This window comes from Hakea prostrata, chromosome 10 (assembly GCF_041222555.1).
Source record: "Hakea prostrata isolate BN-2017 chromosome 10, UWA_Hpros_2, whole genome shotgun sequence".
Classification (NCBI taxonomy): Eukaryota; Viridiplantae; Streptophyta; class Magnoliopsida; order Proteales; family Proteaceae; genus Hakea; species Hakea prostrata.
Window position 1 is genome coordinate 39,903,299 of NC_142609.1, and position 130,413 is coordinate 40,033,711.

A 130,413-nucleotide genomic window follows, 5' to 3' on the forward strand; every position below is an offset into this window, starting at 1 on the left:
AAATAAATTGAAGTAGTACAGAGATTTAGTGTGGTTCACAAATTAATATGGTATGCTACATATTTGCAAGCACTACAAGATAAAAACTTTCGCCATGTAAGAGAAGATTATAATGAAAATCTCTCTATCAATTGCCAAAACCGCAGTAATAAACTCTCATTTAAAACTCTAAGGCGAAAATTTTAAATCTCACAATGACTTCATATATAAGAAAACAAAAGGTATATATGTATAGAATTTAATTGGATAAATAGGTTGACATATTGTTGCCTTAATCAAGTCCTTTGCTTTCATCATAAATCTTATAAATTAAGTCATTCAAGTCATCCACCAAAATATCTAAGCGCAAATCAATGTTAATGCTTAGTACGAGAATTCAAGTCACATATGACACCAACCCCTTAGTCTAAGATACAAAACGTTAACCACCTCATATGTTTCACATGGTTGTTGTATCCAAACATAGAAACATGACAGAAATGTATCACTCTAGTCTCATTTTATTTTGGGTGAAGACCCTACTCTCATTAGAATGTCAAAATCTCATAGAAGAAGTTCTTTGCCAAGTAGGGCTGCAACAGAGTAGAGCTACATAAGGTTTTCCAATCTCAATCCTAGCCCTATATATTCTTTGCTAAGCCCATTCTACTTCTAGCCCTAATTCAAGATCATGGATTCTTGTCCCTAACCTTAAGCCCTCTAAGGTCAAGCCAAGCCTATTCCTAGTCTGATTGGGCTGGGTCGAGATGGGTTGGCCCTAGCCTTGATTGGTCCTAACATTTTCCTTGTCTTTGTCCCTGATTGACTTGTCCTTGTCCATGGCTCTGATTGGCCCTATTCTTGGCCTAAGCCCTGATTGGTTTTATCCTTGGCCCAAGCCCTTATTGGTCATATCTCTGTCATTGTCCCTAATTTACATTGTCCTATGTTTAATGACCCTATCATTGTTCTTGATTGGTAATTTTCATGTCCCTGATTAAATTTGAATCACATATAATCATAAATGTAATTGATAAAAAGCATAATTTTACCTATTGCTAATTTTAAATCCACTAATATATAAAATTATAAATAGAAAGCAATAAACCTGTATGTTACCATTATTTTTTTTTCTTGAAATATTTCATAGACCTATATAAAATATGAGATATGTAAGATCCTTGACATTAGTAGCCAAAAAAGGTTTGAGATGGTAGCAATTGATCAAGAAGATCAATAGGTATGCCATGAGGAGATTTGTAGTTTGTGGCCCGAATGGTGTTGATACTTCTTTTGGTGGCAACAATTAGAATTGGTGTCATTTAATTCTCTAGTGCCCGGCTCAAAAATAAAAAGCATTCAATGTCAAGCATGTGAACCTCATCAATGAACAAAACCTTATCGACGGATTTGATAAAATAAAGAGTTTATAATCATAGCTAAACCTTATGTTTTCATTCATAATTGCTGGATCAATTATAATCCATATCCAAAATCTTGCTAGAAAGTAAATCAAGGGTATTTAATCTTATAAAAAAAAATTTAAAAAAACACACAAAAAATAGTATTTTATTCACAAAAATAACTATCTATCCTTAGGTCAACTTTTTAAAATACTGCAGGAGAGGTAAATGAAGTATGTCAATATTTTTTAACTAAAATTGACTCAAATCTAAGGCCTCAAGGAATAAGAATTATCCTAAAAACTAATATAAAAACTAGGTTCACTAACTCACATTCTAACATGATTAAAATGACTAGGGTCAAAATTAATGCCTAGATCAAGGTTAATATATTATATTTTTTGGTAAACAAGTCCTTCATTGAGAATAAGCACGAGATACAATCGAGGAATCCAGATCAAGGAGACCAAGGATTCGAGGACTGGAAATGAGCCATGCTATCTCTAGCGTAAAAAATAGGGCCCTCCTGACTAGACAGACAGCACAACTGTTATTCTTCCTAAAAGCATGGCCAATTCTTCCTAGACAATCAGCCCTGTTAACTCCTTCTTGCTAGTTCCGCTATGTTGACTAATTAGCTTCCACAAATTTATCCACCAGTGCATTTCAACCTCCTCACATTTTGGAATTACATAAGATAAAGGAGAGCCAAACCAAATCATTCTTGCAAAGGGGCTAGACAAGAATATATGATTGATGGTTTCCTTCTCCTTCCCCACATCTGGTGCAAACAGGGTCGATTGGAACTTATCTTCGATTCAGCCCATCTGCTGAAGTTAAATCTCTCGCAATTATTCTCCACATGAATTGCTTATACTTTGGGGGTGACATAGAGCTCCAGATTGTCTCCCAAATATCATTTCCGATGTAAGCCAAATTGATTCTACCCAAGGTAGATGGCTTTGCTCTTATCTCCTCATCTTTTAGGATGCAAAGGGCTCTATATGCTGATTTCACACTAAATACACCATTCCTTGAAGCTGTCATGTACTGTTCATCCTCTTGCGGGAATAAGCTTAGATTTATTTTTAAGATTGCTTCTCCGTCCTCTTTATTAAACAATGCTTTGATCAAATCCCTCTTCCACATCCTCTCTCTTTGGTCGATTAGCTCTCCCACCCACTGTATGTTACACTCCTAAAATTAGTTTGACTTCACCTTTTATAGCGGAAGAGAAGGGACCCAACTATCAAGGTTAATATGAGGGTCAATATTAGGATGAAATCTATAATTAAAGTCAAGCCAAAATCAAGGTCAAGATCAGGCTCAAGACTAGAGACCAAATTAAGGTTAAGATCATGGTCAAAATCGGGGTCAAGATTAGGAATAGGATCAGGGCCAAAATCAAGGTCAAAATCAGGAACAAAATTAGAGCCAAAATTAGGGACAGAATCAGGATAACAAATAAGGGACAAGTGGGGATAAGCCAAGGGGCCAAATAATAATCCTAAGCCTGTCCTTAATTCTGATTCAAGGCTGGAATATTTTGGCCCTTATCCACCTTTAAGACTAAAATCTTAAGCCCAAATCCTATTCAGACTCAGGGAGAGTCGGGGCAATAAGGCCAAACTTGCACCCCTATTGCCAAGTACATACGAAGCCTCTAGAAGCCCATGGTGGAGGGATTCTCTCTTTGCCCATTTCACCAAGTGTGAAGAGAAACTTGACAATTAAATATTATTGGTAGATCCATCTAACTAGGCTCAATTTTAGCTGTGTGTTATATATGGGGGTTTGATGAAATCAAATCCGACGATATTCAGTTTCGTGTACTCTCCATCAATGGAAAACTTGAAATTTGATTTGGAATTTGGAAGGAGGAAAACCTGGTGAGTTCAAATATCAACTTAGGTGTCAAACTAAGTTTGTAGATGTATGACAAAGATACATGAAGAAAACACAATAATCTACCCTCACAAATGGAACATCTGAATTCAAGAAAAACCTCTACCCAGAGATGTAGTAACGTTTGTTTTTTGGAAAAATAATTAGAGCTTCTATGTCTAGAATGTATATCTAGAATTTTAGATACATGGTAAGATAAATAACCACCCAACCCTCCATAGATAATAAATTTATTTTGTTAAAATTTCCTTAATGTGGCTTTTCTTCCTGTTGAGCCCAAATCACCAAATAAGGGAGCACTAGTGGTCCACAGAGGAACTTGCTTTTTCAATTGAGCAGGTTTAGGTGGCCTTTAACTTATACATATGCATGTGATCAAGAAGCTTCCTTGATTGGATGGATATGCTTTATTACCATATATGCCCACATTGGGCTCTATTGATTAAGACACTATAAGAAAGGTCATTAATTATTTCTATATTAAAGCAAAGGTCATTAATTATTTCTATATTAATAAAATTATTCCTTCCATTTTGAGGGTAAAACAAACCGATAAAAACCAACGCGAACTCCGAAAGTTAATGATTTAAAACCATGTATGATGTATCAGAGCTACATGGTGATTTGACCCAAAAAAGATCGACCTTCTGGGAGTTTGGGAGATTAACTTCTTTTCTTTTTTTGGTAGAAAGATGCATTGAATATATATATATATATATATATATATATATATATTGTAAACGAATATTTCATTTATATACAACTTGAGATGTTCATGGGCCAGATCAAATTAATTATCACGACGTAACAAAACTATGAAAACGGTGAGATAATTAAAAACATATGCACCAAGGCAGAAGATTTACATTGTTCACACAAGTGTTACTCCATTGTTGAGCAAAGAATGTTTAATGAGATGAAGTAATAAAGTACAGTCCTAAATTATTTTTTTGCTCTTAATTTTTTTTTTTTTTTTTTTTTTTGGTAAATATCACTTATTATCTCTCTTAGCTGAACAAATAGCACTTAGACCCCCTCTTAGTTGGATAATGTTACTTACTTCCCTCTTCCCTAGTAAATATATCAAACACTTCCCCTCTGTTAACTTTCTCGATTAAATTTAACTTTTGCCGTTAAATGCTTTTATAAAACCCCAAACTACCCTTAGCTGAAAACATTTTTTTAATTTAAATTCTAAATTACCATAATCACCCTAGTAGTTAAAATAATAAATTATTCTCAATTAAAATAATTGTTAAAAACCAAAATACCATAGTTAAAACCCAAATTATTTTTAATTATCAAAACCCCAATGTACCCTCTTTTTTAAAAAAAATTATCAAACAACTAAAAAAACATGTACTACTTGATAACAAAATGCAATTTAAATTGAGAAGATGATGAGTCAATTATCTCCTCCCTTTTTTTTAACGTTTAAATTAAAGAATCAAAGATAATCAAGGGTGTTTCGTGGTCTTAAAAATAACATAAATTGAGGGTGTTTTGGGCTGTCTCAATTTAAATTGCATTTTGATATCAAGTAGTACGTGTTTTTTTAGATGTTTGGTAAAATAAAAATAAAAAAGGATACGTTGGACTTTTAATAATTAAAGATAATTTAAGTTTTTATTATTATATTATTTGAAGATAATTTAGTTGTTTTAACTGCTAGGGTGATTACAGTAATTTAGGATTTAAACTAAAAAATGTTTTCAGGCAAGGGTAGTTTGGGGTTTTAGAAAAATATTTAACTATAAAAGTTAAATTTAACCGGAAAAGTTAACAGTAGGGAGGCGTTTGATATATTTGCTAGGTAAGATGGGAGGTAAGTGACATTATCCAACTAAGAGGGGGTCTAAGTGCTATTTGTTCTACTAAGAGGGGGAGGTAAGTGATACAAACCCTTTATTATTTTTTATTATTTTTATTGGGGTTTTAGTCATGTTGAAAGACTATTTATAATAACCCTAAAACACCCTTATTTCGTAAAAAGACTAAAATACGCCTGCACCCAACAAAAAGCCCAAAAAATGAAACAAAGACTTCCAAGATTTGAAGCCTATTAGGCATGCTCAAAATTTTCAGATGACCCACTGCAAATAAGAGGTGATTAGCATAAAAGGGTAATCAACATAAAAAGAAGAAGAAAAACCAAAATTAGTTGAGGAAATTTGTCTTCACTATACATCTCTCTATGGGCGCTTGAATTGCTTTGGGGCCGGGCTGTCCAATCCAAGAAAGCTGAACTGGGCCAAGAAATTTTCAATTTCACGTTGGGCCTTTTCTTCAAACATAAGAACCAAAATTAGTTAAGTTATGAAGAATTGCAATAATTTAGTGACAGTAAAAGATTACGTTATAGATACTTCAGCAGAGAAAAGAAAAGAAATTATTTCCTCCTAAATGATTTTGCTTGTTAAAATTTCCAAAGGTGAAATGCATTTAGATGGAAACTTTCCACATGATTACCATTAAGAAAAGGACCAAAAACTTCAGTGCCAGCTGAGGCTTTCATGGCAAAGCTTTTATATATACTGCACACGGAGAGAGACTTCTGTGCTTTTAAGTTGTGTTGGGCTGTTCATAGAACTTTTGAAAGGGCAAATGCATAAAAAGGTAAAAGAGTGATGAGCAGAGCAGGAATGAAAGAAAAGGAGGTGTGTGTATTTTAGTTCATGTTTTGATATGATTAGAATGTGTCAAGGATGAAAAAGGTAGCATAGAAAGTAAGTAGGAGCCACTCCTTTATTAGTGTCAAGGAGAGTCACAAAGTTTTAGTTGAATTTTGCAACAAACCTCTCTTCAGGGAAATGGGAGAGAGCTGAGCTACATGTGTTTAAAGCTAGGTGCGTGACAGCAAATGGAATGAAAGCATCAACCCCAGGGGTAGGTGAGTTGGTAAGAGATGATCATCTAATGAAATGCGAGGTTCTAAGTTCAATTTCTTATACCCTTGAGTTCACCTACATAGGGTATTTAGTGTTTATCTTTTGTTGTTTTGAGTGAAAGTTAAACGATTCTCATACAATTCTATTGTGACTTTTTTTTTTCGTATGAAAAGGGGGGTGCAATCCCTACTGTGCAATATTTGGACTTTCGAGTTTGACCTATGCAAAACTACCATATGACATGGTTGTATGGTCAATATGGATTCATGAAAATAGTTGTGTTAAAAAACCTTAAACTTGTGCATCAAATATAAAGAATAAAAAAAAAAACAAAAGGATTAATGTAAGAATCATATCAAGTAATGAATAATGGTAAAGGATTAAACCTAAAGAGAGATGCTGGAAGACCAAAACTTGGTAACTAAAAATCAAGCTCTGTCTAGGCCGCAGGTGGTGTTGGTTAATTACTATTTCTCTATACTCGAAATTTAAGGGAGAAAGATCTTTACCTAGATTTGCTTTCCCAATATAGAATTATTGCAACGAAAGTTAATTTGGATTCCATGTCCTCGTTCTTCCACGAACACGTCACTAGTTTGATTCCACAATCACGAGGAAATTGAATGTATTTTACAACCCAAATGTTTTTTGGATGGAAGAAAGCAAAGACCAAAAATAATGAGAATATTCACTAAAAAAGTTCTTCTTCTTGAGTTTTCTTGGACAGAGGGAGAGAGAGAGCTGCCTTTTAAGAAATCTCACGTATCGGTTATGTGATCACCCAAATAATGAGGTGGTTACCAAAATATATAATCTTATATTTTGTAACCACTCAAAAGATGAATTCTCAATTTTGCCCTTAGACATATTATAATTAATAAAACCCAACCGGTGGTATTTTGGATTTCTCCACTGATTGGGTGGCTGAAATTAAATGTGGATGGATATTCTATTGAAAATCCGAAAAATGGAGGAGCAAGTGGATTTGTTCGGAAATGAATTCTCAAATGTAGTTTTTCTCCTTTACGAGTGCTATTATTGGAGGCTTGTACAAATTATGAAACAGATCGAATGTCAAGACTTTTCAAAAGGCTTTGAATTAGCATGCGAGATCGGTATTGAAAATTAAGGTGTGGGTGGAATGTGAGCAACGGCTGTCGTGATCATTATCCATTAAAAAAAACCTGCCATGATTTGTTGCGCAACATTGAAATGTGTAAACTAAATAGGGTAGAAGAATTTCCATTGTCTTAGAGAGAATAATACTATTACTTGACTTCTTTCTATGTTAAAGCAAAGTTTCAAACATGGTGTTTCATTACGGTTTGGCCAGCTTTGATTAGAGTCAGACTGTGTTGCCTGATGCAGCTAGGTAGCCAAGGTTTTTCCTTGACTCCTTGTCTATATATACATCTGCAAGGTATATCGTTGACACATGGCGATATATCGCCGTGTCACTGGGGGACAACACGAAACCCCCCGCGACACGATTTATTTTTTTTTATCGGCGATATATCACCGATAGTCGACTTTTTCAACAACCTTCAACAGAACCACCTCCACCCCCACCTCTGGAACCCCAAGCCAAAACCACCTCCACTCGAACCAGAACCCTGCCGCCCACCGGTCTTGAGAGGGGTATGTTGTGGACTATGTTATGAGGGATATGGAGGGGGACCATGCGAATTGGGTTATGGAAGACCAGCCTAGTACGATGCTTTTGCAAGACCACCTCCGTCGTGCTATTGTGGCTGCGGAAGATTGCAGCAACAGTGTTCACGGCGACACAGGTAAACATGTCGAACTGTGCTGCAAGGTAAAAGGGTTCAATCCAGCCAATGCGTACAGGCCTGTGGGACTCCCTAAAAAGTGGATTCCTTTTCCAAGTTCCAAGAGAATATGAATTGATGGGATTCTTGAAACAATGCCAATGGATATTTGGACTTTTTATTTTGGAATCAAAAACTTTATATTATGGTGAACTATTACATAAATCACATGAATGTTAAATTCGTGATTTCTTCATTAAGACGTGCTGGTCATTACCGACTAAGCAACCCAATAGATATTTTAGACTTTTATGCATCCACAAAGCAAAAGATGGTGGCACTCCATTGGTCCCATTCATCATTTTGCTAAGAAAAAACATTTATCTATCTTTGAATATAATTTAATTTAGAAAATTATTTTAAAAAAAATCTTGAGGATTCTATGGCTGCTAGTTCGAGTAGTCATGACTTTAGGTTTATTATTATTAAAAATAAAAATAAAATAAAATAAAAAACCGTTGTTAGTGATAACAAGAATAGAAGTGCATACCAGGAAAGAAGGGAGATAATACTTCATCTTTTTTCTTTTGGAAAATTAGATGTAGAGACAGAGCTATTCTAGAGCACCATGGCCAATCCTAATATTTGAAAATTTAACCTCTTTTTCAAAATTTTAAAGTATTTCCTATTATCCTCTTTCGATGTCTGAAATATCATTACTTCCGATAAAGATAATGAAATAGAAAAGTGATTGTCTTAAATTTTTAAAAGGTTTTTTTTTTCTTTGGTCAAAATCTAAGAACTTCTATTTTTAGTCCCTGTTACTTTCTTATCATTTTCACATTTTTAAAAGAGTTGCCAAGTGGTAATGATTGTATGCACCTCTTAGTGAAAATGTCATAAGTTCAACGCTTCCTATAGTCTATGTAATATTAATAAAAATTGAAAAGAAAAAAAAAAGTAAAAGTAAAAGGACAGTATATTATATAGAATAATACATGAGAGAGGAAGAAAATTCTATATTTTTTAACATGTGTAAAATCTCAAAACAAGATCTTATTCTTTTTGTAATAAATTAATTAAAATATAATTTAATATCATTAATTATCCTAGAAAAATATTAATCACCTTTACTTTAAAAAAAAAATTATATCTTACTTTAAAATTGAACACGAGCAAAAATCCAACCATATAGATTAAAATATTTCATTTGAGCACAAAATATAAGGAAACCAAAGGAATTTAAGTATGCATTTGGTAACGTTTCCATTCTGAGAAACTAGTTCTTATGAAAAATCGTTTTTTAATGTTTCTGTGCTGAAAAACCGTTCTTTAGTTGAAAATGGGCGTTTGATAAATTCGTTTTGAAAATATTTTTAAAATACTAAATAGAATATATTAGTGTTTTTTTTTTGTTAAAAAATAAGTTGGTGTTTGATAAACTTGTTCTAATGCTTCAATTTGAACCAATTTTATCACTTCCGTTTCTGTTCTTTGGTAAAAACATTTTTTTTACGTTTTGTAAAAAGCGTTCTTTAGAACACTTTTCTGACTGGTCCGTTCTTAAAGAATAGAATAACGAACCGTTTTATCAAACGCCTCTAACCCGTTCTTCCGTTCCCAAAGAACAGAAGAACGCCAGAAACATTTTTTAAAATTGTTATCAAACGCACCCTAAGGATTCTTATTCTATTTGAATGGTTTAAATTTCTAGATCATGAAATCTACTTTATCGTTTGATATACGTTGGAGGTTGGACATCTTATTTCGCTTGTGCATCTTGTATTTATCACATAATTTTTTTGTTTATGGTACGTGGTGCTTTCAAAATCAAATTGTTATAATCTCCTTCCCCTTTGTAATATCACTTGTTGAACTTAAAAATACTTTATATCATAAATATTAAAGAGTCATGAAAAAACATACACACCACAATAAACAAATGTCTGTTTATCACCCAAAACAACTAGAGCAATCACATCGATGTGGAGACTGCGAATCAAAAGTTATGAAAGAATGAGTGGCTCTTATATGTTGGAGCAAAAATGACCATTAGTTCGTAAAGTCTTGACTAGTTCTTCCATGACAAAGAACAAACGTTACCAAAGAGTCTCGAAGGAGCAAAAATGACTATTAGTTCGTGAAGTCTTGACTAGTTCTTTCATGACAAAGAAAATACCAGAATATACCAAAGGTTGATTGATTCTTCTACGGTGGAGCAAAATCACCATTAGTTCATCAAGTCTTGACTGGTTCTTCCATGACAAATGACCAAACACCGAATGTTACCAAAGATTTTTCTTGCGAACAAGTCAGTTTTAGATGTATTGGGGTCAGTCAGTGTTGTGTCTCATATCTGATCTTGATCTTTACCTAGTTGGATTGATTCTCGAACAATCTTCCGAGCAAGAAGATGGTGATCAAACCTGCAAAAGAGGTTAGACGCAAACCGGTTAGGATGCCGGACAACTGCCTCGATGGCTAAGTCAGTCGGGGATTAGATTAAGGTCTCGAGCGAGTGCTGCTTAGGAATTCACTAGAAAATGTTCGTGTGTTTACCTAAAGATTGAATACTTGTTAAGGTGTGTGTGGGTTACCTTACTTAGAACCGACAAGTCCCGATCACTAGCTTGCCTAGCTATCTCTGAGGTAAACCTTTTGTTTATATTGACATTACCTTCTTTGTCTTAGCGTGAATGGAGTGTTCCATATTAGTCACATTTGATCGGGCTAAGTCCCGACCACATATCCGATTGATTCCCCGGGGGGAGTTTCCCCCCCCACCCACCGGCCTATTTTCCCGTTTGCATATTTCATAACAAATCGTGTTGCCTTTTCATCAAAAGGTTTTATTGCCCGGCAACCACTTTAATAGTAATAATATGAAAGATTGACCAATTGTTAGGTTTTTTATTAAAAATCTATAGTGAGATTTGACCGATCAATCACGTGCATATTTGCACGTTTGCATCTTTCTATAACAAGTCGTGTTTGCCTATTCATTAGAAGGTATTATTATTTTGTGTGGTGGGACCCGGGTGGGGTTGTAAGGGCCCATGAGTAGGAGGCTTCATGACCGGTTTGAGCCTCTTCATGATATTGGCCAACTGGGTCTTAACCACTTTGATAGTAATAATATGAAAGATAGACCAATTCTTCTTAAGCAAAAATGATTGTTACTTTTGTGGACTTTGCAACGCTAAAAATGTAACTGATTTATGGTAAGGTAACTGTTTCAAGTTGATTTGCACATTCGGTGCAGTTTTGTGGTGTAGATTGAAATTTGACATCTAGACGAAATCTCAACCATGTGTTTCGCCTAATTTTGCTTAAATGAATTTTTATTTATAAACTTTAACTGTGAAACAAGTAGTCGAAATTTTGTCTCAACTACAAATTTCAGTTTGAAGTATTGACTAAATGCGCAACACTCAAGCAAAGTTCGAGTCCAAATCATCTCATCGACAGAGAGCACTCTGCCGACTATTGATCACAAATTACAGGGGGTCCATAGGATTAAGATGATGAATTTTTTTTCAAATGTTTTATTATTTTTTACTTGTAGGCCCGCATCATTTGTGATTGTGAATGTGAAGCCGTCGACCTGTCAAGAGAGATGATCCACACTCACAAAGTCCTCGCAAGCGTCGATGCCACACCCTTAGCATTGACACGATTCAGCGACAAAGACGGTCAATGACATCGATGGGGGAATCTTTTGTGGGCTATTTTGGGTTTTGGCAATGGGTTTAGCCAAATTAGGTCCGAACAAATGAAGCCTCACCACCCATGATCCCAGTGGGGACCCGTTTAGCGCGTCAATTGACGCAAATGGACACTCTAACTAAATCCGTGGCGCCACGTGTCAGCCTGGAAGGATCCATTTTCCTATTGCGTTCCCCATTTATATGTTGCCTTCCCCTGTCGCGTCGAATCCTTAGCTGTCTCGCTTTTTCTCCTATAAAGGGTTTACTCGGTAACCCACCTGTAAAGTTTTCTCAGAGAATGTGTCAAAGGCTCATATACGACTAGAGGAAGGATTTTTCACCAAGCCAAGCTTTCAATCATTCAGCCTTTTTTAATTAAATGGACTCTAAATTGAGTTGGATACCAGAGCTAGGGTGAGCTGCAAACCCTATTGTGGGACCTCCATCAACTGTCAATACTCACCAAGAAGCACAAGTTTGAGCAATTTGGCCACTAAATTGGAGTTCGGATCAGCGACTCCGACAGGAGCACAAAGTGCTCCTCCGACGCTTCCTAACCACAAACATCAGTGGGACCAATGGTGAAAAACATTTTTTGAAAAAAAAAAAAATTTTTTTTTCATCAGTGGGACCTACTGGTTTTTGTTGTCAGGAACCACAGACGGGGAGAAGATTCAGATTCTAAATTTTGATCCACATATAGCCGTGCTCTCATCATCAACATAATCCAATCAATTGATAATTTTTAAAAAGAGATAATTATTATTGTCTCCTTATACTTTGATTTTATTACTAATCAAACTTCATTCTTTATGAAATTACTCTTACCCCCTCACTTCTAACTGTGTTAAGTGGCTATTGACATCATATATGAAATATCTATTTTACCCTTCATTAAAATTAAGAAATAAAAAATATGGCATTACCCTCATTTAAATAAATTATATGAAACGTCAATTATACCTTTAAAATCTTATATTTTAGAATTAGTTTTGGATTTGGTGGAACCACATACTTATGGTTGTTGAAACTTGAAACTCTCACATTTCACTTAAATTTTTATAATCACAATGATGGAAGTTTTACAAACAAATTAGCATATAATATGCTAATTGATAGAACTTTAGTAACATGAATAATGATCAGCATATATTAGGTGATTTTCAATTTTCGACTTTGAATTAAACTTGATATTTCTTAATATTTTAGTTTCTATTTTAAGTTTTATTTAATTACAGCTTTCTTTTATTTGGTGACTTCTTTTTAAAGAAGGAAATATGTTTCATTTATTTGGTGGTTTTTTTTTTAAATAAAAGTTAATTTAAAGTTTACTTTTCCCTATAGTTAATTAAGGGTAGTATTATAACTTGACAAAATAGTGAATAAGTAAAAAAAATAATTGTAGGATTATTTTTAAAATTTTGAAAAAATATATAGATGCTACATCATCAGTAAACTAATCGTGCTTAAAGGTAAGGACATTAGTAATTAAACAAAGTTAAATGTTGGATTAACAAGTTTAAAAAGTACAGTGAATAAAATAGTAATAAAATCAAAGTATAAAAAGGCAACAATAATTATCCCTTTTAAAAAACATCATCTGCTGTGCACAATTTTCTGTTGCGCACATCAGTGCACATGTATGCCAAATAACTGGCTTAGAAAGCAAATAAACTACAAGACTATTGCGGATTTTTCAAATTTGAAATCAAGCTTTAAATCTCAGCCTGCTATTTGATATAAAAAGTGCACTGCAATGCATAGCAAATGATTTTTTTCCGATCTCTTTCGCTCACAACTTTTGATAAACAATTTTTTTTATTATCTATTTATTAGAGGAGTGTAAAGAGAAGTTTTGAATTCACATAATTGTTGGGATTATAGAGTCCAAAGATCCTTGGAATTTCAATCTCTTATTATTGGCGAAGTATTGGGTATTAGAAGCAATCTCTTATTTGTGTTAGGGGAATGTATTAATAGCTTGTGGGTGGAATCAAATTGCACTGAGGTAATCAAGCTTCTCAAGCAAACTGATATAAGTCCACCCCTAGACCTAGCACTAGATTGGAGATATAAAAATATGCACACTTGTTTAGCGCCTTGTTTTTTGACTTGTGTTTCTAGGAAGATCGACGTGATAGTTGATCACCTACCTAGGAAGGCTCAATTGGTATCGGACACGACTATTTGGCCTAACTCCTCTCATTGAATGGTGGATCTTTGTATTCTCAATGTCTCAGTTTTGTTATTTAAATAAACTAGTTATGTATAAATAAATAAATAAAAAGGAGTTCAAAGATCATGCGCACCATGCTTACAAAAATTTGAGTTGGAACCATTGGATGAATCAAATAGTCCGCCTTCAAGTACAGTTGATTTAGTGAGAATCCTTGGTTTGTTAATTGATGTAGAGGGTCTTGTTTTGAGTTTCACATAGGCTATCTGCTTCTCTATGGTGATGAATAGTTTATCTATATTCTACCCAAAAAAAAAAAAAGTTTATCTATCTATAGATTTGAGTTTTTCCTTTTGTGACATTTAGTGAGCTAATCTTAAACCAAAGTGACAGTAAAACTAAAGGATAAAATAGTAAAAATAATTTAAGTAACTGAGCTAATCCTAGACCAAAGTGATAACAAAAGTAAAGGATAAAATAGTAAAAACAATTAAAGTATACAAACGGGGTTGGTCTAAGTGGTAAGCAGCTTGGTTCGCTTAAGTAAGGTTCTAGTATCAAAACCTTGTAGATGCAAAAAATTCCTGCTGGGAGACTTATCCACCACAGCCAGGTGTGCGACCCGGATCGAACACCGGATTAGTCTAGGCAAAGCCTTGGAAACCGAGGTTTGGCAAAAAAAAATAAAAAATTAAAGCTTTTGACATTGGATTTGCCTTTTTTTTTTACTTTGTAGTGAGACTTACATTTAAGTCATCATACTAATTAGAGGTTACTTAAGTTTATCAATAAATAAATAAATAAATATAGAGGTGATCAAGAGAGAAGATATTTTAACTAAGAAAGAGAAGGGTATTAAAGAGAAGAAGAGAAATATAAAATCTAATTAATCGCCAACGGTTAGCAGTTAATACAGTTGGTTATTTTTTCCATTTTTTGGGGTCAACAAAGTTGTTTATTTTAGAAGACCTTTCCGTACGTTAGTCTTCCAGCTGCGCCGGAACGAACATCATCGGCTCGCTCTAGATAGTAGCTGAAGCTAATAGTGAATTCTCCTTTTTATCCCTGTAACCGGCTACTCCAATTACTATTAGTATTTAAGTATCTTCTGGGCACTGCTCAGGGCTTCAACCAACACACAGAAATTGTTGTTAAAATCAACAGAAAATGTACACTCACTCTCTTTATCTCTGAGGTTTGTAATGAAAACAGAAAACCTCGAAAGAAGAACTCAGTATCCCTCGGTTTCACTGGGAACTCGGAAATCAGGCCGGAACTCGTCGGAAGTAGAGTTGCGAGATAAATTTCCGGCGAGTTCACCAGCAATGTCGATGCTTCGATCTTTGTTACTGTTCTTTGTTCTGCATTCAGCTCTTCTTGTATCCGCTAAGAGATCTACCAGTTCGTGGAAGACGTTGAGTGGTTTGTCTTCTACTACATTCTTTCTCACTTTGCTTCTGTTTTCTATATAGGATTGTTTGTTTCATTTGCATGTTTAATTTTAGAAAGCCGTAGTTCTAATTTTGAGCTTGTGAACAAGTTGAGTTTTCTTGTCAGTTGGATGAGTAGGTTTCGTTCTCTCATCTTCTGGTACCTAATTTCTCTTTTGAGAATGGGAAATCTTTACGATGTTATGGATATTACTTGAATTTTGAAAAGCATGCTCTTCGTATATACTATTTTGAGTTTTTTTACTTATCTTCCTCTTAACTGAGTTCCATCAGCAATCTGAGCTAATGGCAACGTTATGGATTTTGGTCTTCGATGGTTAGATGATAAAAATTATTGTTTAATATAATACCTCCGTTTGTGTCTTTTGCATGTAAGCAACTTAATAATCCAGGGGAAGAAAGGACAGTCTCTTAACTTTCAGAGGGATGTAGAGCTCGATGACTGAATTCCCCCCCCCCCCCCCCTCCCCTGTCGCCAAAACCCTCCACCCTTCCAGACACCTGCCCCACGCCTTCCTTCCCAACCCTACCCCATGGTCTTCCGTATTCTCCTCACCTCCGCTACGTTCTCAAGCTCGACTTCCTCTGAGGTTCATCCTTCCCTCCATTGTTGATTGCCAGTCATCTGGATTTTGCTTGGTTGGTGTTCTAGATGAGAAGTTGCCTATTGGAGTGATTGTTTGGTAGGGAATTTTCTTTGCTCATGACCTCCTTTTCACATTGTCCAGCCTCTTTGGCCAAGCAATGAAAGCCCTCAGGTTCCCCGAAAACCTTCCTCGTAGACGAAGGTTTCTTCCTTTTCAAATTTTCTGAAGAAGTCGACAAATGCCATTTGCTTGAAGGGGGCATGGAACCTCGGAAAAAGACCATTATTTCTCTGAAACTGGCAACATAACTTTGCAGTCTCTCTCTCAGCCTCCCACTTCAATATTGGTGTGTTGAGGGCTTGAATATCGTTGACACTGCTTTGGTACCCCCCCTCTACTTTGATGCTAGAACCAAGAGGAAGGATCGCCTCACTTTTGCTTGAATTTTTATTGAAGTTTCTGAGAAACTTCTCTTCCTTTTTCGATTTCTATCAAGGAAGAATCTGGACTTTCTTTCATTCAATCTGTGAAGTACCATAGGGCAACCTCCACATTTCTTATCTTGTAGAAGATTTGGTCTCCACTCTTGGATGAAGGAGATAAACTCTCTAGCCCCTGCTTCTACCCAAGCTACTCAGGTTAAAGTCCCCTGTGCTCTATTTCTACTGCTACATATCGAGCCACCTCTTGAGTTAGATCATCGCTGCAATATCACCGTAAGGTCCAGCGAAATCTCTCGACTCCGGGGACTGGTACAACGAACTGCTTCTCTCCTTTAACAGTATTCGGTTGTCTTGAATCTCTGCCAAGGCCCCTGACCGAATTCCCTTCTCTGTAGACTTTGCCTTGGTAGCAGGTTCGCAGCCTGACACCGTAACCCTTGTTGCAACCTCTCTCTGTGTATGCCAGCCCTGATGCCCCTACCTCTGAGCCCTGACATTTTCCTTCCACTAATTCAGCAATTCCTCCCCCTGTTGCTGTTCTTACCCTTCCTCTTTTTCCACTAGCAGGCCTCCCTTTGTGTAGTACTACCTCTCTGTTAGTCCTTAACCCCATTGTTGGTCCCCCCTTCCCCCTTCTCTGGCAGACTCGCCTTGGTAGCAGGTTCGCAGCCTGACACCGTAACCCTTGTTGCAACCTCTCGTGTGTGTCTGCCAGCCATGATGCCCCTACCTCCGTGCCCTGACATGTTCCTTCCACTAATTCGGCAATTCCCCCCCGTTGCTGTTCTTTCCCTTCCTCCCCCTTCCTCTTTTTCCACTAGCAAGCCTCCCTTTGTGTCTAGTACTACCTCTCTGTTAGTCCTTAACCCCGTTGGTGGTCCCCCCTTCCCCCTTCCCGCTTCCTCCTCCTTCCTCTCGGCCTCTAACCTGCTTGCTCCCCCTTTCTCTGTTCTTTACTGTATGGCCCCCACCCCTCTACTCTCTTGAAGCCTCCAAATTATTTTCCCTCAAGTCCAGTTATTCCCCCTTTGGCCTAGACTTCATGCACAGTTGATACCCATATAACCCAGCCCACTCCTTTGTAGTCGACCCCCCTTTGGCCCATTCAGGTTTGTCTTGTCCCCCTTGAGCTTTGTCCCCGCTTCTTTAGGCCTGGTTATTGGATTAAGCCCATCTTGCTCCCTTTCTCTATTGCTTCCTCAACTTATCTCTCCCCTCTTATTCTTCTAGGCTGGGCCTTGCCATTCTTCCTCTCCTTCTCCCTCCTTCCTCTGCACTTGGGCTGGCCCAACCCTTTCCCTCCCCTTTGGTTGCAGCCCTTGATCCTATCTCGGTGAGAGTGATTGACAGTGTCCATGGGACGGCTAACTCTTGCTTTTATGAGTCTAGGGGCTCTTTTGACACTGAGACTCCTTCGCCTCCACCTCGAATTAGGAGAAGCTCCCGCTCTAATAGAACTGCCACTAATGCCTAGCTCATTTCATTTCTTTGCTTTTTTTATAGCTTGTTGGTTTCGTTAGGGCTTTGCCTTTTGTAGTATGTTGTTCTCTTTCCCTACCCCTCTTGTTTCCTAGGAAAAGCTCCCGCTCTAATAGAACTACCACTAATGCCTAGCTCATTTCATTTCTTTGCTTTTGTTTATAGCTTGTTGGTTTCGTTAGGGCTTTTCCCTTTGTATTATGTTGTTCTCTTTCCCCTCCCCTCTTGTTTCCTTTGGTCATTTATTTTTTATTCATCTCACAAACCCGCCCCCCCCAAAAAAAAAAAAAAAAAAAAAAAAAGAAGAAGAAGAAGAAGAAGAAGAAGAAGAGAAGAAAGAAAGAAAGAAAGAAGAAAAAACTACTTAGTAATCAAGTGGATGAATTGTGTTACGTTCTAGATTTGTATTTTACTTCTGTTTTGTTATTAGCTAGTGTTTGTGAAATTAAACATAACCACAAGCGCACGGTATCGTGTAGCCAACGGGTCGATCTCAAGGAGATATGCCACTTTAGAATTAATTTATTAATGATAATGCGAGTACAATGATTTAAATTTGTTAATTACTTAATTAAACTAAACGAACGGTCCTAATCCATACATCTAATACAATCGAATTGAGACGAAAATAAAACAAATATAATCAACGCATAATTAATAAAGGCAAAAAAAAAAAATGCGAATAATAAATAAATAAAAATAAAAGGGAAGTAATTCGAGTGTCAGCTCTGGATCTAGGGAAGGGGAGTATAATTATAATGACTTTGACCATGGACCCTTTGCCGTAGCTTACAGTCCACCGATCGGGGGAACGGATATTAGAGAAAAAGAAATTGCAGAAAAGAAATAATCAAAGCAATAAAAGGAAAGGGAAAACTTAACCAAAGAGAGGCACGATTGTAAGCATCTATGATCAAGGACCCAGGGGAAAGGAGAACAATAAATAAATGCTGAAAGTAAATAATAGAGTAATAAAAGGAAATGGAAACCTTAACCAAAGAGAGGCACAACTGTATGCATCTCTGATCAAGGACCCAAGGGAAGGGAGAACAATAAATAAATATTGAAAGTAAATTGCAGAAAGTAAATAATTGAGTAATAAAAGGAAAGGGAAACCTTAACCAAAGAGAGGCACGACTGTAGGCATCTCTGATCAAGGACCTAGGGGAAGGGAGAACAATAAATAAATGCTGAAAGTAAATCCTAAATTAAGAATATTGAGGGGTAGATAGAAGCGGGAATGGAGGGGGGAGAGAAGATTATTGAAGAATATTACTTACTTGCATCTTTGAACTTCAAATAATAAAAAAGAATTGAACAAACGATTCGAATCTCAACCAACCCTAACAACCAAATCTAGATCTGCAATTGTTAGACCCAGAGAAAAACGAATCTTGAAACTTGAAAGTTGAACTTGAACTTGATCTTGAATTTGAAATTGCATTACATTACATAGAAAAATTAAAACCTAAACATTCAATCTAGAAAATTAGAATCTCACAAAAGCAAGCAAATAAAACTAGAGAAAGCCTAAATAAACTAAAGAGAAAAGAAAGAGTGCTTCTATTAAGCTCTAAAAAAGTTCTCCCTTGATGGAATATGCTCTCCTTTTATAGAGTTTACGTGAGATATGAATCTTGACAGAATTTGAATCAAACTCGGAGTTCCTATCTGACTTAACCAATTAGGGTTTTGGCATACTAATTGGATTGACTTAGAGAGATCAAATGCACAATTCCACCGTTGGATTTGAGGATCAAAAAGTCGTGAAGCTCTCCTCCAAAAATCAGCTCGATCGGACACCGGATGACTGTTCGATGAAGGGCTTGATCGAAATTGAATAGAGACATTCAAAAACGGGATTTTTCCTTCTTCCTTATCTGAATATAATTCTTTTTCCTCTTTTTCTTTCTTTAATCAAATCACAAATAGGAAATAAGATATTGAAGTATGCAAGGACTTTTTTCTCCATTTGGACTCTCTCAATAAGATCTCTGTAAATTTGATTAATAAATTATAATTCAGTCGTAGATCAAAGTTGCCTTCTTTATCTCTTCAATATTTCGCAGTTGGCCCATAATCACATCTTTAGCCCATCATGCTCCAAATTAGGCCCATTTTCGCATTTGAGAATTTGAATGGACCTCTTGACGTGTAAAATTGCATGATTCATACCCAAAACTCCAAATATTTGCTTAAATCTTGAAAAGTCCTAAAATCTGCAAAAACAACATAAAACCCAAGGTAGCTCCACTTTAAGTGTGTAAAATGCATGCTTTTATGCCCTAAGATTTCACACATAAATGTGCTCATTAGATTCCCCTACACTTAGACTAAGCTTGTCCTCAAGCAAGAATAGAAGGAAAAAAAATACAAATGCAGGTAAGAAACTAATGCAACAAAATAAAATCCTAACTCACTTTTGTAGGAATCACGGTTATACTTAGCATGTGCAACAAGCTTTTAAACCATTAGGTTACCCTTAGAAGACGAGTTTTGTCTCATGGATGTTTGCAGAGAATATACATCCAAAATTCCAATTTAGCTTAATATAAAACATTGCAAATTCCAACTCTAACAATTAGTAAGTACTCATACAGGATCAATAGCTATGACAATTTTTCTCACCATTGATTTAAGATCCCCCACACTTGAACTTTATTACCCCATATTGATTTTTGAGACTAAGCATATATCTCAATCAAAGACTCACCTTATATCTTTCAAGTACACCTCTCCTTTAAGCAAAACCACTCATAAAGTAAGGGGACCAAGGACTAAGGTTTTGAAGTATTTTTGACCAAACAATTTTACCAAGGCATTGATGACACTTGTATTTATCTCGTTTCTTTTAAGTAGTGAACTCTACTTTACTCCACTACGGTTGGCTTGGATAACATGGTGGAGCAAATATCAGAAACCCAAGTTACTTTGTAGCTTTGCTTTGTATATGCCTACATAGACAGTGATGCGAGAGTTCTTTTCAATAATCTCATTTCTAAGAGTTTCGATCAAGTCACCTCAACTCCTGAGTCGGAGTGCCCTGTCTAGTTCCAAAGAATTCAACTTTTACTTTCTACTTTTTTTTTCCCTTTTCTTTTGTCATGCCATACAAAAAATTGATCTCAACTCCTAACCAAAGAAACAAGGACCCACAAAACCCATAGATGGTCCAACGCCTTAAGGGCTTTTTATTTTTCTAAGGAAAGTCTCATCTCAACATACATATAACTATATAAGTTACCTTCCTCTCAACAGGGTTTTTATGGGTTCACGATAGGTACCAAAATCACTCTCATTTCACACATCATAGCCATTTGAAATGGTATGTACACTAACCAAAAGCCAAAGTTAAAATTTATAAAGAAGGTATTCCCCCCCCCCCCCCCCCCACACACACTTAAGTAATGCAATGTCCTCAATGCATGCATGAAAAGATAAACACGGAAGACAAATGAGGGGTATACCTTTCAGTCAAGATGTGCTTATCATGGGAAGCTTTAGTCTTATCTTCAATATCAATGTATGATGGGGAAGACACTCTAAATAAGAAAAACCATGAATAGAAAAGTCATCCCTAAAGACTTCAAGAAAAACCTTTACCATTTAAAAAGAAATTCTCATCATCCGTTGAGGCTCTCTAGAAGGTTTAGCATCTTTCATAAGATGAATATGATGTTGTACAATGGAAGAGCTTAGACCTTTGATATTAGTGATAGACTAACTCAATGCTTTTCTATTATCATTCAACAGTGTGATCAACTCTTAGCTTTGTCAGAAGTTAAATCAGAGACAACAATGACAGAAAGAGGATTATCTTGTCCCAAAAAAGCATACTTTAAATGAGAAGGCAATTCTTTCAATTCTAGCTTGGGGGGGGTTCAATTATTGAGGGCTTAGGAATGGAGATGGAGATGGATAGGGGTTTAATAGGCTCCAAAGGTGTGAAAATTTAAGACTTCAGAAAAGAAAGTTTTACTATCATCATCCAACATATCCATACATTCTTGAAATTTAGAATAAAAATCAATCTCAAAGTTGGTAATCACATCATTAGGAAAATCAAAAGATTCCTCAAGCATATTGATCTCTTCTTCTATTTGTGGTTGTTTCCCTATCCTGAACATATTAAACTCTACAGTTGGATTTCCAAAAGACAACCGTAAGAGGCCATTTCGACAATTGATTAATGCATTATTAGTAGCCAAAAATGGTCTTCCTTAGAATTATTGGGATTTCATCCTTGATTGAAAAATGTTTAGTATCTAGCATAATGAAATCAACTGGAAAAATAAATTCTCCCACCTTCAGTAAAACATCTTCAACCATCCCTTTAGGAATCTTAATTGACCTATCTGCCAACTGAAGAGTAGTTCTAGTTGCTTTCAATTCTCCTAATCCTAGTTGCTTATAAATATGGTAAGGCAAAAGATTTACACTTGCACCAAGATCAAGTAAAGCATGTTCAATGTGTGTATTGCATATGACACAAGCTATGGTAGGGTTCCCTGGATGCTTATACTTGGCTGCTACAGGTTGAATAATAATGGAACTGATGTTATCTGCCAAAAACGCATTTTTGGGAACACTAGTGATTCTTTTATGAGTGCATAAATCTTTCGACACTTTCTCATAGAGCGGGGATTTGGGATATAACATCTAAAAGAGGGATATTCACTTCAACCTTTTTGAAGACATCAAAATTTTTCTCCATAGTTGCAGTCTTCTTAACAAGACAGCTGGGATAAGGGGCCTTAGGAACATAAGGACTCTCATTTGAAATTTGCTCTTTTCTCATAGTTTCAGCTAGTGGTTCAGCAAACTTAGGTACTGCTACAGTAATTGGCTCATTCTCAACTTCTATGGGTTTTTCAGACAAACCTTTATTAGGAGATACTTGAACATTCTCCTCATCACAGTGGTCACTAATCTCGCTCTTTTCATTAATATGTGACTCACCTATTAAATACCCTTTCCCACTTCTCCCACTTCTCAGTGCAGACACATAATTAATTGAAGCTAAAGAAGGGGAGGATTCAACTTGGTTGACTTGATTTGATAAATCTGATGGTCTTTGTTGAATCTAAATCCTAGGATTTAGCTCAGGTTGGCTAGGCATTTTACCTTTTTCTCGCTCAGACAAAGCATTTGCAAGAGTGGAAATTTGTTTTTCCATATTATGCATAGAAGTCATAAAGATGCTGGAAAGCACTTCCATATTTTTCTCTAAGGAAGAGAGATGATAAAACTCTGGATTCTTACCTCTGTTGAAACCAAGTGATGATTGATTTTGTGCAATATGAGGCATACGAGGCACAATTGGTGGATTCACAGACCTAGCTAAATTGGCACTCTGAAAATTAGGGGCTTGAGGGAATTGAAAATTTTGATAATGAGAAAATTGTGCACTTTGTTGTTGAGGGGCACCAAAGTGATTTTGTGTGGAATAATTCCTTAATCCATTTTGGTTTTGCCCTTGAGACCATAAAAAGTCATGATGATTCTTCCACCCAGGATTGTACGTGTTACTGTACGGGTTTGTAAACATCGCATTGATATTTTCATGTTGGCCTCTAGAATAGTTAGGGCATTCCTCAATTACATGTGTAGGAGATTGACACCATGCACACATAGTAATAGATTTGTCAATAAAATGTGCTTGACTTGGTGGTGGCGGTGTAGCTTTAACTACCAAAGTCTCTAACTTTTTAAAAGACTATCTATTTGTGCATCCTTATGAACTTGGCTATCAACAAAATATCCCCTACTAGTCCTTTCAGATTCTTGGGTTGACTCCCATTCTCTAGTTCTATTTGCTAGGTCTAAAAGAAATTCCCAAGTTTCGGAATCATCAATGAACGATGTAAATCCTGCGGGGCATATAGATTCCAAAAGTTGCTTTGTTTGATAATCGATACCCTCATAAATTATTTGGCATAAATGCCATAATTCTATACCGTGGTGAGGGCATTCTTGGAGAAGGCTTTGGAACCTCTCCATTACCTTAGCAAAGGGACTCATTGGGTTTCTGACAAAATTGAAGAATGTCATTTCTTATTTTATTCGTCTTGGAAAAAGGAAAGAATTTCTTCATGAATAGGACAATGAATTGTTCCCATGTGGTAACGCTCCCGAGGTAAGCTATAAAGTCACTTTTTGGCTTGGTCCTTTAATGCAAATGTAATAAACCGTAGTCTTACGGCATCATCAGTGAGTTGTTGCACTTTCATAAGGACACAAACCTCCTCAAACTCCGTAAGGAACAAATATGCATCTTGATCAGGTAACCCATGAAATTGGGGTAACATAGACAGATAATCAAATTTTAGTTCAAAAGCATTACCTCTCACATCAGGTAAACGTATATAGGAGGGTTGTGCAGATCGAGTTGGATAAAGGTGGAGGTAAGTCTTTCATGGTCAAGGTAAACACTCAGACAATTCTATTTGTGGAATCACGAGTCCAGACACGCATGCACCAACCACCTAATGCAATTAAAGGCTCTTATGTAAGGATGAATTTTTTTTATTATTTTTTTAAAATAAAGTAACTAAAGAAGAAAAGAAAATAATAAAAACAAAAGGGAAAGTAGTAAATTTCCCACCACAAAGATTGAAACAATGAATCAGGTCATTCATGTTGCCCACCAACATATGTCGGTGCGGGTCTATCTTCTAAGTCGGGTACAAGAATTTGGGTCACAACATAACACTAATTAGGTAAATTAAGATTTACCACCCAACGCTTGATTTCTTTTTGAATCCTTGTCATTAGCTAGTTTGCCATAGGCAAACCAGCCTACCTGGTCGCCTGAATAGGCCTCCAAAGTCATGGCTGTCCATTGCTATCCATCCCATCATGATCATCAAGTGCCCTTAATATCCAAGTAATAAATACCATGACCCTGATGCTTTAGACACCCAACAAAGGAGCTTTTAGGTCCCCAGTGTTTGAATTGGCTTCATTTTACATGCTGAGTTTACCTTTAAGCATGGTATTTGAGATTTTGAGGCAGAACCCAAAATGGAATGAGCTCTTAGGTCTATGTAGTATATGATTGAGGTGGAATAGGGTTATAGTAAGATAAGGTGTGTATAATCTGTTTATGAATCATATACAATTTGGGAAGAAAATTGTTGTTGGTACCTAAACTGCACCTGTTAATGGTAGATAATATATCTTCTGATGTTAATTCTCAGGAAGATTTTAAAGTTTGTGACAGATACTAGAGAAGTGTAGAATTTTAGGGTCTTGTGGTGAAAACACAAATGATAGAAAAAGTCAATGCCGGTGCCTATCAAGAAAATGTGATTCCCGTTTTACTGGGATATAGTTGTAGAAGATAATAAGACCCGGAAGGCAGGAAAATGTGATTCCCATTTTAGTAGGATATGGTTGTAGAAGATAATAAGAAAATCAGGTTCAAGCATGGTCCAAATTCTGATTCCTTTGAAAAACCAAAATTTGACCATATTGGACCGAAATTTCGATATCTCGAACCAGTTCACCCAAGCTACAACCCTTTTTGGTCGGAACCTGGGTTGCGACCAGTTTCAACTGAAATTTTGGTCATTTCAGTCGAAATATGGGGATTTCGTATCGGTCCCCCTATATTTAGTTTCGGTTTCTTCCAAAACTGAAATTTCGGTCACATTTCAGTCGAGTTTTGAATTATGAGTTCCAGTAGTGACCTATGTTAATATATTATTAATTTTTACCAATGCAATTCTTTTCTTTACCCTGTGCCATATTGAAGTGAAAATCTTCTTCAGCACTTATTTCCTTTATATTTCACAATTAGATTTGGAAAATCACATCTTATGTGGTTGCTGATGAAGCTTAAATTTGGCCAATCTCCAAATGTTTATGATATGGCTATTCAAACAGGCTCATCATTTTTGCTTATTCTTGGGGAACTATAATGTCATGTACATCATGCTTATCTTTTGGTTTGTTGTTGCAGGAAATGCACCTTTAGTTATTGCTAGGGGTGGTTTTTCTGGATTGTTTCCTGATTCTAGTTATGCTGCATACAGTTTTGCACTGGAGACTAGTTTACCGGATGTGATCTTATGGTGTGATGTACAGTTGACCAAGGATGGAGCTGGGATCTGCTTTCCAACCCTTGATCTAGCAAATGCTTCTACCATTGGAAGTCTTAACCAAAATAGCCGCACCTATACTGTGAATGGGAAGCGTATGGAGGGGTGGTTTTCTGTGGATTATACTCGTGATTACTTACAAAGCAATGTCTACTGTAAGTTAAAGAGTTTCTGTTTAATAGTTTGCTAGTTTTAACTGCTCAAATGCTGTAGATCCGTCTCTTAACCTATAGAGGCATGTTAGATGTAGATACTGTAAGAGTCTTATTATGTGACATGCTATCTCTTCTTTGAACTTATAATCAAGGTTGCTTGCCAGATTTATTAGTTATTTTGAACTCTAATATAATGTGTTAAGGTATTATAAGCTCTTCAACTGCATTCCCTGCTGCTAAATGCTGATCAATTTAAAACCAATGTGGTGGTTTGAGAGCATGACTGTGAAGAGATTTTTTCATTTAGGGAACTGAAGAGATAGAGGTATTTTCCGGAGTTTTAGCCTCCTATTTTTGTTTGTTGGAATCCCATTTTTATGAATTTGGAGATTTGAGTTGCTCACTGAACCAATGAATTGTTGAAATGTGTGTGCACTTGAAATTATTCTTTTGCTTCCCTGAAGGGCTTCACCAAAAGTGATATGGGGAAAAAAGAAGAAGAAGAAACCGATGCTAAATTGCAAGTCGCAAGGAATAATAGTTGAACAAATTACATGCACCCCCCTGGATTTTGAGCCATCCACAGGCCACCCATCATTTTTTGGACTTCTATATCCATACCCATGAAAGCTAACAGTTTTGAGGCTTTAGGTTTGAAAAGTAGAAGACATTTTTACCCTAATTTTTTCATCAAATAAAATGATGAATTTGATGTACCATTTTTATCTTTCTTCCGCCAGACCTAAAACCCCCAAATTGATTTTGAATTAGGGTTTGCTACATATCATCCCATGGAAAGGTGAAGAAGGTAGAACTTTCCTGCCGCCTCCCCTTGCCCATCAACATCCCAGTGAAGGTTAGTCTCTCCACCCTTCTTTCTCAATCAGTGACAAAACCATGTAAAACAGAATAAGACTCCTTATCCAAACAGATTTTGTTGATCAAAGTCGAAAGTTGATCAAACTGGTACACTTAACTGGAGCTTGATCAATTTGATGTAGGTTAATACCTTTGAATATGTAAACTTCCACGTTGTCATTCATTGACTTCAAATGTATAGGTTGAATAATGTGTTATCTCCTTCCTGCTTTAGTCTCACTCTTATCACGGTTGCTAGCCGGTGTAAGAGATGAAGTCAAGTCTGTTCCTGCATATCATCTCAAGGAGGAGGATACTGCCACACTTTCTGGTTTTCTGTGGCCAAATCAGGCCATTAAGATGCCAAAAAGAAATTGAGCAAGCATCCTCTAAGGTGTGGCTTCCGTTCCATTATCATCCAACACTTAAAAGGGATCCCAATAACATGAGGCATAAAGATCCAAGTGTAACTTGATTAAATTCTCAAGGAACACAATAAACAAGGAGTAGCATTGTGGAACAACTGCAATTTGATTAAAACTGGCTATTCAGCTTGGCAATAAATGAGCAAATGAAAAGCAAGAATAAAAATAAAAATAAAAATCCTAACAGTCGATCGAAGAACAAAAAATTATCTAAGAAAAATTAATATGTAGGTTCATAACTACAGACTTTTGAGTTAGCTGTCAAGATCAAAGAACGAACAACCTAAATTTTTTTTAAAATAGATTTCTAACTATTGACTTTCAATTAACTGTCAAAGACCTCATAATTTTTTTTCTTTAAATTTTCTTCGGTTACTGAGATGGGTAAAAGGATTTGTAATGGAAATGAGAATTTCAATCAATATACATCTCTGCATTGTGATCAGCAGAGCAACATATATCCACACCAAATTGCCTATTTAGCAAGAGAGAAATTCCTGACCAGTGTAGTTTGTTATCCAGGAGGTTCAAGAATGAAATCTTTCTCTCTCTCTCTCTCTCATTTTTCTTTAATTTTTAGTTTTTAAGATTTTAGACTTGTATGGCTTGATATCCAGAGGAGGAATTTTGGTAAAGTTCTCAATATTTGGTGCATAGGTATATATACCCCTAAAAAAAGCGGGGAAATTAAATGTTGAATTTCAGTTTTGGATGGGGAGAACAAAGAAAATAGTGGGTGATTTAATGCTGTTTTTTCTGTAAATGGTTAAGGGGTCATTCCTCATTAGTACGAGCCTTAGATTGCAGACGGTGGAGCCGGACAGAATGAAAAAGAGTCTGGGAAAATCAATAGAGAAGTTGTGAACAGAGCTCAAATTGGGAATCTGAGGTTTGAGCTCCAGAAAAGCGTTATTGTGCATGTTGAACCATCCAGTTGTTGGTTACACAGGAGACTGATCAGGTGCAGGAATTTGTGCTGGAATTGACCTGGGAGCAGCGAACTGAATTCCACAAATCCCTTGGTGGAAAAGTTCAATGGCTCGGCAGCAGTGCTCAATTGAGTTTGTAATCCAGCAGATCTGGTCTATACTTACAGGGCAAAACACACCAAAAGTTTCAAAGGTAAGGCATGTATAAAGCCAACCCACGTTGATACACGCTGATTCGTAACCAGCCTGATCTACAACCACTCTCACTCTCCTTTCCTTAAGATGAACCTTGAGTCAACATTGGAACATGCAGATTAACAGATTGGATGGAGTGAATTGCTGGATCGCTGGAAAGAAAAAAGATGGATAGATGGAGGAAGATGAGGTTGATTAAGGAGATGGGTTTTGATGCAGAATTGGCAGCATATACAAGGAAGAGAAAAACCCAATGGTCAAGCCCATCAAAGCCTAAGGATATGATCAACAGCCCATGGCTTGCATGGGCTAGGACCATTGTAGTGGGATAAAATGAGTTCATAGTTTCATGGGCTTGGATTACTTTAGTGGGAGAGTATCAGCCCACTATTTTGAACTAAGCCCAAGTCTAGCTTTGAAAAGTCAACAAAAGGAGCTAGTAGGTGGTGTTGGTTAGTGGTGGGGTATAGTAGGTGGATATTTCTATTATTGTTTTGACTAGTGGTGTTGGGTGGTAGTTGGATGTTTCCATTATTGTTTTGACTAGTGGTCTTGGGTAGTAGTTGGATATTTTCATTAATGTTTGTAGTAGGTTGTGTTAGCTAGTGGTTGGATGTTACCCTTAATGTTTATGTCTCTTTAGAATGCTATATAAAGAGACTTATGTAAGTGGTGGAGATACAACTTATGAATTGAAATCAAATTGCTTGCTAGCATTCCTCCTCTTTGGAGAACCCTTGTGTTTGATCAAGGTCGGTTGGTGTTTGATCCAATTGATCCACCTTGCGGTGTGAAGCCTCGGGTGTTACATGTTACATTGTTATTGTCACTTTTTCCATTAGAGTTATGCCTCTATTTGAAGATCTATTCAGCCCATTATAATACCATTCTAGTTTCAACCCTCTTTTACATCTAACTTCTGTGGTTCACCTTAAGTCTATCAAATTTGCAATTGACTCCCTATGAAAAGGTCATATTTGGGTACTGTTTTGATTAATCAAATTCGGTATCTACATTAGGTTTAGGTTTCGTAACATGAGAGTTGTTAGAGATATGAGATGTTATTATGTAATATGATAGGGAAAAAATCCCCATCGTAGTTTCCTTGTTGCTTTAGGTGGTTACTCATCAGTGTCCTAATCTAAGTGGGTTTCTTGTTAAGCTTAATTAGATAATATTGGGGAGTTATATTCCTTGTAATTCTATGTTGGTTTATTATAAATATATGTTCTGAGTGGTATGATATAACATTCAGATTTTATCGACCAGTCCCATTCTCCAATTATTCTCTCTTCAAAGTCTCTATTTCTTCTTCTTTCCATCAGTATTGGTTCATGGTTGTCAAGGCAATCAAAGCGGTTGGGGCTCCGCCTAGGCAATTAGGCAACAAAGTGGTGCCTAGGTGGCAATAAGGAGACCAAAGCGGCTGGATAATTTTTTTATACAACTACATTTAAACTAATAACTTTCTATTATAAGCTAAACAAACATTCAAGAATCACATTCATCCGAAAGAAACAAGCATTCAAGAATCCTAATCATGAAAAAAAGAGCACGAACATAAGTTCATCTCATCAAGTATCATAACAATATAGTGATCCCATGAGGACCAAAGTCTTTTTGTAATGCTTTCTTTCTTTATATTGGGAATTTTCAGTCGACCACTCGACCCCCTAAGTTAACTTAGAAATCCATAAAGGGGGGTTTGATTGATAAATTGGATAACCCAAGAGGTGTCATTAATTTTAGGGGGCATTATTTGACCAAATTGTTTTTCACCAGACCTTTTTTAAATAAACAAATAATTTTTGAATCCGAATCGGGATTGATATGTCCCTTTTTTTCATTGAACATGATAAATTAATAGATCACATTATTCCGATTTTCAAATCATTATCCATTTAATGATTCATTGATTCCCGATTCCGAAATGACCAACTATTAAATTCTTATACGGTTTTGTAGAATTAAATGTGATTAAAAAATAAGAAAAAAATATTATTATGTACAAAATGGTAAAAAAAAAAGACCACTTTGGTGTCCAAGCGGTTATAAGGCACACAAGGTGACAAAGCGGCTGAAAAATTGCCTGTCAACAAAGCGGTGGCAAGTAAGGCAATTGAAAAACCCGGCATACCGCCTAGGCAGACGCTTTGAAAACCATGTACTGATTACAAATCTTGGGATTGTTCACAAGCTGAAATGGTCGAAGGGCACTATTGAAAGATAGAATCATAGAATTGCCATTTATGAGTTTGCCTGAACAAACTCGTGGTTGGGGTAAATTTGTATCTGGTTGGGTCCTTCTTGCCTTGTTTTGGATCGTAACATTCCAAGCATTTGTCCAAAGTGTTTTTGACCATTCTAGAGCCTCCTAACCATATCTTAGGCATATCCCATGGTCTATCTAAGATATTTACATGCATGAATTAAAGAGTAAATTAGATGTCCTCCCCTAAGGTAAGGTGTAATTCAATTGTCACCCATCAACTTTAAAAACTTACGCATACCACCCTTACTTTCCAAAATATGTGGCATTTTAGCATGTTAGAACTATAACTCCACTAGTGTTTCCTGCCGGTCCGGAGCTTGGGTAGAGGAAGAGGGCTGGTGCGTCAGGTTGGCATAAATAAAAGGAATAATAGAGAGGATGATGTTTCCCAGGGAATTAAAATAGGGTGGATGAAGTGGAGAGGTGCATCTGGGTTCTTGCATGATCAATGTATTCCTTTAAAGCTCAAAAGGAAAATTCTGTAGGACAATCTTTTGACCAGCTATGATGTATGGCGTGAAGTATTGGACTGTTAAAAAGCATAATATAGATAAACTCAGTGTGATAGAAATGAGGATGCTAAGATGGATGAGTGGCAAAACTATGAAGGATAAGATAAAAATGATCATACTAGAGCTGGTATGGGAGTTGCTCCAATAAGTAATAAGCTATTAGAAAGTCATTTAAGGTGCCATGACCACATTCAATTGAGGCTTATAAATGCCCCTGGACGGAGAAGTGATATAATCCAGATTGAAGAAATTAGGAGAGCTATGGGCAAACCTAAGTTAAACTTTTGAGAAGTGGTGAGAAAAGATATGCATAGCTTAGGCCTTGTATCTAGCATTGCTCTTAAACAAAGCTGGTTGGTAAGGCAAGATTCCATGTAGCCGACCCCATTTAGTTGTGATTAGGCTTCTTGTTGTAAACACGTTAGAACTATAACGTTGTTGGCTGAAATGCCCTTAATTCTAAAATAAAGTTATTCCGTTAAAAAAAAAAAAAAAAAAAACTGTTTTAATTAATTAAAGAATGGGAAAATTCCCCATTATCTTCCTCAATTCTCAATCTTGGTTCAAGGGTTTGGGTTGGAGAGAAGCAGCATTGGGTAACCTCCGTTTACTGAATGGCCTAACAAAGGGGGTAAGCCATTGGTGATGTAGGAGAAACCCTAGAAACTAGGGGACCTACAAAGTGGGCTACTAGACTTTTAGAATTAAACACCTATTCTTGACAGATAGTAAAGAAAGGAATTTGCAGCACTTGAAATCTAATTAATCATGCATGTAAGACAGCTAAAGTAGAGAAATAAACATAATAAGTCTTACTGGTAAGCACAATTAAACAAGAGTCAATAGGGAAACAAGGGGATGGGGATCTTGGCACCATAACACTAAATTGAATGCAAGGGAATTAAGAAACTTAAAGAAAAATAGAGTTGTCCTAATCAATATCAGATTTCTAACAAGGAATTCAACAATTAACAATGTAAAGGGAGTCTTGGGAAGTTTTTGTTTTAAACAAAATTACTGCCAAAAAATAAATGAGAAATATTTTGGGAGAGATAATGTTATTTGCTGATCCTGCTGCAAAACAGGGGTTAGAAAGCATCTAAGAACAAAAATAAGAGAAAAAAAATATATTTTGAAGTAGTGGTGAATCCTAGGAAAGGAGAAAAAAATATTTTGAAGTAAAGGCGTATCCTAGGAAAGAGAGTAGGTGAAGAGAGTGGGAGAGAAAGAAAAAAAACATAAGAGAAGGGAAGTGATACTAACAAAAGACAACTAGACTACTGTATAAGGGAAAGAGGGAAGAAAAAAAACAAAGGTTTTTTTCTGCAAGAAAATTATAACGACTGTGGGGTTTGGGGAAGAAGAAGAAGATTCCAGGAAAGAAACTAGATCTTTTTTGAGAAAAAAGAGAGTAGATCTTTATAGAGGAGAGCAAGGGGAATTTGTCTAGTGGGAAATAAGGGTGAAAGGAGGAGAGAGAGCTTACCTGGAGAGAGGAGGAAGAACTAGTACCGCTAGGAGGAGAGTGAGCTTCTTTTGTAATTTTTTTTTTCATTCATTCATTGCCAAAAACGAATTCCATACAAGATTTAAATAAAAAAAATTGATTCCTCACAACCCTACATGTTTAATTCCCAAAATAACCCCAATTTAAGTTGTATATATAACCCAAACTCAAAATAATTCAAAATTGGGCCAAAATAGAATCGAGGCCCAGCCCATAAAGACTCAAACATGAAATTAAAACATTTTAATAGTAAATTACTACCCAACCCACTAAGACTAAGGAAAATAACATGACAAACGGCCTATGAGCAGTGTTTCTCATCGAACCATAGGATCCTAGCAATCCGATAACCTCCGAACTCATCATCCATCCATATAGATGCTGTCATGGGAGGATCTTTATGTCGGCGTCGCCGGTAAACTCGGAACTGCTCACTAATGTCCTCATCAACTGGTTAGAATCTTTGAAGTCATTTGTTTACCACTCAGGGCTGTCTCTCAGCAAACCCTTTGCACCTCTCACTGTATCATCAACACCAAATCCCTCAATAGACCCTGCAAATGAAAAAGAGAAAAAGAAAAAAAATTTAAGAACCAGTATGACTTAAGGAGGAAAGAAGATGAACAATTCAGATGCAACAACTAACAGATTCATGGAACACTCTCAGAAACCAAATATAAAGTTGTTAGAAGCTGTCTTGGTGTTGCTACAAAAATTTGAATCCATGTTCTTCTGTTCAAGGATAAATATAGCTTTTAGGGGTTTTATTTTATTTTTCTGGTTGGGAACCATTTCACCAAAATCATCTTATTAATACCTGGACCAAAACAATGAATCAGAATAAATGTTTTTCACTTAAAATGGTTTAGAACCTGTTAGTTTCTGCCCCCCCCCCCCCCTTCCTCTTTTTCTTGCGATGGGAAAATCTTAAAACATTCTGTCATTCATGATGATTGGTAGAGATGTTTTCATCTGCATCTCTTTAAAAAAATGGTAGCTGAGAATATCTCGGGATGCCTTTTCTCTGTTCTTCTAGCATTTTATTTGTTGTACAGCTCCCAAGTTAAAAAAGGGGGGGGGGGGGGAAGAAGTAGAGAGCTTCTGTTGACAACTGGGATTATCTTGTCAAGGGAAACTTTAATGGGGAATACAAGTTGGATAACAGAGGAGCTACCAACATGGTAATCATCAGAGCAGATGTTGCTGGCTCTGGTATTGCTCACACACTCCCAAACGTTGTCTTTCTTATCTTCTTGCCAATTAAAGTTGACATGTGTGCAAGATTACCAGAGAGTAATTAAGGTCATTTTGTTCAATGAAGTTATAACTGGTCTTCAGTTAGCAGCTAGGTTTAAGTGCTGATTATTTTGGTAAGTAGAGGTGGCACATGTAATTAATGAAACTTGATGGGTTAGAATGGAAGTACACCTTACCTCAGTGTATGTATATATATCATACTTATATATTATAAAAAGCATGAACTGAAGAGTCATGGCTACTTTTTTCTCTTCTTAAATGACCCTTATTCATTAATTGAATAGACATTACTACTAATGTTCAAAATTGTAATTTTACATTACATAGTTATAATAGTAATTAATATGAATTCATCCTTTCTTATACTCATAATTAATTGGTTACTAAAATGAATCCCGATAGGAATTTTTTTAAAATAATTATTTAACAAGTCCTAAGTACTTTATTATAGAGAAATAAACAAAACCAAAGTGAAACAAACAAAAACACCATATTACATGGACTGATTGTTACATCAACTCATTATCTAGTAATTCATTTCAGTTGCCTAAGGTCAAGGGACCGGAAGAGACTCTCTGCAAAAATTGCTGGGTAAGGCTGCATAGGAAAACTGCCTCCCCTGATCTCTGCTTGTGTGGAAGCCTTTGGCTCCCAGTGTGCCTTTTATACTTACATATAAATTTTCTTAGGCACATGATCAATCTAGTATGCCTCAGGGCGATTGAGCCTGATGTCTTCAGTATTCACTGACATCTTACAGCTGCTTGTGTACTTCAAAGTCTTCACAAGGTTGTGTTTTGATGCTTTTAGGACTTTTAACTCTTGATATCCAAGTACTTCTTAGTCTTGAATGATGACGCTTATAAGCAAGGTATGTATATCTGTTATATGTTTGTTTTATCATCAGAACATGTGTGGGTAAGCACATTTCTTGACAAAGTGAGTTTCAATAAACATATCCCATAATTCCATTTTATATTATTCATTACTTTAATGCCTCCAGTTATTGCAGCTTTAAAATTACTTGACTATTTTAAATCAAGATCATGATGCTTCTCCTCCATTCATCTGGCCATCATTTATTCTGCTTATAATTTTATTGAACAGCTTGATTAACCAATATAAGTGATAGCTTCATGGCACGAGATAAGTTTTGCTTATAAGCGTGAATTAGGATGCTTGATAACCTAGTTAATGAAGTTTTTCAATTTTTTCTAAGTACTGAAGAGTTTCTACTTACTGCCAGATATTACTAGATTCATTGTTTTCACATTTTGACATATTTGATTGAGTACTAATAGGTCCTTTTTAATGTGAACAGTGAATCAAGGGATTTATTCCCGACCTCCCCAGTTTGATGGGAGCTCCAGTATTCTTGCTGTGGAAGATGTAGCATCCTTCAAACCATCTGGATTGTGGTTGAATATTCAGGTAAGGGAATGGAACACAATCACATCTTTTAGACGTAAGAGATGCCTTATAAAGATGCAGGGTAATGTTAGATTTGCTCCATAACTTGCCTATGTTTTCCCATCCTATTTGCTCCACAGTTCCAGAAATTCTTTGTTTGTAGCATGCAGTGTCTAAGCTATCATATGGTGACTGTTAATCATATTTCATTATCTTTTTTCAGAACACTGAATTCTTCAAGCTGCATAATCTGAGCATGCGAAACTTTGTGCTTTCTGTATCAAAACGTGTTATTCTTAATTACATCTCATCATCGGAAGTTGCTTTCCTGGGCAGTATTGCTTCACGTATAGGAACCAAGACGAAACTTATCTTCCGTTTTCTTGAAAAAGATTATACTGAGCCATCAACTAAGCAAACTTATGGCTCACTTCTGAGCAATCTTACATATGTCAAGACATTTGCCTCTGGAATTCTTCTTCCCAAGGATTACATATGGCCTGCAAAAAATTTATATTTACAATCTCCTACATCTATTGTGTTGGATGCTCATAATGAAGGACTTGAAGTTTTTGCCGCAGACTTTGCAAATGATGCAGTTTTGAGCTACAACTACAGCTATGACCCCATAGCTGAGTATCTTTCATTCATTGATGGAGGTTTCTCTGTTGATGGTGTGCTGTCGGACTTCCCTATAACTCCATCAGCGGCCATAGGTAAGCCTTCTGTCTAATTTGTTCTGTTAGTAAAGAATTTCCAAGAAAAATGTATTGTGAACATAAAGATTTTGAGTTTGCTGAAACCCCAAAGGAATGGAAGACCATAATACATCATGGCTGGTCAATTAGATTTTATTAGTAAATAGATTACCATCTAACATTTTCCTCTAATGTTCTCAACATTTGGTACATCTATCTCACAATTACTCGTTATCTCTATCTCCAACTTATGTTTAAGCCAAAAAAGAAAAAATATTACCAATTTATGTGATAAACGAAACATGCATAACAGTTTGTGATTTACTCAAGTGTGGTTTTACATTTCATGCCTTTTAACTTCCATTGAGTTTATAAATGATTTTTTTTCCTTCTTGTGATTTCCATGTGCTTGAGCTTCATCTTTTTAATTTTTATTTTTAACAATTACAGTCTTCTCATTGTTAATAAACAATCTGTTCAAATGTATGCTTTTTGTTGACTAGAAATAGTTACTTCTTGTGAGCCTGCTACATGCCCACATTTTTCATTTATTCTTAATTTCTTATGTAGATGGACGTTCTATTTTTGGGTGATCCAAAATCTTTTGGTTGATAATCTGCAGATGCCACTTCTGAAAGCCTTTGCTTGAGAACCTGACTTGATTTGTTGATATTCACCTCTGAAACTAGTTTCTTAATTGAATATGAGTCTACTAAGTAGTTGTAAGAATTAGTAAAATGTATTAGCGAAGACATAAGAGATTCTGGATGCAACATAATCATCAAGAGTTGAAATGAACTATTAAACCGGATTCAGCATGAGCTATCAATAGTGTAGCAGGAGCATGCTAATTTACCTAACTAACCAGAACACATACCCCAACCCCCCCCCCCCCCCAAGCCTTCAAAATAAAAAGTCCCAAAAAGTAATGTCTTCCAGTCCTTGTTGCAATTACAACTGCTCAAGTGTATTCAGAATTTCTACTTACATGAGTAATGACATCTTGATGAACTCTAGTAGCTTGATTTAGAGCTCAGGTTCTTTGGTTAGGGAGACCGATGAATGTCAAGACAGATGTTTCTTGTGCTGACATAGAGAAGTTACAAAGCATTGATAGGAAGTATTGAATTTGGACTCTAATCAAATAATTTTCTTCCAAGTGTTGGCACACGAAACTTTTTTCAAGCAAATCTGTGCTCTGCTTAAATGTCAGCTGAAACCGACCTGAATCAAATGACCTAGGACAGCAGTTCTTAATCTGAGTCACATAAACTTGGGTATCATGCATTGTTATAACTAGTAGCCCAATCTTGTTAAATATATTTCGAACTTCACCTGTTTGTAGAAGTTCCTTGCAGAAAATTATTCAAAAAAGAGGGGGGGGGGGGTTTGTCTAGAAGTTAGCTTTTAGCCTTGCTGTTCTAATTTTCCATTCCAGTTAAACCTTTTGACAAAAGCAAGAACTATTTAACAGAAATTTTCCTTGTACTAAATTTTCAAGGTCATAAAACCTATCTGCATAAATTGAAAGATGAGAAATCTCCTGGACCATACAAAAAATTTGCTCTGTGGGAATAGTGAAATGAAAATAATTGTAATTGTGTTTGAGCTTTTAGAACTGAATAAATGATATTGTTGAAAAAACTAATAGTGGTAGAATGGCTTATTGATCAATGATCTCAAGCCCACTATTTATAATTAAGTGGAAAGTACACTAATACAAGGAATATAATTTTACATGAATACAAACTCTAATTTAACTCTTATACAAACTCTAATTGAACTCTAATTTAACTCTTATACAAACTCATGAATATAATTTTACATGAATTTAACTCTTATACAAACTCTAATAGTGGTAGATGAGGTCCCCTGGTGTATGCTTTTTGCGGATGATATTGTGTTGATTGATGAGACCCAAGTGGGGATTAATACCAAATTAGAATCATGGAGAGTAGCTTTGGAATCAAAAGGCTTTAAACTTAGTAGATCGAAGACAGAATATCTAGTTTGTAACTTTAGTCATGATCGGGCAGATGATGAAGTGGTGATACTTGACGATAAAGAGATTCCTCAGAGTGATTGTTTTAGGTACCTAGGTTCAATCATAAGTAAAATAGGTGATTTAGAAGATGAGGTTTCCCAAAGAATTAAAATAGGGTGGATGAAGTGGAGAGGTGCATCCGGGGTCTTATGTGATCGGCGTATTCCATTAAAGCTTAAAGGAAAATTTTATAGGACCGTTGTCCGACCAGCTATGATGTACGGTGCCGAGTGTTGATGGTGTTTAAAAAGAATCATATAGATAAAACTCGTTCAAGCGAGAAATGAGAATGCTAAGATGGATGAGTGGCAAAACTAGGATGGATAAGATAAGAAACGATCATATTAGAGTTTGTCTGGGAGTTGCTCCCATAAGTGATAAGCTTAGAGAAAGTCGTTTGAGGTGGCACGGCCACGTTCAACGGAGACCTATAAATGCTCCTGTTCGGAGAAGTGATATAATCCATATTGAAGGAACTAGAAGAGCTAGGGGTAGACCTAAGATAACCTTAGGAGAAGTGGTGAGAAAGGATATGTATAGCTTAGGCCTTGTATCTAGCATGGCCTTGAACAGAACCGATTGGAGGGCAAGAATCCATGTAGCCGACCCCATTTAGTTGGGAAAAGGCTTATTGTTGTTGTTGTTGTAGTAGAATCCAACACTCCCCCTCAAGTTGAGGCATAGATATTAGTCATGCCCAACTTGCCTACAAAAGGAAGGAAATCTCTTTCTTTCAAACCCTTAGTGAAAACATCTGCTACTTGGTCTCCAGATCTTACAAAAGGCATGTAGATAAGCCCTTGTTCCAACTTTCCTTTAACAAAAAACCTGTCAATTTCAATGTGCTTAGTTCGATCATATTGCACCAGATTATTAACAATACTAATAGCAGCCTTGTTGTCACAATATAACATTATATGGTTTGGAACTTGGACTCCAATATTTTGCACAAGCCTTTCAACCACAGTAGATCACAAACTCCACGAACCATAGCTATAGATTCAGCTTCGGTACTAGATAAAGCTACCACATTCTATTTCTTACTTCTCCAAGTTACTAGATTACCTCCAACAAAGGAATGGTAACCCTGAAATTGACTTCCTGTCTAGAGATCCAGCCTAGTCTGCATTAGTGTATGTTATAATTTTAGATTATTAGTGGGTGACTGAAGTATTCATTTTCTAGGAGTTCCCTTCAAATATTGTAGTATTCTAGTAACAACCTTCGTATGAGCTAAATATGGATCATGCATGAATTGGCTCACTATCCCTACAGCATAAGCGATGTCTGGCCTGGTGTGGGACAAGTAAAAAAGCTTCCTTACCAGCCTTTGGTATCTTCCTTTGTCCACTGGTTCTCCCTCTTTTTCTTTAAGTTTAGCTCTAGCTTCAATAAGGGTATCAATTGCTTTACACCCCAACATTCCCACTTCTAATAATAGATCTAGGACATACTTTCTTTGGGACAGGAATATACCTTTATTTGATCGAGCCACCTCAATACCTAAGAAATATTGTAACTTCCCTAGATCTTTAATTTCAAACTCTCTACTAAGAAAGTCCTTCAACTTTTGAATTTCTTCACTATCATTCCCTGTGATGACAATATCGTCTACATAGACAATGAGAAGTGTGATGTTAGTACCTGACTTCTTGACAAATAGTATGATCAGCATTGCTTTGCTTGTATCCAATAGAAGCCATTGCCTTCAGGAGGCCTCCAAACCAGCATCTAGGAGACTGTTTTAACCCATAAATTGACCTCTTCAACCGACGAACTTTCCCTGCAGTATTGTCATCGGAGAAACCATGTGGGATTTCCATATAGACTTCTTCTACTAACTCCCCATGTAAGAAGGCATTCTTTACGTCTAGTTGGTGCAAGTTCCAGTCTTTGTTCACAGCTACAGACAACAGAACTTTGACAGTGTTTAGTTTCGCAACAGGGGCAAAGGTCTCCTGATAATTAATCCCATAGGTCTGGGTAAACCCTTTGCAACTAGTCTAGCTTTCAATTTGTTGACTGATCCATTCATATTTTGTTTAACCACAAATATCCATTTGCAGCCCACTAGTTTTTTTCCTGGAGGAAGTGTAACTAGCTCCCAAGTGTTATTTTTCTTCATTGCTTGCATTTCTTCTACCATAGCTGCCTTCCATCTCTTATCAACATAAGGCTTCCTGCCAACTTTTAGGAACAGATACAGATGACAGAGAGGATATAAAAGCACGGTAGGAGTCAGACAAAGAGTTATAAGAAACATATTTAGCTATGAGATGTTGAGTACAAGATCTGACCCCTTTTCTAACAGCAATAGGAAGATTGGAAGAAGATACCTCAATAGAATCTGATTCTGGAGCAGGAGACTAAAGTGGTAACGTATCACCTTTCTCCACCTGCTTTAGCCGGTTGTATTTCTTCCTCTGATAAGTCTGCACCTCCTTATTCTGGTCAATCTAGTTTTGAAAGACCCCAACAGTGTGTCTCACAGGAGTGGTCTCCCCTTGGCTAGGTTCTTCACATGGTTTAGAAAACGAAGGGGGAGGATTAAAGTCCTCAGTTATACTAGCCAAAGTCTCCCCCTGGTCAGGAAACTCTTCTGGGACTCTTAAGTTGTGTTGGTGTGTGATAGGAAGATCTAGAGTCGGAAAGAACACCTCTCCTTTAGGACTCTCCCCCTGGAGAGGTGTATAATAAGGGCAATACTCATTAAAAATTACATCCATGGATACAATGGTTTTTCTAAAAGGAGGATGATAACATTTGTTCCCTTTTTGAGTAGCAGAATACCCCAAAAATATGCAGCGTAGGCCTCGGGGAGCTAGCTTACGCTGGTGAGCTGTGATTCTGGCATAACACACGCATCCAAAAACAAAAACCTTTGGGGGAGTAACAAAAGAAGAGGCTCCCTAAAGAATCTTATTAGGACATTTAAAACCAAGTATCCTACTGGGCATCCTATTCATAAGGTAAGAAGCAGGGAGTATAGCATCACTCCAGTATTGGTCAGGTACATTCATAGAATCATAATGGAATGGGCTATCTCTAAGAGATGCCGATTCTTTCTTTTGGCAACCCCATTTTGGGCAGCCGTATCAATGCAACTGGTCTGGTGTATTATGCTAGAGTCCGAGAGATATCTCTAAAATTCACCATCAATATACTATATGCCATTGCCACTGTGAAGATCCATTGTCACTGTGAAGGATCTTCACAGTGGCATTGAACTGAGTATTAATCATATTATGAAAATCACGAAAACATCGGAAAACTTCATTTTTTTTTGTTTTAAAAGATAAATCCATGTAGAACGAGAGTGACAATCAATAAAAATAACAAAGTACCTATGGCCAATAATAGACACACGTCGGCAGGGACCCCACACATCAGTATGAATTAGCATAAAAGGAATAGTTTTTCTATTATGAAGAGAAGGTAAATAAATAGAACGAGTTTGCTACGCAAAAATGCAGGCTTCACAAAAAAAAATTATCCTCATTACAAGAAGAAACCAAATCAGGAAATATTTTCTTAAGAGTTCCTAGAAAGGGGTGACCTAGCCTAAGGTGCCATTGATGAAGGTTTGATATTACCGAATGGACCGGATTAGAAGATGTAGTCAAAGCAAACGCAGATCCTTTAATTGGCTCGAGTAAATAAAGTCCATTGTCTAGTTTACCACATCCAATCTCCTTCCTCGTGACCAAATCCTGGAAGACACAGTAAGATGGGAAAAAAATCACTTTACAATTCAAGTCACGTGTAAGACTACTGATAGAGAGCAAGTTAGTGGAGAAAAAGGGAACATGTAAAACTTTAGACAAAGAAAGTGGTGGAGAATGCTGAATGGTCCCTTTTCCAGCAATGGAAGAATAGGAGCCATCAGTAATTTGAACTTTATCATTTCTAGAAGTTGGAGAATATTGTAAGAAAGAGGAGGATGAACCTGTCATATGATCTGTGGCTCCTGTATCAATGATCCAAGGAGTAGAAACTGAAGAAGCTTGAAAGTTTGTAAAAGTTTTACCTGAAGTAGCAAGGTAGGAGTTGGTATGGGTAGTAGACGAAGCAGTGGTCGACGTTGTACCGGCAGTAGAAGACTGCAGAATACGTCGTAGAGTAGCGAACTCCTCCTGTGAAAAACCAACGTCTGCAGAGGGTGTGGTGCAAACTGTCTCAGAAAGATTAGCCTTTGGTTTTCCCTTTCTTTGTGCTCGTTTTTGCTCAAAATCAGCAGGCTTCCCATGCAGTTTCCTTCAATTTGCCTTGGTATGATATGGTTTGTGATAGTGCTCACACTTGACAATCTCCTTAGCCGGATTAGATTTAGTGTGAACAGACTGTAAGATTGATTTCTCCATAATAGGAGTATGAAGCATGGCTAATCGACAACTTTCCTCACACTGAACAAGAGCATAAGACTGTTCAAGTGTAGGAAAGGGAGAACGACTTAAGATTTGTACTCTGATCTGATATGATCGTACTCCACATTCAAACCTGCCAATAAGTCATATACCCGAATCTTATCAATGTGCTTCCTATAAGTAGTCACATCATCTAGGTTAGTGGGATGATAATCCCCATAATGATTCAACTCCTGCCAAAGAGATCACAACGCGGCATAATATTGGGTCACAGTCAGTTCCTTTTGGGTAGTCTCATGAAGCTTCTTTCGTAGCTCATAAACCTGTGCATCATTCCCCAACTGTCCATATGTTTCAATAGTAGCCTTCAGATTTGGGCTGCAGTATCAAGTAATAGATATCCATGGGCAATATTTGGAATCATGGAATTCAAAAGAAATGACATAATAAGAGAGTCATTCGAGATCCATTTATCCTGTGAAACGCCTGTGGTAGTAGGTTTGATAGTGGTGCTCGTAATGTGTCCAACAAGTCCTCTTCCAGCAATAGTCGGGTAGCCAGATGGGGACCAAATCAAATAATTTGTCCCATCAAAGCTTATTGAAAGAGGATGAAGAGTGGGGTAATCTTCGGAGCTAGTGGGAGCAGGAGTACCATCAATAGTTGTCATGTTGACAAAATTATTTGCAGTTCTTCAATCTTCACCCTTTCGAAGTAACAGAAATGTCATAGAATGCAATAGCCGAACAACTCAAACAAATCTATTTTTTTTTTTTCCTTTTTCTTTTAGGGAAATTACAAACAAGTCCCTAGAAAAACTGAAATTACAAATAAGTCCCTAAAACTATTTGAATTTACAAATAGGTGCCTGAAACTATTTGAATTTACAAATAGACCCATGGAATTATGCAAATTTGCAATTAGGTCCCTGAAAATTTGCAGATTTACAGAAATATCCCTAAAAGAATGTAAATTTGCAAATTAAACCCTCAACCATCGTATTTATGTTTTCTGTTGGGCTAATCGAAGCTAAAAAACCGCAGGTGTATGAGCAAAGTCAGGTCTTCATGATCGGCTCTTTCAGATGAAGAACAAGAGAAAAAAAATTGAAGAAATAACTCACTAATTGAAGTTGTAGAAGCAGCGGTAGTTGCAGGAGCTGAAACTGAAGCTTTTGCAGTTGTAGGAAGCAGCTGAAGTAGCTGATTTCTTCTTCTCTTCTTCTTTCATCTGTTTTCTGTTCTTATTCTTCGAATTGGGACGGAACTGAATCGTCGGAACTTAATCGATAGTCTTCTTCTCTTCTTCTTTCTTCTTTTTTCTGTTTCAGTTGGCGACCTAGACGGTACTGAAAAACTGCCAGCAGTAGAACTGAAGATTTGCAATGGGTTTGAAAAAAAAAATCAGAAGAAGAAGAAGGTAGGTCGCTTCCCTAATTGAACGATAGGTTACAGAAAATTAAGAATTTCTGTGATGGTTGCAGAAAATTCTGCAACGATTGGAGAAAATCTGCGATGGGTTTTGCAGAGAAAAAAAGAAAAGAAAAAAGAAGAAGATCCTAATCGAACTTAGGCTCTGATGCCATGTTGAAAAAACTAATAGTGGTAGAATGGCTTATTGATCAATGACTTCAAGCCCTTTATTTATAATTAAGTGGAAAGTACACTAATACAAGGAATAGAATTTTACATGAATACAAACTCTAATTGAACTCCTAGTAGAATCCAATAGATATGTATATATATATACACTTACTGCTTTGTGGGGATAATGAAATTAAGCTAATCTTGTTGCGTGGGAGTCTTTAGAACAGAATGATCCAGGCATAAATAAGTTAAAATGCTTATGGAATTATGTGATCCCTGTCATTTTTCAATTCCTTATTTGTTTATAGCTTTCTAGTGTATGAATAAGCGTAGAGGGCTAACATAGATTGTGTACATTGACATAATATCTTCAACACTTATATAGATACATATATATATATATATATATATATACATAATATATATATTGATGTCTTCTTGTTATCCTGCAGATTGCTTTTCTCATATAAGTGACAATGGTACTGGACAAGGTCTGCCACTATCTTACTTTTGATTCCTTTGTACTGCTTTTGGTATTTTCTTTCAGCTTAACGTCATTCTCTTAAGTTAAATGACCTTGAATTTGTCACAGTGCCAACTTATTTGTTACCTTATTTGTCCTCCAGCACCACCGTTGGTTATCACTCACAACGGAGCTAGCGGAATCTATCCTGGCTGTACGGATGTTGCTTATCAGCAAGCTGTTAAAGATGGTGCTGATGTTATTGACTGCTCTGTTCAAATGACTAGTGATGGTGTTCCCATATGTCTAGGATCTGTAGATCTCATAGAGAGCACAACAGTCACCCAATCACCATACAGCACTCGTTCTGTCCGTATTCCAGAGCTAAAGGAAAATCTTGGAATTTTTACATTCAGCCTCAAATGGAAAGAGATTCAAGACTTGAAGCGTAAGTAGAGATGGTTTTCTTTTCTCTAAGTTACTTACGAACAGAGACTAGCTATCTGGAAAAAAATGGAGAAGAAAGAAATAAAATTATGAAGGAAAATTTTCTTCCAAGTAGAGTGCACATATCTCTTAGTTTTAGTGAAAACTTAAAAGGGGTGAAAGCGGAAACTTTTGAGATACACAACAGTTACAAATTTCAAATTTCATCTAACCATTGTGATACAAACACCTAGAGAATAGTAAATTTTCATATTTTTTCTTTGCTTGTCAAAAAAATATAGCCTGAAAGTCTAATATTTTATCAATTTGATGATCAGAACTTGGCATGCTTATACTAGTACAAATATTACATGAAAGATAGATTTGGTTCTTAAAATCTTCAGTTGATGTTGACATCACCAGTAAGAACCTAGTCTCTTATAGATGAAAGCCTTCTACACTGATTGAAATTCCTTAGTTGCATTGGATCCTCTCATTTGGCCACATGGATGGTGATGTATTCATACGGTCTTATACATTGATTAATGGTCTAAGATTTATTCAGTTGCAGAGTTTATTTGATCTTTTATGTGTGACTATTTATTGGACTATTAATTGTGGGGAAACTGGCAGCTGATGTTTTGAAACAAAAAATGCTCGTGTGCTTTCCCTGAAACTTATTATTATTATGTAAAGTTGTCACACGAGTAGAAAATGGTAAACATGCAAGACCTTGTTGGTCCATCACCTAAACTGCCTGGTGTAGAATAGTCAATCCTTCTTCATTAACTAGACATCCAAATAACTAATCCATCCCCATTTCAGGGCCATTCTGTGTTTTATATTCACATGGGTTTAACTGTGCAATATAGATGTGGTTTAAATATATATATTTTAAAATCCTTTTTGTTATTATTATATTCTTTTTCTTTTAGGGGTTGGGGGTGGAGGAGGGGGATGTATTGATGTATTGATGAGAGTAAAGAACTAAATAAAAGAGGGCAGACCTAGGTGCAATGGTTCGGGTTACCCAATCTAGTGGTCACAGTTTCAAATCAAGAAGCATCCTCTTCATGACTGTGGTAAGCCTGTGTACATTATGAACCTTCCTGTGTGGTGGCAATAGCCTTATTCATCGTATACGCTTAGTAAATAATCAGATAAAGAAGTTGTTGCTTCTGCAAAAAGGCTCTGACCTGTGTGAAGACATGAATTCAAGTTTTTTTGTATTTTGTTTTTGTTGTTTTGAATTGGATCCTGATAGGCCCCTAATAACTAAGGTGTACAAGAAAAGGAATAAGAGGGAGTATGCAATATCACCTACAGCTGCTGCAGGGGATCCAAATGAAGAGAAGACAGGTGGCAACATCCAATTGGATAGCAACCACTAACCTGCTGAAAACAGAGGAGCAGAAAAGACAATCCAGGTGGCAGAAGATGGGTGGCTGATTGTGTAAGAGTTTGTTATGCGTAGGAGTTTGTTAGAAGTCAGGGATTATGTAAGGAAAGGGGGGGGGGGCGAGAGAAGGGAGGAGGGGAAGACACAAGCAAGTGCTTGAGGAGAGCGAAACCTCTGGGGGGATTAGCTAGCCATCGACTGTTCTAGCTTATCTATTTAGTTTTATCTTAATTTCAGAAGTGTTTATCAGTAGTATAATCAGTCTGTATTCATCAGCTATATCCAATCACGAAAGCTCAATGAAACTGACGATTACTTTAATATCATTCTGCTGAATATATTGAATTGAGTTCATAGCTTTCTGTAAGAGATCAATGGGGGGGGGGGGGGGGGAGGTTGCCACTGGTTGGGAAAATGTCAAAGGTTCCCATCATCACATCAGTTCACATTTTATTCCCATGTATGATGCAAACTATGAATTTTGTTGGGTCAGTACTTCACATTAGATTTCCTAAAGATAGAGAGCTACTGGACGTACATATTACCTGTCAAAGGAATCAACCTTGGCTTAGATCAAGCAACTTAGGGACCAAAATAGTACAATCAGTGCAACTACGAACGCCCTAAAATGTGGGATTCCAGGTCTTATCCTACTTCTGAGTTGCCTTTTTCATTTTTATGATACTTATTTCCTTGGTTTTATCCTTCGGTTATATTTTTAGTAGTTTGTTTTGCACATATTGCTAGTCCATGTAAAATTTCCTTAGAACATAAATGTCTGGCTAGATTTTAAATTTATCTTGAACATTATTACATGCCACTTTCTTTTCTGACAAGTATTTTCTGCTACACCTTGTTGATCTCTAAAATTTTCTTTTCTTGTAGCTGCTATATCAAATCCTTTCCAGGAGTTCAGGCTACTCCGGTATCCCGAGCACAAAAATGCTGGAAGACTTTTCTCACTGCATGATTTTTTAACCTTTGCAAAAGCCAATCCTCTCTCTGGGGTCTTGATCAGTATCGAGGTCAGTATGTTACAATCTCTTTTGGCTTTCCTGCTTATATAAATGACAATTTGTCAACACCTCTCGGGTTTAGGATGTCATTTAGGCCAGAATAAAAAAGACACACTACTCCATTTTATGACTGGTGGCAAACATTGAACAGTCCAAGGAAGATCTTAGATTAAGTGGTTTTTAAAATACTAAACTTTCAATTTGTTCCCTAGAGAATCTAATGAAATAGGAATTGAAGTGTTTGAATTCTTTTGTATATTTTATTTTGAACTTTACAATCAATATATACACAACTGCTATCTACAAAAGAGGAAAATAAGCTATAGAGCTGCTATGTATAGAATAAGAAATTATTCTATACAGCTGCTATCTACATCATAGGAAAAAAATATCTTACCTAGAATAGAAGATTACAATAAATAAGAAATCTACGTAGAATAGAAGAGTAAAATAAGAAAATACCTCTGATAGAATATTACAATATGATCTACTTAGATTAGAAGATACTAATAGAATATTATGATATGATTCTAAGATTTTCCATAGTCACCCTCAAGTTGGCAAATAGACATTCTCCATTCCCATCTTGGATATGCATTTCTGAACTTCTGAGATGCTCAAGTCCTTTAGTAAGTACATCAGCAAGTTGACCATGTTGATACATATGATGTACAAATCAGCCTGCTATCTAGCTTCTCTTTTATGAAGTGTTTGTCAATCTCAATGTGCTTGGTTCGGTCATGTTGAACATGGTTGTGTGCTATACTGATTGCTGACTTGTTGTCAGAGTAGAGTCTCATTGGTCCATCCAATTCTTCTAGGATAATCTTCAACCTAATTAATTCACATATTACTTAAGCCATTGCACGGAACTCGGCTTTTGCTCTTGACCGAGCCACAACATTCTGCTTCTTGCTCCTCCATGTCACTAGATTGCCACCAAGAAAGGTGCAATATCCTATGCTTGACCTTCTATCTACCACTGAGCCTACATAATCAGCATCGGTGTATACTTCTAGTATCATTCCTTTTGAATACAATGCCTCTCCCGGTGTCCATTTTAAATATTGTAGTACATGGTGAACTGCATGCAAGTGAATTTCCTTTGGACTATGCATGAATTGGATGATTACACTAACTGCATATGCTATGCTTGGCCTTGTGTGAGACGAGTAGATTAGTCTTCCTACTAGTCTTTTATACATCTCTCAGTCCACAACAACATCTTCTGCATTCTCGAGAACTGTTGGGATCTATTGGAGTGCTTGTTGGTTTACATCCGCCCATTCCTATTTCCTTAAGGAGATCAGTGACATACTTCTATTAAGAGATGAAAATGCCTTGTTGAGAGTGAGCAACTTCAATGTTGAGGAAGTATTTTAATCTTCCTAAAGCCTTGATCTCAAATTCCTTGGCTAAGCATTAACTCAAATTTTTTTTCCCCCTTTTTCTTCATTTCAGTCACTAATATATCATCAACATACAGAAGTAGTGTGGTGACTCCCCCTGATGATGAGTGCTTAATGAACAATATATGGTCTCATTGACTTTGCTTGTAACCCATACTAATCATGACTCTCGTAGCCAAACCATGCCTACGATGATTGTTTGAGTCCATATAAGGCCTTTTTAAACTTGCATACAGTATTAGCAGCTAAATCCTTCTCATAACCTGGTGGAAACTCCATGTAAATTTCTTCCTCTAGTTCACCATGCTAGAATGCATTTTTAACATCAAATTGTTGCAACTCCGAACCATAATTTTCCACAAGGATGGCAAGATTTTGACAATATTCATTTTGGCAAATTGGAGTAAATGTTTGTAGGTAGTCAATCCCGTAAGTCTAGGTGTAGCCCTTGGAGACCAACCTTGCCTTGTACCTTTCTAAAGATCCATATGCTCGATACTTCAATGTATAAACCATTTGCACCCCACGGGTTTCTTCCCTTCCGGTAAACTTTACAAGTTCCCAAGTTCCATTGCTTTCTTATGCTTCCATCTCCACATTCATGGCTTGCTTCCACTTCTTATTGGATAAAGCCGCTGATAAGGTGTTAGGAATGACAATGGTGTTTAAACTTACATGGAAGGCTCAATGAGATGGGGGAAGGTGTTTAAAGGACAAGAATTGGGCAAGGGGTTAGACAAGTTTCTTTGTGCATTATGTAGTTCCTTTCCTAATGGCAATAGGAAGGTCTAGATCATTATTGTCTATGAGCACATCAAATTCGGTTTGTAGTGAAGGATTTGTCATTTGTACCTCATTTCCAGAATTTTAGTTGGAGTCTTGAACTTGCATTGATTCTGGACAAAATTCTTCTTCCTTGAGAACACCTTTCCTTTGCCACATCTCATATGCTCAAGACTAGAAACAAGCTCTTCCATTTCAAAGTTTGACACAAGTTCAGGTTTTTTAGAGTTTTGACACAGGTTCAGGTTGTTCACAGTTTGACACAAGTGACACAGGGAAGTATTTGGGAGTGGACTCTAAATCGAGTAAGTAATTCCCATCCTTATCTTCCATTATTGAATTCTCCCCCTAGAGGTTAGGTGTGGAAAAATAAGACTTATGTTCTTGAAAAGTAACATCAATGGAAACATAGAACCTTATTGAAGGAGGGTGATAGTACTTATAGCTCTTTTGAGTGAAGGATTATCCTATGAATAAAAATTTGAATGCTTTAGGATCTAATTTCCCCGATATGGTCTATGAATATGAACAAATGACACGCACCCGAAAATTCAAGGAATAAGGTTATTTGTCGTTCTGTAAGTTTGGGTAGAACTGGGAAAGGACATCCTTTGGACTTTTGAATCCTAAGACTATCGAAGGCAACCAATTTATGAGATGAGTTGATGTGAGGACTACTTCCCTCCAAAACGACTTAGGCACATTGTATTGGAACAGGCTCTAGTTACATTAAGAAGGTGGCCATTTTTCCGTTCGGCTACCCTGTTTTGTTGTGGGGTATCAACGCAAAATGACTCTTGTATAATTCCCTCCCTTTGAAAGAATGGAGTTGGAATTTGACGAAAATAGTCTCTGACAATATCAGACCTAAATCTTTTTATACTAACTCTGAGTTGGTTTGAACAGAACTAACGTTTGATTTGTTTTTAAGTAGAAAAATCCATGAGACATAAGTGCAATCATTAATGAATGACACAAACCACTTAGCCCCAACACATTAGGAACTCTAGAAGGATCCCAAATATCACTATGAATGAGATAAAATGGAACGGAACTTCTGTTGAAATAAACGATTATAGTAGAATGGCTGATTGATCCATGATCTCAAGCCCTCTATTTATAATTAAGTGGAAAGTAGACTATTACAAGGAATAGAATTTTACATGAATGCAAACTCTAATTTCACTCCTATACAAACTCTTATTAGACTCCTAATAGAATCCAACGCTCCCCCTCAAGTTGAGGCATAGATATTAGTCATGCCCAACTTGCCTACAATAAGAAGGAAATCTCTTTCTTTCAAACCCTTAGTGAAAACATCTGCTACTTGGTCTCCAGATCTTACAAAAGGCATACAGATAAGCCCTTGTTCCAACTTTCCTTTGACAAAAAACCTGTCAATTTCAATGTGCTTAGTTCGATTATGTTGCACTGGATTATTAGCAATACTAATAGCAGACTTATTGTCACAATATAACATCATAGGGTTTGGAACTTGGACTCCAATATCTTGCAGCAAGCCTTTCAACCACAGTAGATCACAAACTCCACGAACCATAGCTATAGATTCAGCTTCGGTACTAGATAAAGCTACCACATTCTGTTTCTTACTTATCCAAGTTACTAGATTACCTCCAACAAAGGTACAGTAACCTGAAATTGACTTCCTGTCTAGAGATCCAGCCTAGTCTGCATTAGTGTATGTTTATAATTTTAGATTATTAGTGGGTGACTGAAGTATTCATTTTCTAGGAGTTCCCTTCAAATACTGTAGTATTCTAGTAACAACCTTCGTATGAGTTAAATATGGATCATGCATGAATTGGCTCACTATCCCTACAGCATAAGCGATGTCTGGCCTGGTGTGGGACAAGTAAAAAAGCTTCCTTACCAGCCTTTGGTATCTTCCTTTGTCCACTGGTTCTCCCTCTTTTTCTTTAAGTTTAGCTCTAGCTTCAATAAGGGTATCAATTGCTTTACACCCCAACATTCCCACTTCTAATAATAGATCTAGGACATACTTTCTTTGGGACAGGAATATACCTTTATTTGATCGAGCCACCTCAATACCTAAGAAATATTGTAACTTCCCTAGATCTTTAATTTCAAACTCTCTACTAAGAAAGTCCTTCAACTTTTGAATTTCTTCACTATCATTCCCTGTGATGACAATATCGTCTACATAGACAATGAGAAGTGTGATGTTAGTACTTGACTTCTTGACAAATAGTGTATGATCAGCATTGCTTTGCTTGTATCCAATAGAAGCCATTGCCTTCAGGAGGCCTCCAAACCAGCATCTAGGAGACTGTTTTAACCCATAAATTGACCTCTTCAACCGACGAACTTTCCCTGCAGTATTGTCATCGGAGAAACCATGTGGGATTTCCATATAGACTTCTTCTACTAACTCCCCATGTAAGAAGGCATTCTTTACGTCTAGTTGGTGCAAGTTCCAGTCTTTGTTCACAGCTACAGACAACAAAACTCTGACAGTGTTTAGTTTCGCAACAGGGGCAAAGGTCTCCTGATAATCAATCCCATAGGTCTGGGTAAACCCCTTTGCAACTAGTCTAGCTTTCAACTTGTTGACTGATCCATCCATATTTTGTTTAACCACAAATATCCATTTGCAGCCCACTAGTTTTTTTCCTGGAGGACGTGTAATTAGCTCCCAAGTGTCATTTTTCTTCATTGCCTGCATTTCCTCTACCATAGCTGCCTTCCATCTCTTATCAACATAAGGCTTCCTGCCAACTTTTAGGAACAGATATAGATGACAAAGATGATATAAAAGCACGGTAGGAGTCAGACAAAGAGTTATAAGAAACATATTTAGCTATGGGATGTTGAGTACAAGATCTGACCCCTTTTCTTATAGCAATAGGAAGATTGGAAGAAGATACCTCAATAGAATCTGATTCTGGAGCAGGAGACTAAAGTGGTAACGTATCACCTTTCTCCACCTGCTTTAGCCGGTTGTATTTCTTCCTCTGATAAGTCTGCACCTCCTTATTCTGGTCAATCTAGTTTTGAAAGACCCCAACAGTGTGTCTCACAGGAGTGGTCTCCCCCTGGCTAGGTTCTTCACATGGTTTAGAAAACGAAGGGGGAGGATTAAAGTCCTCAGTTATACTAGCCGAAGTCTCCCCCTGGTCAGGAAACTCTTTTGGGACTCTTAAGTTGTGTTGGTGTGTGATAGGAAGATCTAGAGTCGGAAAGAACACCTCTCCTCTAGGACTCTCCCCCTGGAGAGGTGTATAGTAAGGGCAAGACTCATTAAAAATTACATCCATGGATACAATGGTTTTCTTGGAAGGAGGATGATAACATTTGTACCCCTTTCGAGTGGCAGAATACCCCAAAAATATGCAGCGTAGGCCGCGGGGAGCCAGCTTACTCTGGTGCAGGGGCGGAGCTAGGATTGAACATGGAGGGGGGCCGAATATTTGTGGGCCAATGTGGGACCCACTATAGGTCCCATCTCATAATATATTATTATATTTTAATGTAGAGTCTACATTAAAAATTAGGTAAATTAATAAAAAATTCGTGAGTGAGAGAGAGAAATGAATAATTTGAGAAAGAGAAAGTGAATACCTAATGTGGAGAAAATTTAGGAAAATTCCAAAGTTTGTTAACTACTTCAATATTTTGTGAGACGTGTGAGGAAAAAAAAGAGAAAAAAAAGAGGAATAAAAGAGGAAATCCATGAGAGAATAAATAGAAATGAAAATAGGAGAGAATATATAAAGAGAAATTCATGGACGGAGTTAGTTTAAGTTAATTTTTAATTAAATTAACTAAAAACAGGGATAAAAACCAAGAAGAGATTAGAAATATACATTATTAAATTTTATTTTAATTTTGGAGGGGGCCAAAAGGGTATTCACATTAAAGATAGAAATAAGGAAAAAACAAAGTTTCCAATCAAACCGGGGGATGGCCCCTGGTCCAACGTGGTAAGCCCGTGTGTGTCGACATAACACACACATCCAAAAACCTTTGGGGGAATAACAAAAGAAGAGGCTCCCTGAAGAATCTCATTAGGACATTTAAAACCAAGTATCCTACTGGGCATCCTATTCATAAGGTAAGTAGCAGTGAGAATAGCGTCACTCCAATCCAGTATTGGTCAGGGACATTTATAGCAATCATAATGGAACGGGCTATCTCTAAGAGATGCCGATTCTTCCTTTTGGCAACCCCATTTTGGGCAGCCGTATCAACGCGACTGGTTTGATGTATTATGCTAGAATCAGAGAGATATCTTTGAAATTCACCATCAATATACTCTGTGCCATTGTCCACCGAAGGATCTGGCATTGAATTGAGTTTTAATCATATTATGAAAGTCACGAAAACATCGTAAAACCTCTTTTTTTTTTCTTTTTTTTTTAAAGATAAATGCATGTAGAACGAGAGTGACAATCAATAAAAGTAACAAAGTACCTATGGCCAATAATAGACACACGTCGGCAGGGACCCCACACATCAGTATGAATTAGCATAAAAGGAATAGGTTTTCTATTATGAAGAGAAGGTAAATAAGTAGAACGAGTCTGTTTTGCAAAAATGCAGGCTTCAAAAAAAAGTTATTCTCATTATAAGAATAAACCAAATCAAGAAATATTTTCTTAAGAGTTCCTAGAGGGGGGTGACCTAGCCTATGGTGCCACTGATGAAGGTCTTATATTACCGAATGGACCGGATTAGAAGATGTAGTCAAAGCAGATGTAGATTCTCCAATCGGCTCGAGCAAATAAAGTTGTCTAGTTTACCATGTCCAATCTCCTTCCCCGTGACCAGATCCTGGAAGACACAGTAAGATGGGAAAAAAGTCACTTTACAATTCAAGTCATGTGTAAGACTACTGATAGAGAGCAAGTTAGTAGAGAAAGAGGGAACATGTAAAACTTTAGACAAAGAAAGTGATGGAGAATGCTGAATGGTCCATTTTCCAGCAATGGAAGAATAGGAGCCATCAACAATTCGAACTTTATCATTTCCATAAGTTGGAGAATATTGTAAGAAAGAGGAGGATAAACCTTTCATATGATCTGTGGCTCCTGTATCAATGATCCAAGGAGTAGAAACTGAAGAAGCTTGAAAGCTTGTAAAAGTTTTACCTGAAGTAGCAAGGTAGGAGTTGGTATGGGTAGTATAGGAAGCGGTGGTCGAGTTGTACCATCAATAGTTGTCATGTTGACAAAATTATCTGCAGTTCTTCAGTCTTCACCCTTTCAAAGTAACCGAAATGTCGTAGAATACAATAGCCAAACCACCCAAACAAATGATAGAATTCAAAAAATACTTATAAAGAATACCATTTTTTTCTTTTGTTCTGATTCTGATTCTAATTCTGATGATATGGAAAATCACAAACAGGTCCCCAGAAAACTGAAATTACAAATAAGTCCCTAAAACTATTTGAATTTACAAATAGGTCCTAGAACTATTTGAATTTATAAATAGACCCCTGGAATTATGCAATTTTACAATTATGTCCCTGAAAATTTGTACATTTGCAAAATGGATCCCTGAAAATATGCAGATTTACAGAAATATCCCTACAAGAATGTAAATTTACAAATTAAAGCCCTCAACCATCGTATTTATGTTTTCTGTTGGGCTAATCGAAACTAAAAAACCAGCAGGTGTATGAGCAGAGTGAGGTCTTCATGATCGGCTCTCAGACGAAGAACAAGAGAAAAAAATCGAAGAAATAACTCACTAATTGAAGTTGTAGAAGCAGCGGTAGTTGCAGGATCTGAAGCTGAAACTGTTGCAGTTGCAGGAGCTGAAACTGAAGCTTTTGCAGTTGCAGAAGCAGCAAAAGTTGCTGATTTCTTCTTCTCTTTTTCTTTCCTCTGTTTTCTGTTTTTATTTGTCGAATCGAGACAGAACTGAATCGTCGGAACTGAATCGACAGAGTCTTCTTCTCTTCTTCTTTCTTCTTTTTTCTGTTTCGGTTGGCGACCAAGACGGTACTGAAAAACTGCCAGCAGTAGAATTGAAGATTGGCGATGGGTTTGAAAAAAAATCAGAAGAAGAAGAAGGTGGGTTGCTTCCCTAATCGAACGATAGGTTACAGAAAAAAAGAATTTCTATGATGGTTGTAGAAAATTCCCGGGACCGTTGCAGAAAATTCTGCAATGATTGGAGAAAATTTGCGATGGGTTTTGCAGAGAAAAAAAAGATCCTAATCGAACTTGGGCTTTGATGCCATGTTGAAATAAACGATTGTAGTGAATGGCTTATTGATCCATGATCTCAAGCCCTCTATTTATAATTAAGTGGAAAGTAGACTAACAAGGAACAAAATTTTACATGAATGCAAACTCTAATTTCACTCCTATACAAACTCTTATTAGACTCCTAATGGAATCCAACAACTTCTTTTATTGCTTAAAGGAAATTGTACACACTTGTGTTTAGCAAGCTCACACACATTATAGTGAAACTCTTCAACAAGTATGCCTTGAAACAAAGAAGAAAACAAAAGACTGATTACCCTAAAGGAAGGATGTCCAAGTCTGCAATGGTAAAGTCAGATTTTTTCTTTATTGGTTTGAGGAAGACTGCCATTAGTAGCATGTCTTTGACTTGGTTTTTCAAGGTAGTAGAGTCCATCCCTTTCTCTAGCATGTCCAATCATCCTCTCCGAATCCTTGTCCTAAAATACACAATGAGTCAATGACTATGGTGAAAGACTACATTACAATGTAAATCTTGCGTGAGTTTTTTCACAGAAACAAGGTTTGTAGATAGTCTAGGAACATATAGGACATTTTTCAAGGTAAAGGGATGAGTTGAGCTCAATATTGCTAGTTCTAGCCACAATGTTTAATGATCTGTCAGCAGTAGCTATCTTCTTACTACTTGGGCAGGGAGAATGTGTGGTGAACAGATTTGGTGAGTGTGTCATGTGGTCAGTTGCACTTGAATCTATGATCCAAGGGCTTGGAAGAAAATTACCATAGACATTTAATCCAATAGAAAGTGGAAACTCACCTGAATATGCCAAAGAATAGGTACCTGGTTTTTTGTAAAGGTTGCTCAAAAGAGATTTCACATGCTCTATAACCTCCTGATTATGGCTAGTGACCTCTTTGTTAGTGGCTTTAGGTTGCCGTGTAGATGTAACATGCGCCTGACCATTATTTCTAGATTGCTCTCCTTTCTACCCCCACTTTCGGCTAGGAAGTTTACCATGAAGTTTCCAACGTTTTTCCCGGTGTGATGAGCTTTCTTGTAGTAGGTACACCATAGGTTGTCTCTGTTTTGCTATTTGGATTGCCTAGTTTTTCCACTTTCAACAGCAAATGCCCTGTTCGTTGTGGGAGTTGAATGCTGTCCTTCAGATATCATTGGTGAACTATCGATACTCAGAGGCTCTAACATCAATCCTCTTCTTCTCTCTTCCCCTCGAAACAATGCTACAATTTCATTGAAACACGACACATCTGGTTTTCCAAGAATCTGAACCTTTATCTGGTCAAACTCAGGATTTAATCCTACCAAAAAATCATAAACTCTATCCTGCTCAATATAATCCTTTACTACTGCAGTGTCCTTAGAGCACTTCGTCTTGATGACGCAATAATGATCCAACTCTTGCACAAAGCTTTCAGCTGGTTGGCATATTCTGTAACTGTCTTATTTCCCTGTTTGGCTACTGCTGTTTCAACCTTTACCTCATAGACTTGGGTCACATCTTTCGCCTTAGAATACCTTTGTTGGATAGCCTCCCACATGTCTTTGGCAGTGGCCAAGAACATGCATGTATCATTGATTTCTGGAATCATCAAATTCCACATCCATGCCATAATAATAGAATCTTCTTCGTCCCATGCTTCATATTTTGGATCTCCTGGTTTCGGTCCGTTTCCAGTCAGGTGGCTCAGCTTTCCTTTGCCCTTTAGAATAGTTTGAATGAGTTGAGACCATTTTAAATCATTTTTTCTGTGAGCCTACATGCAGATTGAATATTCTGCGATTCTCCATTTTGTAGATTTTTGATTGTCTAGTCAAATACAGTCTTGGAAGTAACCACTCCTGTTTCTAACATACTCTTCGATAGATGCTTAAAATTGGATGTGAAACAGTAACCAAAGACTCAACAAAACAGCAGACAAGACGGAGAAAGAAAAATCTGTTTTTTGGGTAAGGGAAATAAAAAAACAGAAAAGAGCAGAATAAGGAATGGCAATTAAGGCCAAAGAAAAAAGACGCTCTGTGTGGCAAAAGCACTAGAGATTAAAGACAATGAAGGCCGAAAGCTGGATAGCAGTCCCAAGATTGCTCGACTCTGATGCCATGATGAAATAGGAATTGAAGTGTTTGAATTCTTCTGTATATTTTTTTTAGAACTTTAGAGTCAATATAAACACAGCTGCTATCTACAAAATAGGAAAATAACCTATACAGCTGCTATGTACAGAATAGGAAAATATCCTATATAGCTGCTATCTCTAGAATTGGAAAATATCCTATACAATTGCTCTCTATAGAATAAGAAAAAAAATGTCCTACCTAGAATAGAAGATTACAATAAATGAGAAATCTACCTAGAATAGAAGAATACAATAAGAAAACACCTATAATAGAATATTATAGTATGATCTACTTAGATTAGAAGATACTAATAAAATATTACGAATGATTCTAAGATTTTCTGCAGAATTCTTGAGGGGGGAGGTGGGGAATGTGGTCGTTGGAAATGATCAATTGGAATGTAACTGAAAATTTCCCAGAACCATATTCTGAATACAGGTAAGCATTAAGCACTGCAAACATGAGGGGTATGGTTAGGTATCCCGTATATGATTGTAGTCTATTTAGGGGAAATTTTTACCCTCCCTGTAGATACTAAATCTAACACAATTGCAGATATTATCTCTAGAAAATGATTCTTGTTCATATCCCTTTATATTTTACACTATGTTAGATCATCAAGAAGTTGTAGGAAAGTTAAGGTTTTGCTTATATGGCACTTCAATTTATTTCCAACACGACTTTTTTAGACTTTGGGTTGCTTAGAGAACTTATATCTTGAAAGTCACTTTTCTGGTGCTGTCTTGTAGTTGTCCTATGTTCTCAATATATATATATATTTACAGAGTTTAGCCAAAACTGGTGGGATTTAGTGATGCTTATTGATGAAACTCTGGGAAGGGGTGTCTCCTGTACCACTTTCTAGAGTGTGTATCCCTTGCACTTAAGCACAAATCTCTTTCTGTTACCCTAGTCATACTTTCTTCCGCTTCTAAAGTTGTACTGGCAGCAATCCACAGCCTTTGTAAAGCATCGTATGTTAAAAAAATAAATAAATTCCCAATTCAGTTCTGGTATAAGAAATGTGTCATGTGAAAGTATTTAGGACCCTAGATACCTTAATCTAGGAGCTTTGGACTGCTTGCATGTTCTTAGTGTAAAATGCAACGTGCAGTAGGTTGACCTAATTTTGCCAAGTAAGTTTCCTACTTATCCAAAAGAAATGATTCCTTTTGATAGAATCATAGAACCACCTCAAAAGTTTTAGGTGCCAGGAAAAAGAGGGTGGAGTTGTCAGGTATTCTATCAAATTGGGGCCAGGATCATCTCCAGACCAATTTAGTTATGAATAATTCTCATGCTAGGTGTAGTAGAAAGATGGGACTGTGTTGGTTTAGCCAATACCTATTTCTTGTCATAATGCTTAGTTTATTTATATGAGTTGCTTTATGTGTTATGCATGGTTTAACATTTTGGTCTGGATGTTCAAAAGGGAAAAGCAACAATAAAGGTTGTTTTTTTTTTTTTTTTTGGGGGGGGGGGGGGGGGGAATCATCTCTTAGATGATACCTTTCATCCTTGTATTTAACTGAGGTTTCTACCATCTTGTGCATTCCTTTTCTGCAACAATGTGGTTACCTCCCATCCCTTGTTTTCATTTATTTCAGGTGTGATAAAGAAATTGTTTGCTTTCTATTTGTGCAGAATGCAGCGTACCTTGCAGAGTTTAAGGGTTTAAGTGTAGTTAATGCAGTTCTTGATTCCTTAGACAAGTCTGGTTACGGTAACCATACATTGCAGAAAGTAATGATCCAGTCCACTAACAGCTCTGTGCTGAAGGTATTTAAGGAGAAAACCAGTTATGAGCTTGTATACCAGGTTGATGAAACTATCCGTGATGCCCTTAACTCATCCATTGAACGCATTAAAGGATTCGCCCATTCTGTGTCGGTCACCAAGACGACTGTCTTCCCGACTGCGCAGGCATTCATCACTAATGCTACTGACATCGTGAACAAGCTTCAGTCGTATAAAATACCTGTCTATGTAAGTTTGTTTACTAATGAGTTCGTATCTCAAGCATGGGATTTCTTCGCAGATCCAGTAGTCGAGATAAATACATTTGTTACCGGAGCTAATGTTGCTGGAGTCATCACCGAATTCCCAGGGACTGCCATATCATACAGAAGTAAGTATGCATCTTAGAAATGCCTTCCATTTTGAGAGCGCAAAAATGTTGGCACTTTAAAATCACAATATTTGCAGTTGGTTCTGAGAGGAGAAAAAAAGCTATCTAAGAGTTTTTCGATTTCTTGTTGCTAAGTAGGGTTTTGACCTCATTCATGATTCCTGTTATATTTGACATCAAACAAGAAAGTATGTTTTGTTGACCCTCGAAAGTGCCTTATTTAATCACCCTCACATGCATTGAGTTGTCATAGTTGTTTGTCTATTACATAAGCAACTAACTAATAGGGGGCTTATATTGGAAAATGGAGACTGCATATCAACTAGTGGGAGATTAGTGCATTAGCTACTTAAAATGTAGAGGTTCTTCCCTTTTCAAACAAGATATTCTTTCTGGGACAGAGGGAGTAACTAATGTTATTGTGTTATGCTTGTTTGCTTTTTGTTTCCCCAGAGAACAAATGTTTAGACATGAACCCCCTCCCAAATTACATGTCCCCTGCTGAGCCAGGTGGTCTCATGAAAGTCACGACTAGTCCCGTCTTGCCACCAGCTGAAGCTCCAAATCCAGTCTTGACTGATGCTGATGTTTTAGAGCCACCTTTGCCTTCTTCTCTTGGCCACAAGACGCCAACCCCTGAAGCAGGAGTGACAGCAACATCTCCAACTGCAGCCATCCGAACTCCCCCAAATGGGCAGCCACGGAGTACCTCATGTTTCTTCCTATCATCTTTTGTTGTTCTTCCTGTATTTCTTCTATTATGAAGTAAGAATGCAAATTGTCATCTTTGCCTCTGCCATCTTCTGATGTCTGGCAAAAAACCGATTCATTGGTTATGCTATTTAGGGCTTTGATGCAAAATCTGTACTGTAGGATTGTCTGAGCGTCGTGCAATCAGCACTTTTAGTCAGCAAATTGTAATATTTAGCTGAATGTTTTACATTACCCATCTTATTACTCATTTTGCCTTTCATGATTTCCTGCATTTTCCTTTTTAGGGTTTGAGCTCCATCCGGCCTCCCATATTCTGAGAACATAGACAGCTGCAACCCATTGTTAGACAATATCTTTTTTGTACTAGAGGAATTCTCAGTAACTCAAGATTGTATTAGTGTATATTCTTTTGTAACTAGTTATACCGTTGGTTACTTTCTATATTGCTACTTCTATTATGCACAAGTTGTACTTGGGACAGGATGACTAATTTCTGTGGAGAAAAGTGGTTTCCGAATTCTTAGTCAAAAGCCATCAGATTTTCAAGCTTTGGAAGGAAAATCACTATCCCCCACCCATGGAAAGTGTGTTTCTTATTTTATATCTTCCTGATGCTTATATTCAAAAGATCAGAGGGGTTTGTTTGATATAAGGGGAAATGGGGGAGTGGTAATCTTCCCATAGTTGAAGCTTCTCTGAAATGAAGGGTTGTCAGTGAATCAAGGACAAAAAGACAAAATATGCAGGGTGACAGCGTGAAAATAGGTAACAAGCAATGTCAGGAGCTGTTGAGTATTTTCCTTCAACCATGGACAAAATGGTAATTTAAATTTAAAGTAACAGAAAAGAGAAAAACTAACCTAATCAGAGCTGCAATCTAAACATTAGGAGACCAGTTTTTATCCTTGTGCAAAATTATCTTTAAGATTCTGAAGAATGTATAAGCCCTCAAATGTGTCATGGAACATATTCTATTCCATAGGTATGTGCTGTTTTCCAAAACAGCTCCAGGTTCCTCAGAATGTTGATGCAGTTGCTGGAGGGACCTGATCTTGACAGGATTTCCAATCAAAACGTTGGGTCATTGGGTGATCAGCCTACTCTTTCTCTCCCCGTCTCTGTTTCTTTCAAGTTAGAATTTGTATGAGAGAGATCGATGGATCTACCAAATCGTTTCAAACGATGGGTTTGTTTATTTATTGTTGATAGTTACAACAGTATTCTAAAATTCGAAGTAGTTGAACAAATATGAGATACATGAGATCTTAGACTTCCTCTACTTATGAGTGTTTAGATCTTAGGCTATTTACCTATTCTTGCCTTAGCAAATCAAAGATACTCCATAGAAACTTTGTCAGCTTTTTCTAGAGGAGAGTTTTTTAGTTCTATCGTAATTGCACGTTCATGAGGAAGTTGAAGAAGGTGGCTTCCAAATTCAAGATATCACGAGCAGCTGGTTAAGGTAGCTTTGTCGAGTTAAATAAATCCAGGCATGTGGTATGTGGAGCTTACACTTGGTGGCAGCAAGTTCATGCTAGCTACAACAGCAAGCTCGCCCTTCTACAAAGATGAAATAAAATTTTTTATGATAAAGAGTGAAATAGGAAGGAAGAGAAGAATAAGAAGACATTGCAATTTAACGTTGTTTAATTTAGGATAAACCTACATCCACTACAAACTATTTTTTCCCTTTATCATTTTCTTTGAATAGGAACATTATATATAGCTAGTATAAGTTGTCTTTGGTACCTAAAATGTTTTCCACCAATGGCAATACCTTATCATTGCCTTTTGTTATATTTACTATTAGTAAGTGATTGATTGATATCTTCACCTTAGGTAAGTGTTGTTGATTGATTGACGTCACTGCTCTAGGCAAGTCATGCTTATTGATTGACGTTATTTTAGGTAAATCTTATTGATTGATTGACGTCACCACTTTAAGTAAACTTGTTGATTGATTGATGTCTCCACTCTTGGTAAGTTTATCTGATTGATTAATTGAAATAAATTTGAATTTGAATTCAAATATGGAACATCTTCTATACGCCCCCTCGAGCTTGTGGACTGATAGCAAGCTTGTCCCTAAGAGTCTTAAACCTTGGGCAAGGTAAACCTTTTGTCAAAATATCAACTAATTGGTCTTGACTGGGTACCAACTGGACATAGACTTGATTTGATGCGATTTGTTTCCTGACAAAATGGTAGTCAATATCAATGTGTTTGGTCTGTGCATGGAACAAATGATTAGTTGCCAAGTAGGTGGTCTCAGTATTATCACAATAGAGAATTGTAACTGTTGGCATAGCCAAATTAACTCAGCTGCCGGTGGATATTCTATCATATGGCAGCTGAGTTAATTTGGCTATGCCAACTATTACACTTCTCTTTTGTGATAATTTGGCTAAACTCTTAGTAGTTTAGCTGTTGTTTGATTTTGTTGCCATCCATTTGATCACTTGTCTGTGGTTTTTCATTAAATTAGGTAAAACAATGACGAAATATGTTACGTGTAATTTTGGTTGGATCGTACAGGTAATGAAGTGGTGAAATTTGATGAAAAGTAGATTCCACAAAACAATTATTTTAAGTGCCTTAACAATCATAAATAAAGCAGGGGATATAATTAATGATATTTCCTGATAACTAAAATAGAGTAGCTGAAGTGGAGAGGAGAGTCCACGATCTTGTGTAATTGGCCTATTCCTTTAAAGCTCAAAGGAAAATTTCTTAAGAGTATTCTACGACTACCTATGATGCATAATGCTTAGTGCTGGATTTTTAAGAAGCATCATATAGATAAACTTAGCATAACAAAAATACTAAGATGGATGGATTATAATTAAGAAGGATTAGGTAAGAAATGATCATATTAGAGTTAGTGTGAGAATAGCTCCAATACATGATGACGTATATAGTTGAAATGCTTTTAAATGTTGCCGCATACTGAAATAATTTAATCCAAATTGAAAAAAATTAAAAGAGCTTGAGACAGACCTAAAATAACCTTAGGAGAAATAGTGAGAAAGACATGCATAAATTACGTCGTCTATCTAGTATGACTTCTAATGGAGTTGATTGGAAGGCAATTATTCATATAACCCCGACCCCTGGATAAGGTTCGTTGTTTTCTCAAGGTCTTGACCCTAGAACCATTGTAAGCATGTTTTGCCTAAATGGATCAAGAACCACTGTAAGCATTTTTTGCCTAAATGGTGTGGCCTTTGCCAGCAGTTCATGACCATTGCCAACGACGAGACTTAATACATCTGATGTTTGACAAAAAATTTGCAGCAAATCTAAACCAGCTAACATCAATTCACCACACAAGAAAGCCCAGGACAAACCATGATAGGAAACTCCAGTAAGGCTTCCAAGCGATAATGAACACCTGCAAGACTCAAGATCCAGATATCACAACCCTATCCCGTTAGAGCATTCTTGAAGCTTAAACCATCATTTATTCGCCACAATGAGCCAGGAGGATTAGCCAAGCAATAACACCTCGTTCATAAGATAACCATGAATTTTCTCTGTTGAATATTCTGTAAATGAACAGCATGCCTCAGGAGTCAGGACTGACCACTCTATAAAGCCAGAATAAACGTAAACCCTGTAAACCCAGAATGGCTGTAACCACCCTGGAACAAACAAGTTCTTTGTTCTTACCATCTACAAGCGGGAAAATTTGAATTCCAAAGATCAATTGAATTGTCAACAGATCATTAGCTTCCCAAGAATTAGACTAGAGAAATTCTTACAAACAAATTAAGAAAGAAAGAATAAGCTTTTCTGCTCATACATCTTATTGGAGTTGGACATAATTTTACCAAAAACAAAAGCCACTTTCCACCCAAGGCCGTCGTCCTATGTTAGCAACCTATCTCAACTGGGTTTTAACCGACAGCCAAAAAATTACAATGGTATCAACCCTTACCACTCTTCCCAACAGCATAACACAACCACCAACCCCCCGTTAGGATCAGGTCCCTGTCATGGAAGAACACCCCTGACACTTTTGAACCACGCAATAGGAAGTGGGGCCCATGTAAAACCCATTGAGATTTCCATCTCTCCACTATTGTGTGGTGGGAAGTGTAGGGAAGCAAAATGTTCCCCTGACAAGGAAGTGATCCATACTCTCCCCCACTCCACCCCAAAAAAGAGAAAAGAAACCACAAACCACCAATGAAACAAACAAAAAAAACAAAAAACAGCCACTTCTAACCCATAGCAACTCAACTATTAACAAAAGAACAGAATGATTATAATGGCACCAGCCCTCCTAACAAAAAGATTTAGTAAAGGAAACAAGAAAACGATCAACTTCTTACATTCCCTAAGAGGACAGATAATTTATTATCCTAAGAACTGTACAGGTTTAGCCGACTTCATACGCAGTAGAATCCATCATCACTAAGATAGCTCACCGATTCTGGCATGTGGTAGCTCACAGATTCTGCCCTCACCACATGCCAAAGGTACAGCTCACATGTTCTTGGGTAATGATATTTAAACGATCACGCATGATGGCCAGTGATGGGTAAGGTGGAAGACACAACCGGTAGAAGCATGTGTGTGATGAAGGTAGGCGTTCATGGGATTCTGTCGTCTTGTATATATACAACCGAGAAGTCAAGCCACTAAAGCCCTCCACTGGAAGGTATTTAATAGAAGTCCAGAAGAAGAGAAGTACCCTCTGCTGCTCTGCGGACAGTTCCTCAACAACCTGCAAATATTTTAAGAAACAGGGTATAAAATATGGCTATAAAACCCAAATAAATCTTACGTTAGCAATCAAATAATCCATTCACCTACAGAACTGATGTACCTATAAATTCTATAAAAATAAAAAAGGCTTAGCAACATTCCCATAATCAAATATGTACAGACTGTTGTTAGATGCACGACCAAGTGTAGTCCTGAACAATGCTATTGAAAGAACAGGATGCAAGATGAAAAAGTCCCACATACAAGGTGAATTTTTGACAGCAACCAATCAGGGGCAATTGAGTGAACATATAGCAGGAACATACTGATTCATGGACAAGGATGATACTCAGTTTACTTAATAGGCAAAGGCCTATTCAATATTATATGACAATATGTGGCAGTCTTGGTACCATAAGACAATATATAATGGTATTATCTGATAATATATGAGTCTTTTGATTGTAAGACTATTGCTGAAGGATACCTTGGTATTATGTAATAACGAAGGGCAAGCAGACTATCATGTCATGAGTTATTACGAGTGCCAATACACTTGCTACCCTCTCGTCTTGCCACAGGGTAGTTTGTAGAAGTTTGGACAGGAATGAATGGTGAGCCAATGTAATGGACTCCACATCCATCTCAGGGGCCAAGTTTCAGCTTGAAACAAGCAATGAAAGTTTCCTACCACCATAAAAAAAGCCTTCCCACTCATTAGAAGCTAATGCCGTCTTTTAAAGCTCTATGAGAAGCTATTTGTAGCAGACGTTAGGATGTCCAGATTGATATGCAGAAAAACTAGGAGGGAGAAAGTAAGGAATGAATAATAACAGAGCTGACTCAGGAATTGCCCCAATCAAGGACAAGCTTTGTAGAGTTGTTTGAGTGGTTTGTCATGCTTAGCAGAGGCCTACAGATGCCATGTAAGGAAGAGCTATGATCCAGACAGGAGGAGCTTAGAAGATGTAGAAGCAGGCTACATGACTAATAGGAGTCGTGACAAAAACAAGCATAGTCTAGGTCTTTTTTCAACTATGACCTCAGATAAAGCTTAATTGAAGGGAAGAATCCCTGTAGCAGTCTACTGAACACCATTTAGTTGACGATTTCCCAACTTGCTGGCTCTGCCTTCTCCCTTTTACTTTAATCTTAATCCTGTCATTTTCTTTGTTAATCTCCTCTTTTCCCACCCCTACATTCCTTCAGTAAGAGCTCAGTTTTCCCCGGACTGTTTTGATTGGATGCATTTAAACTATTGGGTTATTTTTCTTCTTCTTGTTGCTGTTGTATGTCACTTTATAGATGCAAGAACTGCAAAGATGGTGCAATGATGGAAAACTACAAGCTTCAGAGCCCAAACAGAAAAGCAGCACATAGCTATTCAACATACAGGCTCGACTACATAAGGTGTCTGAGCCCCAGTGTTTAATGGCGAAGGCATGGCTTGTATGACAATCAAGGAACAAAATGGAAACAAAACATCAGAAAGGACTATTCTGCCCTTATAATGGGCAGAATTTACTAATCAAACCAATTGATTGGCTCTCATTTCACCTTAAAACTAAAGGATCCACGGGGCATGATCTAGGTAACCCAAATAAGTGTTGATCCTGCTTCCAGAAGCTCTCAACCAGATTTATATTCACCACACAAGCGACGGACCAAATGAAAAGGCCAACTTCAATTTTGTATTTCACTCTACTCAATTTGTTGGACTGCATACATATAAACAAAAGGAATAGAAAGACTCCTATTTCAAGCCTGAAACAAAAAAGTAATCATCTCAAACCAGGATACTGCTAACCAAAGCTCCCACCTATTAAACCCAAACAGAATAGAATTAAAAATGAAATTACTAGATTAGCACTACTAACCCTATTGGACAAGAAATCCTTGTTTGGACCTAGTTCATCTCAGTCTCAGTTTCCAGATTGGGTCCTAATCGGTTAAGCCACATGCAGCTATATCATTTGGGTTTGGTTGGGTCTATAGCAAACCCAAAAACTGGGGTTTTACAGCCCTTGGTGCATCAACAATTACAATAGTCCATCCAGCAAGACAATGGCATCATCTCACCAATAATTTTTTAGAAATATCAGTTTTTTATTCTTTTTATTCTACAACTACATTTATCTAATTATCTATGTATGACATTACAAAAGATTGAAACTATAACTTACACTTACACTTACACACACACACACACACACACGACATTACAAAAGATTGAAACTATAACTTACACTTACACTTACACACACACACACACACACACATATATATATATATAGAAATGAAGAACCAAGACGTCAAGTTGCATACCTTCCAAAACCAACAGATTTGCAGTTCGGTTTCCTTGTAACCATTGTATTCAGTGTGTGCTTCCCAGTCCTTCACACAAATTTCTTTGTCACTTCCATGCAGCATTCGATCAAAATCTTCAAGCCCTAAACTTTGGAAAAAGAATTTGTTCAGTTTTGAGTCACAAAGAATATCAGCAAATCCTTGGGCAAAATGTGCTACTTGTTCAGAGATGGAGGTTACAAAGCGGTGCTCAATGAGATAGTTTACATATTCCTCTCTGTTCTTACTATTCACAATAATGCCCTTCCCTCCAGGACACAGCTCCACAACCCTTCTGGATCCCAGCTCTTCAATTTCTCTGACAAATGTCAGTCCCAAAGCATCTGAATCCAAAATATCAGCATCCATCTCTAAAATCTGTTTGCAGCTAGAATAAAAGCATGGATCTGCGTCACGAACATCTTGCAGAGAAATTACTTTTCCAGCTAATTGCAGGAAGAAAACACGATCAAATACGATTCCTACTTGCACTTTATGCATCAAGGCCAATGCAATCACACGACCGCAGAACCCAAAATAGTCAAGGTGTAAAGGATCCACCTTAGAAGCTGCAATTCGAAACAAAGTTAGGGGGAAAACTACAATCACCGAAAGGAAAGTTATATTTACAATGAACATGAGAAACTTCTTCCATGAAATAAAAGCACAGAAGGAATTTCAAAAGCATGCCACATATGATATAGAGAATATGTTTCTAAAAGATCAATGACGATAAAACTAAATACCCACTTCATTAAAAAAAATAAAAAAAGAAGAAAAAGAAAGAAAGCAAGAAAGAGGGTTTCCTGATTAAGTGCCCATTTGGTGATGCTTCTTTTTCCTCTATGCCAGTTAAACAGAAAAATGGAATCTTCTGTTTGGGCAGGCGTCGTTTTTATGTGCCAATAAAACAGACCAGCTCTTTTTTGTGCCAGACACGCAAGATTCTGGAAACACCAAAAATCTTGTTTAATCAATTCTCAACAGATTTTTTTTCCAGAATAGGAAAAAACTGACTACAAGTGGAACACTTGCTCCTGAAAATTCTAAAAGAGGCTCCAACAAAAATAAAAGCAAAACAGCTGCAACTCCCCATCATCTTCTATCTCTGAAAAGAATTTGGGAACAGGTTCACCTACATGTTTTTCAGAACAAAGTGTTACAGAACTGGCCTCAGTCCCAAATTCATTGGGAACAAGTAGTATTTAAAGCTTAAATACAGTCCAGCAACAGAAAACTCAATAATTGGAAGAAAATAAAAACCCTATTCCCTCTCTTGTCTCTCAGCTCCATCTCATCTAAAGAGAGAGAACAAAACAACAATTTTATCCACTAACTTCACTACCATAAGTAATTGTACTGACACAATCCTGGGGATGGAAACCCTAAATGGTTGCTATCGCTCACAAAAATGTTGAATAACTTCAAGTTAATGGCTGAGTGGGAATTATGTAATTATGCAAGCTAACAAAGAAATGGCAGAACCATGATCAAAAGGAATCTCAATGCTTTACCAGGATTGACAAAATAAAAAAAGAAAAGAAAAGATGGATATAAAAATTAAAGGTAAACGAACAACTTGGAATACAATAAAAATAAAGATCAAGAAGATAAAAGAGAGGAAAAGGGGGTCTTATGGGAAACTAAACAAACTAAGAAACAACACAGGGAAATCATGAAAGGGGAAAAAGAGGTAGCCTCCTCTACGTTGGATAGGAGCATGAAACCAAACCAAGTGGAATAAAATTTCAACACTTGTGGAAACAAGATATTGCCCTAAAAAGCTTCAAATCTGGCTGTAGTTTCAAGCTAAGGGCTGCAGTCTGGAACTCAAAGCTCTATCAGCTCCAACCTCTAGAAGCCAAAATGGTTAACACCAATCTGCACTTAACTCACCAAAACTAGCTGGATGGAGATCATGAGACTGGAACAAAGTTTTGAATTGGTTCTCTCTGCAGAAGGGTTTGGTGAGTGAGATTATTCTTATTTTGCTATAAGGACTCTAGCATAAGCTTGTCCAGATCTTTCTTACACACTCTGTACCTTTCCATAAATCTCGTAATAAGAAATATAGCTTCCATTCTAGATGTTCACAGTACCAAATTGGTTCTCTACAATAGTGGTTTCTTGTCTCAAACAAGTTTTAATTACTCCCTCTCCTAATTTATAGTATGACTCATCAGTTTTATGCCTCTATAAACTATAATTACTACAACTTTGAATATCTCATTTATTTAATTTGGTAAATTTGAAACGTGATGCTTCTCCTCCTTTCATTAGGCATTCCTTGTGCTTAAATCTTAGTAATAACAAGCTAGCTCATAGGTTCCTAAGCTCTTCCATACTTCTATCGGAATTTTGGCAGAACCTTGTGCCTTGCCTACTTTTCTCCTCCATAGAACTTTTTTTACTTCAGACATTGTAATTTTCTATGCATATGTTTGGAAGTTGGCGCCATGGTCAATGGTTTAATAATTTGAATCACTGATACAGGCTAGAGAAATAAGCTTCCCATCTGATGTAACCCGAATCTAGGGCTGGGGGTGTTTTGGGAATTTCCCTAGATTTTAGGGTTGCCTGGGAAATTCCAGCAAAAAGGAGGAATGTTTCAGGGGCTTTAGGGTACTCTAAAACTTGCTGTAACTGAGAATCAGACCTGAAAGTTACTGTGGTTTGAATTTCCTGACTTGAAATCCAAATTTAAAGTCATTTCACCAGGGTGGGGTTTGGGTCAGTCTCTGCTGGTTTGTAACTTAGAGGGAGGGCTCAGTGATTCAGAGGTTCAAAGAGGGACTGAATGTCTAATTTAGGGTTTCAGAAGTTCTTAGAAATCTGCAGAATTTATTCTTAAGGAAGATCTTGAAGTGCAATTTCTAAGTTAGGGATTATATGCTGAATGGGGAAGACGACTGTAGGATGATGTTCTAAGGCTTGGTGCGATCCTAGGGGAAGGGAAACTGGGTCTAAAGGGGCTGGTGAGGTGGGTCTAACAGAGGGGGAGTGGTTGCTGCTATCGCAGGAAGAAGGGGAAGGGGAGGGGATGGCTACAGTAGGCTAGGGGAAGTGGTAGGGGCTGCAGTTACTTGGAGCTAAGGCTGTAGTAGGTTAATGCTGAAGCTTGAAGATGAAGGACTAAAATCATAGAAAACACTGTCACAACCAGCCGCAGGTCACCCACCTTGGGATCCCATGACTTCTCTCAAGCCTTTCTTTCAATCACAAATTTTATTCATCAGAACTGCCAAACTACATTGACTTCTAGGCTATTTATAGCCTCAAAAACAGAACTGGACTTCATTTGGGATTCCTTAACTGTACCAATCCAACTACTTAAGACTTGGACTCTTAAGTAAATAAAGACTTGCTAACTAGGATGGACAAGGACTCAACCAACCAACTTTAACCAAGTTCAACACAACTAATGAACTTCCACTCAAACTAAAACTTTTAAATAACTCTAAAAATAGGACTCTTCAAAAATGGTTGGACTCATTCCAGCCAAGTAGGACTCAATCCAGAGGTGGATTATGACCAAAAATGCCCCTGGGCAGGTTCAAGCCCACGGGGCTTGCCTCAAATTGCCAGTGGGCCAGGGCCCTCCTTCAGCCCTTCTTGGGATGTCTTTGGCTGGTTACATCACCATCCCTTCTTAATGTCCTCATCACGTACTAATACTTTACCACCTTCACTAATACATCTAACATGGTCTAGATCTCTGCTATTCCTGTCTCTTATTTTAGCTATCTTATAAATAATTTTCCTGCTTCCTTTGCACCTAGCTCATCATATAAATCTTCATACTTCTTTTCCATTGTTTTTTCCACAATTTTTTTAACTTCATTTCTAGCCAGCTTATACTTCTTGAAGTCTTCTACAACTGCAGGCCCTTTCCAAATCATAATGCCAACTTCCCTATTTTTAATGGCTGCTTGAACCTCACCATCCCACCACCAAATCTCTCTATAGGAATGACGTTTTCCTTTCGACTCACCTAAGACATCTTTAGCCATCTTCCTAATACACATAGTCATCTCATACCACATCTTATTAGTGTTCCCCTCGAATTTCCACTTTCCTTATTTTACTACGTTGGCAATAAAAGATTTCAAGCAATCTCCTTCTAAGTTCCACCACCTTATCCCCAAATAGTTAGCCTCACACCTTTTATGAGCTTGTGGAGTGAGGCACACATCCAAGACCACTAGTCTATATTGTGCGGTTAAGCTTTCCCTTGGTATAACCTTACAATCCTTGCACAACAATCTGACCGAACATCTAGTTAAAAAGAAATCTATTTGGATTATGGTGTCCACTTTGAAGGTAACTAAATGCTCTTCTCTCTTTTTGCATAAGTATTTACAATAGATAAATCAGAACAACAGCAACATCTAAAATTGAGATTCCTTCTTCATTCCTCTCTCCAAAACTATATCCTCCAAATACACTTCCATAGCCTCTTTGGTCTTTCCCAACATGTCCATTTTGATCATCCCCTATGATAATCTTCTCTCCTTAACAAATTCCTTACACCAATCCATCCATATTTTTCCAAAATTGCACGCATGAAATAATTCAACTTCTCAAAATTACAAATCCAGTCATTATCATTATGAGAACTTGGGATAGATAAGCCGACGAGTAATCATTTTTCCTAGTCTTTGAAGGTTCTTGGTTTCATATAGAGAAGAACTTCACAATAGTATGGTTCCATTTTTAAATAGCAAAAGTTTCCCATGATTCCTTGCACATGGAATAGCACAAGTTGCAAACTTGTAATATTGTTGCAGGAATTAATTCCCACCAACAGTTGCTTGCTGAAAATGAAGCTACAACAAAATTGATGAGGGACTTCCCAATACCCATCCTTGCACATACAAGGTGATAACACAACAAACCATCTTAAGCATATGGGGAAACATATCAAACATAATTTCTCTTTCAAGGGCCATGACTCATACACATAACACCCCCCCCCTCCCCCACCAAAATAAAACATCCAAGATGATAACACAAGGGTTCATCGTAATTCTACATATCACAACTCTTATTCTTCCAAGGACCATTTCGTACACCCCAAAAAAATAATAAATAATAAATAAATAAAAAAAAGGGAGAAGTTATGCATTTAGAAGAGTATCTTGATTCTAGAAGCGGCGCATACAGAAATAGACAAGGATTGAGTGGGACGATAACAATGTAATCATTCCTTTATACAGAAATACATTCTTAATTGGTTTCTCTCAAATTTTTTTCATTCATTTGGTGGTTGACTTACCTGTTGACTATATGTGATGTGAACACAAAGACTCCCTAGCAAAACCCCAAAGTGGGGCTCCCAAGATGGCTCCAAGAAGCCACCCTACGCTGCCCGAACTCCCTTTTGAGGGGTATTTTGGGCATTTTAACTCTTAGTTTACCTCTGAAATTAGTTTAGGGCCTGTTTGGTTACTTGAGTCTAGAGATTTCAAATCTATGGAGTTATGGTTCAAAAAAATTAACTGTTTGGTTAGCTTGGATTTTTGGAATGAAATCTGTAGATTTATCTTGAAAAAATATTTATGGAGTCATGGTTCAAATGTTTAGCATTTTCATAGTAGGAATGAAATCTCTGGATTTCACCTCATACCCATAAACCTACATTTTCACGTTTTTAGTGTAAAAAGATGAATCCTTAGATTTCATGAATCCAAAGATTCACACAACCAAACGGGTATAAATCTCCCATTTGTGAATCCACAGATTTGAAATCTCTGGATTCATGTAACCAAACAGGCCCTTAGAAATTTCCAAAATTTTCGTTGAGTCCAGTTAGCTAAGTTGATTGTGGTTTGGTTTTGCTTAAGTCATAGTTTGCTTTAAAGTTGTTTGTTAAGTCCCAAGTCAAGTCTACTAAAAAGATTCCAATCGAAGGGTTGTAGTCTCGTAGTAATTTAATTCCTCTTTAAAGTGTTTTAGCCAAGAGTTGGATCCTTATTCATTAAGGAATCCCAACCCAAGTCAGAGTAATTTATTTAAGCTATAAATAGCCTCTTCTTGCATTGTAATTCTTTGTTTTGATGATTAATAAAATTGAGTTGTTTGAGGACCAGGGTCTCCTAATTGGGTATGCCTGGGTTGAGTGTTTGTTTAAGATTTCTCATCTTCTTCAACAATTCAGCAACTTCAAGCCTTCATCAAAGCCTTCAAGACATCATTAAGCATTCAAGTAAGAGAAGCCCCCCACCCCATTCCCTGCCCTTCCTCTCTTGTCCACAACCCTCCCCCACCCCTCCCCTGCCTGCAGAACCTTCCCAAGCCCCCTGCCTTGAGGCTACCCCTCTCCAGCAGCCTCCCCTAGGTCCCACGACTACCCTAACCCCTTTCCCTCATCCCCACAACATTCCCAACCCCTTCCCAGCTACCCTAGACACCGGCAAGCTCCCCTCCCCCTCCTTCCCTGAGGCTACCATAGAAGTCCCCCCCCCTGCAGGATCCAAATCCCAGCCCCCTTAACCCCTCTTTCCCTCCCCTTTGGCCCCCCTAGCACTAGAACATAATCCTAACATTATTTTCCCAAACTCAGCCCAATTTTCTGGATTTCGAAAATTCCTGCACTTCATATTCTTCAAGTGATTTTGCAGAATGTTGAAAATTTTCAGAAAATCCTAATTGCATATACCACTCCCTCATTCTCTGAAACAGCTTCTGAATTGCAGAACAGTAACATCCTCAAGTCTGGACTGCAGGACAGCAAGCCCTAGCCCCGCTCCCAACCCTAACCAAAGCCCCAACTTGCCTTGAATTTTAAATTTCAAATCTGAACTTCAAACTTCAATAGAATTTAGATCTGACTTTCATATTCAGCAAGCTTAGATTGCTTTAGAAACCCTGAATTCCCTCTATTTTTTGCTGGAATTACCTGGGAAAATCCTAACTCTAAGGAAATTACCAATTTAACCCTAACCCTGAGACCTAGTTTACATTACTATGCTTACCAAAACTCATCCTATGGTCACCAGAAACAAGCATGGTACCCATCACCCTAAAGCTCATCCGACCACTTCTTACCCTGAGTCCCTGACTTTACCTTAACTAAGCCTCCAAGTTACAGTAATAACAGTAATAACAGTAATGCCCAGAAATACCTCCACTGACGTACGTCCATAAATGAGGAGTTCACTGCCCTAATGAAGAACGGCACTAGTGTTTCTGGTTCAGTTAGAGAGAGAGAGAGTGTGTTGGAAACTTGAAATATAGACTGAGATACTAAGTTCAAGAATATATTCATGTATAAACACATACATAAAGTCTTTTTTTTATGATAAACTTAACGATTAAGGAAAACACCATGGCTCATCAGAGGGGGAGGAAAGAAAACTAACGAATGTGCAAATATTGGATAAGAATAACTCACCCGGATTAGGAAAGAACCTTCTGCGATCATTTGGACAAGCTAGAAAAAGGGCATTTTGAGGATTGAATATTGCTTGGCACACCAAGCAGAACCACTCTCTCAAAACACCAGGTCCTGTAGCCTCTTCGTTTTTAAATTCCATGAAGAGTCCACCATGCAATGCCTCAGACTCGGCATTTGAGATATACTCGAACGACTCAGCTAGTAACTGGGACCTGTCGATGAGCATCTCGTGGAGTTCTTCATAGTCATCCTTTACCTCAGGAAACATCATCATCGCTAAATGCCTCCTAGATTCGAAATCAGTCACATCTTTATACTCAAGAAACCAGCGGTGCTCATCAGATCGCTTTGCGTATCTAATAAGTGTGTTCAGTGAACTTCGCCTCAACACCATGACAGAATGAAGTTTTTTTCCAGCGCCATGATAAAGTTTAGAAATGCTATGAAGTACCTTCAAAATCGCAAGATATTGGGACCAGAGTTTTCGACGATCATCACTTTCATATGCTACTTTCACCGCCAGAAAACCCTCCATTTTAATTAAGCATTGATCAATTTTTTCCAGCAACTCAACGAAAATGCTGTGAAGAAATTCAACCTCACTCCCGCAAAGTAAACTTTTATTATCACCCTCGAGCAAAGTAATACGCCGTAGACCATGCCCGATCAACTGGTCTTCAATTGCTCTCTGCAAAGGCAGCATGAATGCAGAGAAATCCCGAACGTCACTGCCGGTTAACACAGAACACTGAGACGAGTTCATACTCCGCTCTAAACCCACAGAGAGCCGGTTTGACAACTCACTCACAAATGGGTAGAACTCTTGAATTATAATGGATGCCTTCTCGTTACCGAAGCACGTGAACTCTTGTGACATCGCGAAGGTTTCTAACAATGAAACTAGAGTCTTTCGGCATGTCATGTACATTGGATCCTCACGAGAAGATCTGCTGAGCAACTTAAAGAATTCCAGCACAATAGAAACACACTGAGCCTGGACAGACTTTGGGAGTAACTCTACGTTAGGAGTGAGAAAAGGCCGAATTGCACCCTCAGCATACTGTTTGTTTCCATTAATGGGAGAAAGGAATAGCATGATAAGAGCAGTTGGTGCACCAGCAGACTTGAAAATCTGCATATGCCCTAATGCCAACTGGTAATCGTCCTTGGGAGTCATCCTTAAGAACTGTTCCACGCGAGCTTTGACGTGTTTGTTTGAAGGAGATGGCTGAGGCACCTCCTCCCTACAGAGCCGGCATATCGAGGAGATCAAATCATTGACGACCTGCCAAGTACGAGGAAACTCGGTGCTCCTCATCCGTCCAACAAGCTCAAGGCTAGCATCATTCTGGATACCGCACTGAGCAAGCGACTGTTCCCACTGCAACTGCTTGCCTCGGTATATCAGACGCTGCTCTATTACCGGAATTCCGGTGATCCTGCGAATCTTTTCATGGACAGATTCGACAGAATCATCGGCGCTAGCATGTATAACAATGGTTTTACCACCAGAAAAGCAGCGCACGAAGAACTGTAGCCTGTAAACAGAGCTTCCGGCGCTTGAATCGTTGGAACGATTGCAAAAAACTGATGAAGCATAAATATCGGATCCATTACCACTGGTAGTGTTGTGCCCTAACCAAGCGCCTACTCCGTCGAACGAACTGACAGCATCGGCTTCATCTCTCTTCATTCTTCTCAATAAGTCGGAGTAATCATCGTCAGAGGCTCCATAATCGTCCAATTTCCTCTTAGAAGAGATCCGATCGTTGCGTAGATAAACAAAATCAAGCGAATCTTCTCTCTGAGACATTGAACACCTCTCCAAAAAGAAGAATAACAGTTCTATTGAGTCACGGCGAGAGAAGAACCACTCATTCTCTTCAAAACCAAAACCCCAAATCTGTATGCTTGAGCTGTAAAGAGAGATAAACCGGAGAGAAAAGGATGTGAGCTTTGGGAAAGTGAGGAAAATAATCGGGGAGAAAGAAGACGAAGATCTTATATTTGAGATTAACCCGAAACGGAAAAACGGGAGAATTCCATTTGTTTCGGGACGAGTATATCACAGCACGAGACACAGACAGAGGAAGAGAGAGAGTAGAGAAGGCCACACGACTCTAAAACTCACGGCAATGTAAAACCCGCGGGCTTTCCGCTTTCCAGATAAAACTGAACTGTTATCCTACGCCACTTTGAATCAAGCGGGTGTTTCTGCCAGAAATGAAATTCAACCGGGTGTTACGAAAACGGTTATAAATATTTTACTTACAAAATAAGCATGACCGGTTGGAGGATGGAATATTTCATCCTTTCTGTTCGGAAATTACTGGCCCCTCCCTATACTTCGTCGTAAGTACACATTCCTCCCCTCGATTTTCCACGCTTATACTTGATTTCTCACTTAGAGACTCAGTCGATAAGAATTAATTACACCTATGCCACTAGGTTCCTTGGGTTAAAGGGCAACCCAACAAATAATATTATCGATGATGGGTAGGAAATCAGTTAAAGGCCTAACCTCCCTTGGGGAGGTCTTGGATTAGAATCCACTTGGCAGCATTAATTATATAAAAAACTTTTCTGAAGATGTAATCATGGTGCATACAATCGATGAACCTCATATCCAAAAAAGAATAATATGAACTTAATTTAGACAAAAAAAAAAAAAAAACTATTAGATTGCATATCTTTTCATACACTATTTTTGGTATATCATACTTTTTTTCCTTTTTGGGGGATCATATGTTCTTCATATACCATTTTTGATTTTTGATTTTTTTTTTCTCTCTCACTTTTTCTTTTTGAGGGGATAACAGTGTGAGTCTTGATGCTCTAATCTTGTGGGTGGAGAGATCTTTGCTTCCTTCATATTTCTTCACCACACATTAGGAGATTTACATTTAATTTTATTGTTAGATTTTAAAAGTCAATCCTTCTAATATGTGGTAGAAATGTATGAAGGGAGCACATACCTCTATCTATTAAGGCAGACAAATCCCAATTTGAAGCATGCCGAGAGGTTACTTCATATTGTTTATAAACTAAGAATTATAGCTCATTAATCCATCAGTTAATTGTCCTAAAAAATTTGTTGGGGGAACTGAGGTTTATCCGGGCCAATTTACGCGTAGCTCAACTACATTCTCAAAGGAGACGCATCGACAAAAATCAAATCTACAACAACTTCATTAAGAAGTGTGGGTCATACCGCTAAAACAACTCTGTGGTAAATATTGGGAGTTTTTGGGGATTTTTGTTCGCGGCAGAGAGGGCATTGTCCGCCCACTGCCGCAAACGCAACACGTTGTAGAATAAAATCAAACGGTTATTATTAAAAGGAGTGTGACGTAATTATAAAATTTGTTTTACAAATGAAGTATTAAACTTTCTAAATTTACATTAAAACTCCTTGAATCGATCAAAGCATTCTCTCGTCATTTAGAACCCTATTTTGTTAAATCAAGCTCTTGGAATGTTGTGATAAACCGCTCCTTCTCAGGCAAAGGCAACGGCAACCACATACTTGAATAGGGAAACAGCAATGGCAACTATGGTTCTAAAAGTCTAAAAATCCCCATATTTCTTTCCAACAATACATTTGTCCTCTCCTCTGTAGCTTTGTCATTCTTGTTCTCCCAATAACATAAAAGGGCAGGCTATCAAGAGGATCTCCTCCTTCTGTCCTGTTCATCTTTTAGAACTTGCCCTCTGGAGTCAGCAATGGTTTCTAACTCATCAACAGAGACAAGAACCAAACCCTTATCTCTGTTCTCTTTGTTTGCCTCAGCAACATTTGTAGAAGCCCTACTGCTGAGGCCGTCTTTAGGGAGACCGTCATGAGAAGGGGGCTTGAATCCAAGTTCCTAATCGACTCTGCTGGCACAATTGACTTTCATGAGGCGTTGTTCCTGCTTCGTCTCCATCTTTATTAGCACTTGAAAGTTTCTAGTTCACTTAAAAATCTTTTTTTTTTTTTCTTATGGGAAAGGGTAACCCAGCTAACCCACGGATGAGAGCATCTTCCAAACGGCGAGGGATTGAGGTAACTTCCATATCGAGGCCTATACGACCATCTGATTTCCTTGACTTCGATCTCATTCTAGCTATGGACAAGCATAACAGAGGTAAGAGATTGAACAAATCTATATTCAATTTCTATCATACAATACCTTCGATGGCTTGTTTTTCTTTTCTTTTTTCACAATTGTTGAGTTTTGTTCTCTTTGGAATTTGACATCGAGCAATTTCTGTTGTTTCCCTAGATGACATATTAGATGACAAATTGAAAGCCTTTAACAAGTGGAAACTCAAGGAGACACTGCCATTCGATGCCCATAGGGTCTTTGCTCTGCATAGCTTCTGACTTGTGTTTATCCTAGATAAGGTCCGGATTGTTACCACTTCTACAAATTGGATGTGCAGGTTAAGCTAATGTGCTCGTATTGTAAAAGACATGATGAAACTGAAGTTCCAGACCCACCTTGGGGGCAACGGTGCGATAGCCAAGGTGAACACTGGAGCCGTTAGAGGAGTTTTGTAAATCCAAATGAGGTTTAGAATTTTGTTCTAATCGACATGAGCAAGGATTATTTTTGTAAATTTAGAGAGTATAAGGGATGAATAACTGTAATTTGTAAAATATTTTATATATAAAAATTTATTAATAGAATCTAAAACCGTTCATTTTTTTTTCACACCATGTGGCAAGTTCTAACGGATACCTAAGCAGCCGCAAACAAAAATCCAGTTTTTGGAGGTTTGAAAACATTAAGAAATTAGACGAAAACCCATCCATATTGATGAAGTAGTTAGATATTGAAATAACCAGTTCACCACAGTGAAGTGTGCTAACCCTAGCCATGTCGATGCTAAAAACACACGGTTTCAATAACTTCCCCACTGCGGAGGTTAGGGATACAAGAATGTTGTGTTGCATTGGTCTTTGTGAAACCTTTGCACCCAACTCTGAATCGTGCTAGCCTCAAATCCCCTAGCCTTGATTTACAATTCAAAGATCCTAACCTTACTTTGACCCTAGTAGGCTTAATCTAATAAGCACATCTTGATTGGCCTTAGTGCCTAACCTTATAACACACATGACACACACTAATACTCTAAGTTAGTATGAAATAATCAAAACTTAAAATAGTAACAAAATTAAATTGTTTCATCACAAAAAGAAGTTGTAAGACACATAGTAGGATATGTAAAGGATGAACATAAAATATTGAATTGAACTAAACACTTTGTTGTGGATAAAATATCTCAATCTCGGTTCATGGTGATTCACTCTGGTCTAAATCTAATACGATCGGTTTAAGTCGATTAAATAAAGCAATCTATAGGTCCGCCAGGAACTATGAAGAATGCCTAATCAAGACCATCTAATCCTATGCTATGATCCGACGGTCACAGTTAAAAGCAAAACAGACGGGAAATCTATATATAAAGGAACGATGAACTCATCAAGGGTAAGTCTTTCAGATCAACCTGAACACTGATACTTTCTGATTTAACTCCATTAGAACACCTTAGATGCTCTTTCGAGCTCTGAAGCAGCTGTAGTAACAAAAGGCTTGTTCAAACAAAAAAAGAGGTAGGTACTACGGTCAATGAACTATTGATTTGAAAGCGTAATCCGGGTTAATATGTCAGTTTGGGGGGATCAAATGCTTTGTTAAGAATAGAGACTCCTTGTATTGGATCTTTCCCCCTTCAAGAGCAAGGCTATGATACTCATTTCTTTATATAATATACGCTATTTTCGGGATATTCTCCGATCGTCCGTTACTCCACTTTTTCTGACTAAATCTTCGGAGACGCGACGCCGATTAAGATGATCGGCTCCGTTTCTCACTGGTGTTCTATTTTTCAGGAACGAGAGACTGATTGAGGATCAAACAAGTTAGATCGAGCAAGATCTGAGTTGGTTTGATGTTGAGGCTGCGGTCCAAGGCGATGCCGATCAAGACCATCGGCTCCGTTTCTCACTGATGTTCTATTTTTCAGGAACGAGAGGATCAAACAAGTTAGATCGAGCTAGATCTAAGTTGGTTTGGTGCTGAGGCTGCGGTCCAAGATCTCCAGCAAATTTAGCACCAACACACTCAAAAAGCACAACAAAGCAAATCCCATTAGAGAATTAATGAAAAAAATATGTATATAAAAAAATTTTAGGGTTGGAACAGTGGGACATCTCAACCTTAATTCAGTCCAACCTTAGCTTAAGATCAGTAACTTTCGATTTTTGACTCGCATTTAGGGTAAGAAATTTTCAACCTATTTCTTGAATAGAACCATCTTTGGATCAACAGGGCAAACATACACACGCCGAAGGATCGCATTGCTTTCAAGAAACTCTCCCTTTCTATCAAGAACGAAGATTCAACTATCGGGCTGCGTAGCTTACTAGCTTTGCAGGAGCGAGAGTGGGACCGAGACGATGGTGCACGCGGCGCGCGGGCACATTAAAAAAAGTTATGACTCGGTATTTTCATCTCAATTGGGGTGAAACGGTCTATCCGAAGTTGTGGATTCCAATTTTCCACGCTCGACGGCACGCCCGCGCACCCCTATTCCCCGCCAAAGTGAGTTTATTCAGGGAAAAAGGATAACTGACGAAAACCCCGAATCCTCGGATTTTCCTCGCCCACTGAAATGTCTGAACTGAAAGAGCAAAGAACATATTGAACATATTGCTGTTAGAGATGGCTTCCCTGATCGTTACCGCTGCAAGAACGCATGTTCAATCAGACAAGCATGAAGTCTATGTTGCTGCGATGCCTCTCAGAGCCGCAAAGGGCCCTGGTCAGCTGCTTATGTCTGCAGCTTACTCACTAAATCTCTGGGATTTGCAGCACTATTTAGTCATTATCAGACCCGTTTCACCTTCTCAACCTCAGGTCCTTCTGTTGCTCCCATTTTGCCATCCTTCGTGGATTCTCTCCCTTTTTCCGGTTTTGCAGTTAAAGCTTTTTATTGCTTTCCACCATTTACTGTGAAGTCCTTTATAATTCTTGTTCTGATAAACTTGATAGTTGGAGTATGCTAGCTCTGTAACGTAAATTAATGACGGGTACTGTGGATTGCAGAATTTTCAACCATTGGTTTAGTATATATTCCTCGAAATTAAAATGACTATTTCTTTAGTGGGTGATGATTTTCTTATTTCAATTTGATTCTTCCAGTTTACATTCGGTTGTAGGGTTTTGTAAAGGATAAGTCACTGAATTCAGTGACTTATCCTTTACAGGAAGGTGACAATCCTGTTAAATTTCTTTCATCTGAGATACTCAGCATTGAACTCTAATATTTATGGGTCCAGTTCAGTCGAGTTGTAATGGAGTTGAAAAAATTGAAAATAAGAATAAACGTAAAAAACAGATAAGGTTTCTGTAGAAATCCTGTTTTTTCTATTTCTCTGGTAGCTTACATGATGGTTGAAATGTCAGCTCATTGCATCCCTTTCTTATGGCTATTCATAAATGTTCTCTTTCAAACTAAACAACTGAGGAGGGATGCAACAATTTGGTACACAATAATTATTGTCAACTACATTTTGAAACTGTGCACTTTTTCCAAGCTGTCTATAGTGAAAGGTGGTTTTGAGTATTCATATAACTTCATTGAATACCCTTAATTTCTACTAATAGTAGAAGGGGAAATGTTCCTTTTTGCAGGCCTTTGTTTTTGATTTTCAGCCTCAAGATCCTCAGAATATATACGTAGCACTTGCAGCCCTCTCTGGTAGAGGAGTACCAGGTGAACTTATTGTGTTTCTTCCAACTTTGATGCTTTTGTATATTCACAATTGATGAATTAGATGCGTGTAAGGGTGAACTTTCTCTTTTGTCTGGTATGTGGAGTGGCATGATTTTTGAATAAACTCACATCTAATGAATCAATTTTGGCTTACATTGGTTAGCATATGAGAAGTACCTTGATAGATACAAGGTCTGCTATTAGTACCTTTAAATGGTTTATTGCCACACCATTTCTGACACGTCAAAAGCTCTTCTGTTTCCAGCATATCATACAAGAAGAATTTGAAAAATATACTAGTTTTAGATATGTCAATATAATAGGTTTTGAATTATGTTTTTGATTATTTCATCAAAAGTTTGACCTTTCATACTTTATCCAAGTCCAATTGAGATTAACTAACAGATCCTGCAACCTCATTTCTGTCAAACCAGACATGTAATGCATCATATGTGACTTTATATTCTTATTTAAGTCACAAAAATTATCATAATACATGGGCCTACACCCTTTGTTTGTTTCATTACACTGTTCTACTCAGTTTTGTAGTTTCAAGTTTTATGCGATGGTAACATTTATTTACAAAGGAAAATACAATCCTTATTATGAATTTGTCACTTCCCCATTATGTGAACTTTTTATTTTGACTGCATATTCTAAATTTGATGTTCCTTTGATGGTAACATTTAAACAATATAGAGAATTAGTCTTTTATGGTTCTTCATAACCAAAGTAATTTTGTCAAAGAAACGTCTTATGCTAATGTTTGTTTTCTCAAGATGGTGGACAGAATGTATTGCATGTTCTAAATTCTAGTCAGTAAAAAAAGCAAATGAGGAAACTTCCTGGGGCAACTAGAGGACCCTTGGTGTAGTCCTAGTTTGGAAAGGACCCAACTAGGAGCCAGTAGCCAGGATTTAGAATGCACTGGTAAATTCTGTTAGGTAAAGAAAGGGATTTAAGTCAAAATGAAGATTAGGGTTTGGTAGAACCTACAGTTTGATGGTAGGATTAGATTATGTAGAGGGGAATTGGTTGACGGGATATTGCTGCATTTGAAGAAACAACAATTTAGCATTTGGTTCCTGGGTTTCTGAAAGATTTTGATGGAATTTAGGGTTTTTAATTTGGTTCAAGGGTTTGGATAGAATTTTCCGAGGGCAGAGAGGGTCTCCTGATCCAAGTAGGGGAGCTTTCCAATAGCTGGTTAGGGATAGGCTTGATGTAACCTAGAAATTGAGGGCCAGTTACTTGATGATTTAATTGAAATCAGCAGGCAAACTAGGGTTTCTCAAAGCCCTACGGTTGAACATGGGGGTTCAATACAGATTCAACTTCTAGGATTTACAAAGTAGGAACCTTAGGGTTTCAGATTTTAGGGTTTTCAGAGATTAGGCAGGATTGGAACTTAGGGTCGAAGGTTAGGGTTGGTGAGGAGAAGGTGATCTCAAAGGGGGACGGGATTCGATGGTGTGAATTTGAAGTTATGGGTTTCAGGTTGAGGGGAAATAGGGTTTCTAAGGGCTGGTTAGGGCTAGGGTTAAGGTCAAATGCTAGAAGGAGGGGAATGCATGAGATCCAATCATCCAAGAAGGTGAAGGGGATTGGAGGAGGGGATGGGGAGAATAAGAGGGTTGGGGTTTTTGGGGGAGAGGAGGGAGGGCCGCAGGCTTGGGGAGGGAAAATAGAGAGGTTGCAATGAGGAAGGAGATGATAGGGGGTTAGGGATGATCATTGCAGGTTGTAGGATTGGGGAATGAAAGCTTTGCTGAAGAAGATCACCACACAAGGTTGCTACAAGTTTCCTGCGCTTGGAAATCCACAAACTCTCCACCAGATATCTGTCCTTAATCAGTTTTATTAATCATCCAAATCAGTCTTGGTTACAAGTATTAGCTGTATTTATAGCCTACATTGAAGGAATCCTACTTGGACTCAACTTAGAAAGAAAAACAAATATGAAATTCTAAAATAATTAGGACTCTTACTTATCTTGGCCTGAAATGACTCAAATCACAAAATAAAAGTAAGACTATACCTTTAATATATTTATTTATTCATCCAAAAAAAAAAAGTAAGACTAGACCCCTAATGCAATTCGTCCACAGCAGATACAGTAGTAGTCTTGTTTGCTCTAATCTTCTTAATTTCCCTTGGGCAACCAGGCTTATGACGGAGAGAGCCACCCTCCACTTGATCAGGAAGAGAGCTACAAGGAAGAAGTACTTCCAAAAGCTGCTTTTCATCCATATTGGAGTGAACGACCAAAGAAGAGCCTTCCAAACCATCCGAATTTTGTTGGGCCCCACATAATCCCACTTGATGCTCAACTAATGGATCATTATCTACAATCAAATTTTGCTGGGCCCCGCATGTTCCAACAGAGCAGTCCACGCTACTTGAAGGAGTTGTAACCAACTTCGAATTCAATTCTTTATTCAAAATATTTTGAATTTGAAAAGAACCCATTCCAAGTGAGAGAGAAAGACCAGGAGAGGAGAGCTTACCCGAATTTTGCTGGACCAACAGATCATTAACTCAATCCGAATTTTGCTGGGCCCCACATGGTCCCACGTGATGCTCAACCAACTGATCATTATCTTCATTCAAATTTTGTTGGGTCCCACTTGTTCTAGCAGAGCAATCCACGCTACTTGAAAGAGTTGTAACCAACTTCGAATTCAATTTCGAATTTTTCTTGGCCAACAAATCATTATCTCCAACCGAATTTTGCTGGGCCCCACATGGTCCCACTTGATGCTCAACCAACTGATCATGATCTCCATTCAAATTTTGTTAGGCCCCACTTGTTCTAGTAGAGCAATCCACGCTACTTGAAGGAGTTGTAACCAACTTTGAATTCAATTCCGAAAATTGTTTGGCCAATTGATCATTATCTCCAACAGAATTTTGTTGGGCCCCACATGGTACCACTTGATGCTCAACCAACTGCTCATTATCTCCATTCAAATTTTGCTGGGCCCCACTTGTTCCAACAAAGCAGTCCACGCTACTTGAAGGACTTGTAACCAACTTCGAATTCAATTCCTTATTCAAAATCTTTTGAATTTGAAAAGGATCCGTTCTAAAAGAGAGAGAGAAAGAGCAGGGGAGGAACTCTTACCCGACTCAACTACCACCTCAAAAGGAACCACTCTATTGGATTTGAGTTTTGAATTCAAATTAGAAATTGAATCAACCGAATCTTCATTGGATGAATCTGCCGAATCCTCCAAACCTGCCTCCTCTAAAGCCACACGGATGTGTTGTTGAAGTGAACTAGGATTATGCATTCGCACACTTGCATTAGGAATCCCATCCACAATAAGAATTTCTACTGGAATGCTTGAAGGCTGCACTTGCAAGTTGCAACTCATCCACCTTTGAAGAGAACTTACAACGAAGACCCAAATGGCTTTCCCGATTACATAGAGAACACCGCTGAATAACATCCTCAAAAATCACCTTCTGAAGAAAACTAAAAACTCGATCAGCCCTTGGTTCAAGATGCTCAATCTGAACCTCATTCTCACGAACAACATCAACCTCCAATTCGATCAAAACTCTAGCATAGTGACCAACAGATCAGTGACGAGTACGTCTATCAAGAGAAACAGGGTGACCCACAGACTTTGCAATCGAAAGAAGCACTTTCTCATACCAATACTCAAGAGGTAAATCAGGGAAACAAACCGAGACCAACTTACCCGCTGGTTGAGGAGAATGGATATTAAAATCTGGCCGCCATCACTGAAAACGAATGTATTGCTTACCAATTTTTTTAGGATTTTGATTGATGGTAGAAAAAGATGGAGGAGAGAGAAGCTCGGGGGAATTTGGGGGTGCTTAGGGAATCTGTCTTCTTGGGGATGAAGCCTCTTGAGGTGCCTATCAATGGTGTTGGTTCCACTGTAGGTGGGAAAATTTCTTATGCAAGAGTAATGGGGACCTCGGTGTTAATAGAGATTTATTCCCTCCCTTCTCTTATACAGGCGGGAAAGTTTCGTAGGATTGTAATCCCACAACAGGAATACGAATTACAACGAAATCAATTCCGATTTTCTTTGATTGGACGAACAAATTTTCGCATCACAACCATGGATGAATTGTGAGAGATTGCTAGGGGCGCTTGGAAATTGTCTAAGGGGGTGATCTTGCATTCATTGGGGAAAGGGTTTATCATCTTTCAGTTTCATAGTGAGGGAGATATGACTGAGGTGTGGCGCATAGGATTTTGGAATGTTGGTAAGCAATACATTCGTTTTCAGCAATGGCGGCCGGATTTTAATATCCATTCTCCTCAACCTGCGGGTAAGTTGGTCTGGGTTCGTTTCCTTGATTTACCTCTTGAGTATTGGCATGAGAAAGTGCTTCTTTCGATTGCAAAGTCTGTTGGTCCCGCTATTTCTCTTGATAAACGTACTTGTCAAGGATCTGTTGGTCACTATGCTAGAGTTTTGATCGAATTGGAGGTTGATGTTGTTCGTGAGAATGAGGTTCAGATCGAGCGTCTTGAACCAAGGACTGCTCGAGTTTTTAGTTTTCTTCAGAAGGTGATTTTTAGGATGGTATTCAACGGTGTTCTCTGTGTAATCGGGAAGGCCATTTGGGTCTTCATTGTAACTTCTCTTCAAAGGTGGATGAGTTGCAACTTGCAAGTGCAGCCTTTAAGCATTCCAATAGAAATTCTTACTATGGATGGGATTCCTAATGCAGGTGTGCGAATGCAGACTCCTAGTTCACTTCAACAACACATCCGTGTGGCTTTAAAGGAGGCAGGTTTGGAGGATTCGGAAGATTCATCCAATGAAGATTCGGTTGATTCAATTTCTAATTTGAATTCAAAACTCAAATCCAATAGAGTGGTTCCTTTTGAGGTGGTAGTTGAGTCGGGTAAGAGTTCCTCCCCTGCTCTTTCTCTCTCTCTTGGAATGGATCCTTTTCAAATTCAAAAGATTTTGAATAAGGAATTGAATTCGAAGTTGGTTACAAGTCCTTCGAGTAGCGTGGACTGCTTTGTTGGAACAAGTGGGGCCCAACAAAATTTGAATGGAGATAATGAGCAGTTGGTTGAGCATCAAGTGGGACCATGCGGGGCCCAACAAAATTCTGTTGGAGATAATGAATAGTTGGCCAAACAATTTTCGGAATTGAATTCGAAGTTGGTTACAACTCCTTCAAGTAGCGTGGACTGCTTTGCTAGAACAAGTGGGGCCTAACAAAATTTGAATGGACATCATGATCAGTTGGTTGAGCATCAAGTGGGACCATGTGGGGCCTAGCAAAATTCGGTTGGAGATAATGATTTGTTGGCCAAGAAAAATTTGGAATTGAATTCAAAGTTGGTTACAACTCTTTCAAGTAGCGTGGATTGCTTTGCTGGAACAAGTGGGACCTAATGAAATTTGAATGGAGATAATGATCAGTTGGTTGAGCATCACGTGGGACCATGTGGGGCCCAGCAAAATTCTGATGGAATTAATGATCTGTTGGTCCAACAAAATTTGGGTAAGCTCTCCTCTCCTGGTCTTTCTCTCTCACTTGGAACGGGTTCTTTTCAAATTCAAAATATTTTGAATAAAGAATTGAATTTGAAGTTGGTTACAACTCCTTCAAGTAGCGTGGATTGCTCTGTTGGAACATGTGGGGCCCAACAAAATTTGATTGTAGATAATGATCCATTAGTTGAGAATCAAGTGGGATTATGTGAGGCCCAACAAAATTCGAATGGTTTGGAAGGCTCTTCTTTGGTCATTCACTCCAGTATGGATGAGCAGCAGCTTTTGGAAGTAGTTCTTCCTTCAAGCTCTCTTCCTGATCAAGTGGAGGGTGGCTCTCTCCGTCGTAAGCCTGGTCACCCAAGGAAAAATAAGAAGTTTAGAGCAAACAACACTACTATTGTATCGGCTGTGGACGAATTGCAGCAAGTTGATTCCGTTTTATTGAGAGAAAAAACCAAACAGGCTGGCCTCTCTGATGGGGAGGTTTCTTTAGCTCACTAACCTCTTCTTATGAATCTATTCTTTTGGAATATTAGAGGAATTGATAAATTAGCTGGTTGAAGGGCTCTAAGGTCTATGTTGTTGACTCATCAACTAGACATTTTCTGTATTGTTGAACCAAAGGTGGAGATGTCAAAGTGTCCAATTCCGTTACTTAATCAATTCAGCAAAGGAAGAGTCCATGGTTTTTCTTGCAGCACTGGAGAGGTGTTGATTTTTTTCTTGCTAGTCATCCTTGGAAAATTTCACTTTGTTATAGGGAAAACAATCATGCGGTTGATTTCTTGGCAAATCGGGCGGCGAGATAGGGTTCTTCAGCTGTTAATATACCCTGGACAACATTGATAAGGAGAGAACTTGATTTAGAGGCTTCTGGTCACTCTCGTTTCAGATTTTGATTTGTTAGCTATGATTATGTGAGTTGGATCCAGTGAGGTTGGGTGTATTTGGGGGTAACTGATGTTGTAGATTTGAGAGATGGCTCTCCGATTGTATGTTTGTAATTTTTCTTTTCGCTTTTTAATCATAGTTGTCAAGGCGTCGCCTCGGCGTCTGGGCTCCTTCGGAACACCTCAAATTGGCGTCGCCTTATTTTTAGGCAATAAGGCGTCCGGTTTTTTTTGTTGTTTTTTTTTATATTTTTAAATCACGAGAAAGATGCCTAATCGAAGGCATATATTGAAATACTTATTAGATTCCGATTGTAAAGTATCTATTGTTTGAACCTATATGCATATGTATAATGACGCTACATATGATCAAATGTTAAAATAAAAATAAGTACAAACAAAATCGAAAGAGAATAAGTTCTTGACTCAAGTCTCACACTCTCACTCTCACTCTCACTCTAATCCCTAATCTCTTTCTCTCTTCCTCTCTTCTTCTCTTCCATTCCCTCGACGACACTCCGGCAAACAGTGGCCAGCGACAAACAACTTCTTCTCTTCCTTTCTTCTCGCGACTTTTTATTTAGGACCTATTATGTGTGGTTTGTAGTATGTTGGATGACTTGAGGTAGTCTGATATTAGTTTTTTTTTATTATATAAGATATGATAAATTTAGAGTGAATGAGATGTACACTAAAAATTTCACTTAAAACACCTCAACCGCCTCAAAAGCGCCTCGGAAGGCGCCTCGTCGACTCATCGCCTCAATTAGCCTAAACCGCCTTGCATCGCCTCGTCACCGTGACAACTATGTTTTTAATACAAATGACCCTTTTAGCAAACATAACTAGACTAGGATCTTAATTTGTTGTAGGCTGACTCAAATGAAAAAACAAGAACATAGTGAGACTCCAAACAAATTTTAACTGCAACTAGACCTAGTTGGGCTTGCTTTGGACTGCCCAAATTACCAAAATACCCTTCATGCTGGCCGAAACTTCCTTGGCTGCTGGCATAGGGTGCTGGGCAGCCACCCTAGGCCTTCCTTCGGTACTCATGGGGTTGCCATGGGTCCGACATCAAGGCTTAATATAGAGTTTCCTGGGAAGAAACTAAGATGGGTTTTGCAGTTGAGTATTTGATCCAAAGTTGGGGTTTCATGGATGTTTGGAATGGCTTGAACAGGTTTGTTTTGTTGTGAAAATGAAGAAACAAAAGGGGAAGACTGAGGATTTATGTTTGGAAGGTTAGAAGAAGAAGAAGAATTGTAGTTGGTTACTGACTCAACTCACTGATTATTGACGAAGAGCATGTTGAATGCTTCAAGATGTCTTTTGGCTTGCAATATATATCCAGCAGCAGGGAGGAAACTTAAAAAAGAATTGAATATGACGACTTGGGGAGATTTAAAGATTTGATGGAGTTGAGGATCTAACTTAAATCACTTGTTATTCAAGTGTCCTTTTGCAGCAAAGGTTTGGGAAGGGATCCAGAGGAGATGTAGTGATGATGGCTTGCATTTCCAAACTTTCCATAGTAGCTTCAGGTGGATCAAGCAAGAGCTTGCAGGAAGTTAACAATCCATACAACAAAGATTTTTTTTGGTCTTGATTTATTCAATCACCTTAACTGAGGAGGTGGACTTCTGTACTTTCATGGATAAAGTGGGAAAATTAGCTATTGCAGCTGCAGTGTATCATATTTGGTGGGAGAGAAACCTGAGAAAATGGGTACTAAAGTCATAGGTCTTTTGTGAGAGTATGTGATGCAATTATTTTGAGATGAAGGGTCATATAGGCATTCTATGGGGACTGACCCTCTCTATTCCTAGGGATTTGAAATGTAAGGAAAGGTGTGGTTTTGCTTTGTATGAGTGAAGCCCTTCTGGAGGCTTGTGTTTCTTTAGTTTTGAAGCCTTGAGCTCCTGCCTTGGGATTTCCATTCACTTGAACAGTGACTTAAGAAATCCTATTGCAAATTCAAACATTATCTAAAAAGATATAATAGGGTATTTGTAAGTTCAAATAAAATCTTAAACTATTCCCATTATTTGCTGCTGGTGTAGGAAGGATTCCTACACCTAATGGTGCTGGTATAAGGAGGAATCCATACACCTTAGGCTGGTTTATAGCAGCTGCAAGCTACATTGCCCCAAATTTGATTTGGTGCATATAACAAAAGTTTTCTTGAGAAATATGCAGTGGAATCAAAAATACCACGTGGTATAATACAATTGATAAATCCTATCAATAACTGAGACCAGGATCTTCCTAGCATTGCTCTCTAATGTAAAATAATAATAGTAATAAATAAATAAATAAATTCCAGGGGAATGTAATTTCCATAAACGGTCATTCCACTTGCCTACTTACTAAATGTCGAACATGTGGATGTCCAGACTAAGACATGGAACTCTCTTTTGATTGTTAAGTAGGGTGATCATTTTATATCCTGTTAGTAAGGATTTTAACATAATGTTAGATGCTCTTTTCAGTTATCCTTCATGTCATATCACTGTATCTTGTAAGGACTTCAATTTTTGAGGGTTATTGGTTCTGATTTTAATTTGCAAGTTTTCATTTTCTCATCGAAACCATTATCTGTGATACTATGTTTAACCCACAAATGAAGATCTCTATCTACCCATTATGGGTGTTTATTTTATTTTTGTTTATTCTTATAATGCTAGAACTTTGTGGCTAACCAAGTTTCCATGGTCTGAAGAGCTTTGGGCATAATGGTCAAAACTTTCTTTGTCGTGTCTTAGTAAATTACATACTTCTTATGAACATAATTAGCACTTGAAATTTTTAGATTTATGGAGATTAGAAGTTTCCTCTGGTTAGTTGAAAGCTTACATTTCCAAGAGCTGACATCTTCTGAAAATATTAAATGAGTTAACTCGATCCCAAATCCTACTCATTTCACTGTCAGATGCATATTTATTTACCATCAAGCAAAATCTATTGATTGTTTAGTTTTCTTGGTATATATCTGAGAATTATGACTTCATTAGGATCTGTTTTTGTGAGAAAGCTGTCAAAGCTGCCTAAACGTAAGTGCTGGCTCGTTGGGCTTTCATATGGGGATAGTATTCAGAAGGCTAACAAATTCAATGAAAGCTGGCAAACTGAGCTGAGAATTGGTCAACATGATTGTCGTGATTACACCGATGGTAACTATATTTCCCTCTGAAATCCTGCATTGCTAAATTAGCTCTTTAACTGAGATTGTTGAATAAGTTAGTTTGCCTGTGTTGCTGATGGTATCTGTCAGGGGGGGGGGGAAGGGGTTGTGCCGGTTCTTCAATCTTATTCCCCTCTGTTTTTGAAGGTTTGGTTAAGTACCTCACTGGTGAGGAGCACGTGCTAAAGCATATAAGAGGAATCCTGGCTGATTGAGAATCTACACATTCAGTTTATTGTCTGTGCTCACCTGGAACAAATATTGTATCTGTTGGCTGAATTTATGTAAGTACCCGTGCACCAAGTATTCTTTGATGTATTTGTCTAAGGTTCTCAATTATGGGAAAGTTTGTTCTTTATCAGATGATATTGTTTTCCACAGATGAGTAGTTCATGTCTCCTAGTCACAAAAAGAAAGTAGTTCTTATCTTTATATGATTGGTAATAGCTGATATCACACCAACGGGGGTTGGTCCAAGTGGTAAGCAGCTTGGTCTGCTTAAGCAAGGTTCCGGTATCGAAACCTTGTGGATGCAAAAAATCCCGCTGGGAGATTCACCCACCACAGCCAAGTGTGCGACCCGGGTCGAACACCGGATTAGTCAGGGCAAAGCCTTGGAAACCGGGGTTGGCAACCAAAAAAAAAAAAAAAAAGCTGATATCACTGACTAGTAGTATTTAGTTGAAGTGCTGATTTTATTATGACATTGGATTTTGATTAGATACAAGACTTTCCTTCCAACATTCCTTTCCCTTCTCTTTTTATTTGTGGGGAACAGAAAATATGTGTATTGATGGTGTCACAAAATCATGGAATTATCTTGTGATGTTAGCCACTTAGCCATTTGTGGGGAGTATAAATTTGAAATGTCGTTCGCTTCTTTATTTTTGTTGCTTGCACACTAATCCATGGCCTTGTGATAATGAATTTCTCTGTATTATTCATTACATAACTGAAATCCCAAGAACATGGGTACCCAATGTTAATGATAATCGATACAAAAAATAATGAAAAGAACCAAGAATTGTAACAGAGAAAGTTACAACTGTCTAACAATGTCTAGCAGTAACAGAAGCTACAGTTGGGGAACAAATTTTCAAACTGAGTCTTAAACTGGTCTACATACTCCCATTCCGATAAACTGATGTCACTGTATGTGAACCATCTGATAATGGAGGAAGAACACGATGTGTTCCATTAGATGTGCCATCAGATCTACTGTCTTCAACTATGTACTCACAACCTAAATCGGATCAACGGGTAGCTATATTTATTAAAAGAGAAAAAATGAGAAGAAATAGGGGAAATGAAGAAGAAGAAGCAGTTGTTATACGGGTAGATACTCCCCTCAAGAGAAATAACCATAATTTCCCAGAATCATTTATAAAAATCTGGATTTTTATATATCATTAGGGAATAGGCTGGTCCTTTTTCCCCTTTACATTTTATCCCACCTCTGCAATATTATGCTCTAGATTGTGCTGCCATTGGTACCATCTGTTTTCTTCTTCCGCAACATCATAGATAAGTTTTGTATCCTGATAAACTAATTAACTCCAAGAAATTGTAGATCTAGTGATTCAATCTAACTTAAAATAGGAAAAGATACAACTGTCATGCATATATAAATAATAAACTTTCAATAGAAAATTCAATTTGGGAAAAAAAGCTATTTAAGAAGGGGAGCAGCTTGAGACTTGATGACTATCCTGTTGGTGTTTTCAAGTTATAAACAAGGTAAATTGATATCCAAAAGAAATGTTGTAAATACGCAAATTATAAGAAGAATTGCTTACAAATATAAGAGAAGCAATTTTAAAGTGTAACATTGTTTGTATCACACCTGTAAAGGATTGGCTGGGATTGGTGGAATCCTAAATCTTGGTTCAATTCCATCTTGGTAGAATGTTGAACAAGACTCCCAACATACGTCTCCACGTCAATAGTACATGGAACACCATGAACCATAAGATTTCTGGCCACTCTTGTTTTACAGGGATCATAGACAAGGAACGGGTGTTCATCTGATGTCTTGAGTATAACACCTTACTTTGAATAGCATATGGGTGTACGTAACTGAAACCACATACTGTTCTTAACCTGAAATACATTGTTTTCCTTGATGGATGTTCATCGAGAATTTCAATCGAGAATTTTTGCTTCCAAGAATCCTTCACACCATAATGCTTCATCACCCAAACATAGAAAATAATATAGGAAGATTTACAACATGATAAGATTCACAAAACACACAAAATTGTCCTCCAAGTAAACTCAGGATTCTCAAAAATCTACGTAGTTTGTTAGGCAACAGCAGCTCTCGAAACTCCTTATCTTTAAGGTCAACAGAAAATATGACACTTGAAGAGTAAGTTTGCAAGAAACCCTACTTGATCTCGCATAGATGGCCCATTGATGTTTTTGTACTTTGAGCTGCAGCTAAGGGTGTCGGCATATACCTGGTGGAAGTAAATGTTCTTCGTCTCTCCTCAAGAATGGGTGGTAAGCTAGTAGACAATCACCATGCAAAAGGGAGGATAGCCATCACTGCTTGATGTAACCTCACCGGAGTGAGGCCTGAATCCAGGATCGAATAAGGAAAATCAGCAGGCCCTTATAGGGTTTCTAAACCATACGGTTAGGGATTTAGGGCTGCTTAGGGGTTTTGAGATTGTGGGGGTGGCATACTAGGTTCGGCTAGGTTAGAGGCTTAGGGAGAATGAAATATAAACCTGAACCTTGCTGTTTCTGGCGTCAGATATAAATCTAGAAGTCTAGTGTTTTGTGAAATTAGGATTTCAATTTTCTAGGGTTTATAGGGGGTAGTTAGGGCTAGGGATACAGTCGGGTGCCAGATGGAGGGTAGGGGTATTGATTCTAGAAAGGAAAGAGATCTGGTTGAGGGAATTGGGAGATGGAGGGTTTTAGGGTTTGGGGGAAAAGAAGAGATGCTGCAGGGGGGGGGGGGGGATGGAAGGTTGCGATGGGGTTGGGTGATGGAATGGTAGGGATGATTACTTTCTGCTGTTGGGAGGTTAAAAATGAAGAACTCCTTAAAGGAAACACCAAAAAATGCTGCTGCAGACCCTTCCTGTGCTGGGGATTCCTGGCATCCCTGGCCATAAGACTCAATCCTCTGCTGTAACTCCTCTTCAATAATTTTATTCATCAAAAGACTCCTACTAGGACTCAAGTTTGAAAGCAAAACAAAAAATGAGACTTATTTTAACATGGAATCCTATTTAAAATAAAACTCCAACTTAACTACTCCTAGACTTTCACAAATGACAACATAAAAGTGGGATTAGACAAGGACTACTAATTAACTTTTGACATAGACCAGCCACATAACAAAATAAGAAAATAGTAATTCTTCTTGTAACTAGACCTATATGGGCCTGATTGTGAAAAGACTTTCCCACACTGCTGGGACTGGTGGATCACTGCTATCATAGAACTGTGCAATCTTTACCACCTTGTAATCATCTATGACAGGGTTGTAACCAAATCCAAATTGTTCACTTAAATCAAGTCAAATGTGTAGTGGGCAGCATTTCATGTTTTTGGATAGAGGAAGTGTTAGCATTACATGTTTTCATTTTCTTTGGATATACAAAGTAAGCCGTTGCAAGATCCCACTACTACGTTCATTCCAGAAATTGATCAAGAAAGAGGATCAAATACTACTGGTAAATGGAATAAAGTTTGAAGGATCTTATGAAAAGGAGGCTTCTGTTGTTATTGGTTTCAAGAGATTGACTGAGTTGCAATTTGACAAAAGCAATATCGGAAATAATGAGAGAATACCAGGATGTGCATATGCATTTGAACCTTAAAAGAGAAACGACTGGAAGCCTTGCAAGTATTTCAGTAAAGAGTTCTTCAGGGAGACTCTGGTCCTTGCTTGCCTCTTGTATCTCCTTCTTGTCCTCCGCTATTGCCAGGGATCCTGGAGGTTTTGTTTTTCTTGAAACTAAAGACTGTAGTGGTGATTGATTCTTTATATAGTTTTTTAGTTACAATATGATGCATTCAACTGTAGATGGTTTCTTGAGATAACATGGGGTAGTGTTTTTTTTTAGTATAACATAGCAGAAATTTGAAAATTTGAGTAATGTTTGAATACCTTAACAGAGTTTCCTGAAAGTAATCCTGAGAATGAAATTCATAGAGTTCAATTCCTCGTATCCTAACTCAAAATCTCTTAGAGCTCATTATAGAATAGGGTACTGAAACAGAGCTTCTAGGTAAGTTTAACAGTATGTTATGGAATAGGAAACTAACTGAAAAAAAAATTCTTTATTCCCCTGTATACAGCTCTATTGATTTAACTTAAATTTTCAATATTTATGCAAATTTTTTTAAAAGTTTCTGTCATAATAGATATTTTATAATTACCTCTCTTCCCTGTTCTTTTTCTTTCCACGGCTTTTCATCATCTTTGGTGTTTAGCTTCACCCATGACATTTAGTGGAATGAGATTACCAACGCTGATCTGTATTGTAATCCCACATGCATTTGATCTGGAAGATTATACTTCAAAGATCGTAACTTTTCTCATGGGTTCCATCCAAAAAGATGCTTTGACCCGTAGTTTTTTGGATTTTGAACCACTGAATTTGCCAAAGAAGAGCAGAATTTGTAAGAAGCTCAGATCCATGAAGGTTGCTGAGATGGAGTGGCCTCCATGAATTGCTGTTAAGTGAGTAAACCATCGCCTCTGGCTCAGTCAAAAGAGTTAACCTTAGCATGGAACAACAGAACCTTGCCAATGACAGAGGTGAAAGCCTACTCACTGAGCACCAAGTCCTGATTTACACAACTGCTTTCGGCTTGCAAAACATCCATGTTTGACAGAACAGAGATTGCAAACGAGGGTGGGGATGGTTTTGTGTTGCAAGATATTGGCTGAAGTGATCTTTGAACAGAAGCAGTATTGGTTAAAATGGGAGATGGATCCCTTTGCTCTAGGAGTGAAGGAAAAACCCTACTCAAACCAATCTCCCAGGAAACTAAAAGTCTAAAAGTAGCAGTTTTTTTTTTTTTGGGGGGGGGGGGGGGGGGGGTTGCTACTTCTTGGGTCTCGATGAGAGCAGAATCCAAATGTTGTTTGAAATGAGTGCAAATTTTCTGAGTCTCTAGTTAAGTATAACCAACAAGGAAGACTAGAAAGATTTGATTCGATTCACTTAAACTACTAGTCTTTGGTGCAGCATTGGGTTCTTTTTTGGGGTTAATTGTAGCATTGGATTCTAAATATTTTATTGAACCTCTCCCTCCACTTAAGAGTTTTTTATTCTTCTCTTCATCTCCAGAGAAGAAATCTTCTAATAAGTGTCCAATAAATCGTAAGATCCAGTCATATGTTATATTTTCGTCTAAAGATAGTTTTTGGATTTATTTTAGCCTTTACATTAAAATATGTTACATGATTGAATCTTATTATTCATTGTACATACTTTGAAAGAAAAATGCATGCATTGAAGGAACCCCTCTAAGGAGAGGAATCAATCTCTCCACTTGGAGATTATTGAAAATTAAAAACTAAGAAAGAAAATCCAAAATTAAAAGTCAATTTTTAATTAAAATATATCAATATAAAACCCATAAAATACGATAAGATAATATTTTAGCGGGTAATTTTCATCTGGACCCCCTAAGGTTTGGTCTATGTCATTTTTAGTCCAAAATAACTGAGACTTTGCATCTGCCTCCCCTGTACTATATAAAAAGTCAATTTAAGGACAGATTATCATTTTATGACCAATTTGCCCTTTTTTTATTAAAATTTTTTACATACATAATCTCCATTTTTTTTTTTTTCTGGTTCTACCATCGCTAATGTTTATTACGGGGAAAGTACACACTGTAAACCCTAAAAAATCTTGATCTTTCCCTCTGTGTAGCGGCCGACGTTTGCAAGGGAAAGTACACAACAAATTGTAAACCCTAAAAATTCTTGATCTTTCCCTAAGAAATCTTGATTTTTCCTCCAGTGTGGGGTCCGACGTTTGCAAGGGAAAGTACACAAATTGTAAACCCTAAAAATTCTTGATCTTTCCCTTTGTGTAGCGGCCGATCTTTCCCTTTGTGTAGCTTCTGACGTTTGCAATCGTGATTGGTTAGAAAAATTCATGGTTTCCTCTTATTCTACATCTCTGATTCTCTTCCTCTCCATCGATGGTGAAATCACAAAAGGTTCTATAGCAAATTGCCCAAGAAGCTTTTGGAGTCGTTCAACAAAGAACAACTAATCAACTAATTGACAAGGGCATAAAGTATTAGCCAACACAACACATAAACCCCAGAAGCCATTAACCTGCTCAAATAATTGTCCATTGATTACAAAAGAGCGTTAGAAAATCTTCAAACGGTAAGAAATAGGAAGTTCTTTTTGGTTTATCTTTCCTTTTTCTAATTAGTTTGCTTCCAGATTTGCTCAGTTAGAACTCAAATGGGGAATATGCTGTTTTTTCAGGTCCATACAGGAAGATGCATTTGAAGCTTGGAATTTCCACTGAAAATGCGTTTGAATCCTGAAGCACGACTACTATTGAAGAAATTTAAAAAAAAGGGAATTTCTTCGATCTGGATCCTCAAGTTTTTAAATTATGTAAAAATTCAAATTAAAAAAAATAAAGGGCAAATTGGTCATAAAAGTGATACTTTGTCCTTAAATTGACTTTTTTCATAGTACATGGGAGGTAGATGCAAAGTCTTAATTTTTTTGGATTAAAAATGACAAAGACCAAACCTCAGGGGGTCCAGATGAAAATTACCCTATTTTAGCCGTGTGACAATTTCTTTTTCTTTTCTGGACAAACTATGGCACTATGCCTATTCTAGGTATATTCATAAATTATCAATTAACCATGGAATAAAAAATGGACCGAAACTGACATGACATTTCAACATTTCGCAGATGATTTTCCTGCGAAACCATGATTTTCTGACGAATCTTCAAAATTTCGCCGGAAAATCGACGATTTTCCGGTGAAACTATATCTTCATCCTTCCAGATCGTTGCCGGAGAAGAAGAAGAAGAAGAAAGAAAGCAATAGAAGTGAGAACTGAAGTAGCAGCGAATCCAGCGATATCGCCGGCCATGATGTCCAAATCTCGCCGAGATTTTGCCGTTTCGCCCCGTTCGCTGCCAGGCGAACCGGGCGAAACGAACAAGAAATCGTTCCATGCAATTAACAACATCAATGCTAAGTTGAGAACTTGCTACGAAATAATATCTATTCGGATTTTGGAGCGAAAATACTGTTAACTTGCCTTGTTGGCTCTCTTCCTAATAGAATGTCAAGTAGGGCTTTATAATAAAGAAAAATTTTAAAAAAAAAAAAAAACTAAAAAATGATAATAATAACTTCAAATATCAAGAATATAAAAAATATTAAGAGCCAGGGTAGGTTGAGGTGGATACAAAATTTATAATACAACTACCAAGTGCAAGAGTGACACTATCTATTACCGTTAAGTGCTTTTGAATTTCAAAACTGGAAGGACCAAAATATCCCTCAGGTGTTTTAATATAATATGAAATGATTAAAATATCATTTAAATGATTCATTGTACAATGATCAATTTAAAGGTGTTTCCCTACCCGTTTTAGTTCCAACCAAGATTTGAACTCATAAGAAAAAATGATGAAAATTTCCTTGACATCAGAGATGGATCGTAAGAAAAAATGATGAAAATTTCCTTGTCATCAGAGATGGATCGCAGTGTCAAACTTATGTTGAAGTTGATCGAAGGCGAACGAGTGAGTTGGCGAAGAAAGCAAAAATGTATTACCAGAAGAGACCTAAAACTCTTCTCTCTGGTCAAAGATTTCTGTCAAGATGTACAAATCTCTAGCAGAATGCTACAATCACTTGACAAGAGAAATTGGAAAAACCATTCCCTCTGATTTGCATTCTTCCCAAACCTCTTGTGTGCCATTTCCAAGCTTGCAATGCATGAACCGATCACTCCTGTACGAACACCTGATTGAAGACTTAACCCCAAAGAGGAATGCCTACCCCATTGCTTTGATTTCTTTTTGGGTTCTGCCCGAGGCAATTACAATGATCTTACAACAGTGAAGATGTCGAACATTCATGTTTGTCTTTGTTAGATTCTGATTTGTATTCTTCTGATGATGCTTCTTCCACTGTTCACCATTTGCATGCTCCCCTCATTAATGACATTGTCGAAGGATTGCATAATGCGAAGACCACCGACAATAATAACGGGAATAATGAGAAATTGCTTGATAATATTGCAAGATATGAGGAAGAGCAAAGAATCACAAATGGAAAACTGATGTCTGCAGAGGAAGAGATTTTTAGGTTGAAGAATGAGCTTGTAGATGATAATTCAATGAGGATTGTCGTAATTCTCAGGAACAAATTGAATTAGCACAGAAGGATATCCAGGTGGCGGATGCTGAAAATAAATTTGATCTACAGGAATGATGTGGCGGTTGAAGGTTTAGGGTTTGCCTTGTCTTCAATGGAAGTGTTAGACTCGCCGGCAGCCTTCAAATGGCAACGGTTGTTGTCGGTTGGTTTTCAACAGCAGAGTCAAACTCGCCCGGAGATGAAGGTTATAATAATATTTAAAAAAAAAAAAAATCAAAGTAGTGTAATAATGATTAAATAATGATGATTTATGTTTAAGCTTTGCAACAAGCACACAGAAGAAGGAGAAGAAACAAACAACAAACAACACAGAGAAACACCCAACCACCCCCCACCGGAGAGACACCGAGCCCCAAAGCAAGAAAGGGGGCAACCCGGAAGAAACACAAGACAAAGGGAAACGCAACAACAAAGACGGAGGCAACAAGACACGAACAAAAGAAAAAAACAGCGCCTAGCAGAAAAGAGAAGCAAAGGAGACCAAGACACACCAACCGCGGGGAAAAAGCACAACCCAAAAGCGACCAGAGCGGCAACAAAGCACCAAGAAAGCCCCAGAACCCAAAAAAAGAGAGCCAAGAAAAACACACCGGCACCGGCCCCACGAAGCCGAGACAGAAGAGCGGGAAGAAGAACCCAAAAGGCCAAAAGGAAAACACCAAAGACGGGAGAAGAGCGACAAACGACAAAAGAAGAACCCCCGCGGACGAGAATGAGAGCGCGCAGACCGAGATCCAATCATGAATAGCGCACAACCGACGAAAGATTGGTCACTACTGAGGGTCTGGGAGATATTCAGTTTCTCAACCGGCTGGGGGGTTGCAAGGCTTTGTAACAAATGTTCACACATGTTTTTAGAAGGAGTTTAGTGTTTTTCAAACAACATGTAACTCTCTCTCACACTTTGATTAATATCTGGTTTTTTTTTTTTTTAAAAAAAATACTATTAATGGTTAAAGGGTCTTTCAGTCATATAATATTGTATTAAAACATTTGGGGGTATTTGGGTCCCTCCATGTTTGAAATTTGAAAACATTTAAAGGTCGGAGACAGGGTTAGTCTTGTTAGGACCTAGACTTAATACTTTGCACTCAGGACACCCAAAATTAGTTTACGCTCTACTAAGAGGATCCACGTGTAAAAAGCTATAAAAAGTATCACATAAATGTGATGGAATGAACTCCATCTAGAGAAAAATGTATAATGTGGGGTTACTATAAAAGTAATTGGCACAACGCAATGGCTTATTTATATGGATTCCCATATGCAGCATTGGCTGAAGGTATCTGCACAAGATGAGAATTATTAAAAAAAATTTGAGAATTATGTGAGAGATTTCATGAATCCTATTGTTGATTAAATGTTTTTTTGTTTTAAAATTGTTGATTAAATGTGAAGGATATAAGACACTGAGTTTTTTGCATGCATACTCAAAGTATCGGTTAATTACATGTACCTTCTTGTGATAATGTTAAATTACATTTCATTACATAAGATATAATGGCTTTAGTTTTTTTTTGGTAAGTAATAATGGCTTTAGTTGTCAAAAACATTTAATTGTTAAAGAGCAAAATGTATTGGGAGAGGTTGCTCTTTTGGGAAATACCAACACTTAATAAGTAGGTAACTAAAAAAAAAACCACTGAATAAATAAAAGGTTAAGAATTCAAATTTTCTCGAGATTGAGGCTTCACCTTGTATATGAAAGCTAACCTCCACCCCCCAACTCATATATAAGGCTGCCCCCTCATTATTGATTCATCGAATTTCTCAGAGTCCTAATTTGAAATTCACTTAAGTCTAGAGTTTCCAAATTTTTTTTTGATCAAACTAGAGTTTCCAATTGAAATGTATGTGGATCCTCTCTTAATGTTTAACTAAGTTGTGAAAAATCTTGCACGATATGGAGTTGTTAAATTGAGTGCCATGCTTTTAAGCTTTACTTTTAAAATTATAACCTCGATCAAGTTAAAATGGGAGAAATGAAGCATACTTTGTTCATGGATAATTTTAATTCATCGCATAGAAAGAGTAAACTATCTTTTACTCAATAAGATTCACAGAGTCGGAGAAGGGAAGCCGTTGTCAAAGTCAGAGAAGGGGAAGGGGAGTCAAGCCGGTGAGTCAGGGTGAAAGCACAGGGGCATTAAAGTAATTTTATTGCCCAAAGGGCATCTAGGTAATTTATATTTTAAAATTTAAATGAATTGAATGCAAGTAAGGGTATTTGGTCATTTTACACCTTCACTAAATTAAATATGTAACCGTGGGTATGATGTTAAATATGAGTCAAGATCTTTTTTCGACAGGGGAGCACAAAGCTTTACAACCTCAAATTATCTGGGGCCCACAAGTAAAAAATAATAAGACATTTAAAAAAAAATTCATCACCCTAATCTTGTGGGTCCCCTGTAATTTGTGGTTGTAAAGTCATCGGAAAGCATAGAGTGCTCCTTGGGGAGATGATCCGGACTTGTTAAATACAACTAACAAGGAAGACTAGAAAGATTTGATTCGATACACTTAAACTACTCTTTTTTGCCAATGGTATGTTAGTTGAGCGGTTAACAACCCAAACTCTCATGGAGAGGTCTTGGGTTCGCACCCGAATGGCACATATATTAGTAATATTGCCACCTAATATCAACTTAGCTCAAAAAAAAAAAAAAAACTTTTCTCTTTTGTGTTCAATTGGAATTTTTTTTTAAGGCAGTTGTTAGTTCTAAGGGTGTCGATTCGGTACGGTATCGGTAATTCGGTACGGTTTTGAGTTTGAAAACCTCATACCGTTTTCGTACCGTACCGAATTTATACGGTACGGTATGAAAACGGTAATAATTCGGTATGAAAAAACAGGACGGTTAGGTATACGGTTCGGTTTTGTTACGGTATGAAAATCGATATAAAGCCAACTCTCTGGAAAAATCAGGATTCAGTTCTGCTGGCATGATGTGAAGCAAATTATCATGCAACTCTGCTGTTCAGAAAGTTACAGAACAAAGGTGCCACAAACAATACATCTACCCAATATCAAGCCCTGCTGAATCGCTGATGGGACAGCTGAATCCTTCTTTCTTTTATTGATAAACAACAATGATAAAAAATAGACATACTCTCTGTAACTACTGTTTGCAGTTGCAGTCAAATAGAAACAACAGTAAGATGGAAGGGAGAACAGAAAAGAAGCAAGAACATAAATAGTCTCTCTAAGACTTGGGCATCTTAATAGGCAATTTCTCTCACGATCTAGTTTCTGTATCTGCATTCTGGGAGACAGGGCAGAAGTTATTATATATACAAAGCATAAACCAAAAAAGAATTGGGATTAGAGATTGGCATTTTTTAGTAGGCAATTTCTCTGCTACCTTTTAGAGTTCTTTAGCAAGGCAACACCATGTTCAGGGACTGGTAGAGAAATTGATCAAGTAAACTTTAATACCATGTTCACCAAAGACAAGAATAAAGCCAAAATAAAATCAATTTAAAAAATAAAATGAAGCAGATTGAAAGACAAGGAAACCCACTCCGATCCCTGCACAGTGGAAATGAAGCATAAAGATCAAGAAGCAGCAGGAATAGCCAAAAGAGCAAGAGAATTGTAAGCACACCACCCATTTGTTCAAACCTTTCTCAGCATCATTTTAAAATTAACCATGAATCATACTTGATTCATGGAGTAAGACAAACGACAGACCAAATTGACCAATGACTTAATGACCTGATGGGCTTGAGAAAACTTACACCAGCAAACAACTACCAACTCTCTTATCTGACTGAAATCATAAAAACCCCGTATTCTATGAATATGAAGAAGCACAATCGTCAGACCGGCCTTCCATCGGAGTTCGACGAACAGAGCAGTTGCAGACTTGCTCAGACAGAAGAAGGAAGAACAAAGAATGAGAGCCTCAAGAGGCAATGTAGTTGCAGGCTTGCTTGGCCTTACCCAGCCAGATGGAGCTTCGAAGAAGGAAGAACGAGAGGTGATGTGCTACCCAGTTACCTGTAGTCCTTACCCAGACGTAGGGATGTCAACTTTCAACCTGAATCGTTAAAACCGGATCGAACCGGCCCGGACCGTTCCTTAATGGGCCGTAATTGGGCTGAGGGTCCTCAGCCCGAACGGTTTCGGACTGGCCCGGCCCAGCCCGTGTGCGGCCCCGTCAGCCCGTTAGTCTTTTACATAAGTAAAATTAAAATATTAAATGCAATTAATTTTGTTTTGGTATTGTTTAAATGTAATTAATGATCCATGAATTTCGGTGTCTGAGACGTTGAGACTCGAGTTTAAGTAGTTGAGAGTTGAGTGTTAACACGTTTAACTGTTTAAGTTTTAAGTTTTAACTTTTTAATTTTCAAATTTTATTTAGTTTTATTATTTTAAAATTTAAAAGTCTTAATTGATAACTCTTAACTCTTACAAATTCAATTTCATTGGGTGAAAATTGTGAGGTTGTGGTCTACACATGATAGAAAATCTAAATTCTTTATTTTTTGAGGGTGAAGGGTGGTTTGGATCAAGCTAATGCCATCACTTATCGTTGGATCTACTTGGAGTCTTCATCATCTACCTTTTATAGTTTTGTGTGTGAGAAATTAGGATTTGGAGTTGAGGAAAAAATAAAAATAAATTTCAATATTGATTTGTAATTTAGTTCAAACCGTTAGCCAAACTGAATCCAAACCATTAGGCCAAACCGTTAATCAACCCGAACCCAAACCGCACCAAACCGAAACCGCACCGAAACCGTTATCTTTTAAATGGGCTGGTTTGGGCTGGAGGTTTTTCAGCCCGAAACCGTTAGGCCCGGCCCGAAACCGCTCCAAACCGCACCGTTGACACCTCTACCCAGACAGTAAGAAGGAAGGAAGAATGAGATTTGTAGAAAAGAAAAAGCTAACACAGTAGAAGAAGAAACTAAACAAGAAGGAAGGAAGAACGAGAGGCATCGCTACATCAGGATTCAGGCGAGACTCTCGCAGCTCACTGCTCTCTGTTCTCTTCTAACGTGACGAACAAAGCAAAGTTACCCAGCCAGTTTAGTTGTTTAGGGTTTAAAATTATTATCGTAAACGGTACAAAATGCGGTATTCGGTTTAACGGTATACGGTACATACCGACGGTATGATGCCATATACCGAAACCGTATCGTACCAAATTTGGAAACAGTGCGGTTTAAACGGTTTGGTACAGTGCGGTTATACGGTTTCGATACCGAATTGATATCCTTGGTTGTTACATTGGAATCTCAATATTCTATTGAACCTCTCTTTCAACTCTTGATACTTGTCTTTTCTCATAAGTCAAAAGATTCAGCCACCCGTAATATTTTAATTTAATGATAATTATTAAATTTGTCTTATTTCTTGGATTAAAATATATTACATAGTTGATTTTTTTTAATAGACGACTTTTATATGTCGGAGATGGTGACATTACAGTTGACGATTAATTTAAATAATATATAGAATAAATATTACTTATTTCATCTCTTAGTTGACTAAATGACATTTGGATTCATTCTTAGTTAGATAATTTGGCTTGTCTCCTGTTTTTACTTGGCAAATATATTAAATACCTTTTTTCTTAGTCAGTTAATTTTTTTTTAATAAAAATTTATTTTTATACTAATTAAATATATTTTTTAAAGCCCCAGATAACCCTTTTAAGTAAAAAATGTTTTAGTTGACAATTTGAAATTCTAAACTAATCTCAATTGCAAATTATAATGCAATGCGTCACTAGAGTTGTTGGCATGTAGGACAAGGCAATGACTCATCTATATGGGTCATTAGGTGCAGCATTGAAAAATGGAATCCACACATGGTGAGAATTATTAAATCTTATTATAAAAATAAAATAAAATGATGAGAGAGATTTTATGAATCCTATTGTTGATTAATTGTGAAGGATAATGATACTGAGCTTTCTGCAATGCATATTGAAAAAGTATCTGTGCTAATTGCATGTACCTTCTTATGATAAATTCAAAATTATACTTTAGTATACAGATATAATTTGTCCTACTTGTCAAAGTCATTTAATTGTAAAGAGTGAAAGATATTCCAAGAGGTTGGTTCTGTCGGTAGATACAAACAATCTAGCTGCATTATGTATTTCTAAGGACTAATTTGCTTGTAAAAATTTTTCTTTATTATATTAAAAAAAAAGTCAAGTGTGAGCTTCACTTTTACAATTCTAACATCAATTAAGGAAAGATGCGAGAAAGAAAGCGTACTTTATAAGGAAATATGCTTTGCGTCTCTAGAGTTGGAAATACCACTATTTTATTTAGGAAAATTTTTAGTGCCAACCCTGAATTACCTCTTGAAATTAATGTTCCTTTTTGAGTTTTCGAATTTATTAATTTAGACCTCTTATAGGAGAAAAATATGTCAATGACATCTCCTTGTCGTTAAAAAATCACAGTTAATCACTGATGTAAGCAAGTTAAACTTTTAAGAAAATAAAAAAATGATCAATTTCATAGCATGGAGATGCAGCCACAACAACAATGGTTGATTATATGCAGTACCTTTGATGAGCTACCCTATGACTACAATGATCAATTTCCATGTTGAAGTCTTTAATAAATCAAAGAATTCTTATATGTATTCACAAAATTCTTATTGGTCTTCTTTTTCTCTTCATGCTTCTCCTTCTTTCACAAGTTACAAAACTCGCAAGTTGCTCACCGTCAACCGTTCACCACTGTAGAATGGTTCAATCCATTTGTAAGTTACTTTAGTTCCTTTTTCATCGAATAACCTAAATTGAAAAACAAAAAAAGAGTTGAAAAGGCCATGTAAAACAAGATTTACTTTTAACTTTTGATGCTAAAAATCCATTCATAATGTTGAGAATAGCTTGAGAGTAATGGTGCCATCATCAAATTGAGGGTCAATAAACATTGTAAGTCTCAATTGGGTGCAATGGTCACTAAAATAATACATAATTCATGGTTTCGAGCAAATAGAAGGGATGCTTACTCAATCTTCGAACCTTTGGCATAGTCCTTCGTTTAGTTGATGCTAACAGAACAACAAGGAATTTACCACAAAAAAAAAAAAAAAAAAAAAAGAGCAACAAGAATATGCAAAGGGTAAGGAACATTCTTGTAGAACATTGCAATAAAGACCCTTCAAAGTACAAGAAGATATTGAGATTGTTAGATAGTAAAAAATAGTCAAAAATAATACATCATATACAAATGTTTTTTTTTTACATTTTATTATTTTAAACAATGTTTTGCCGATTTAGTGAGTTACATGACAAATTTTTTTCCTTCTATATTAGTCTTATTTATTTTAGATGTAGAGATCAAAAATATTTTTTTTTTGGGGGGGAAGGGGGGAATACAAAGGTTTTTGTTTATAGATACATGAAAACTTTAAATTTAAATGTAAAAAATAAATTTGCTCTTGAATTTTACAAAGGCTAAACCCCTCTTTTTTTCCGTACTTATTCTGATTACTCATATTAAAATGCATATTAAACATATAAAATACAATTAACATAAACGACTTATTGGGCTGAATTATTGGAGATGTACTCCTTGCTATATGGACCGATTAATTGCCATATATATTCGTACTTGAACTTACTAACTATGATGGATCTTTTCTTCTTTATATTGAAATCCTAGGCGTTATTAAAGTAACTGAATCACTTTCCACCCACATATTTTTCCAATTGTAGTTCCCTGGTCCTTTCCAAACTTTATAAGATTGCATAATTTCTGCGTGATAGTTTATATGTAGCCCAAAGAATACCCAAAATGAATCAACTGCTCTTGTGTGTGCATCTTGTATAATTCCACCAACACCTCTATTGCCTGGGTTTCCTAATGGAGTTACTATCCAAGTTTAATTTATGCTAACCTATAGTGCATTCCAAAGTATTTCCTCCAATTGAGGCTGTCTAGTTGGTCTAGTTTCTAGGCCAATTCATTTTGTAATTAACAATTTGCTTTGGCTTATGCACCCGTTTAGTTTTCTTGAAATATTCTGAGATTTTTTTTCTTTGACGTTAGTTATCATGGAAGGAAAATAAAATAAAAAATCACATATGGAAGATCTTATCATTTAGAAGAAAAGAAGAAAAAAAAACCCTCGATTGATCAATTATTAAAATCTGGCATAAATGTTGCTAAACGGATATGTAAATAAATCCAACAATTGAATTTATTGAGTTAAATTTGAACCATTTATGATGAAATCGTACCAAATTTTATGGTGGGATTTCTAAGAACATTCAACCAAGTAATTTACACAGCGTTCAGCCAACATCTTTCCTTAAAAATTTTATATGAATTTCACGTTTGTATTTTTAATTTTTTAATAAAAATCATATTCTTTTACGGTCCCATCATAGCAGCAGTGGGTCCGACCTTCCATCTTTTTACCTAGCTTTTCTCCATCAATTAAACTGACTTTTCTTGACTTTTGGGGTCCGATGACGAAATTTTCCATTTGACCCTTTCCCTTCTCCCTATGATATCTTCCATATTTTCTCATTGCATGGTTCTCTTGTAATTTTCTGCTTTGGTCATGGCCATGACAAGGAGTTTATTACTCCAGATAGGATTGACATCGTTAAAAAAGATGATGATTTTTCAGGTAATATGAGAACGGTTGGTGTGGAAAATGGGTGATTTCAGTTAGTGAAGAGAGTCAGAGACTATGTGGTGGAGGTGGCGAGGTTGCTGCCATCGGAGTTGAGAAACAAAGAGTTGAGAGACTAGAGAGAGAGAACAATAAGAGATGAGGGTAAAATCCGACATATAAAAATTACTTGTATAAAGAAGGGTAAGACAGGTATTTTAAATACTTTTCTACTAATGATGTCATTATTTAATTTTACCTTTGAAGAGTAAGAAGACATTTGTAATTAATTTTTTTCGAAGGAATAGTAGATGTAAATCATGTAATTGATTACAATTATGAGAGATCTATGTATAATTTGCCCAATTATTAACCACAAGTAAATAGTCATTTTGACCCAACAATTAACAATCAAGAATTCTACTAGCCTTTTAAGACGTATCTATAATTTTGGACGACCGAGAGAATATCACTAAGCTAGCTTATGTAAATCGTGCACTCCTTAAAATCTCAAGAATTTAAATTCAAAAATCCTTGACGAAAGATAGCATGACTTGACTTATCAAAAAAAATTTTTTTTTTGGTAATTCAAATTCATTCAACCAAAGAAGCACAAACATCCGAGTTTCAAAGCTTGGATAACCAAGAAGTGGACCTTGGCTAGTGAATTATGCTCGGTATAGAGACAGCCATCCTAGTCAGGGAGTCAGCATAGCTGTTAGCCTGTTAGTCTCCCTTGAAAAAAAAAAACAAACACACAATTTAAGAATTTAGATTATGGTAACCATTCTGTGCCAAAATTCCCACTTCAGCACAGAATCCATTTTTTATGCTTTTGTGCTAAAGTGGACAAATTTGGCACATAATCATTGCCATAATCTTGTATGGTAATCTACAGATGGGCACGTTTCTTTGGCCCATCTTGGCACAGAATCTTGTATGGTATATACAACTTCTGTGCCAAAATAGGTACATTTTTTTAATAAAATATTTAAAAAGATAAATATAAAAGACATTAAAAATAACTAAACATGCATGTTCAATTCATACTTAGGTGCTTACATAAAATCAAGTGAGATTATAATTGATGTTTTAAGTGATTAATGGTAGTCTCGTTGCTGCTGCCAATTCATTGCAATTTTCTTCTTTTTCTCTTCCATTTGTCTTGCTTCTGATTGGGTGTTATCAGGGGGAATATCAGGATCCGATATTACTTCTTCAGATATCCAATGCGGGTTTTCGAATTCTTCAAACTTTTTGTCTGCAATTTGCTCATTGCGGATGAAGTTATGAATAGCACAACAAGCAATGACAATTCTGGCTTGAGTACGTAATGATACATTTTAGCCAAAATTATAACTTGCTCTTTAAGTTGTGTTGTATTAAAACAAATTGCCACCCTCTTCTTGTTGGGAATTAAGACTATTTTGAAATAAAAAAAAACACCCCCCCAAACCTTATACATCTCTTTCTTTTAAAAACAAAAAAAAATACCCCCTCTCCAAAAAAAACTGGGCCCTTGGATCTCCACGTGATGTCTCGCCAAACGAAAGCGTCGGATGTGGCCCGACCGCGGGGTCGGGAGTCCACCTCCGAAGGCTAAGTCGAGTTGATGAACTTTATCACAAACGGCTCGCTAGAAGCACGAGAGCTAATGAATGAAGAAAGCGGGAAAGGTGATCTAGATAGCGGAGATTGATAGTTTGGATCTATCGGTATGTATCCGAACCCGAGTCTCGAGATAGTATTCTTTTTGATCGATTGATCCGTCCTTCACCTTGTATGGTAGTGAGGTTTATATAGAGTGTACCTTCGAATCTCCTTTGTTGGATGCACTCGAGCCTTCTTCGGGTAGTCGTTGGATCTTATCAATGAGATCCGTTGAGCAATAGACTTCTACTAGTTTGGGCTAGTAGAGGACTCCTGAGATAACCGTTAGGTTATGCGATAGTTATCCCTTTGATGATGATTATCCGCAAGTTTGAGTATGCTGTCATCAGGGTGATTACCCTAATCCATAAGTAAGATTAGGGCACGCTTGCAGCCGAATAATCTTTCTTCTTCAGCAAGCCATCTTCGGGACGGGGGGGGGGGGGGGGGGGGGGGGTCCCCCCCCTCGATCCAGCCCGGGGTGGGGTCCGGACGGTATGAACCCGATCTGATCATAAACTCTCCAAATCCACATCAAATTGCATTTTGGTGTTCCTATGCTTTTGCTTCCTTACATCATAAGATATAAAATTCTGAAATGGTTGCTTAGATTGGAAATCAGAACCAATATGAGTTATCCACATATATGCCCATTTTGTTTGAGTGAGTTTGAAACAAGAACGTAGGCGCCTAGCATCTCATATTAGCATTTTGGCACTAATTGTATGTTTGTGCAGATATTACACCCAAAGCTTCAATTTCAACATTGTAACAGAATATCAGCAAAATTAGATGTGTTCAACCTCTCAAAAGGGGAAAAAAGAAACCTGGACAACTATGAATAATTTAACAAAGAGGAAAAAAGAAGCAACCCGGTGGTCTTTTTTCTTTTTGTTCAAGAGCAAAACTGATGGCACACTATGAAGTGATGTTCAAGCTAATGCAATTGTGCTAGCATCAGTTGCTAACAATGTTAAATTAAGAGTTGAGAATTTTAATTTGCATCAGCTATAAAAAATATTTCCAATGTTACAATACGGTGGGCTCATTCTGCTGTAGAAACTGTTTGATTAAATACAAATTGTAAAGCAACAAAAGCACAAATTTACTGGCAAAACTGGTTATGGAAGCCGTGTGATACTTATATTTCAGTCACACCTACCTCTTCTCTAATCTCTATAACCATTGATACAATGACTTCCTGGTCACCTTCAGCCTTTGTAAAACTTCAGGTCTTCTGGCCAAGGGTTCCAAGTCAATAGGCAGCTTCTCATTCATGTCTAGGTTGCAAGGGCCTCCAAGATCATTTATAGTAAATGGATTTCTTGGTCGTTCCAGGATGACATCTAAGCCAAGTTCATCTTGCAGAAGCTTGACCACTGCACTCTGCACCTCAAAAACATAGTTTTCGAGACCTGTAGCTTTTCCCTTGTTTCCAAGAATGAGGATCATGTCATCTTTGATTGGATTTCCTACAACCAAACAAACTGTGATAAAGGGAAAAACAGAGTGTATAATAGTTACAAAATCATCAACCTCAGAGGATAAATTGCATAGAAGCCATTAATCTCTTCAAAGGAATATGACAAAGGATTATAGTTTGTCTCGATACTAAGCCCATAATTCAGATTATCATGATAAAATCAGCCAACATGTGCCAAAGAGATGGGGTCCCTTTCCATTCGAAGTTTAGTACGTTCTGCTTTTCTGTTTTATAATGGCTCTATATTTAGAAATAGCTTGAACAAATCTGAAATGCTTGACAACAGGTGTACATTTCATGAAATGCCTTGCTACTCACACATCACATTCACTCAATCACCCACATTCAAAGCAGGGAAAGGGCTACTGACCAAGCTCTACAGCCGGAACCAACCTCTCCTACTCTTCCCCTTCTACTACATTGGCTGCAGCCACTATAGCAGAGGCAAGGGTTGCTGGCCAAGACTTCTCTAGGCCTGGAGCAGCCACTGTTACTACTTCAAATCCCTCTTTCTCTTCTTAAGTTGCCTGCTTCTTTCATTAATTTTCCCTCTCTTTTTTGGGAGAACAATTTCCCTCTTTTTACTCATACTTGATTTATCACAGGTTTCATCTTAGAAACAGCAAATCCCCAAGCAAAGTATAAATAAAACCCTGATGTGAAAATAACATGATATTGTAGGCAAAGAGAGACAGACAAAAAAAAAAACTGAGTCTGAAACTCTAAATTCACTAGAAGAAAAAAATGCCCCTCATACCACACCTTCTCAATCCCAATACAAGAATCCCTAAACGTTATGCAAAGGGCTTTCTTTCCAATCGCTCGAACAAAACCAATTAAATGGAGATCTCATCCGCTATACAAACAGAGAAAGAAACTTTAGATCAATCAGCCGAACTATGATTACATGAAGACAACAAGAGCCAAAAAAAATGTTAATGATCACAATCACACAATCATGCTTTTCCAGCCTTCAATATTCTTCAGAATCAATAGGGAAAATAAAAAAGATAGGAAATTCAAAAAGCAGTGGAGAATCTGAAGGATGACATTCTTCAGAATCAATAGGGAAACATTCTCATCTTCTATACAAAAGAAAATTTAGATCAATCAACCGAAGATTACATGAAGATAACAGGAGTGAATAAAAAGCAATGTTAACGATCATAATCATGCTTTAGACCGCATGTGGATGATACAAAAGCAAACCAGCAGCTTCTTATGTTTTTACAACTAATAAAATTATAAAAACCTAGATACAAGAGATTCAAGAAAAAAGGACGAATCACGATAACATACCTGAGAAAGTGAATAAGGAGTTGGAATTAAGAATCGATATCAAATTCAAAAAACAGTGATGAATTGACAAGCGACGTTCTTCAAGATCAATAGAGAAACGTTCTCAGTTTTGTCCTTCTCTCTCTTCGGTGAAGAACGAAGTGGCGCGAATTTGAGGAGATCCTTTGTTCCTTTGTTTAGTGGATACGAGAGACTCGCTGATGAAGATGAAGAAGTGGAAACCCTAAAATGATCGCGACGAACCTGGAATTGTTGCTTTGTTGCACACGGCTTTAGTTTTCCCATGGTAACATAGACAATGGTTGCAGAGAGACCAAGAAAGAACTTTTCACAGTTGCTTAGGGCTTGAGAGAGACGGCGGCTACAAGAGAGACGAGAGAGAGTCGAGAGAGATGAGAGACGCCAGAGAGACACACATCGTCGTCGATAGAGATGAGAGAGACCAGGGAGAGATGAGAAAGACGAGAGAGTGGAATTTACGTCGATGTCCCTAATCACCGTCAACCAACTCTTGTGCCCGCGCGTTTTCAGTAGAATTGCTTCTGTGTCAGAGAAGCTCCAATTTAGAGATTTTCTGGCACACCCAATTTGTGTGCCAAAAGCCTGGTTCGGCACACATTTGCTGAACCAGCACAAAAATTTTGAACCGATTTACCATACAAGATTCTGGTCACTTCTGTGCCAAAATGGGCAAATGGCACAGAATAAGTGTGCCAGAATCGTTACCATACAACCCCTTAGTATCCTTTCAATGGAATTTTTCCCTTTCGGGGCCCCCCAGGGCCCCCACAACATAAGTGGTTTCCCCATCTACTTTTCCTTGGCTTTTTTTTTTTTTTTTTTCTCCCAAACAAAAATTAAAAAAACGTTGCCCCTAGTTGTTTTAATAACCCCAACCCCGCTGTCGCCCCTCCCTCTTTCTTTTTTTTTTTTTTTTCTTTTCTTTTTTCTCTTTTTTAAAATTCATTTTTTTTTTTTTTTTTTTTTTTTTATTAAAGAGGGGGGAACAATTTTGAGGGGGGGCGGGGGGCGGGGCCGCCACTCCTTGGGTCTCGGTCAGATCAGATCAGACTAGAAGGATTTGATTCAATTCACCTAAGCTACTATTTTGTCTTTCGTGCAGCATTATATAGAGAATTATGACATCTTATTTAAAAAAAAAAAGAAATGATAAAATTACGAGAGATTTTGGTTGATTAAATGTGAAGGATATAAGATACTGAGCTTTTTGCAATGTGATGCGTCTAAAATCTGTTCAACTCTTAGATCATGTAAGAATGACCTACAAAACAATCGTCAGATGTGACCAGACCGTGAGGTCGGGAGTCCACCTCCGATGGCTAAGTTAGTTGATGAACTGATCACAAAGGCTCTGACTAGATGCAGAGCGAAAATACGAATACGATAACTGGGAAAACGATTCAGATACCTTCCTTATACGCTGGTGATGTCTTTATATAGAATTTATCTTTGAATCCCATTCGTTAAACTCGTACGTGCCTTCTTCTGGTGACCGTCAGATCTAGACGATTAGTCCCGTTAGTGGGGTAGTGGATAACTTCTTCTGATCGCATGATCTTAATGCGATGTTCGTGGCCGTTATCCAAGCTGGCACGATCACCCATCATAGAAAGAAATCCCTCGGGAGAGCAATCCCAACCTTTGATTAATATCTGCTAGTTCCTGGCCAATATGGACCGAACGTCCACCACTAGCCCGATAACTTTATTGACCCGTACGCTTTGAGGTTGGCAAGCGAGTACGTACTCCTCTTACCAACCTCGTTACTGATCCAGTTTGGCTTGATTGTGGTTGAATGTATCGATCATTTCTTCTGGGTAGTTCTCCCGTTCGTCACTCTCTACCATGCTCTCGGGAATTCCCCCGTAGGTTCGGGCTGTAATTTTGGCCACTTGCTGGTTGCCTATCTCCTTGCGGGGAATGCCCTCATAGCGCCGGTATAATCGTTTCCACTTCTCCTGCATGCCTTCTGGCCTCCTGATGATCAAGAGCCTGTGGAGCCACCACTTGCCTGGCCAGCGCGCGAAGCGTCTGGTTCATCTCCAAGAATTGGAGCTGCATTTGATCCAACTGCTGTTGGAGAGGATTCGGAGGATGTAATTGATCATTACCCCCTTGTCCTCCATCTTCTCGTACTTCACGAGCTCGACTTCCTAATATCTTCCGAATTGTTCCCGCTAGCAAGTTGAATGTCAGCATCTCGTTGAGCCGTCGCTACTGCTGACCTGGTAATCATGACTTTCTGAAGCGTTTCCCACAGATGGCGCCAAATGATGCGTCCAAAATCTGCTTAGCCCTTAGATCAAGTAAGAATGACCTGCAAAACAATCATCAGATGTGGCCCGACCGTGGGGGTCGGGAGGTGGGCTCCGATGGCTAAGTCAATTGATGAACTGATCACAAAGGCTCTGACTAGATGCAGAGCGAAAGTACGAATACAATAACTGGGAATACAATTCATATACCTTCCTTGTACGTTGGTGATGTCTTTATATAGAGTTTACCTTTGAATCCCGTTCATTAAACTCGTACGTGCCTTCTTCTGGTGACCGTCAGATCTAGACGGTTCCGAGGGGGGCAGTCGTTAGTGGGGGCATAACTCTTAATTGCAAATTGATAATGCAATTCATCACTAGAGTAGTTGGCATGTAGGACAATGCAATGACTCATCTATAACGGGTCATTAAGTGCGAGAATCTTGGACAAATGCGTGAGAGATGGTGAAAATTATTCAGATCTTCTTATGAGCATAACATCAAAATTAATGAGAGAGATTTCCATGGGGTCTATGGGTTGACCAATGGCGAAGGATACAAGATATTTGAGCTTTTCGCAATGCATACTAAAAAAGTATCGGCTAATTGCATGTACCTTCTTATGATAAATTCAAAATTACACTTTAATACAAAGATATAATTTGTCTTAGTTGTCAAAGTCATTTAATTGTAAAGAGTAAAATATATTCCAAGAGGTTGGCTCTTTTGGTAGAAACCAACAATTCATAAGTAAGAGGTTAAGAATTGGAAGTTTCTCAAGATTGGAGCTTCGTATTGTAAATATGAAAGTTATTCCCTACCTCCAACTTATATATAAAACTATTGCTTAACTTTGATTCTTCAAATTCTCTAGAGTCCTAATTTGATATTCTCTCTTAAGTGTAGAGTTTCAAATTGAAATATATGTGAATCATCTCTCTTTTTGATAAACAGATGTGTAATTAGAAGGAGGGCAAGAAAAACTCCACGATATCGCTGTTAAACTGAAATGTAAGTTTCACAATTTAGAGTTCTAACCTCAAGGAAGGGAGAAATGAGACCAAAAAGTGTACTTGTGCACCCCTCATAGCTAGGGAATTGGCTACAGGTAGACTTATTTCCCTAGCAAATTGAACCGACCAAGATGGTTCGAAGATAGCTATATCCTAATATCGTCCACTTTAGGAAGAGCATCTAGCTCAAAACGGGGAAGCATGATCACCCGTCATGCACTCGTTTGTTGAAAAATATTTTCATATGAACCCCTTCATGTACGTGAAGGAAGGCTTGCTGATAACATGACTTTGCCCTGAGATGAATATAGTATACCTATGCTAGGATTCAACTCTTTCATTACTAAAGATGCAAGAGCCACATGTCTCTTCGTGAAACCTACCGCCGATTTTCGGCCCAATCAACATAATCCAATTGCTTGAACATACTGGAGGGATCCAATCTAGCACCATCCTGACTCATCAAGAGTTGATTGTTGTGCTCATTCGTAAAGCTTTGGGTAGTGGAATCTTTCACAACTTGCTCTGGAGTCCACAATTTCCCTTTATGAAATCAAGTGATCTCTCTAAGAGTATTCAAGCTCACTGTAATAGTACTTTTATCAAAAAGAAACAAAAAAATGAAAGAATAAAGATTATAAACCATGGATGGAGAACGCACCGTTAATAAAAGACGAGTCATTAATAAAATGCAGGCACCTGGGCACTTCTTTTTACCTCTCCGCAACTCTCTCCCCACTGTGTGTCTGACTGCGTTTTTCCATGATTGTATCCGTCTCTGAAATGAAGTGAAAACACAGTGCTGTTGACTTTGGTATCAATTACGAGATATTTAATTTAATTTTAATCGTAATGGAGGACGCACGCTGAGCATTTTCCTTTTACCTTCTGAGCAACTTCTCTTCTCTCTGTGATGTCTGACTTGCAGATTTAATCTGCGTTTTTTTTCTCTTTTGTCTTCCACTTTCCCTTCCGATCTTGTGTCTTGCATATACTCATTGCATCGTGTCTTGTAGTCTCTGTTTTCACTCGTCTTTGGTAGTTGAAAGACATCGTCCTTCAGATCTGATCTTTTGCTTAATTTCTCCGCCATGGGAGCTAAGATGAGCTTCGGAGCCTCGTCGACTTCTGATCTTTCGCATAATGTCTCCATGGCTGCCAACATGAGCTCCGGAGCCTTGTCCAGCGGAGCCTCGTCTTCCTCCGACCAGTGGAAGTATGAAGTATTCTTGAGTTTTTGTGGGGAGGACACTCGTACTAACTTCACCAATCACCTCTTTGACGCACTAGTCCGAGAAGGTTTTCGGATTTTCAGAGACGAAGATGAGCTGAACAGAGGAGAGGACATTTCTTCAGAAGTGATGGCAGCCATTGAAGATTCTAGGGTTGCCATTATCGTCTTCTCTCAGAATTATGCGTCTTCCACCTGGTGCCTTGGTGAGTTGCTGAAGATCCTCGATTGCAAAAGAGACGGCCAAATAGAAAAGGTTTTCCCTGTTTTCTACAAGATCGATTCGTCGGATGTCAGGAAACAGAGCAACACTTATTCTCAGGCATTTAAGACACACGAAGAGCGTTTCCAGAAGAAGCTTGGAAAGGTGCAGAGGTGGAGGGATGCTCTCACTGAAGCTGCAAATTTGGTGGGGTGGGATTTTGTAGATGGCGGGTAAGTCTTATTAGTCAAATCCTTTTGGTTCATTGAGCATCTTGTTCTTTGTTTCTTCTTTTGTTCCTTTTTGAATTTATACGCATTTATATGTTTTTTCATCAACATGATCAGGCATGAATGGGAACTTATAAAGGACATTGTTAAAGCAGTGTTGACAATAACAAACCCTACTGGAGGATGTTTGCATGTTGCAAAATTTCCAACTGGACTTCACTCCCACGTAGAGGCCATACGCAGTTTGCTGAATGAAGGCGGATCAGATGTTGTTCGCATCATAGGAATATATGGCCCCTGTGGAATTGGGAAGACAACCATAGCAAAGGCCGTTTTTAACATTATGTCTAGAAACTTTGATGGTAGTTGCTTTCTTGCTGGTGTTAGTGAGGTTTCTAATCAGCAAGGAGGTTCTCTGTGCCTGCAAAAACAGCTTTTCAGTGATATCTGGGAAGGTGAAAGCATAGATATTTGCGATGAACAGCAGGGAATATTTATGCTCAGTGAATATCTACCCCGTAAAAGAGTTCTCATTGTTTTTGATGATGTGGTCGAGATGATACATTTGATTAGATTGGTTGGTAGCGTTCGATGGTTTTTTCGAGGATTTTATCGAGGAAGTCGAATCGTCTTGACAACTAGAGATGAACATTTGCTGAATGAATCGAATATAGATGAAACGTATAATTATAATTATAGAGTCGAGACAATGGATGAGAATGAATCTCTTCGACTTTTCTGCCGCCATGCCTTCAGACAAGATCATCCCTCAGAAGGATATGAGAACCTCTCGGAGAAAGTAGTACATTATGCAGGAGGCCTCCCATTAGCGCTCGTGATTTTGGGTTCTCTCCTGTACAAACGAACTCCAATTGAGGGAGAGTGTCAATTGGAGAAACTAAAAGAGAAAACCATTGAGGATGTCTCAAAAAATCTTAAAATAAGTTATGATCTATTAGATAAATTTGATCAGCGGGCATTCCTTGATATCTCATGCTTTTTTGTTGGAATGGACAAAGACCGGCTAAGTATGATTTTAGATGCTTGCCGTCTGATCGGAGCAGCTGCGATTAAAATTCTCAAAGAGAGGTCTTTGGTAACAATTGATGAAAATTTTGACAAGCTACGCATGCACCATCTAATTAGAGACGTGGGTAGGGGAATTGTTCGCAAGGAGTGTATCGAGGATCCAGGAAAGCGTAGTAGAGTGTGGAATATTGATGACGCCATTGGTATATTGAGAAACCTCACTGTAAGTACTATTGGCACATACAACTACATCTCTTATAATAATAAATACATGATGATTTCCCCCTTTCTTTATATATATATATATATATATATATATATATTAATTTATCTCTTTTGTCAGGGAACAAGAACTATTGAAGGCTTTCAATTGTTAATACCCCCAAATGGTGAAGGGCATGAGTATTTTGGCAAAGTGAATATCAAAGGTTTTTCTAGAATGCCAAATCTAAGATTTCTTCAAGTGAACTGTGGCTTGGTTGATGCAAGAGAAAACACAATAGATTGGGAAGAATCTCGTCAAGAGGAAGTTATTTCATTCAAAAACTTAGTTTTCCTCGATTGGTTTGGGTTCCCTTTTAAATGTATACCGGATAATTTTCATCTGCGGAACCTCGTCATTCTTCAAATGTGTGAGAGCAGGCTTATTAAAGTTTGGGAAAGAACCAAGGTATGTGAAATTAAATTTTGCCAATTTTTTGTTATATTTATTTGAGTGAATTTTATGATATGCCATTGGTGGAAACTCATTTTGTTTTATCTTTCAGGATCTAAAAATGTTAAAGGTCCTCAACCTTAGCTACTCTCTTGACTTAACCCATATGCCAGATTTCTCTGGACTCCGGAATCTTGAGAGATTGGATCTCCGTGGTTGTTGCTGCTTGGTTGAAGTACATGAATCTATTCGTTGTCTGAAGAAACTTGTAGAATTGAATCTATCCAAGTGTAGCTGTTTAACAAATCTTCCATGTTGTATCAACGAATTGGAATCGCTTGAAGTACTTAATGTTTCTTCTTGCCCAGTGCTTGGAAATCTGCCGAAGGGATTCGGGAAATTGAAATGTTTAAGAATGCTTAATTTGTCAGAGTGCAATTGCACAGATGATGATATAGCTGGTTGTGGTCTTGGGGAGATTTACTCGTTGGAGTCATTGAATCTATCCTACAACAGATTTAAGAGCCTTCCAATGCTTCCGTCAAGTTTGCAGTCTCTTAAGCTACGGGATTGCTACAACTTGGAAAGATTGCCACATCTATCAAACTTTAAGCAATTAAAGGAGCTAGACGTTGAAGGATGTAAGGAGCTGATTGGAATTGAGGGCTTAGAGGGTTTGAAGCCTGCAACATTTATAGACTTGCCTGATTGCCAAAAATTGGAAACTTCTGTGAAGAAGAGAATATTTCAAGGTTTTTATCTGTCTCTTGTAATCTGAGTTTTCCTCTTCTTTTCCCCTTTGTCTTGCACTTTCCCTTCGGGTCCTCATTGCATCGATCTCTTGTAATCTCTGTTTTTCACTCATCTTTGGTAGTAGAAAGCCATCGTCCTTCTGATCTTTTGCTTAATTTCTCCATGCAGCCAACATGAGTTCTGGAGCTTTGTCCAGCAGAGCCTCGTCTTCTTCGCGTCGGTGGAAGTATGATGTATTCTTGAGTTTCTGTGGGGAGGACACTCGTACTAACTTCACTGATCACCTCTTTGACGCACTTGTTCGAGAAGGTATTCTGACCTTCAGAGACAACGAAGAGCTAAATAGAGGAGAGGACATTTCTTCAGAACTCATGGCAGCCATCGAGAATTCTAGGGTTGCCATTATCGTCTTCTCTCAGAATTATGCGTCTTCCACTTGGTGCCTTGGTGAGTTGCTGAAGATCCTCGATTGCAAAAGAGACGGCCAAATAGAAAGGGTTCTCCCTGTTTTCTACAAGATCGATCCGTCGGATGTCAGGAAACAGAGCAACAATTATTCTCAGGCATTTAAGACACACGAAAAGTGTTTCCAGAAGAAGCTGGGAAAGGTGCAGAGGTGGAGGGATGCTCTCACTGAAGCTGCAAATTTGGCGGGGTGGGATCAACGAAAGGTTGCAGATGGGTAAGTCTTACTAATCAAATCTTTTTGATTCATTGAGCACGTACATTTCTTGTTCTTATCTTTCTTCTTTTGCTCCTTTTTGAATTTATATGCATGAATGTGTTTTTTCATCAACATGATCAGGCATGAATCGGACCTTATAAAGGACATTGTTAAAGAAGTGTTGGCAATAACAAACCCTACTGGAGGATGTTTGCATGTTGCAAAATTTCCAACTGGACTTGACTCCCACGTAGAGGCCATATGCAGTTTGCTGAATGAAGGCAGATCAAATGTTGTCCGCACCGTAGGAATATATGGCCCCGGTGGAATTGGGAAGACAACCATCGCAAAGGCCGTTTTTAACATTATGTCTAGAAACTTTGATAGTAGTTGCTTTCTTGCTGGTGTTAGAGAAGTTTCTAGTCAGCAAGAGGGTTCTCTGCGTCTCCAAAAGCAGCTTCTCTCTGTTATCTTGAAACGTCAAGGCATAGAAATTCACGATGAGCACCAAGGAATCAATATGATCAATAAATGTCTACGCTGTAAAAGAGTTCTTATTGTTTTCGATGATGTTGTGAAGATGACACATTTGGATAACTTGGTTCGTGGCTTTAATTGGTTTTGTCCCGGAAGTCGAATCATCTTGACTACTCGAGATGAACATTTGTTAACTGAGTTGGATATGGATGAAAAGTGTACATATAGAGTTGAGATAATGGATGAGAAGGAATCTATTCGACTTTTATGCCGCCATGCCTTCATACAAGATCGTCCCTTAGAAGGCTATGAGAAGCTCTCAAAAAGTGTTGTGCATTATGCTGGAGGCCTCCCACTAGCTCTCGTGACTTTGGGTTCTCTTCTGTACAAAAGAGAGCCAGTTGAGTGGAAGTGTCAGTTGGAGAAACTAAAAGAGATACCCCTTAATGATGTCTTGGAAAAACTTAAAATAAGTTATGATCTACTAGATAAGTTAGATCAAAGTGCATTCCTTGATATCTCATGCTTTTTTGTTGGAATGGACAAAGACTGGCTAAGTATGATTTTAGATGCTTGCTATCCGAGTGGAGTAGTTGTGATTAAAAGTCTCAAAGAGAGGTCTTTGGTAACAATTAATGAATTTGATGACAAGCTAGCCATGCATGATCTAATTAAAGACATGGGTAGGGAAATTGTTCGTAATGAGTCTATCAAGAATCCAGGAGAGCGTAGTAGAGTGTGGAATATTGATGACGCCATTGATATATTGAGTAATCTCACTGTAAGTACTATTAGCACATACAACTCTATATATATATATATAAATATAAATTATTTATTAATTTATCTCTTTTGTCAGGGAACAAGAACTATTGAAGGTTTTCAATTGTTAAAACCCCCAAATGGTGAAGAGCATGAGTATTTTGGCAAAGTGAACATCAAAGGTTTTTCTAGAATGTCGAAACTCAGATTTCTTCAAGTGAATTGTGGCTTGGTTGATGCAAGAGAAAACACAATAGATTGGGAAGAATCTCATCAAGAGGAAGTTATTTCATTCAAAAACTTAGTTTTCCTCGATTGGTTTGGGTTCCCTTTTAAATGTATACCGGATAATTTTCATCTACGGAACCTCGTCATTCTTCAAATGCGTGAGAGCAGGCTTATTAAAGTTTGGGAAAGAACCAAGGTATGCAAAACTTAAATTTTTCCGATTTTTTGTTATATTTATTTGAGTGAATTTTCTGATATACCATTGGTGGAAACTCATTTTGTTTTATCTTCCAGAATCTAAAAATGTTGAAGGTGCTCAACCTTAGCTACTCTCTTCACTTAACCCATATGCCAGATTTCTCTGGACTCCGGAATCTTGAGAGATTGGATCTCCGTGGCTGTTACAGCTTGGTTGAAGTCCATGAATCTATTCGCTGTTTGAAGAAACTTGTAGAATTGAATCTATCAGAATGCAGATGTTTAACAAATCTTCCATGTTGTATCAACGAATTGGAATCGCTTGAAGTACTTAATGTTTCTTATTGCCAAGTGCTCGGAAATCTGCCAAAGGGATTCGGGAAATTGACACGTTTAAGGATGCTTAATTTGTCAGATTGCGATCGCACAGATGATGATATAGCTGGTTGTGGTCTTGGGGAGATTTACTCGTTGGAGTCGTTGAATCTATCCGAGAACAAATTTAAGAGCCTTCCAATGCTTCCGTCAAGTTTGCGGTCTCTTATGGTAAGGGATTGCTACAACCTAGAAAGATTGCCGCATCTATCAAACTTGAAGCAATTACAGGAGCTAGACCTTGAAGGATGTAAGGAGGTGATTGAAATTGAGGGCTTAGAGGGTTTGAAGTCTGCAACATTTATAGACTTGCGTAATTGCCATAAATTGGAAAGTTCTGTGAAGAAGAGAATCTTTCAGGTTTGTTTGTTTACTCCCACTAGCTTTCTATCCCTTGAAAAAAAAAAAAAACAATTTATCTGATTTTTTTTATAATGAACATGGTCTGACTTGGTCTCATGGACAGGATATATGTAAAGAATTTGGAGATGGTAATGTCTGTGACATCTTTCTTCCTGGGAGTGAAGTTCCCGATTGGTTTGACTTTCAAAATGATGATGGCCAGGAAATTGCCCAACGTAGTCAGTTGAAGATGCAGCCACAACAAGGTTTGATCATATGCAGCACCTTTACACAACCCCACCTCTTCTGCGACACCATTTGGTTCCATGTTGAAGTTTTTGATAGTTCAAAGAATTGTATATGGAAGCATGCCAAAGAAATTCCCTATGATGAAGATGTGAAAATGATTACTTGGGTGATCAAGATATCCAATACTGTTTGGAAGTCAATCGTTGCTGAAAATGAGGATGGGGAGACAGTAACTATTTCAGCCTACTGTGTCTTGATGCAATATGATATGCCAATTAAAAGAAACGATCCGAGCCAAATTGGGCACCATATTTTCTGAGCATAGTATAAGACGAGAGTTGGTGTTCAGTTGGTTTTGAGGATTCATCCATTCAATGGTTGGTGTTAGGTAGGAATTCATAACTTTCTTATTGGATTGGGTAGGAGATAGGCCCATATATACATTATCTTATTGGATATCTTTTGGTTTGATGATTTCCCTCTTTTTATTTATTTGTTAATGTATCTCTTTTGTTGGGATCAAATACCTTTATCAATTGTTAAAACACCCTTTGGGCGAATAGCATGAGTACTTCGGCAAAGTGATTATCAAATGTTTTTCTAGAATGCCAAATCTAAGATTTCTTCATGTTGACTATGATGCAATGGAAAACACTACAGATTGCAAGAATCTAGTCAAGAGGAAGTTATTTTGTTCAAAAACTTAGTTACGCTTGTTTGGAATAGATCCCCTTTAAAATGTATAGTAGATAATTTTTATTTGGGGAACCTTTTTATTCTTGAAATGCTGCGGGCTTATTAAAGGTTGGGAGGGAACCAAGGTACGCCAAATTAATTTTGCCAATTTTTTGTTATATTTATTTGGGTGAGTTTTAGAATATGTAATTTATTGGAACTACTTTTGTCTTTTTCTTCGGCTAGAATCTCATAATGCTGAAGGCCCTTGAAATTAATCCCAAAATGGAGGCCTTAAAGCACTGACACTCCCACTGACACTCCCACTTTATGTTTAAAAATCACCGGGACCTCAAAATTGGATTTTCATTGGATATATTTGTCTAATTTTTCACTGAAAACCTTTCAAACTTTATTTATTATAGGGATATTTTTTAAAATAAACAGTGATTTAACTGTTTCCAATGATAAATTTAACAAATATATCTATTGAAAATCTAATTTTAGAGTATTGTGCTTTTTAAAAATAAAGTGGGGTGTCAGTGTTTTAAGGCCTTCATTTTGGGGTGCCAGTGCAATTTGCTCTATTACATATATGGAACTTATTCCCCGCCCCCAACTTACATATAAAACTACCTTTTAATTTTGATTCTTCAAATTTTTTAGAGTCCTAATTTGACATTCTCCCTTAAGTCTAGAGTTTCAAATTGAAATATATGTGAACCATCCATCTCTCCTAATGTATAACTAATCTGCATACAATCTTGCATGATATTGGGTTATTAAATCAAGTGTAAGCTTTACTTTTAGATTTTAACCTCAATCAAAGAAAGATGGAAGAAGGAGAAAGAAAACGTTCTTTGTTCATCACTAATTTTAGTTCATCACGTATAATGAGTAAACTTATTTCTTACAACTTAACAGTCTATTAATATAATTATTTAGTGTTTAGACAACTTTAACGAAACACTATTACTTGGTGTTGCATGTAATTTGGCTGGCTGATCTCTTGGAGATGCACGTCATCTTTTGCACTATTTTGTCAATAAATATTTTCATCTGAATCCCTTCAAATAAGATAGATTTGCTAAAACATATTTGCACCTTCTATCTTCTATGAATATATACTCCCTATGACATTCAACTCTTTTTTTTTTTTTCTTTTTTCTTTTCAGTCATGATTCAATTTTGAACATTTAAGATCCAATCCTACAGTCCGAAGCTTAGTTGCTCAAGTGGGGAATTTTGATTATTTTTTGGATCAAAGATATGTTATAGTTATAGATGTAAAAGTACAAAATTTTTGTAAGGAAATACTTATGCTTTGTCTTTATCTCAAGAGTTGGAACATCTTCATTTTATTTAGGAAAATTTTTAGTGCCACCCATGAATTCTCTCCTAAAATTAATGTTCCTTCTTGAGTTTTTCAATTTATTAATAATTTAGACCTTTTATAGGAGAAAAATATGCCAATGACATCTCTTTGTGGTTAAAAAATCAAAGTTAATTGCCAATGTAAGCAAGTTAAATTCTTAAGAAAATATAAAAATAATGATTATTAGATTATTACTCAACTTCATAGCAGGGAGATGCAGCCACAAGAAGGATTGATTATATGCAGTACCTTTGATGAGCTACCCTACTACTACTACAGTGATAAATTCCATGTTGAAGTTTTTAATAAATCAAAGAATTATACATGGAAGCATGTCAGAAGAATTTGTCATTGCCATCGTACAAAGAATTATACTTTTTGTAAGAATCATGATTCAATTTGTCTTCAAAGGCCGTGTAGCAGCAATGTTAAAACTCCCTGCCATGAAGTAAGCTCACCCATCTTCAAGAAGACTCTTGGACGAGCAACATCCAACGGTGAACACTGCAAAAAGTATCTAGCCTTCAACAATTGGCTCCATCAACAATCCAGATTTTGCAAAACCCTCCAGAATTGCCTGGTTAAAAAAGCTTGATCGAAAGCCTAAAAGTTACGAAACTCCCAACCCCCTTGTCTTGCAGTTCAACTTCAGTGCTACATATTTACTGTGCGAGATTTTGATCTCAACTGTTGGCAGCACCTCAAGTCTCGCTTCTTGTCTTGTGCACATTTTCTTCTAGCTAACCCAATAAACACCTCTCCGCTCTTCATTCTGCCACCAAAAATACCGCAACATGGAATTAAGCTGCTGTTTAAGTCCCATGAACCGCACGAACACCAGCATGATAACGTTGGCATACTCGTTGTCACTGCCTAGATTAGAAGTAACTTCTGTGAGCCGGCGACTTTTAGTTAAGTCATGGATTCAACTCTTTTTAACAATTTATTTAAATAATATATATAAGAAAAATATCACTTACTTTCCCCCTAATTGATTAGATGACATTTGGATCCCCTCTTAATTGGATAATATCACTTACCTCTTCTTTTACTTGGCAAATGTATCAAACACCTCACCTCTTAATCGGTTAACTTTTTTAGTTAAATTCTACTTTTATACTATTAAATATATATTTTTTTCATTCTTTCAAAGATGTTTTAGTTTACATCTTAATCGAATACCAGTAAAAGTTCTAAATTATCTTCAATTAGTATGTTAAAACACAAAATACTATCAATTACCATAGTAAAAATTCTAACACCAATATATTAATACAGCTCATTTGGTCAAGTAAGTATGTGATATCTCCTTATATATATATATAATGTTCGCCAAACGAGTTTGGTTGAACTTCCAGTTTTAAAAAAAAATAATTTACACACACACACATATATATATATATGTGTGTGTGTGTGTGTGTGTGTGTGTGTGTGTGTGTGTGTGTGTGTGTGTGTGTGTGTGTGTGTGTGTGTGTGTGTGTGTGTGAAGGATATTTACCCAAAAAAACAATTTAAATGTGAAGGATATAAGATAATGAGCTTTTTACAATGCAATACTCAAAAGTATCGGCTTATTACATGTACCTCTTCATTGTAAATTTAAATTACAATTCAGCAGAGAGATAAAATTTGTTTTTGTTGTCAAAGTCATTTAATTGTAAAGAGTGAAAGATATTCTAAGCAGTTGGCTCTTTTGACATATAATAACAATTCATAAGTAAGAGATTAAGAATTTGAATTTTCTCAAGATTGGGGCTTCGCATTGTATTTATGAAAATTATTCCCCACCCCAACTTATATATTAAACTACCCCTTAATTTTGATTCTTCAAATTTTCTAGAGTCTCAATCTGATATTCTCTCTTAAGTCTAGAGTTTCAAATTGAATTATATGTGAATCATATCTCTTAATGTGTAATTAAGTCACAAACAATCTTGCACGATATAGGACTATAAATCAAGTGTAAGCTTCACTTTTAGAATTATAACCTTGATCAAGGAAAAATGGGAGAAAAAAAGCATACTTTGTTCACCCCCAAAAAATAAGGAAAAGAACCAAGAATTGTAACAGAGCTCTAACAATGTCTAAAGTGGTAACAAAATTAACAAACTGAGTCTTAAAGTGGTCTACATACTCCCATTCCCATAACTGGTGTATCTGTATGTGAACCATCCGATAATGGAGGAAGAACATGATACCACCTTTACATTTTATACCACCTCTGCAATGTTATGCTCTAGTCTGTGCTTTTCTTTCCATGAAATTGTAAATAAAGTGATTCAATCTAACTTAAAATTAGGAAAAGATAAACTGAAGAAACAACTATCACGCTTATATAAATAATAAACTTTCAAAAGAAAAATTCAATTTTTGGAAAAACAAGATATTATAAGAAGGCAAGCAGCTTGAAACTTGATCAACTATCCGGTTGGTGTTTTCGAGTCATAAACAAGGAAAATTGATATTCAAAGGAAATGTTTTAAATAGTACACAAATTATAAGAAAACTTGCTGACAAATATGAGAGAAGGAATTTTAAAGTGTTACATTTTTTGTGTCACACCAGTGAAGAAAAGGCCGGGAATGGTGGAATTCTAAATCTTGGTTCAGATCCATCTTTGGTTGAAAGTTGAACAAGACTCCCAACATTGGTTCAGTTCCATCTTTGGTTGAAAGTTGAACAAGACTCCCAACATAGGTCTCCACATTAATAGTTCATGGAAGTATGGAACACCATGAACCATAAGATTTCTAGCCACTTTTCTTTTATAGGGATCACAAACAACTTCACCAAAAAAAAGATCACAGACAAGCAACTAGTGTTCATCTGATGCCTTGAGTATAACACCTTCCTTATCACATGGGCATGCATAACTGAAACCACCCATCTGTTCTTAACCTGAAATACATTGTTTTCCTTGGTGGATGTTCATCTAGATTTTCAATTGAGAATTTTTTTCACCCAAGAATCCCTTACATCGTAATCCTTCATCACCCAAAAATAGAAAAGAACATAGCTAGGAAGATTCACAAAACGCACAACGTTGTCCTCCAAGTACACTCAAGATTCTCAAATATCTACGTAGTTTGTCAGGCAACGGCAGCTCTCAAAACTCCTTATCTTTAAGGTCAAAGTGAAAAAAATGAAACCTTAGGTCTTTGGAACTGTTTGATGTCTTTGTAACCCAATGAAGAGTAATTTGCAAGAACCCCTAATTGATCTTGAATATGGTGGCCATTGATGCTTTTGTCCTTTTATTACTGCTAAGGGTGTCGACATATTCTTGGTGGAAGTAAATCTACTTCGTCTCTCCCCAAGAATGGGTGGTAAGTGAATAGACATTGTTATAGTCATTGATATTTCTGGCCCAGCTGGATGGGATCGGGCCTGGTTCTGGGCGACCAGGGGCGTCAGGTCATTTATCCTCGCCAGGAGGCCTTTGTAACAGATGGCCTACATGCTCAGCCAAAATATCTAAATAGGATCAGCACCTGACACGGCCTAGGATCTCCTCAAGCCCAAAGACGATAGGATGTATGCTTGCCCTTACATGCCGAAGGGCAGGGGCAGCTAAAGGGACCCCTTTCTTGCTCTGCAGCCAGGAGTCGCCATGAGAGGTAAAGATCCGGTTTATAAGGGGCAAGAGAGGCCAAAACATGGTAAGCTCT

The 130,413-nt window shown here is 37.5% G+C and overlaps 4 protein-coding genes across 6 annotated transcripts; 3 read left to right on the forward strand and 1 right to left on the reverse strand.

Moving 5' to 3' along the window:
* The first annotated feature begins 14,964 nt into the window (after positions 1–14,964).
* LOC149002906 (glycerophosphodiester phosphodiesterase GDPDL3-like) lies at positions 14,965–61,306 on the forward strand. 2 transcript variants are annotated; one of them, XM_089136631.1, is made up of 9 exons: positions 14,965–15,249; positions 25,751–26,044; positions 35,321–35,430; positions 35,633–36,125; positions 44,554–44,592; positions 44,728–45,012; positions 47,275–47,414; positions 59,579–60,062; positions 60,516–61,306. In XM_089136631.1, the coding sequence occupies exons 1-9, from the start codon at positions 15,030–15,032 to the stop codon at positions 60,824–60,826; spliced, it is 2,376 nt and encodes a 791-aa protein (XP_088992757.1). In that variant the 5' UTR covers positions 14,965–15,029; the 3' UTR covers positions 60,827–61,306. The 2 variants fall into 2 exon arrangements, with proteins under 2 accessions (XP_088992757.1, XP_088992758.1); XM_089136632.1 differs by having other exon boundaries at positions 15,161–15,249; positions 25,824–26,044.
* A 2,837-nt stretch (positions 61,307–64,143) lies between these two features.
* Positions 64,144–77,366, reverse strand: UPL5 (ubiquitin protein ligase 5). Its single transcript, XM_089136765.1, has 3 exons — positions 75,226–77,366; positions 67,812–68,401; positions 64,144–65,505 (listed from the first exon to the last, which is right to left on the reverse strand). Exons 1-3 carry the CDS (start codon positions 77,039–77,041, stop codon positions 65,242–65,244), a joined length of 2,670 nt encoding a protein of 889 aa, XP_088992891.1. The 5' UTR covers positions 77,042–77,366; the 3' UTR covers positions 64,144–65,241.
* A 4,386-nt stretch (positions 77,367–81,752) lies between these two features.
* On the forward strand, positions 81,753–99,169 carry LOC149002908 (PTB domain engulfment adapter). 2 transcript variants are annotated; one of them, XR_016170313.1, is made up of 5 exons: positions 81,753–82,133; positions 82,911–82,992; positions 92,398–92,556; positions 92,715–92,851; positions 99,046–99,169. XR_016170313.1 is itself a non-coding variant. In XM_089137802.1 (4 exons), the coding sequence occupies exons 1-4, from the start codon at positions 81,939–81,941 to the stop codon at positions 92,780–92,782; spliced, it is 504 nt and encodes a 167-aa protein (XP_088993928.1). In that variant the 5' UTR covers positions 81,753–81,938; the 3' UTR covers positions 92,783–95,449. The 2 variants fall into 2 exon arrangements, 1 of the variants encoding a protein (XP_088993928.1); XM_089137802.1 differs by lacking the exon at positions 99,046–99,169 and having other exon boundaries at positions 92,715–95,449.
* An 18,943-nt stretch (positions 99,170–118,112) lies between these two features.
* Positions 118,113–125,333, forward strand: LOC149002909 (disease resistance protein RPP2A-like). Its single transcript, XM_089137072.1, has 9 exons — positions 118,113–118,966; positions 119,081–120,215; positions 120,336–120,662; positions 120,760–121,399; positions 121,569–122,082; positions 122,206–123,322; positions 123,401–123,727; positions 123,826–124,464; positions 124,571–125,333. Exons 1-9 carry the CDS (start codon positions 118,392–118,394, stop codon positions 125,012–125,014), a joined length of 5,718 nt encoding a protein of 1,905 aa, XP_088993198.1. The 5' UTR covers positions 118,113–118,391; the 3' UTR covers positions 125,015–125,333.
* The last annotated feature ends 5,080 nt before the right edge of the window (positions 125,334–130,413 follow it).

What these genes read in the sequence shown, in the direction of transcription:
- LOC149002906 (XM_089136631.1), top strand. Translation starts at nt 15,030, where the DNA reads ATGAAAACAGAAAACCTCGAAAGAAGAACTCAGTATCCCTCGGTTTCA. An exon ending in CTTACAAAGCAATGTCTACT is followed by an intron (nt 26,045 to 35,320) that starts GTAAGTTAAAGA and finishes TAATGTGAACAG; the next exon opens with TGAATCAAGGGATTTATTCC. An exon ending in AGAGATTCAAGACTTGAAGC is followed by an intron (nt 45,013 to 47,274) that starts GTAAGTAGAGAT and finishes CTTTTCTTGTAG; the next exon opens with CTGCTATATCAAATCCTTTC.
- UPL5 (XM_089136765.1), bottom strand. Translation starts at nt 77,041, where the DNA reads ATGTCTCAGAGAGAAGATTCGCTTGATTTTGTTTATCTACGCAACGAT. An exon ending in AAGGTTCTTTCCTAATCCGG is followed by an intron (nt 68,402 to 75,225) that starts GTGAGTTATTCT and finishes TTCGAATTGCAG; the next exon opens with CTTCTAAGGTGGATCCTTTA. An exon ending in AAATCTGTTGGTTTTGGAAG is followed by an intron (nt 65,506 to 67,811) that starts GTATGCAACTTG and finishes AAATATTTGCAG; the next exon opens with GTTGTTGAGGAACTGTCCGC.
- LOC149002909 (XM_089137072.1), top strand. Translation starts at nt 118,392, where the DNA reads ATGGGAGCTAAGATGAGCTTCGGAGCCTCGTCGACTTCTGATCTTTCG. An exon ending in GTATATTGAGAAACCTCACT is followed by an intron (nt 120,216 to 120,335) that starts GTAAGTACTATT and finishes CTCTTTTGTCAG; the next exon opens with GGAACAAGAACTATTGAAGG. An exon ending in ATATATTGAGTAATCTCACT is followed by an intron (nt 123,323 to 123,400) that starts GTAAGTACTATT and finishes CTCTTTTGTCAG; the next exon opens with GGAACAAGAACTATTGAAGG.
- LOC149002908 (XM_089137802.1), top strand. Translation starts at nt 81,939, where the DNA reads ATGGCTTCCCTGATCGTTACCGCTGCAAGAACGCATGTTCAATCAGAC. An exon ending in CTCTGGTAGAGGAGTACCAG is followed by an intron (nt 82,993 to 92,397) that starts GTGAACTTATTG and finishes TGACTTCATTAG; the next exon opens with GATCTGTTTTTGTGAGAAAG. An exon ending in TTGTCGTGATTACACCGATG is followed by an intron (nt 92,557 to 92,714) that starts GTAACTATATTT and finishes CTGTTTTTGAAG; the next exon opens with GTTTGGTTAAGTACCTCACT.